At 50.9% G+C, this 138,709-nt stretch overlaps 11 protein-coding genes across 18 annotated transcripts; 4 read left to right on the forward strand and 7 right to left on the reverse strand.

Annotated features, from left to right (window-relative positions):
* Positions 1-16,104: 16,104 nt before the first annotated feature.
* On the reverse strand, positions 16,105-35,674 carry DCTN1 (dynactin subunit 1; the record flags this gene model as incomplete). 4 transcript variants are annotated; one of them, XM_080711897.1, is made up of 32 exons in its annotated part: positions 16,105-16,242; positions 16,963-17,052; positions 17,531-17,610; positions 17,832-18,024; positions 18,137-18,282; positions 18,472-18,486; positions 19,802-19,968; positions 20,213-20,355; positions 20,560-20,685; positions 20,886-21,017; positions 21,097-21,258; positions 21,418-21,567; positions 21,675-21,737; positions 22,388-22,456; positions 22,736-22,904; positions 23,008-23,168; positions 24,136-24,288; positions 24,519-24,635; positions 24,711-24,902; positions 25,073-25,177; positions 25,287-25,446; positions 25,537-25,615; positions 25,689-25,893; positions 26,026-26,223; positions 26,667-26,858; positions 28,076-28,096; positions 29,447-29,464; positions 32,360-32,380; positions 33,039-33,073; positions 33,275-33,353; positions 33,584-33,829; positions 35,642-35,674. In XM_080711897.1, the coding sequence occupies 32 exons, from the start codon at positions 35,672-35,674 to the stop codon at positions 16,105-16,107; spliced, it is 3,858 nt and encodes a 1,285-aa protein (XP_080568023.1). The 4 variants fall into 4 exon arrangements, with proteins under 4 accessions (XP_080568023.1, XP_080568024.1, XP_080568021.1 ...); XM_080711898.1 differs by lacking the exon at positions 32,360-32,380; XM_080711895.1 differs by lacking the exon at positions 18,472-18,486 and having other exon boundaries at positions 19,793-19,968.
* A 15,509-nt stretch (positions 35,675-51,183) lies between these two features.
* Positions 51,184-58,965, reverse strand: LOC308274013 (uncharacterized protein C2orf81; the record flags this gene model as incomplete). The annotated part of the gene is made up of 4 exons (XM_080711412.1): positions 51,184-52,530; positions 52,628-52,849; positions 52,937-53,176; positions 58,948-58,965. The coding sequence occupies 4 exons, from the start codon at positions 58,963-58,965 to the stop codon at positions 51,184-51,186; spliced, it is 1,827 nt and encodes a 608-aa protein (XP_080567538.1).
* Positions 58,966-59,153: 188 nt separating this feature from the next.
* On the forward strand, positions 59,154-64,000 carry WDR54 (WD repeat domain 54; the record flags this gene model as incomplete). The annotated part of the gene is made up of 10 exons (XM_080711413.1): positions 59,154-59,197; positions 59,576-59,798; positions 59,911-59,973; positions 60,876-60,942; positions 61,034-61,087; positions 61,743-61,870; positions 63,155-63,255; positions 63,355-63,517; positions 63,710-63,784; positions 63,869-64,000. The coding sequence occupies 10 exons, from the start codon at positions 59,154-59,156 to the stop codon at positions 63,998-64,000; spliced, it is 1,050 nt and encodes a 349-aa protein (XP_080567539.1).
* A 534-nt stretch (positions 64,001-64,534) lies between these two features.
* RTKN (rhotekin) lies at positions 64,535-83,049 on the reverse strand (the record flags this gene model as incomplete). Of its 4 annotated transcripts, none has more annotated exons than XM_080711273.1 (12): positions 64,535-64,869; positions 65,453-65,557; positions 65,659-65,821; positions 66,531-66,659; positions 66,882-66,988; positions 67,086-67,180; positions 67,802-68,011; positions 68,179-68,296; positions 68,408-68,461; positions 68,557-68,618; positions 72,895-73,094; positions 82,939-83,049. In XM_080711273.1, 12 exons carry the CDS (start codon positions 83,047-83,049, stop codon positions 64,535-64,537), a joined length of 1,689 nt encoding a protein of 562 aa, XP_080567399.1. The 4 variants fall into 4 exon arrangements, with proteins under 4 accessions (XP_080567399.1, XP_080567400.1, XP_080567401.1 ...); XM_080711274.1 differs by lacking the exon at positions 82,939-83,049 and adding an exon at positions 80,864-80,935; XM_080711275.1 differs by lacking the exon at positions 64,535-64,869 and adding an exon at positions 64,943-65,055.
* A 15,299-nt stretch (positions 83,050-98,348) lies between these two features.
* Positions 98,349-101,827, forward strand: INO80B (INO80 complex subunit B; the record flags this gene model as incomplete). Its single annotated transcript, XM_080712090.1, has 5 exons — positions 98,349-98,406; positions 98,632-98,824; positions 99,049-99,167; positions 99,340-99,509; positions 101,297-101,827. 5 exons carry the CDS (start codon positions 98,349-98,351, stop codon positions 101,825-101,827), a joined length of 1,071 nt encoding a protein of 356 aa, XP_080568216.1.
* A 718-nt stretch (positions 101,828-102,545) lies between these two features.
* On the forward strand, positions 102,546-104,582 carry WBP1 (WW domain binding protein 1; the record flags this gene model as incomplete). Of its 2 annotated transcripts, XM_080711079.1 has the most annotated exons (5): positions 102,546-102,614; positions 102,951-103,052; positions 103,555-103,657; positions 103,787-103,963; positions 104,131-104,582. In XM_080711079.1, the coding sequence occupies 5 exons, from the start codon at positions 102,546-102,548 to the stop codon at positions 104,580-104,582; spliced, it is 903 nt and encodes a 300-aa protein (XP_080567205.1). The 2 variants fall into 2 exon arrangements, with proteins under 2 accessions (XP_080567205.1, XP_080567206.1); XM_080711080.1 differs by lacking the exon at positions 102,951-103,052.
* A 578-nt stretch (positions 104,583-105,160) lies between these two features.
* On the reverse strand, positions 105,161-109,111 carry MOGS (mannosyl-oligosaccharide glucosidase; the record flags this gene model as incomplete). The annotated part of the gene is made up of 4 exons (XM_080711120.1): positions 105,161-106,904; positions 107,677-107,873; positions 108,364-108,590; positions 108,772-109,111. The coding sequence occupies 4 exons, from the start codon at positions 109,109-109,111 to the stop codon at positions 105,161-105,163; spliced, it is 2,508 nt and encodes an 835-aa protein (XP_080567246.1).
* Positions 109,112-116,142: 7,031 nt separating this feature from the next.
* MRPL53 (mitochondrial ribosomal protein L53) lies at positions 116,143-116,628 on the reverse strand (the record flags this gene model as incomplete). The annotated part of the gene is made up of 3 exons (XM_080711198.1): positions 116,143-116,276; positions 116,354-116,466; positions 116,537-116,628. 3 exons carry the CDS (start codon positions 116,626-116,628, stop codon positions 116,143-116,145), a joined length of 339 nt encoding a protein of 112 aa, XP_080567324.1.
* An 843-nt stretch (positions 116,629-117,471) lies between these two features.
* Positions 117,472-123,798, reverse strand: CCDC142 (coiled-coil domain containing 142; the record flags this gene model as incomplete). Its single annotated transcript, XM_080711277.1, has 9 exons — positions 122,710-123,798; positions 122,355-122,441; positions 122,127-122,276; positions 121,875-122,005; positions 121,688-121,801; positions 118,566-118,680; positions 118,225-118,402; positions 117,861-118,060; positions 117,472-117,728 (listed from the first exon to the last, which is right to left on the reverse strand). Exons 1-9 carry the CDS (start codon positions 123,743-123,745, stop codon positions 117,472-117,474), a joined length of 2,268 nt encoding a protein of 755 aa, XP_080567403.1. The 5' UTR covers positions 123,746-123,798.
* Positions 123,799-124,004: 206 nt separating this feature from the next.
* Positions 124,005-131,141, forward strand: TTC31 (tetratricopeptide repeat domain 31; the record flags this gene model as incomplete). The annotated part of the gene is made up of 13 exons (XM_080711840.1): positions 124,005-124,044; positions 124,209-124,297; positions 126,723-126,873; positions 126,987-127,216; positions 127,332-127,415; positions 127,771-127,827; positions 127,930-128,010; positions 129,461-129,676; positions 129,958-130,009; positions 130,092-130,182; positions 130,273-130,414; positions 130,626-130,727; positions 130,875-131,141. The coding sequence occupies 13 exons, from the start codon at positions 124,005-124,007 to the stop codon at positions 131,139-131,141; spliced, it is 1,602 nt and encodes a 533-aa protein (XP_080567966.1).
* A 4,961-nt stretch (positions 131,142-136,102) lies between these two features.
* LBX2 (ladybird homeobox 2) lies at positions 136,103-137,429 on the reverse strand (the record flags this gene model as incomplete). Its single annotated transcript, XM_080711732.1, has 2 exons — positions 136,103-136,503; positions 137,234-137,429. 2 exons carry the CDS (start codon positions 137,427-137,429, stop codon positions 136,103-136,105), a joined length of 597 nt encoding a protein of 198 aa, XP_080567858.1.
* Between the last annotated feature and the right edge of the window lie 1,280 nt (positions 137,430-138,709).

The following is a 138,709-nucleotide window of genomic DNA, read 5'->3' on the forward strand; positions in this document are numbered from 1 at the left end:
GGTGCGTGCTTGTAATCCCAACTTTGGGGAGGCCGAGACAGGAGGATCGCGGTTTGCAGCCAGCCTCAGCTACCTAGTGAGGCCCTCCACAATTTAGTAAGATCCTGTTTCAAAATAAAGAATAAAAAATAGGGCTGGAGGTGTAGCTCAGAGACAGAATGTCCCTGGGTTCCAACCCCAGTACCAAAAAAAAAAAAAAAAAAAAAAGAAAGAAAGAAAGAAAGAAAGAAAGAAAAAGAAAAGTGAAAAAAGAAAAAAGAACTCTGGCTGGTTGCAGTGTCCATGCCTATAATCCCAGTGTTTGGGAGGCCGAAACAGGAGGACCACAGGTTCAAGGCCAGAGCATGATAATTTAGCAAGACCCTCCCTGTTTCAAAATAAAAATAAAAGAGGGCTGGGGGTATAGGTCAAAGGTTGAATGCTCAGGGTTCTATCCCCAGTGTCTCTCCCTTCTTCCCTCTCCTACAATTCCTTCTGTGGCCTGAAGTGTCTCCAGTCTCCATATTTTTTGTGTGTGTGTGTGGTACTGGGGAGGGATGGAACCCAGGGTCATTCTACGTCTGAGCTACAACCCCAGTCCAATTTTTCCTTCTTTATTTTGAAACAGGATCTCACTAAGTTGCGGAGGGCCTCACTAGGTAGCTGAGGCTGGCCGCGAACCACGATCCTCTTGTCTCAGCCTCCCAAGTATCGGGATTACAAGCGTGCGCCACCACACCTGGCTCAGCCTCCATATTTCAAGTTTTTCCTTCTTGCTCAGAGGGGAAATTTACCTTCTTACTTACGACCTCGATTCCTGGATCATAAGGCGTTTTTGCTCAGTGGAAAGGCCTGACCTAGGATCACCTGCCACAGACATGTGGACGAATGTGTTTAGGAGGCCATGGCCGAGCCAACACCGCTACACCTTAGTTTCACTTAATTCTTGGAATCAAAGACAGGTGAGATTAGGGGTATCAATGCATCTCAGGTTGCCTGAGACTGGGAAGACTGCAGGGTCAAGGTCAGCCTCGGCAACTAGCGAGGCTCTCAGCAACCTAGGGAGACTCTGTTTCAAAATAAACAATAAAAAGGGCTGGAAGTGTATCTCGGAGGTAGAATGCTTCTGGGTTCATTCAATCTCCAGTCACACACACACACACACACACACACACACACACACACACACACACATACACACACCACATCACAAGCAAAAGAGTATGAGATCTCAAAAGAAGCATAGAGGGAGGGGTGCGGTAAAAGAAAACAACACATGTGTTGAGGATTAATTCATCCCACAAAGGTTCATTACTTACGTCTCCTGAGGGCCAGTGTTAAAGAAAAGCTTTGTAGAGGAAATGGCCTTGGGGATGCTCAGTGAATGAGTGGGAAAGGAGAGAATTTATAACAGCAGAGCTGCCAAGGGGTATTTATTTGAAACAGAGGTTATCATAAAAAATAAAGACCTGACCCAGTGCTTGGGAGGCCGAGACAAGAGGATCACAGGCTCACGGCCAGCCTCAGCAGCTTAGCGAGGCCCTCTACAACTTGGTGAGATGGTTTCCAAATAAAAAATAAAAAAGGGTGGTGGACTGGAAAGCAGCCTCCCTGGGCACAGGTAGGTTTAAGAGATAAAGATAGGCTGGGCCGTTCTATGGATGGGCAAACACATGTCTCTAAACTCTGAGGCGTGTAGAATTGGGCTTTGTTTTTAAAAGAGCAGAAAGACTGTCTCCAGAGTAGACTGTAGAGTGGATGGGAAGCCCAGTTAGGACAGTACTGCCCAGCGTTCCAGCGAAAGCCTTTGACGTCCACTTACTAGGGTTTTAGTCCATCATTTGGACACTTATTTCCGATATTTTAGGTTTTGATGCTTTTTTTTTTTTCTTCCTCGTGATGCAGGGATTTGTGGTGAGGGGATAGGAAGGCAGGGGGGTGAAGGAGCTTTCCTCCAGGATGCGCACAGGGCCCGCTGTGCAGGCCGCGGATCCTTCCGGGTGGAGGGAGCAGGATGGGGCTGCCCTGGCAGCGCTGTTTCTCTTCCTGTGTCCAGCGTCCCCTGGAAGGTGGCCAGCGCGCTGCTGGTCTGCCTGCTCGACCTTAGTGCTACGTTAGCAGATAAGCAAGCATGTCCTTTGTCTACTCTGAGGCTTTCTGCCTTGCTATGCAAGGGCCGAGGAGTGGGAGCGGCCCCCATGTCTTGCTGATGCCTCGAGGCTCTGCGGTCTCTGAGCCTCGGGCTTCCTACGCTTCTTTTTTTTTTTTTTTTTTTTTTTTTTTTTTTTTTTGCAGGTCTGGGGATGAAACCCAGGGGCATTCTAAGTGATAACCCAGCCCTATTTTTTATTTTGAAACAGGGTCTCACCGAGCTGCAAAGGCCTCACTAAGTAGCTGAGGCTGAACGTGAACTGCGATCCTCCTGCCTCAGCCTCCCAGATGCTGGGATTACAAGTGTGCGCCACCACGCCCGCTCCTCTCCCCCCTTCTCAGACGCCTTCCTCTTTCCTCTGTGAGGAGGCGGTTTTTTCAGCAAATGTGATGTGAGTGTATCTAAATGGTGGTACCCAATCACACCCAGAATTCTAGGTACAAGGGGTTCTGGGAGATAAGAGCTTTCTAATCTCTAATGAGAGGACACAAAGGAAGTTAAAACAAATCCTAGAATAGACCACAAGTTTCTCCTCACCAATTTAACAAAGCTGTATTTCACTTTCCAACTGACTATTGTGTTAGCTCTATGAAAGCAGGAGGAGGTAGTGAGAGGCAGCCCCAGCCCTAACCACTGGGCCCAAACCCGGGTCATGTGACCATCAGGGGCGCCAGCTCCTTGAAGAACATGACCGTCCAGTATGGGACCCCATGACTGCAGTGGGGACAGAGGGGCTTCTGCAGAAGGGAAAGAAACCTACTACAAACCTTTCTGTTTCCCAGCATGGCTTTCGATTTATTTTTCTTTTTTTTTCAATCTCTCTCTCTCTCTCTCTCTCTCTCTCTCTCTCTCTCTCTCTCTCTCTCTCTCTCTCTCTCTCTCTCTCTCTCTCTCTCTCTCTCTCTCTCTCTCTCTCTCTCTCACACACACACACACACACACACACACACACACACACACACACTTCCAGTTGGATTTAGGGAGGAAAGAGAAATAAATATAAAAATTCAGCTCATCACCTTTTCAATTTTTTATTCCTGTTACTGCTGAGATGTTTTAATTTGGTACTGGAGTCCAGTATTTTTTAATTGCCTGTTCACATCCATGGGTATATTAGTGTTTCACCTTTTCTGTTTATTTACAGAAGTTCTTTAATATATAGTCACTCCTTGCTATCCATGGGGGACTGGATCCAACCCTTCTCCCCATACCAAAATTCTTGGATGCTCAAGTCCCTTATTTAAAATGGTACAGTACTGGCATAGAACCTACACACATCTTTTACTTTAAGTCATCTCTGTGTTATTCATACCCAATGCTATGTAAATAGTTGTATTGTTTAGGGAATGAGGACATGGGGGGAGGTCTATACATGTTCAGTACAGAGCAACTTCCCCCAAATCTCTTCTGTGTGTTAAATCAGTGGATGAAACACCCAGATACACCGATGACTGACTGTATGCAGATATATTTCTGTTTATCATGTCATTCAATTTAATTATTTTGTATTTAGGGGTTCTTTTTAATGCTGGGTATTGAACCCAGGGTATTCTACCTCCAAGCTACACCCATAGTCCTTTTTTCTTTTTCTTTTTTTTTTTAAACACAGAAACACTGTACAAACTAAGAAATGACTTAGCTGCAAAAATAGCAAAATATAAAAACCCACAGTTGATATATTTTTGTTCTTAGAAAAGTAAACAGGTGTGTCTTCTTGCAACAGGGCTCTTCCTAAACACAAGAAAAAGGACTATGGTTAACCTGGACAACCATAGTCCTTTTTCTTTCTTTGAAACGGGGTCTAAGTTTCTAAGGCTGGCCTTAAACTTGCCATCCGCCTGTCTCAGCCTCCCAAGTACTAGGATTACTGGCAAGTAACACCACTGCTGGCCTCAGTGTAGTCTTACAAAAGGTGTGTGTGTGTGTGTGTGTGTGTGTGTGTGTGTGTGTGTGTGTGTGTGTATGAATGAAGTAAGATTTTTCCATATTGTTCATGAAGGTTTCTAGTTTATTTGGTCAATTTTAGGAAAGTTTTGTCCATCACCTCCAAGTTAATATACATCTATTTTTCTTTTGTCTTTTTGTTTTTGTTTGTTTTTGTTTGTTTGTTGGTTGGTTGGTGGTACTGGGATTCCTGGAAACCCTTCTACCTCTGGGCTACACTCCCAGATCCATTTTTATATTTTTATTTGGAAACAGGGTCTCTTAAGCCAGCAAGGCTGGCTTCGAATCTGCGCGCTCCTCCTGTCTCCGCCTCCCAAGCGCGGGGATTACAAGCATGCGCCATCACTCCTGGCTTTTTTTTTTTTTTAATGTTTAGTCAAGCCATCTGTTATATATAGCCATCTATTTGGTATATGGCATCAACGAGGATTGGACTTAACTTTATTGCTTTTCCTGTGTGTTATGTCACCATTTGTTAAATTATGTATCCTGTGCCCACTGGTGTGAAATGCTACCTTGATCATACTGTTTCTGTGTGCTTGTCTGTTCTCAGCCACCAACCTGACAGCAGGCCCTGGGCTCGGTTTCCCTACAGGGTCACAAATGGAACCATGGGTGGGGGGACTCATCAGACTCCCAATTGCCAAAGGCACCGGGCATTTTCCAGGTATTTTCTCTAGAGACTTCTCTATCACATCTCGCGTTGTTGACCGTGCTCTTCTTTTGTTAGGGTTTTACTTCCTGTTTGTCTTGCTTTGGTATACTTGGGGCATCCTGGACCATTGGGCATGCATCTTCACCTTTGCTAAATACTGCCGCAGTGTTTGGCAGGGTGGCTGGGGGCAGTGTGCGCCCCGCCGGCAATGCGCGAGTCTACCTGGATTACTCAAGGACAGAAGCTAGTAGGTCTGAGAGGCTTCCATTCTCTGCCCCAGACACTTGCTCTGTGTCTTCCCACAAATCTCCCCCTTTCCTGTGAGCTTACGTCCTGCTGCTGGGCTTGTTGTGCCTTGCTTTAAGTGTTTTGTTTTAAATTAGGTATTAAGGCTTAGTTTAAGTTTTGCTAATACAAAATTTGTTATAATCATTAGTAAGATCAATAATTTAGTGTGTTTTTGGAAATTATATCGTAATAGAGTTTGATTCTGTAAGTTTTATTTTAGTCTTAAATTTAAGTTTTTTAGCTTAACTTCCTCTTGAGATTTAATTGCAGGCACAGGGCAGGAAATAACTTATAGGAAAATTCCCAAGGCAGTTAAAGAACAAGCCCCAGCCGGAGCCAGCTCCACTGCCCTTGTGTCTGAACAAACATCCCATAGATAAGAGACCCTCTTCCGTGAGCCCCTGCCACCCCTGAACATCTATGCTTCTCAGGCAATTTAAACATAGGAGTTATAAATTTAAAAAGTGTATACCTTCCCAAGCCTGCTCTCCCTCATCTCCTCTATCTAACTGGCAGGTAGAAAGACAAATGGGGCAAGGAACCCCGGCTGTCCTTGGGGGAAGGTAAAAAGCAGCAGCCGACTCACACATCCCGGTTATCTCAGTCCTCAACATCTGGGTAAACACACCATAAGAGGAGGGACCCTGTTCCAGGTCAGTGGTGTGCTTTATGGTTGCTTTTCAAGTTGTAAATATCAAGAATGTCCAGGCTGATAGAATGACTAATGACCTTGTAACAAGATGCTATAGAAGGAGAGGGTTAACAAAAGACGGGGCCCTTGTCATTATCTGCTGGGCAGAGGTGCTTGGGTCCAGGTTCGAACCTGTTAATAAAGTGTGGCTTTTCGGACAAACAATTGGCTATGGACAGTCATTCTCACTCGCTAGTGTACAACAGGCTGCCAATGCTGCCACCATCACCACACTTCCACCACACGGACCAATAGGAAGCTTTAGACTCACCTTCCTCCAGCCCCATATTTGTACTTTGATTCCTGTTTTAAAGGCATGCGTGGGCTCGAGTGTAGTCAGGCTCAGCTGGATGTCCTTGGAGCGACACTGGAGGCCTTCTCCTGCCTCCCCCTCCCCAGCCTGACCTTCCCACCTCAGCCCCTCCCCAGAGGGATCCAGCCTGCTGGTGACGGAGGAGCAGTAGTGCCGCTGTACAAAAACACGTTATTAAATGGTAACATTTAATAACGGTGAAAATATACTACCAAATGGCCGATGTCACTCTTTAGAGAAGCTTTTGTACACGTGGATCAGGGCACATGAGCAAAGATGTTTACATAACCTGGATTGTAGGCAGTCACGCTTGAAAGCAGCCCAAACGTCCATCAAGAATAGAACAGACAAGTTCCAGTCTCTTCACCCTTCTTCACTCTGCCGCCCATTTTACTTACGTGGGTGGACATGTTACTTTTCAAACAACCTATCTTCATTTAAAACAGGAGTCTACGTGGTGGCGCACGCTTGTAATCCCCGCACTTGGGAGGCAGAGACAGGAGGATCGCGCAGATTCGAAGTCAGCCGCGCTGGCTTAAGAGACCCTTTTTCCAAATAAAAAAATATAAAATAGTCCTGGGAGTGTAGCCCGAAGATAGAAGGGTTTCCAGGAACCCCAGTACCACCAAAATAAAATAAAATAAAACAAAAAATAAAACAAAAACAAAAAAACAGGAGTCTACTTCTTTTCTTTTTTCTTTTTTGTGGTACTGGGGATTGAACCCAGGGTTATTCTATATCCAAGCCACACACCCCCACACCCAATTCTCTTTTCATTTTGAAACAGCGTCTCACTAGGCTGATGAGTCTCACTACTTGCTGTCCTTGAACCTGTGATCCTCCTGTCTCAGCCTCCCAAGTACTGGGATTACAAGTATGGGCCACCACTACCTTCCTCCCTCCTTCCTTTCTTCCTTTCTTCCTTTCTTCCTTCCTTCCTCCCTCCCTCCCTCCCTCCCTCCCTCTCTCTCTCTCTCTCTCTCTCTCTCTCTCTCTCTCTCTCTTTTGGCAGTACTAGGGATGGAACCCAGGGGCATTCTACCTCTGAGCTACACTCCCAGCCCTACTTTTCATTCTTTATTTTGAAACAGGTCTCACTGAGTTGCAAAGGGCCTAAGTAGCTAAGGCTGTCCGCAAACCGCGATCCTCTAGTCTCAGCCTCCCAAACGCTGGGAATACAAACGCGTGCCACCACGCCCGGCTTGCTTTTCATCTTTTAATGAGGAATATCAAGATGGATTATAAGTGATTTACCTTAGGTTTGTTCACTGAGATTTTGGAAAGCAAAGTTTGACTTCACATCATGATAAGTTGTTTACTTTTTGAGTTCACAGAAGTTTAGTCCACCTACTGGTCCATGTTCAGTTGCCTGAGAAGGCCCTGATTACCTGTGGATGGTCAGTCCCAGGCTGACCCTTTCTACCAAGATCGGAAGGGTCCCTTCTGGAAAGAAAAAACAAGACTGCTTGTATTCTCTCTGGAACCTTGATGAGCCGGGCTGTAAAGGATCCTACCAAGGATCTTACAAAACCAAGGTTCCTTTGGCTTCCAAGTATGTAGGTGACCTAAAACTCCAGTTGCTGAGGGAAGAGGGTCTACCATATCTGAACTACCTTGGCTTCTAGGAAGTGTCAAGGCCTAGTGGCCTCTGCACTGGGGAGAGTGAACACTTGTCCCCTCACTTCATGAGGGAAAAGAGAACCCTGGACCATGAGTAATGCCATAGTTCATTGTTGTTATTGTTGAGTTTTGTTTTGTGGTACTCAGGATTGAACCCAGGGGCGTTCTACACCCCCAGACCTTTTTATTTTTTATTGTGAAATATGGGTCTAGGTTATCATGCACAGGCCTCAAACTTGTGATCCTCCTGTCTCAGCCTCCCAAGTACTGGGATTACAGATACATAATCTACTCTTGGCTCTTATATAGTTTTCAAAGTGTATTAAAAAGTACATTAATCAAATAAGTATTTAACCACAGTTTACCATTCCATTTGCTCTGACATTATACAAAACAAATTTTCATTATAGATATAGAATAAAAACCTAGACATGATAAGCATGTCGCCTTTTCAAGAGATCAACTGAGACCATATTCAACTTTTTCATCCCTCCCCATCCCAAATGTTTCAACCTTTACCCATAATGGGTTACTTCACCATGATGGTGACCTTTAGGGCCAGCCCCTCTGGCACAGACAGGGATAAGGATGAGTATTTCCTGCAGCTCCCAGGGGATGCTGATGCTGATGCTGATGGTCAGGGCAGTGTATTTTGAGAATTGGTGCTCTAAACCCATCTAACAATTTAACAATTAGGAAATGCAGAAGACAGAGAAAACTGCTAATACCATGAGGATGGGATGCAGTTTGTTTTTTTATAATCCAGTCTTTGAGAAATAGTTCCTTCAACAAATAAATCATAAGGAAAAAACAAGTAAGCAAGCAAACAAGAACCTAGAAACTAGCCAGGCATGATGGCACATGCCTGTAATCCCAGTACTTGGGAGGCTGAGACAGGAGAATTGCAGGTTCAAGGCCAGCCTCAACAACTTAGTGAGACCATGCTTCAAAATTAAAAATAAGCCGGGTGTGGTGGTGCACGCTTGTAATCCCAGCGTTCGGGAGGCTGAGACTGGAGGATTGCGGTTCTCGTACAGCCTCAGCTACTACTTAGTGAGGCCCTCTGCAACTTAGCGAGACCCAGTTTCAAAATAAAGAATAAAAAATTGGGCAGGGGGTGTAGCTCAGAGGTCAAATGCCCCTGGGTTCCATCCCCACCCCCCCCACACAAAAAAAAAATTAAAAATTAAATAGGGCTAGGGATGTAGCTCAGTAGTAGAGTGCCCTGGGTTCAATCCCCAGTAAAACACACACACACACACACACACACACACACACACACACACACACACACACACCCCTACAGATTAAAAGAGACTAAGTAGGCAGAGAGCAGAGCCAAGATGGTGCCCCAGTCAGAAAACAAAACTGTCCTGTGCATGAGCTGGATGTCAACATCTAAAGATGGGATCTGAGCCAGATGCTTAGGGTGGTCCCCTCCAAATGACTTATTATGAATAAAGTAGTGAAACAAACTATAAAAGCATTTGAGGAGTCCACCTATGGATTCTGATGCTTTTTGTGTTTTCTGAAGCATCATTATCTTCTTGGATAACCAGAGGGTAACTGAGTATCTTCTACAATAAGGTCCTGATACCTAGCCATGTAAACGAAAAATGAACACAAAGTTTTTGTGTCTTCTTAAACAGTTCCCTCTGAATCCGCGTTTCGGTGTCTGCATGCCATTGTAAGTTCCTCGGCTATTTAATATGCGAACTCCAAATGGCTTCAGGGAAATTTGAATAATGGATATTTGATTAATAATTTTTGTGTGATAATGGTATTGTCATTTTCTCTATCTTTTAGGAATATTAAAAATCCTTTAGGATGAAATAATTCAATGATAAAATGCCTGGGATTTTCTTCAAGATAATCTTCAGGGAGAGGGGATACAGATGAAATAAGATCAGCTGTGGGATGATAAATATGGTACATGGAGATTCATTACACTCTACTATCTTCATTTGTATGTTTAATTTTTTTTCATAATACAAAGTAATAAGCCGGGCATGGTGGTGCACGCCTGTAATCCCAGCATGTGGGAGGCTGAGACAAGAAGATCGTGGTTTGAGGATGCTTCAGCTACTTAGGCCCTTTGCAACTCAGTGAGACCCTGTTTCAAAATAAAGAACAATGCCGGGCATGGTGGCGCACGCTTGTAATCCCCGCGCTTGGGAGGCGGAGACAGGAGGATCGCGCCGGTTCAAAGCCAGCCGCGCTGGCTTACGAGACCCTGTTTCAAAATATAAAAAAAAATAGGTCTGGGAGTGTAGCCCGGAGGTAGATGGGCTTCCAGGAACCCCAGTACCACCAAAAAAACAAAAACAAAAACAAAAAAAACAAAATAAAGAACAACAACAAAAAAATAGGGCTGGGGGTGTAGCTCGAAGGTAGACTGCCCTTGGGGTTCATTCCCAGTACTGAAAAAAAAAAAAGAAGAAAAAGAAAACAAAACTAATAAAACACAGGTGAGAAACAAATATTTACTCTGGTAATGGTTACTTAAGCAAGAAGAGTCTTGTTCCCACACCCCAACTCCCCAGCCTTCTAGAGAGGAATGAAGCCAGACATCCTTGGCTGCTGCTCTGCGGACCTTCTCAGAGCTCCCAGAGCCATCTGTCCCTGGAGCATCAGGCTGACACAGGTATGAAACACGTCTCCATACACACAGAGGAGCCAGCTCTGTGGAACGTAACATGCAGAAGCAGGAGGGGCCACTCATCCTCACACCCTATGTTCTCCAGGTGTCTTGGGCCCACTGGTCAGGGGTCAAGTTTATCAGTGCCATGCATGATAAACATGCTTTCCCAGTTTGGCACCTGGGCTTTCAGGCACATCTGTTGCTTATTCAATATTCAGCCCCAAGTCTGGAGAGAGACCTTAGCTCAGGGTCCTTGCACATTTCCTAGAATTAGCCAGCAACAGATTTAGGTCTTTGTATTGCCCCTAATCCTACTACATCGGGGAAGCACACACAGAAAATGTGAACCAAGCAAGCAGATTCAAATTGTGGGAGGTACGGGGATTGCCTCTAGGTGTAGTGTCTCTCTTAGCCCTGGCCTGCTAAGAGTAAACAATGTCTGCATGGTAGAAAACAATTAGTAACCACTCCGAAACAATCTGAAAGTTGGGGCATCAAGGACTACCTAGCCTTGGGGGTTCAAGATGTAGACCTGTATCATACGTGCATCTTGGGATGCGGCTGCTTGTATTTCACTTCTATTTACTTGTTGCTATTGCCCAGATCTCCATTTTTACTGAGCACCTCTATCAAGCATACTACTGCATTCAATCTTCCCCCTAAAGCTTGCATGAGGAAGCACTAATACCTAAGGAAGCTGCTGCTGACCTCATAGTGCAATAAAGAAATAGGTGCTAGATTAAGCTACTTTACCAAGTGAGGAGTTAGGTATCAGTCCCATTTTTACTTGACAAAGCTGCCTCCATGTTGGGGCAGGTAAAGTTAGTCCTAGGAATTGGGCCAAGAGCCCCCAAAAGAGAGGGGCTCCTATGGCAGAGCTGAGAACATACACATCCTGCCCTGCCAACTCCTAGCCAGCTGGCGTGGTGCTGTGACACTGGCAGTTTGAGATTTGGATATATCAAAACCAGCTATTACCAAAATATGCTCCATCCTTGGTATAAAGAGCTCCTTGCCAGGCCTCTCCTTCACCAGCACATCCTAATTTCCAGAAATCACTCCCATCATGGCCATTTACCAGGCCATCCCCTGGCCACTGGACCTCCACAGCTCCAATGACAGTCCGTGATGAGCAGATGCCACCTGGGAGACAGCAGTACTGGTGAGCCCCTCCTCCAACCCAATTTCTGCGCCCTCTATCCCGAGGAGATGGCTCTTCCAGTTCATCAGGCATCTGTGAATCACCCTGGCCATGTGCCCTCTGGGTTTCTCAAACTCTCTCCTCTCTTGGCCCCATGACACTCCCCGGGGGTCCTCTGTGCCAGTGGACGCTCCTTCAGGCTCTGTGACTCTCAAGGCCACCACGGGAGCCCGTCTGCCCCCTGATGACCTGAGCTTCAGGTTCTCTCCGCCGCATCTGACTCTCCAGGTCTCTTTGCTCTGTCCTTACTGACTCCTGCAGGCCAGCGCCCGCATTCTGTTCCCCACAGTCCTTCAGGACTATGAGGAAATGCCACGGGGCACACAGCCCCCTCGGGTTCCAGGGAGCTAACACGCAAGCAGTAGACAGACAGGAAGGAGAGCAGGTGAGCTTCCTTGCCATCAAGCCCACACGTGGCATTTCTGTGTAGTCTACCCAGGGACACCTCACATAGGCAAGTGACTAGCTGTGTCTGTGACGCAGAAGAAACTCACTAAACACACTTTTGACTTTTCTCCTTTTCTCACTGCTCTAGAATTGCACCAATAAAACACTGGCACTGAAGCTTTGCCTCAGGCTGTTCTCTAAGTAACCTGAATGAAGACACTGAACCCACCCAAAAGGCTCCTTCAGCTGCCACTGACATGCTCCCGACTCACTCCCCAAACTTGACCTCCAGTTTGGACTTCTCTGCTGAGCTCCAGACGCAGTTGGATCCAACTCTCAGGTGGCTATCTCCATTCAGACATTCCCGCAGGCATCTCGAACTCACGTCCAGAACGAAACTCACAATTCTCCTCCTCAAACAGGGGCCCTTCTGTGTTTTGGGGACACAGCGATGGAAGACACCCTAAAGGAACTCTCAATCTGTCTAAAGGGGAAGATAGAGGAACTAACAATTACAGTGGAAACAGATGCCAACAGCTGTAACGTAGTGCGGCAGGAGCAGGTAGGAAAGAGCGAGCCTTCTGTGGCTTGATGCGTGCCTGCGTTGGCTTGTTGAGCCTTTAGAAAACTGCTGCGGGACATCACTACTCCTACTTTATAAATAAGAGAACAGATCACCTTACCTGGTCATAAAGCAACTAAATTCGAGCACACCTGGAATAAAGGTTTACAATTTCCATCCCCCCACACACACTTCAAAGAAGAGCACCTAACAAGCTATAGGATTGAAAGTTTTCTGAGGTGGCAACACTAGAGCTATCTCAAAAAACGAACAGGAGTATAGGGGTGGGAAAGAGGGACGGAGAGGCGGAGAGGAGGAAGTATAGGGCATCCCCCTCTTGTTTCATGAGAAGAGGCCGGAGAGCACATGGGTGCCATGGAAACTCCAGGGGTCACTAAAGCTGGACCACCAGGCACGAAGGCCCGTGAGGAGACGTAGCCCTGTGAGGCAGGAGAGGTGGGCAGGACCGAATCATGGATGGCCTTGTGTGCCATTCTAATGAACTTAAATTTTAAATTCTAGATAGTTGGGCCATTTCAAGATTTTGTTTTAAAATCTAGTTGGGGCCGGGCGTGGTGGCACACGCTTGTAATCCCCGTGCTTGGGAGGCGGAGACAGGAGGATGGCGCTGGTTCAGAGCCAGCCTCGCTGGCTTAAGAGACCCTGTTTCCAAATTAAAAAAATATAAAATAGGTCTGGGAGTGTAGCCCGAAGGGAGAAGGGCTTCCAGGAACCCCAGTACCATAAAAAAAAAAAAAATCTAGTTGGGGCAGGGCATGGTGGCACACGCTTATAATCCCAGTGCTTGAGTGGCTGAGACAGAAAGATCGCACAGGTTCAAAGCCAGCCTCAGCTACTGAGTGAAGCTCTCATAACTTAGTGAGACCCTTTTTCCAAATAAAGTATAAAATAGGTCTGGGAGTATAGCCCAGAGGTAGAAAAGCCCCTGGGTTCCAAACCCAGTACCACCAAACAACAACAACAACAACAACAACAACAACAACAACAACAACCGCCCATCTAGTTGGAAGGACATTTCAAGATTTAAAGCAGGAAATGACATGGACTGGTTTTCATTTTGGAAAGATCCTGCTGGCATCAGTGTGGAAAACGTGGAAGAGAGGCAACAGAGCTTAGGTAACCAGCTGAAAGACTGTTGCCGTACCTACAGTAAGAGGTTAAACCCGAAGTTAGAAACACTGGGGGAAAATGGACGTATCTGAGAAATAGTAACAAAGGAAAAATGTGAACAGTGCTGGGGAATGAAATTAGCTAAGGAAGCCGGGCGTGGTGGCGCACGCTTGTAATCTCCGCACTTGGGAGGCAGAGACAGGAGGATCGCGCAGGTTCGAAGCCAGCCGCGCTGGTGTAAGAGACCCTGTTTCAAAAATATAAAAATAGGTCTGGGAGTGTAGCCCGGAGGTAGAAGGGCTTCCAGGAACCCCAGTACCACCAAAAAAAAAAAAAAAAAAAAAAAAAAGAAATTAGCTAAGGAGAGTGAAGAGGTTTGTGGCTTGCCGCACCCAGGACAGAAGGAATGATCTCAGCTTTGGACACACTGACTTTGAGACAGATGCTTGTAGGGCACTGAGAGGGAGTAACTGAATGAGTCCGGCATTCAGAAGAGGAGCAGTTCAAGCAGGGAGAAACCAAGAAGGGAAAACGGTGGAACAAGAAAGTCCTATTGTCTTCTCAAAGTGCCATCGGAAGTTGCCCGGTCTTGGCCCGCCGTATCTTACCCACTGATCAGAAGGCAGGTCAGCAGCTAGGGTAGAAAGGTCAGTAAATGCAATGCAAATGCAGGGAAAGGACGGCGCGGTGTGCGATTTACTTGGCTCTAGAGAAACCAAATTTGGAGATAATGAGGTGAGGAATATCTGGTGTCAAGACGCGTGTTGCCCAGAATGGTGGTGCATGCCTGTAATCCCAGTACTTGGGAGGCTGGGACAGGAGGAATGCAGTTCAAGGACAGCCTCCGCAACTAGTAAGATTCTCATCAACCTAGCAAGACCCTGTTTCAAAATAAAAATAAAATAGGCTGGGGTGCAGCTCAGGGGTAGAATTCCCCTGGGTTCAATCTCCAGTACCACAATAAATAAATAAATTAATGAATTCATTAATAAATGCTGGGCGTGGTGGCACACGCTTGTAATCCCCGCGCTTGGGAGGCTGAGACAGGAGGATCGCACAGGTTTGAAGCCAGCCTCAGCTACTTAGTGAGGCTCTCAGCAACTTAGTGAGACCCTGTTTCCAAAAAAAAAAAAAAAGGTCTGGGAGTATAGCCCAGAGGTAGAAAGCCCCTGGGTTCCACCCCCAGTACCACCAAAAAAATAAAAATAAAAATAAATAAATAACTTTGTCAGCCAGTTCTGTGGGAATTAAAGTCTAACAGCCTAAGGTGTCTTTTGTATGTAATAAATCTTATGCATCTAGAATAATACTAGCTAAATGTACCATATTTGAGAATACTGAGGAAAGCACCAAAATCATTTTCTTTTGGGGCCCCAGTTAAGAAAGGCTACAGGTATAGAGTAGGCAAACTGACCTTCCCAGAGGGCGCTCTGAGAACATGTCCATGGACGCCCTCCTGTCTGTCCCTTCCCAAGAGAAGCACCACGTGAGTGCAGGGCTTTGCCAGCTGAACTGCTCCAAAGGACAAGGAAGGGTCTCTTGGGGAGTGTGGGCTGGACTTCTTTCCCAAAGTGAGCAATAAAAGAGAACATCAAGGATCCGGCTAACTAGATGGGGACTACGTTCTAAAACGCTGGAGTGCTGCTCATAGGCTCAACTGGTCCTAGCCCTCAAGGTGTTTTGGCTGGTCTGGGCTGAGACCCAGAAATCTGTGAATTTTACAAAGTAGCTCCGCAACTGATACCGGTCTGCAGTGGTGTCTGGGAGTAGCTTCGTAACTCCATCCTTTCTTACTGGTCCACCGTTTCCCTGTTTAATAACCATTCCCGGTGAGAGTCCCAGGTCTAAAGGGGAGATTGGTCAGTGCTTCAGAAAGTTGGCTGAGGTGATCACATCATTATTCCGACTCTGGAAACTGGACGAAGAGCAGCGGGAGCTCCAGGAAGCAGCACAGAGCTGGCAGAGCTATATACCCCTGGCCTTCCTGAGTTCCAAAATGAATGTAGGTGCCCAACCCTAAGTCTAGCCTTTCCCCCTCGCTGGGTAACTCACTGTGCAGGCATCTAAGGGGAATCCTGCCAGTCACCAGACAGGGGCCCTCCCACCTGACGCAGCTGAAGCCTCTTCGGCACACTTCCTCCCCATTCCTGCTTTGAAGCAAGTGGCCTGTGTCCCACTCTCAACACCACACAGAAAGCACTGAAGCAGAAGTTGCTTTAATCAAGGGGTGAAGTCCTCAATCAGGGGGACCTCACTCTACCTTTGGTGGTGGGGTCTCAGCCTACCCCCCACATGCCCTGAGGCCCCTCAGGAAGAGGGAGCAGCTGAATCACAATTATGGAAGAGGCCGGGGCTAGAATGGAGTAAGCAGGTTAAGGGGCAGGGGCAGGGGCAGGGCACTGACAGGCCCCGAGCAAAGCTGAACGGGTAGGAGGAGCTTAGCCCACGTGGTTCTACCTGGGGGCCGGCTGAGGTGCTGTGCATTGTGCAGAGGGCACCAGGCGGGCTGAGGATCGACGCAGACAGTGGGGGAGGAGTGCTTAAGAGATGAGGCGGCTGTGAAGCTGGTACAGCTGCTCCTGGGTCAGCACCAGCCGGTGTCGCTGTCCGAGGCCAGCCGCACAGGAGAAGGTCACTTTGCCCATGTAGACTGTGTCATCTTGCTGTTCTTCCTTGGCCTTGGGGTTGGCAGGGGAACAGGACCCCAGGTCAGGGGCTCACTTGAATTGTGGGCCACTGAAGGGGTCTGGGTGCTGAGACCAGGGCAGCCTCTGGGAGACTAAGGCATTGAACTCTCAGGCCACAGGTTAACATAGGAGGTTTTGTGTTTTGTTTTTTCACTATAGCTTTCATTTTTATCCCTTTCAGAATTGGTACGTTTTTACATGCTGTCAATTTTTATTTCCTTTTTTATATATTTTTTCTTGTGGTACTGGGGATGGAACCCAGGGGTATATTACTGCTGAGATACACGCCCAGCCCTATTGTTTATTCTTTATTTTGAAGCAGGGTCTCACTGAGTTGCAGAGGGCCTCACTAAGTAGCTGAGGCTGTCCACAAACTGTGATCCTCCTGTCTTAGCCTCCCAAATGCTGGGATCACAAGTGTGCCCCACCACACTCGGCTCTTTTTATACTTTTATTGACGCATTATAGTCTCAATTTTGAGTCCTTCCAGTTATCAAAAATCATGGAAGGTGTTGTTTACATCCTAAAACACTGGAGTTTCTGGAAGCACTGCAAGCACTTTTGAGTTACTTGCAAGTGAGACTTGAACTTGCCAGATAAAGCAGGGTTTTCAGTGTTTTGGCCTGGGACTCCAGAGTCTCTTCAGAAACTACTGGGGAAGAAAGAGGACCCACCCGAGCCCACCATTCTCTACCCCATGCTCCCCCTTACCCTGAGGAAGGCTGATGAAGGGAAGGTGGCAAAGTCGGTAGGGACTGTGGCTCCAGGGCGCTGAGAGACTGTCTCCTTGAGGACTTCATCCTGAAGACGGGAGACAAGGGTTCGCTTAGGGGCCCCCCAGAGGCTAACACAGAACATCCCCAGCTCCACAGAGACACTAATATGAGTGAGACAAAGGCTCGGAACTCCCTGTCACCGTGCTTTTGCTCTCACCTCCAACCCCGTCCCCACTCCAACATCCTCACTGTTTAAAGCCCAATTCATATGCCTCTGGGAGGCCATGGCCAACCATTCCACCGCACAGTGATCTCGGCTGACAGAAGCTGGAGCCTGAGCCACACACCCTACATGGTTTCAGCTTATGCATTAGCTGAAAAGAATTTATCTTCTGTTTGCACCAACAGTTTCCAAAATAAAAGTTCTGCTTTCCCTTCTACCCTCTTCCCAAGGTAAGATCTAGCTCAAGGCTGGGCCCAGAGGAACTCCAGAAGAGCCTAGCCCCCAAGAAATGCTCTGAAGCGAACTCTGCAGGGTAGGGAAGGGCAGGGACTGAGCTGACCTTGAGCTTCTCAATGGTGTCGCTCAGTGACTTGAGCTGAGCCACTTGCTCCATTAGCTGGGCCGACGGACTCTTGGCAGCTGTAGGGAGAGAGAGCTGGTGAGGCCCAGCAAGGCCCAGGCAGGCGGCTGGCCTGGATGAAGGGTCAGGAGTACAGGCACCAGATCCTCTCATGGAGCAGGCACTTAGGCGGGCGGGTGAATCTAGCCAAAGGACACCGCTGGCAAGAGCCTCTGCAGTGCAGGGACTGTCTGGGCAAGGAGAGGCATGTTACTCATCTCAGGGACTAGTGGGTACATACCAGGACTGGCGCGAGTGATATCTACCACATGGGTACGTGTGCTCAGCTGATTTAACGCCTCGAGCAGCTGGCTGGTCTTACGGTATAGCGCTCCAGTGGCTAGCTCACCACCAGGGCCCTCTTGGGGTGGAAGGGAAAGCTTTGCAACATGTAGAGGAGGCAGGGCTGCCAAGGATGCCTTCATCTGGGCTCCCTGTGGGAGGAAAAAGGGGAGTAGTGGTACGAGGTGCTAGAAGGCCTCGCTACCCATCCTAACGGGCAGGTGTGCTCCGTGTCCACCACGGTCCTCCCTGTGAGCTTCTTACCTTGAGGACGCTGTTCTCATGCTGGAGCTGAGAGACATGGAGCCTCATGGCAGAGATCTGCTGAAGCAGCAGCGGTGAATCCTTCACCAGCCCTGGGCCTGGGCCTGGGCCTGGCAAGGACCCTGGAGCCTGCCCAGGAGCGCCCGCTGTGGACAGCACAACAGTGTCCTCAGCCCCAGGTGCAGAGGGCTGAGACCTGGGCTCCACCCTGCTCCTACCCTTTCCTCATTCCTTCCCACCTCCAGGCCTGGCTGCCCACCAAGGTGAAGCCTCGGCCTGCTCCCCACCCCCAATTGCCATCAGCCTCGGTAAGCCCAGCCAGGGTGGGTCTCTACCTCGCTGCTGTTCTTCTGTGCTCAGGATAGCCCAAGGGGAGCAGGAAAAGAGGAGAGAGAAGTTAGATAACTTGTGGACAGGGGGACATTTCATAGGAATCCTGGGCATGCCCTGCGGGAAAACCCTTTTTCTGATCACCACACCTTCTTTATAAGTCCCTGTCTTACCTCTGCCCCGTCCTTAGTGTCAGAGTGATAAGTGTGAAAGAAAGAGAGCAAAGGGGGGTCCAGCCATGAGTCATGGTGCGGGGTGCAAGGAGAGAAAAGGGGTGTGCTGGAGGAAGCACTTGTGACATGAGGCTGCTCCTGCCTCATGCTCCTACTCCAAGAAGGGCCTGAGAAACGCTCGAGAGCCCAATATGCCCGGACCCCAGTGCTCGCCGGCAGCAAAGCTTAGCCCAGGCTTGTACCCTGCTGCTCAGATTTCCCCACAGAGAACTCCTTTTTTTGGGGGGGGGGGGGTAAAGTTTAATTCAGAACCACTACTTGTTTAAAGAGCCTGTGCTAAAACAACAGAAGGTGGTCATTTTGAAGACTCCCACCAAAGAACACGGAGCTGTCTCTACCACAGGAGCCTAATGTCACCAAGGTACCTGGTCACACCCCAAACCACAGTGATTTTGATGAGAACAAGACCATAGGTGAGGTCAGCTGACAAGACAGGAGCATCAGAGAAAATCCAGAGGCCGTAATGGCCTAATTCCAGGGCAAAGAAATTGCTCTCTGGAGGGGAAAAGGGAGAAAGGAAACTGAAGGAGGAACAAAAACAAACCATAGGTCATATGAGACCCAAGATGGCAGCAGCCACTTCCTTACCCAGGAAAGAGGAGACTGGGCCTGGGAGCCAGAAAGCTCCGGGTGATGAGCTGTGACTGTGCTGAGAGCAAAGTCAGAGCGCAAGCTATACGCAAAATCGGGAGATCACGCCACGGAAGAGGCGACCGCAACGTGGGACGAAGCCCCGTGAGCTCAGCGGGCAACGTGGTGTCCTCGCAGAGGAAAATCAAAAGCAGGCATCAGGCAAGGCTGGATGCCCTGGAGGAGTCGGCGCAGCCTGCCGCAGGCTGACGACCCTCTGGGATAGAGTGAGACAGAAAGGCCAGACAGGAGACCCAGAAGGGACAGCTACTGGGGTCTAACTGCCGTCATGACTGTGAACTTCACTGACAAACTGGACAGCACCACACTGAAAGTAAAAACTTGGTGAAAGTGAGCAGAGTAAAACTAGGCACACGTATTCCCAGCTGAACATCAGGAAAAGGGGTTCAGAAGTCAGACCAAGGACAAGGACAGGAGAGGACAGCCAGGCTGCCTGTCCCACTGCACTCACCACCAGCGATGCCAGAGACCAGGGTAGCAATGCCTGAGGGAGGGGGCCCCCGGAGCCCCTCGATCGTACGCTTGGACTGGCTGTTCAGTCGCTGCTTCAGCTCCGCCTTCTCTGCCTCCAGCTGGTCAATGTCAGCCTGGAGTGCATCCATTGTCTCCTCAAACTCTCTGTGAAAGAGAATCTGGGCTTGGGTGGTGTCCCTGCCCCACAGCCCCACCTGCTTTTCAGTCCTGACAGGTCCCTGGGTAGCCCTGCTAGAGCCAGGGGCAGGGCAGAACTGGCTCAGGTTGGGGTGACACAATGGGGTTGGAGTGGGAAAGGAACATGGGAAGAGTCTCAGTACAAGGGGAAGAGGTAAGGGCTGAGCAGGAGGGAGAGCGGAGGAGGCAAGGCCGTGGGAAGGTGCCTGACTTCTCCTTCTTCCGCAGTAGCGCCTGGGTCTCCTCCAGGCGGGTCTGGACTTTCTCAATGCGCTCATCTGCATCCTTGGCAGCACTGTCCAGCTTCTTCTCCAGGAGGCTCAGCCGCACATTGGCTTCACTCAGCTCTTCTCCCTGCACAAGGCAAAGAACTCTAGTTCCTTGACATTCTCCCCACAGCCCGGAGACCTAGGTTAGACCACGAGGTAGAAGATTCCCAGACGACTCCCTCATCGCAATCCCCACAATGCCTCTAAGCCCCGATCCCTAACATTTGCTGCTACCCTGAGTCCTGCCATATTTCCTGGCCCCTAGATTCTGAGCTCACCCTCCCCTTACCTTAATCTTGAGTGATTTCTTCAATTCTTTGATAACTGTCTCTCGATCTTCAAGCTTCAAACCTAAGCCTTCAGCATCTGTGATCTCAGCGCGAAGGGCTGCGGCCCGCAGCTCAACCGGAGGAGGCTAAGGGATAGGGCGCGTCAGAGGATGGGAACAGGGAGAGGAGATCGCCAATGTCCTCCTTCCAGAAAGATCCAGTCACTGAGAAAAACTTTGTGCCTTCAAGAACAATGCTCTTCATATGCCTTCCTCCTGCCTCCCGCCCTCCACAACTAGCTACAGCTCTGCAAGTCCTGCCCCTCTGGGCCACAGAAATGACCCACCTTGCTGGGGGGCCGTTCTGCGTCGTACTCGCCCTCCTGCATGGCTGTAGCCAGCTTGTTCATGGTGCTGATGAGGATGTTGCACGACTGGCGCAGACACTCATAGGGGCTGCTGGAGGGGCTCCCGTAGATCTGCGGGGCAAGGGCTGGAATGAACGCCCCGCGCTGGCCACGAGCTCCCCATCCCTTCTGCCCAGCCATCCAGGCCAACCTGCTCGTTTGCTTTGAAAGCCAGCTCCTCCAGTGCAGCCACAGGCAGCCCCTCATTCTCCGCCAGCGGGGCAATGAGCTGGGCGGCGGCAGCTGCCACCTCCTGCAGCACGGCCACCACCCACGTCAAGTGTTTCCTGCAGTCTAGGAGTGTGTCAGATACCTGCGTGACGAGCTAGAGTCAAGAGCCCACCCTAGGTCCAGCACCACAATTCCTAGCTACCCCAAATCAGTCTTGTCCCCTGACCAGATCAATCTTAACATGCTACCACACTCCTGGTTCTACCTGTCTTCCTTCCCTTCCCCACTTGCAGCCTTAAACCTGTGGTCCAAAGGCAAGTGCAGCTGGGATCCCAGGAGCATCTGTCCCTGGCATTCGTCTTCGGATTTTCTTGCAGAACTGGCGGATGTCACTGCATGACGTTTCCAGGTCCCGGAGCAGAAGGGCAATATCTGTAGCCTCCTGTCCCCCCTACATAGTAAACAGGAATGGAGAACCAAGCCAGCATTAGGGATGGAAGGGAGGAGGTAGGGACTAAGAAAGAAGAGGAGCTCACACAGATGTAGATGTGCCCTCACCTGCAAAAAGGCGCGCAGCCGCCCCACCTCCACACTCATGCAGTCCAGGGCACTCTGGGTGAACTGTGGGACAGAGCACGTGGTCATCAGCTTCCAACAGGAGCCTTCTGCCCACCCCAGCATCATCTCCAAGGAGTCCCTGTTGACCCCCATATACATGGCTTTGGCGACCATGCCTCTGTCTTGTCTTTTTTTCTTTTTTTTTTTTTTTTGCAGTACTGGGGAAGGAACATTCTATCTCCCAGCTGCACTCTCAGCCCTACTTTTTATTCTTTATTTTGAAACAGGGTCTCACTGAGTTGCAAAGGGCCTAAGTAACTGAGGCTGTCCTAAAATGCTGGGATTACAAGCATGCACTACCACACCCAGCTTTTTCTTTCATTTTTTAAGGCAACTTTTTTTTGTTATTATTGTTTTGTTTTTGTGGTACTAGGGATTAAACCCAGGGGTCTTCTACCTCCTAGCCCTATGTTTTATTCTTTATTTTTGGAACAGGGTCTCACCAAGTTGCAGATGGCCTCATTAAGTAGCTGAGGCTGGCCGCAAACCTGCTATCCTCGTGCCTCAGCCTCCCAGGTACTGAGAATACAAGCTTGCGCCACCATGCCTGGCTTATGCCCCAGTCTTACGTGACACCCCTTAGGGCCTGATCTCTTGATTTGATGTGCTCTACTTCTCTGTAGGAGGTTCAACCACCTATCCACACACTTCACCTTAATGTGGTCAGCCAGCTGCATGGTACTGTCTTCAGGCTGTTCAGCAAGGTGGATGCTGTAGAGATGCTGAGGAGGAATGACAAAGAAACAGACAGCCTTTAGCTTGTGGAAGGGTAGCGGAGAGTTCTTCCCAAACTGTAGTTTGAGCCCTGGTAATGATGGGTCTCCAGAGGTACAAAAGAATCCAAAACGCTTAGGCAGCTGCATCATAAGGCAAGTTCATCTAAGAGCAAATTGAGCTTCAAGCAGCCATCCTGGTCCCTGCAACCCTGAATACACTGGCAATACCTCCCACCAGGAGAGAGCTTCCCTCCCCCTGCCCCGAGCCTGCATTCTCGCCCACACCTGGTAGTACTTGATGGCCTTGGTGAGAGGCTCCACATTGACAGTCTCATCCAGCTGGTCCTTGTGCAGCAGCTCAATGAGGAAATCTAGGGAGCGCTCATGGGCACTCATCTCCGGATAGAGGCTTCCCACCTTCTTGTACACGTCCACATTGCACTGAGAAAGGGCACTAGAGCCCAGAGAAGAAATCTGTGAGGCTAAGGTCTTCTAGGCAATCTCGGCTCAGCCAATTCCAGCCCCTCAACCTTGGCGCACGGTCAGGAGTCACTTACTGCTCATAGCGGTGCAGTGTAGCCTGCAGCAGGCTCAGTGAGTACACCAGCCCCGCGGCAAAGCTGAGCTGCTCCCCTGCAGCTCCTCGAAGCCCAGGCCGCTCTGAACAGTTCTCGCTTAGTTCAAACTTCTCCTGGGCCTGCTTCCGGATCAGCTCTGCCTGTGGGAAGAAGACCAGGAACCTGGAACTCAGAGGCTAAAGGACACAGACTCCAGAATACAGGACACAGCTCAACAACTGTGCGGGGAGCATAGATACACATGGGAGAAAAAGCAGAGATAGCTCTTGGACGGCAGGAAGTCTCGCCTGGAGAAAGAGCAATGGTGTGAACACTGGAGCTTGTGAGGATTCAGCGTGAGAATGAAAGCGCAGTGGGTCCACGAGGACCAAGTCCCCCTGAGTCACTGCTGCGGCTCCTACCCTCTCCACTCAGAACGCTCCCCTGCCAATCATCTCCCTAGCTGACTCCTTGCCACCTCTGGCTCTCAGCTCAAATGACAGTTGTCATACCCCACCCGCATCTCAACCAAATCCGCACTGTGCTCTCAGGGCCTACTTCTCCTTCTTAACACAATCTGTAATCCAGCCATCCCTCACATCTATAGGGGAGTGGTTCCAGAACCCCCACAAGTAATGGTGGATGTTCAAGTCCCTTATATAAAGGACATGTGACATGTCTCTCACATTGGGGGGGCCCGCTTTCTCCCTTGAATGTGTATTCCCTACTTTTCTAAAATAAATGTCTCTAAAAGAAATTATAATATGTGTAATTAACGTGCATCCTGTAAACTTTAAATCATCCCTAGATTACTTAAGACACCTAATACAATACACATGCTATGCAGACACACTGTATTGTTTAAGGAATATTGAGAAGAAAAAAATCTGTACATGTTCCATACAGATACAATCTTTTTCCAGATATTTTTGATCTGCAGTTGGTTGGCTCCACACATGCGGAACCCACAAATATGGAGGCCAACCGTATATATTCATCTCAGACTTCTTTGCTTACGTGCTCCTCCACTGCCTCCCAAGTTATTTGCTATCTTCACTGGGCATCCTCAATGCCTGGCTCACAGCACGTTCAACAGATTCCTACCGCACACGTGCCCAACCCCCATACCTTGCAAATGAGACGGGGCATGAGCAGCAGCACCAACACGCAGTCGTGGTCCCCCCCTGGCCGCAGGAAGCTGTCAGGCATGAAGGCCGTCAGCAGGGACATGTGCCGGTTGGCCTGAGCCACCTCCATCTGTCTCAACTCCATCTCGATTGCCTGTGAGGTGAACGGGGAGATGGGCTCGCAGCCAGGGTGGGGTCTCCAGGAACCTGCCTTGTTCTATCAGGTCCCCTGCTTCTAGGACATGCACAGGCCAAGAGTCTTCCAAACTACCACACAAAGCTCCCTCTCCTCTGGAATCTGAAGTCTGGAACCCACACCAGGTCAGCCCAGTCACACGCAGGCTGGGCTCCGTAACACGCCCCCCACTCGCCCACTTTGCTGACCTTGGCATGGGCCTTAGTCTCAGCAAACTTGATTTTGAAATCAAAAGTCTCTGGAGGCGGCTGCTGCTGTCTCTCTACAGATGCTTCCTGCTGGTTTGTCAGTTCCCGATTCACATCCTAGGAGAAGAGAGTGTGAGGCACAGCGGGGCCAAGGGAGCCTGGGGGGGCGGGAGAACGGGAGGGAGCGGGCACCTGGAGGTGGGCAGTCAGCTGGCGGTACTTCTTGATGGTTTGCTGGTAGTCCGCAACGGTCTCCTGGGCTGCCTCCACACGCTTCTGGGCCTCACGCACCCGGGCACCCGCCATGTCCAGCTGCTCCCGTAGCTCCAGTTCCGTCTCACGCGCATTCTCTTGCAGCTCATCATTCATTTCATTCATCGCTTCCTGGGGAGCCACAGGTAGTTAGGGGAAGCAACGGCAGGGTCAGGGGAGCAGGGCCAGGATGTGGTGCCTTCTCCACATGGAAGGTCAGGGGTCATGTGTCAATCTCCCTTTCAGCAGGTCGCTCCCAAACACCCTCCATCAGGGTCAAGGTCAGCCTGCTTTTCTCTTACCAGGTCTCCCACGGTTTCTCTCAACTCCCTCACTTTCTCCTCTAGATTCAGGTTCCTGTCGGTCAGCATCTCCACCATCTCCTCAGCACCCAGGGCAGCATCCACCTGTGTGATGGGGGCAGGACAGGGAGGAACACTGCTGGAAGGTGCCTTCAAAAGGGAGGCGGCCGCAGGACAGTCAGGGGGACCCTGGGCAGGGCTGGGCCCCGCAGACCTGCTCCTTCAGCTCGTCAATGGTGCTCTCTGCCTGGCTCAGCTCCTCCTGCAGGCGCTCGCGCTGTTGCCTCACCACTTCCAGCTCTTGGTTCTTCTTTTCCATGAGCTTCTGAAGCTTCACATGCTCCTGCTTTTCTGAAGAAGAAAGATCCCGCATCCTGTGGGGAAGTGGAGGGAGGAGGGGAGAGCGTGCGTCAGTCACCTGGGGCCGCTGCTTTAACGCGCGAGTCAAGAGCGAGGAGAGCTACCTCACGAGGGCATCCTTCAGGCGGGCATTCTGCTCCTCAAGCTGCTTGAGCTGGTAACTGGACGCAGCGCCATCCGAGCCTGGGGAAGACCGTGGGCATGTTCAGGCCTGGTCTCACCCACCTCTGCTCCCCCGTGGTCCCTGGTCCCTTACCCTTCTCTTCAATCTCGGCCTTGAGGATCTCCAAGTCTGTGGTGAGCTCGTCCACACGCTCCTTCAGGGCTTCCACCTCCTGCTGCAGAGACTCGGCCCGCTCTTCAGCCATCTCCTTGTCCAGAGTGGCCATCTCAATGGCATCGGCCGTGTCAGCCATCTCCTCCATGTAGCGCTCCTTCGCCTCCAGCGCCTCCTTGGCTTCCTGAGGAGCAGTGGCGTGGTGGGGCAGGAGTCAAGGGGGGCCCGTGCTGCTTCCATTCCACGGCGTCCCCGGCTCAGCTCCCCTCCTTGGGGCCCCAGCCTCCCTAGCCACCCCTTCCACGCTGAGTCGCACCTTCCGCGCCTCCTTGAGGCGCCGCTGCAGGTCCGCCTGCTGCTCCTGCATCTTGCTCTTCCATTCCTGCACCTGCTCCAGCTGGATCTTATGCTTCTCCAGCTCTTTCAGCTTTGCCTTGTCTTCCGCCCGCTTCAGCCGCAGGGTCTCCAGTTTCTCCTCCAGGTCCCGTACCTGGGCCCTCAGTCCCTCTTCCTCCTGTCAAGGAACAGCTTTGCTTTTTGTGCACTGCCCACCCCTCTTCTCCGTCCAGACAGAGATGAAGCAGAGAAGACAAGAATGTGTGTAAACATCACCCTAAACCCAATGTCAAAGTGGCATACAAACACTGGAGAGAAAATCATGGCAGTATATTTAGGAAAGTGTGAAAGAAGTGCAGGAGGGCTGAGGATGTGGTGCCCACAGTGTAACACTTGCCTAGTGTATGCAAGACCCGGGGTTCAATCCCCAATACTACAAAAAAAAAAAAAAAAAGAGGCAGAAAAGAAAGGGTAGCCTGGCCAGTAGCAAGATACCCATACGCTATGTCCCCGATCCTTCTAACCCAAGTTCTAGGTCTTCCCCCAACTCCAGAAATGTCCAAGACCCAGCTGGGGATCACATGCCCCTGGTATATTTTCCTTTACCCCAGCAGTTCTTACCTTAGACGGGGAAGGAAGTGGGGGTGCTGCTCCAGGAGAGGTGAGGGCCGGCGTGGGGATGATGGGTGCTGCCAGTGGAGTCTGAGCCGGGGTGCTGGGCTCACTGCTGCTCAGTTCACCTGCTGATGCGGAGCCAGAGGGGCCCAAGGAGCTACTGGCCCCAGCCACACCAGTACTGGCCGGGCGAGTAGGCTATTCAGAGAGGGACAGGGGCAGACCAGAAAGAGAACAGAGGATGGAGGTGGTGAAAGGGGGACAGACAGAGCATGAGAGAGAGGCAAGGGAAGGGACACCGAAGGGGAAAGGCGGAAAGAGTGTGAATGCACAAGAAGAACAGACACAGAGTAACCGGGAGAGGGAAAGCGACACAGTCAGAAAGCAACAGTGACAAAGGAGCGGGAGGAGAAAGGGAGGAAAGAACGGGGGAAACATAAGATTACAAGGTTCCTCCTTTGGCACCGACCCCACATTCCTCCCAGCTCTGCACTACCTTTACAACAGAAGCCCTCACTCCCAGGACTCCCTCTGCGACCCACTTGTAATCATTCTAGCAATTTCTTAATATTCTTGGTCCCATCCTTGCTCTGGGTCCATGCCCAACTCTCCCAAGGGACAAAGGAATCTCAATGTCATTCCCAGAAAAAAAGAACAGATTAGAGTTTGTCCTCAATTTTCATGTTACCAGAGAAGGCTGGACTAAAAGTCAGGATTCCAGGCTCTCCCTTGCTAGGCTCTCCCTACTCTTTGGAAGTCAATCTACATTGCCTTCCCTTGGTCTGTGCCAGGGAATCCTACAGGTAAAAGGGCCAAGGTGAAAGTTACAGCCCTAGATCCCCCCTTGGAACAAGGCAAATACAGCCAACCCTTCTGTACTTATTACCCAGGCCCCTGTGGGGTGGGGGGCCGAAGAGCTGCCCCAAAGGCCCAAACCTGGAACAAACAAGCCTGTCCAGTGCTCTCTCTTGCTGTGCTGGACTCAAGTTCTCTTGGTGGGCTGACACTCAAAAAGCACAGGCTACCACCAACACCCCCACCAGAAGGCTTTCACAGACACACTCCCCGCCTCACTCTGAAATTTTATACTGCCACATTCTCCACTTCTTTTCTAATCTCTCTCCTCAAAACTGGTCAAAATTATCTTGTTCAAGAAAGTCTGTCTTGATTAACCACAACCACTCTCACTTCTCTTTTATACTCAACCTAGTGGTTTAGATGACCCCCTAAGAGCTGGAAGTCATTCTCCCAGAAGAGCCTGTTACCAATCCCAGGCCCCTCTTCCCCCTCCAAGAGAAATCATGATGCACTGTGACCAACTTTTACTTGCTAGTACACATGCCCACACACATACACATGCCTGAAACGTGTGCGTACGCTCAGCAGTAGCCTGCACAGAGGCCTGTTTTTCTCACCTTGGGCCGCCGAGTTGTAGTCTGGACAGGCAACAGGAGCCAGAGAAGTAGTCAGGAAAGAAAGGATAATGGCAGAAAGACAGACACCAAAGGGACAGCAATGAGAGCAGAGGAAGTAACAGAATTGGGTCTACAGTTATCACCCCCCTCACCACCCCGTCCCCGTCTCCCTCCAGCCACACTGTAGGAATCATCATATTCCTACTCCAGGAACACAGAACTCCTGCTCCCACTTCTGCCCAACCCTTACAGGCCTCACCCCTTTGGACACCCTGGAAATCCCAGAAGCCCCTGTCTCTAGGCTGAGCCACAGGAGACCAAAGGCAGCAGCTGGTAAGAAAGTCTCCAGAGGCCAGTCCTTCTATGAACCACCTTTCCCACTCCAGCCCTCAGCCAGAGGCCCCGCCCAGTCACCCTCCAAGGACTTTCCCAGGTCAGCCTCCTTCTTCAGTTCCAGATTCCACAGGACTCCTGAGGAACACCCACCCCCTATGACAAGAGCTCAAAAATAAGAAATCCCTGAGGCAGAAGAATGCTGCTGTCCTCCCTCCCTTCCCCCAGGACCAGATCCTGCAGCAGTCCCCATCCCTAAAGCAGAGGGCTCAGGTGTCAGGACTATGAATATTGCATTAGCAGAAGCCCAGAGCTCAGCAAAGTAACCCCACCCAGCTGGATGAAGGGGGAGGGGTACAGCACCACAGAGAAATCACTGTCCTAGACCAAATCCAAAACTCCTTTGGGTTACTGCAAAGTGGCAAAAGGGTCATTAACTTCAACTCCAAAGGGTGTTCTTGCTACCCAGTGTCTCATTGCTTTAGCAAAACCAAAATCTGGTTTGGACCCTATTTCCAGGAGTCGCACAGCCCAAGGAGACAAATCTCCACTCCTCCTACACCGGACTAGACTTCCACAGCTGTGGAGCCCCCATCCTCCCCTGGTAAAGCCCCCTGACACAAACCATGGGGAAAGGGGGATGCTGGGAGAATAACCAAGAGTCATTCTAGCAAAGGCTGTGTGAGGTAAGTAGGCCTGCTAGAGGCACTGAGACACCTGGGCCTGCTTCCTTAGCTTTTAGCACAGGAAACCTTCCCCAAGCCTGTTGGCAGTAAAGGCTGCAAACCCAAGCCTGTTAGGCTACTGAGTACTGGGCCTGGACGCCAGACTTAATCAGAGCCAACAGCAGGCAGGGCAAGGAGCAAATGTCCAGGGGAGGGGCACGTAGTGACACTCACCCCTCCCTGCCCCCAATCCTCCCACTCCTCCCCCAACCAGGTAGACAGATTAAGTCAATCAGCCCCCACCCCCACCCCAGCTGCCTGCTGCCACCATCGCCCTGGCAACCCGGTAGAGGACCAGAGCAAGCAAGAGTACCTTTCGGGCTGTCGGTGCCTGTCTCATCATTGCAGAAAACCAAAGAAAGCAAGGACAGGAAAGAAAAGGAGGGACAGAGGAGGATAGACAAACAGGAAGGACAGACGAGGGGAGGGAGGAAAAGAGACCGAACAGAGGGAAAGGCGGCGGAGACAGGAGATTAGTGCATCAAATCCCAACAACGCAGCCTTAGCCTCCCGGGCGGCCGCCGGCAGCTTCCCAGCTTCCCAGCTTGCGAACGGCTACGGCTGACACAGAGGCCCCCCCGCAGGTGCACAGTAGGGCAGCCAAGCTCCACCAGGCACCAGAGCGGTGCCCGGCCCAGTTCACCAGCTTAGGCTGATGGCAGCCTCAGTGGCCGCAGCATCAGCTCCACCTGACGTCATGCACCCACCCTCCTCTGCTCCATGGGGGTGGAGCCACATTCCCGGTCACCTAGCAACCTCCCAGGGCCCTGCTGGCTCCTCCTCCTCCTCGTGACTGGACAAAGTCCTGCGCAGAGCCCACCCCGCTTCTTCCTCCAAAGAGCAGGTTCTGGCTCCGCCCCCTCCTCCCTTGCCCCAAAACACTGGGCCAGAGGCCACCCCAGAATTAGCATTTTGGAGGACCAGAGCATCACTGGGCAGGGACACAGGGCCTCCCTGCTGCAGTAGTATATCTCATAATGCATTCTGCTCCACCGAAACCCCCATCAAGTCACTTTTATATACGCTGGCAATATCCTTATGTCTCTCATCAGAAATAGGGAACAGCCCTCCAGCACTGGGATTAGGCTCTGGGCTGCACAAACCTGGCTGCCCTGGGGAACATTCTATCCGGGCAGCAGCAGCTCTAATGACAGTGCTGGGCTTCTCCCCCAGTGGTCCCCTGGTTGTAGACAGGTCACGGCTGGTCTCTCAAGGGCTTCCCAGAAAGGACTAGGTACTTTTGTGGAGCTGTCTGTTTTCTTCTGCCCTATCCTTCAAAACACTTTTGGCTCCAGATCTATCTCCCTATTCTACATGGGGTGAAGGCAGGGGCCCTAGATAAGCAATCTGCTTTGAGAGAAACGTTGAGGCAGAGGACTTGGGGGGGGGGGCTGAAGGGGCACTTTCCACCATGAGTAAGAAGGTGCTACAGCCCAGCGCAGGCAGTCTAGGCCAGGCTTTGCCCCTTCCCCAGAATCTGACCCTGAATGAGCTCCGGTTAGGGGCATGTCAGGTTGCAGCCAGAAGTACTCCACAGATCTCAGACTGCAGGTTTTGGTTTTTCTTTTTTCAGTACCAGAGAAGGAATCCAGGGTCATTTTACCTCTGAGCTATACCCTCAGCCCTATTTTTTTCCCCTTTATTTTGAAACAGGGCCTCACTGAGTTGCAAAGAGCCTAAGTAGCTGAGGCTGTCCACAAACCGCGATCCTCCTGTCTCAGCCTCCCAAATGCTGGGATTACGAGCGTGCGCCACCACGCCCGGCTCTTGGACTGCAGTTTCATGTTCTTCTCTATTCAGGGACCTGAGGCAAGATGGGAGCCCCAACCAGGGACAATAATCAAGGGAGGAGGCCGAGTTTCTATGACCCTGGGATGATGCCAGCATCCTTTAGAGTACTATTTTTCTTACATATCCACTCTCACCCAAAGCCAGAACTCAGGGCCCAAAGCAAGTACTATCACATGGCCTCCACCTTGGCAAGCATCTGAAGTGAGGAATGATCACCCACCAGGAGTTGAAAAAGGAGATTTTTTTCTCCCCTCCCACTGCCCCAATCCAGGAGCTCCCCATGCAATATTAGAAAGACCTGAGGTAAGCTGGTGGTGAGGAGACACAGTATTGTACATACAGCACAGTACACACACAGCTCAGACAGGAACATGCAGGTCAAAGACAGTTTGGGCAGAGGCCCAAGACAGGGGCTGGTGTGAGGAAGTGGTCATGGCAGCAATTTGTGTTTAAACGTCTGTGGTAGCCGGGCGTGGTGACACACGCTCGTAATCCCAGCATTTGGGAGGCTGAGACAGGAGGATCGCGGTTTGTGGACGGCCTCAGCTACTTAGGCTCTTTGCAACTCAGTGAGACTCTTGTTTCAAAATAAAAAATAAAAAATAAAATAGGGCTGGGGGTGTAGCGCGAAGGTAGAATGCCCCTGGGTTCCATCCCCAGTACCACACACACAAAAAAAGTCTGTGGTACTTGGGAGGCTGAGACAGGTTACAGGTTTGAGGAGAGTCTCAGTCTCAGCACCCTAGCAAGACCCTGTTTCAAAACAAAAAACTTACAAAAGGGCTGGGGGTACAGCCTGGAGGTAAAATACCCTGGGTTCAACCCCCAGTACAAAAAGAAAGTCTGTAGAGGGGAAGGAGGTGGCACGGTTGAGCTCCTGCAAAGGGTAAAAGGTAGGTTTCAGGCACACACCAGAGGAAGGACCCAGGAAAGACTGACGGGGCAGAGTGGGTAGATACTCGTGGCAGCACCCACCCAAAGGCAGGCACACATTCTCAGGCCTACCAGCTGTCCTTCCTGTGCTCTGTTCCCTGGCCTCCATCTCCTTGTACAACCACTTCCCCTGGTCCCTGCCCATCTCATTCCTCCAACCCTTCCTCCCACCACCCCAAAGCTCAGCTAAGTGAGGCTCCACTGTAAACCAATAAATGCTGTATTCCGTGCTGTTGCTACTTATAGTCAAATGCTTGGAGTCCCTAGCTAGGAGTCTGGGGCAGGGAGAAAGCATCCCTAACGAGTGCCACCTGGGCCTGGACACGAGGCCTGATGTCCTTGCACCCCTCAAAGGAACTCTGGAAGCCAAGGCTGCCATTTCCTCTGACCATCCCAGCCCCAAGGTTACACACACATGCATGCAGCAGCCCAAGGACATGCGGGACAGCAGGGGAGGGGGCTCATGGCCCCACCCACACAGCACAAACAGTAAACACACCACCTTCTTAGGCTTCAGTCCCCGCTGCGTAAGGAGTAGGAAATGGCAGAGTTAGAGAACAGACATCACGTGCTGGTTGGCCAGACCTCCTGGGCGTAGGCGTTAATACCATTCAGGCAACCACAGGCAAGGGTAGGGGGACTCCAGTCAATGTCAAGCTCTAGGTGAGGAGCAGGGCCCCACCTCACAACTCTGCAGAGCTGGCAGAGGGGAGCTAGGATGGTCCCCCTGCACACATGCAAACAGGTGACAGAGGGCCTGCCCCTTGCCACCACTTGTGAGTGAGCAGGAGAGCTCTTTCTCTCTTGATCTTCTACCTTACCCTATCCTCAAACCCTAAATATAGATCCTGGCATCTTGGGTACCAAAAGGTAGGAAGTTGGTTACACTACTGGGGTCAGGTCTATCACCCGAGGTCGGCCCCACTGTTCTGGAACCTAAGCGTTTTTCCTGCTACCATCTTTTCTCTAGGCCAGTGCACCAACTTGTATACAGAAAGCTTCCTTCTCAGGGATGTTGAATAGACTAGAAAGCTAGCTCATCTACTGCCTCTACCTGCCTAGCAGTGTGTGTGTGTGTGTGTGGTGTGTGTGTGTGTGTGTGTGTGTGTGTGTGTGTGTGTCTGTCTATCTAGTACTCCCTGCTCCAAACTACTATAATACTCTACCTCCAAACTACTCACCAGTTTGCTAGTCTTTGCAGCACTATCAGCTCCCTCTGTAGAGAGAAAACAGAAAGAAAATGTGCACCTGTATAGAGGACTAAGGGAAGAGAACATCGTGCTGGGTGGTAGGGGGAGGGATATGACAGGGGAATAGGGTGATGAAAACAATTCAGTATCCACTGTGGTCGCTGCTGTGGGGAGAAGTGCTGGGGCTTCTGGACGAGAAGAGGCAACTCTGAGTGGGTGGCCGTTACCTCTTTTGAGGACCTTTGAGGCAGAAGAATCAGGTGTCTCTGGGGAAGTAGTATCTGCTCCATCTTCAAATACCTGGATCTAAAGCCACAGAATACACTCAATACAACTAGATCAAGAATGACTGTAACATGGGCCCCTCCCCAATTTCCAAGCAAGCCACAGTACAGAGCAATTTCCCTAAGGATGGATCTCCAATCTTCCCTCCCCTGCTTCCTCCCACTCTCCTAACCAGAGACTTATGCCCACACCCAGGAAAACAAAGTACCAACACACCAGTGGCATGTGCAGTAGAAGCAGGGGGTACGTACCTGAGACTGGCGCACAAAGATTCCATGCCCTTCGTCACAAGTGAAATACTTCCTTCCTTGGACAGTTCCATCATTTTTGCCCTTTGCTTCATCCAGGATAACGCCTACCCATTTGCCACTGGCAAAGAGTGTGGCTCCAACATAAGCCACAGTGCCCCGGTGGCCTTTTCCAATCACCTCCACACGGGAGCCTACCCGCAGAGGCCGGGCAGCTGCCTCTGCACTCATCCTGCTGCTGCTGGGTGTCTGAAAGAGACAAGCAAACACAAACAGAAGCATCAGGTCAGAGGTGGCATTCTAATGCATAAGAAATGTCCTAGCCAAGAGCCTGGACGAAAAAAGACCAGAGCCCAGTGTGGTGGCGCATGTTTATTCCCAATACTTCGGAGGCTGAGATAGGAAGATCACAGGTTCACAGCCTAAGTAAGGCCCTCTGTAACCAGGACCTTGTTTCAAAACAAAAAATAAAATGGGGCTCCAGCTCAGAATAAAATGGGGGTACAGCTCTGAAGGAGAATGCCCCTGGGTTCAATCGCAGTACCCCCCGCACACAAACACAGAAGACCAGAAGTCACTTCCTTAAACTCCATTCTCAGAAAAATGTCAGTGATGTGTCTTGCTAAGATTTCTCCAAATTCCTCTAGAATCTTCTAGAATTTATAAGAACTTATATTTAGGCTTTATAACAAATCAGATTTCATTGATATAACTGTGAATGTCACCACATGGCTGCTTTCTCAGGTCGCTGACCCCAAGGAAAGGAGTGAAGCTCAACAAATAACAGGTTAGATCAGGCGACCCAAATGAGTCCTGCTTCCCCTCCACTGTCATGGCCCCAGGGGTTCGATGGCTCTCAGACCTCTCCCTCTCACAGACACATAACTGCGCGCCTCTGCAGGCCCTCCCGGCCCCGCCACTCCTTCCTGATCTGACTCCTTTCACTCCTGTCCAACTACCCATCACGGCCCAGTCAAACATTCCAACTCCCTTCTGCCTGGCCCGCTTCTGGTTCTACTTTCTACCCCAAGCTCTGAAGATCCCCCATGCCGTGGTGCTATAAAAAGAAGAACACAAGCCAAGCCAGTCATGTACCTCCGCTGTGCCCCTCACCCTGTCCTCAGACTCTGCCTAGTGATTCAAGTGGATGTCTTAACGCTCCACAGATGGGCAACGCAAAGAAATAAGCCAAGACACTGTCCTTGGGAAGCTCTCCGCTCCTGACACGTCTGTGATGACAGAACACAACATGAAATTAGGTCTCAAATCAGCCCATGGTTTAGGAGAAAATCACACCTAAGCCATTCTTAGCAACAGCAGCTCCTTGAACCAGAGGCCTTGCTGCAAACAGACAAATGAAGCAAGAAGTGACACCATATCCCTAAAGATTCCTCGGGCTCCTTTCTGATGCCCACCACCTGCCTTCAGAAAGGGGCCTGACAAAGCCAGGGAAGAGTCAAGACACTTCCCAGCCTGTCACTCCCCAAAGAGCTCATCCGGGAAGGCAAGGACACAGCTCCCAAGGGCTCTGAGACCCCAAATCACACCTAGGACAGCAGGGGAGATCTCATGGACCTAACAATAAAGCAAACTGCCAGTGACATCAAGGCCAGACCTCAGCTCAGAGATTCCCCTGCCCCTCCCAACAAGCCTCTCAGAACCAGGAGGACACAACAGTGGGTACAGCTCCAACCCCAGAAAAAGGAGAAAGCAACTGACAGACAAAGCAGCTCTGCAGAGGGGCCTCACTGTAAAGCCCTGGCCCATCAACCCCATTCTAAGTCCCCGAGACAGTCTGGCCCCCGACAGGAGCCCCTATCCCAAGGACCAGTCGGAATCAGAGGTCAGGCCTTGCCATTGCCCAGTTAGGGCCCAACTCTGGGCAGGGAAGCCTGTCCAGCCTGCCACCATCAGGACTTTGAGGGCTCCTGGAAGCACAGACTGTGAGTGCCCCCAGCTGAGTTCCAGCCTGTCTCCCCAGCCCCCACAGCAAAGATGTCCACAGGCACCCAGGCCTTCTCCAGCAGCCCTCCCAGGCCATCCCAGATGAGGGCCACTTACCCGGTTGTACACGTGCCTCTTGCTTTGGGCCATGTTGCTCACCCAGCCGCTACCCCCTCCCCCAGCTGGCCAAAGACAGAGAGAATAGGCAGCAACCTAGGCAGGAGTGTCAGGGCACCGGGCCCTCATGGACCCACACGGGAGCCGCCAGGCACGGCCCTCCCCGGTCCATGGGCCTGGCTCCCTGGCCTACCGGGGCAGGAGTGGGGCAGTGATGGGGGCTCAGGGGCAAGTCCCCCTGCCGCCTGAGGATTCCTGAACCCAGAGACACCAAAGCCTGCTTGCCAGCTGACGAGTCTCACTCAGCTCTGCGCTAGTGCTGCTCTAGACTTGTCAGGAGCCGTGCAAGCCTCTGGGTCCTAGTGCTCCCCCGCTTCACCTGGACAAGAAGAGCAGAGTGGAGGGATGGCCACCCACAGATCTTCAGCACTCACCTCTGGACTCCGCTGTCCTAGGGCTGGGGAGAATGTTGACAACTCCTCCTAGGCTCTACCCCCACATCACTGTCCCTCTGTCCTGGGTTATGCTTCAGCAGGCCCACAAGCATCAAGTGACACTTCAAATGACCAGCTGCCTAGAGCTTCCACACAGACAAAATCAGGGTCTCTCACTCCCTCTCCCCCTGTTCTGGTGCTCTTCTCTTTCTAAACTCCGGACTTAGGTGCAAATCCATGTGATAAGGGTCTGGATTTCAATCTCACACTAGGCCAGAGGGGCTAGGTCCTGCCCAAGAAACAGAGGAGGGAGGGCAGCAATAAAGGCAACCTCACATTCTAGTAAAGCTGGTCAAGTACCCCAGCCCCCACCCCACTAAGCCTGCCACAGACACCCTGATTATAATGGGCCAGGCGCTGAGCCTCGTGAACAGAAGATTCAACTACTAAGGGCTGTGTTCAAAGACAGAGAGATCGCTTTTCCCCTTGTAGCCAAAGCCCCCATCCAACTCAGCAACCCACCCCCGGCACTCTTGGCCTTGCTCCTAATATCTCAGATTCAATGAAATAATTTATTTTTTGCATTTCTGTATTTCAAAAAAATTCCTGAATAATCATAGATTACCTTTATAATAGAAAGCTTTTTACTTTAATGAGATGATGCACTCATCTCGGTGAGAAGCTTTCAAGGGTCTATGTAACCAGATCCCTCACTTACCCATTGTTATGGGCTGGCCTGGGGCCGGACCTAGACCTATTTTTATACTTTTTTATTTGGAAACAGGGTCTCTTAAGCCAGCGCGGCTGGCTTCGAACCTGCGCAATCCTCCTGTCTCCACCTCCCTAGCGCGGGGATTACAAGTGTGCGCCACCATGCCTGGCCTTAGCTCCCTTTTTTATGGAACAGGGTCTCACTGAGTTACCAAGGCAGGCCTGAAACCCATGATTTTTCTGCCTCAGTCTTCCAAGCCCTGGGATTACAGGTGTGTGCTACCATGCCTGGCTACTAAAAGCCTTCTGAAGCAGAGCCCACAACTTCTCTTTATGATCCACAGTCCTTAGTTCATGGAGTCAAATATTTATTGAATAAATAAATACACTGAGACATACCAGAAGGTAAGTATGGATAGACAGGAAGTTTAGCATCAGGCAGAGACAGATGGACTTGGTCCAATAACAACAGGAAGCCAGTCTCATTCCTAAGTGGTAGAGTGGTATAGTGGAACTATTTTAGGAAAATAAAACCAGTGGCACGCGCAGGATACAGTGGAGGCAGGAGCAATTTGGCAAAGACAGGATCACAGCAAGGAAGCTACTACAATAAAGAACACGGGCGGAGAGGGTCATGAGAAAAAAGGGGCCAAATCAGAGACGGTACCCAAAGAACCCTGAGAAAGCCCTGTGATGATCAGATATGAGAAAAGACACAGCAGACCTGCGTGGGCTCCAAAGGCAAACCTATACAGCCTTGGTTCTCCTACCTGTGTGGTCCTGGGCAAGATACTTAACTTCTGAGCCTAGTACCCCATTTGCAAAAAGGAGAAAAGCTGGGCATGGTGATGTATGCATATAATTCCAGTACTTGGGAGGCCCAGACAGGAGGATTACAGGTTCATAGCCAGCCTCAGCTACTCAGTGAGGTCCTCTGCAACTCAGTGAGACCCTGCTTCAAAAGAATAAAATAGGGCTGGGGGTGTAGCTCTGAGGTATAATGCCCCTGGGTTCTATCCCCAGTACCACAAAAAAAAGGAGGAAATACTACTACCTCACAGGGCTGTAGTAACGAATATGTTATACTTAGTTACAGCATTTAGCACAATAATTGGCACAAAATACGTGCTCAATAAATTGTAGATGCCATGTTCATCATTATTGCCACTGTACATTAATGATGACTTGCACACATAGAAATTCAAACGTTGAAAGAAGAGATGAATAAATGCATAAATTGGTAAATGAATATATAAACTGGGGAAATTTCAAACATGAGTAATAATTGAAGAATGGTGAACAAAACTAACAAAATTAGGGAAGTGAGAAGGGAAACTGAGCATGTTAAGTGAGAGAAAATAAGTCTTGCTCTTAGGGCCTTCTCTGGGACAAATTTACCTGTGCACACTAACTCATGGACTTCACTGCCTCCTCCAAATATGAACCTGTGAGGCTGCCGGTAGTTAAAGACCAGGGACAGCGGAGGCGGGGTTAGGGAGTGACTGTAAAGGGCCACATGAGGGCCTGGTTGTGATAGTGTGGTATAACTCTGCAAGATGTCAGCCGTCAGGGGAAATAAGGATATATACCATCTCTCTGGATTATTTCTTATAACTACATGTAAATGTATTATCTCAAAATAAAGTATTTCATTTGAGCTTGGTCATTCATGCTTATAATCCCAGTACTTTGGGAGGCTGATATAGGAGGATTACAGGTTCGCAGCCAGCTTCAAAAACTTAGGCCCTCTGCAACTTAATGAGACCCTGCTTCAAAAATAAAAAATAAATAGAGCTGGAAGTATAACTCAGAGATAGAATGTCCCTGGGTTCAATCTCCAGTACCACACACACACAAGGTATTTGAAACAAAAGGAACCCATTATATATAGCCAAAACAGACTCCGTGACCTCTGTTCTATAGGTGGCAAAACTGAGTTTGTGAAGTCAAACAACTTGCCCAAGTCTCACAGTCAAAGCGCATTAGGGAGGCACATACGAGCAGCTGGATAGGTAGGTGTTCCTTCCATAGCATTACTGGGCTTCAACCCATGTCCCCTAGGACTCTCCCAAGATACATGTTCCCACAGCCAGGGAGAAGACAGATACTCCCATGATTTCTAATTCATTTTCCTCCTCAATGATAATAAATATTGCTAAAATATTTAAGAAAATGGAAAAAGAGGAGTGAAAAATCTCTACCTGAGCAGAGCGTGGTGGCACACGCTTGTAATCCCCGCACTTAGGAGGCTGAGACAGGAGGATCGCACAGGTTCGAAGCCAACCTCAGCTACTTAGTGAGGCTCTCAGCAACTTAGTGAGACCCTGTTTCCAAATAAAATATAAAATAGGTCTGGGAGTATAGCCTGGAGGTAGAAAGCCTCTGGGTTCCACCCCCAGTACCACAAAAAAAAAAAAAAAAAAAAAATCTCTACCTGAGCTGCTTGTGGTGATACACACTTGTAATCCCAGTACCTGAGAGGCTGAGACAGGAGGATGGCAGCCTCAGCTACTTAGTGAGGCCCTCTGCAACCTAGTGAGATCCTGTTTCAAAATAAAGAATAAAAAATAGGGCTGGAAGTGTAGCTTGGAAGTAGCAAGCCCCTACGTTCAATCCCCAGTACAAGAAAGAGAGAAAGAGATAAAGAGTAAAAGAGAGAAAGAAAGACAAGGAAAAGAAAAGAAAAAAACTATAAGTTACTAACAGTCTTGGAAAATTTTTCTGAAAATCACAGGGAAATAAGTCGATTTATTGTCAGAAGAGGAACAAGTATGAAGGAAAAGCCTCTTTTCCATTTCTACCTGGCTTGAACCGTGTGTGTGTGTGTGTGTGTGTGTGTGTGTGTGTGTGTGTGTGTTTTACCAGGGATTGAACCCAGAAGCATTCTACCTCAAAGCTATATCCCCAGCCCTATTTTTTATTCTTTATTTTGAGACAAGTCTCACTAAGTAGCTGAGGCTGACCATGAACTGTGATCCTCCTGTCTCAGCCTCCCAAGTGCTAGGGTTACAAGCTTGGGCCACCAGCCAGCTGGCCTGCACCCTTTCTGCCTTGCCTTTACTAGCACTCAGCATCCCTTGATATCGTTTCCTCACCTCATCTACCTTGATTCTGGGCTAACTCAACTGTCTGTTCCCTCATCCCACTCACTCCTAGAGGAGCTGGTCTGAAACCCAGGCAACCTGACAGCAGGGGAAAACTCGAAAACTTCTGAAAGCATACTGAGGAAGAGGTAAGTGTGGAGTAAGCCCTTCAGGAGTCAGGAAGGGAAAAGGTCTGCTTCCCAGAGGAGGATGAAGGGTGGGCGGCTGAAACTGGATTCCAGATACCACTGAGCCTTTTGCTCCTAGGCTGTCTCCTGTATCTGCCCTTACAGATCTCCTAAAGATAGGGGGTAGACTCTAAATGGACTTCCTTCACCTCTCCAGTTCCTCATGATCCCCAGAAATGTCCGTAGCCCACTCTCGATCTGCATGTAACTCTACCAACTCCCAAAGTATCCCTTTCCCCAAAAAATACACAGTGACTTCCAAGCTTACCTCCAAGGGTCAGGAAGAAAGCTACACATTATACCTCAGTAATTTATAAAGGAAGTTCCACAAGAATACAAGAGGCACTCAGCCCTGTAGTCAAAAACAGCAACCTTCCTAGTGGTAGCAGGAGTCCCACTTTGAAGTTTCTGCTGGTCTCCTCCCCCATAAATCAACCAGCAAGTTCCTGGCACTAGGACCCTGAAGACAGGGACTCTGAGCCTGCGCTCTAAAGGGAGAGATGCACCATTTCACAACTTCAGCAAAAGCCAAAGCAGCCAACAAAGCCACGGCAGCCTTGGCTGTGCAGGGCTCTGCTGTTTGGGCAGCACCGGCCACTCCCCAGAAGCAGATCATTCTGTCCTTTCCCTTTTTAAACACACGTCATCATTTGATCATAATGGGAATCAATCTCCTCAAATCGCCATGCAAAGGCGTATCCATGGCAACCTCAAAAGGAAGGACACAGAAATGATGCTTCAGTAGCTGTAGCAGGAAAAGGTAAGTCCGTTTCTCTTCCATTCATGCCATTCCACCATTCTCCCCTTTCACTTGTCAGGTGCATACCTATCTGCAAATTCCTGTCTATCACACCAACTACGAAAACACAGAAGGTGAGTTAGTAATCATTATGTTGTGATATGCGGTTAGAGGTCTGCCTAGTCCCATAAGTGAGTGGCAAAAAAATTCTCTTTCTCTGGGTGATGCAGATAGGGACAAGTTCTCTCTTTTTATTTGCTGTCTCAGGTGACACAGTCTCAGCCTGCAATACCTAACAAATCACTATCAGTTACTTGTATTTTTAGACAGAATGCTGGAAAATCACTCAAGAATTTTCGAGGTCTCCTGCATACTTGCAAAACCTGACAGCAGCAGTGACCCAACTGCCTGCCCATGCACGCACCACCACCCTCACACCACCACGCTCACGCCGGCATGCTAAGAGCCCTCTTTAGCAGCCTCAAGGGCCAGAAACTGGGTGTTGGGATTCAATTTCTGCCTTCTTTGATACCTCAAAAGGAGGAATCCCATTCCTGCACAGATAGATTTATTTGGCAAACATATTTTCTATATTACTGAGCCTAAATAATCTTTCATGCCTCAACTTCCCTTTGTAATGCAGGGATAGTAAAAATACCTTTTTAACAGTATTGCAAAAATCTTATGAGAATGCTTGAAAATCACTTGCCTGGTAATATGACAGCCATTATTATTTGAGGAAGACAGGGGAAGGTAGAATTTCAGTTCTGAGAACCCTCCACACTGCTGGAGCTTATCTGGACTCTGCTCTCTCCTCTGAACAGCTGTCTGAAGCTTCTATCACTTTAAAGTCCCTATTCCCAATGGAACTCACACCAGCACCCCCACCCCTCAACAAATAACCATGCTAAAAGAGAAAACTGAGCCTATTAGGTAGGAATTCCTTTGCAAATGTAGATTTATCTACATCCAACACTGTCTCTTCCTTCTTAAATTCCTTTCTTTCATCATTCTTCTTCAAGGAAATAATGTCCCCCGTCCTTTCAGGCCAACCCCTTTACCCTCCTCTGAGGGCCTAATTTAGCCATCATCTTTTCTTTAGTGCCTTTAATTGTACCATCTCTGCTGGTTCTTACACGTCATCAAAAAACCATGATCAGAACTCTTCTATTCTAGGAAAAGAAAACTGTCTCTAGTCCCTGCTACCTCCTCCACAAGCTGCCACCATCTCTGCTCTTCCCCCTCCCCGCCAGACTCTTCAGAGTGAGTACACACTCCCTCTCCTCAGTTCCCATCCACAGCTCAATCCGCTGCAATCGTTTGGACCACTTCACTAAAGCTGCTCACACTGAAAGCGAAGACTGGTGAACCCAACCTAACTATCCAACCCCAAGGAGCATTTCTCAAGCTCCTGCCACTAGGCCTCCCTGCGGCAACTGAAACTGCTGATCTCGTCCCTGGAACTGCCTCCTTTCCTAGCTTCCGGGCAATATTCTGTCTTACTTTGTGCACCAATCCCTTTCATCTCCTCCATCATCTCCAGCCTTCTGTATGCTTCGCTATGGGAGCGCATTCATTCCTGCAGCTATCGACCCTAGGCACATCTCTACCTATGAGCTGAGGGCCACAGACCCCTCAAGTTCAACATGATCCAAAACGCACTTGGTAATTTCTGCCCCCTCACACACAAAAAGGCTCTTCTCCTATCGTCTCTCTTTGCTACTGGCAACACCACTGACCCAAAATAGAAAACTGTGTCATCCTCAGCAACGCCCTCTCTTGTGCTCAACAACCAATGGGTTATTACTCAGGTCAGTCCTATCTCTGCAGTCTCCCTCAGATTTGACCCCTCTGCTTCCTTCCCCATTGGTCTAATCCTCAGTTCAGCCCTATAACATATTTCCAGATTCTTACTTTTTTTTTTTTTTTAGTGTGTGTGTGGGGGGGTGGTACCAGGTATCGAACCCAGGGGCATTCTACCTCCAAGCTACATCCCCACCCCTATTTTTTATTCTTTATTTTGAAACTAGGTCTAAGTTGCAGAGGGTCTTACTAAGTAGCTGAGGCTGGCAGCGAACCTATGATCCTCCTGTCTCAGCCTCCTAAGTACTGGGATTACAAGCGTGCGCCACCACACCTGGCTCCCTTTAGTCTATTTCTAGAGCTGGTTTCCCAAAATACAATCATGTCACTACCTAAAAACCTCCAGTGGTTTCCCTGGCACAAAACTGAATCTTCTTAGCATAGCACTACAGGACATTAAAAACTTAGATTCAGCTGAGTATAGCAGTGCATTCTGTATCCCAATACTGGGGACGTTGAGACAGGAAGATCACAAGTTCATGGCCAGCAACTTAGTGAGACCCTGTATCAAAAACTTTTTTAAAAACAGTGCTAGTGCCGGGCGTGGTGGCGCATGCTTGTAATCCCTGCGCTTGGGAGTCTGAGACAGGAGGATCGCACAGGTTCAAAGCCAGCCTCAGCTACTGAGTGAGGCTCTCAACAACTTAGTGAGACCCTGTCTCCAAATAAAAGTATAAAATAGGTCTGGGAGTATAGCCCAGAGGTAGAAAAACCCCTGGGTTCCACCCCCAGTACCACCAAAATTAAATTAATTAATTAATTAATTAATTAAAACAAAACAATACTAGGAGTGTATCTCAGAGACAGAATGCCCCTGGTTTCAATCTCCAGTACCACCAAAACAAAACAAAACTGGATTTACTATGAATCTAGATGTATCAATCACCTTTCCTTTGATCCCAAAGTTGTCTTATGTTCCAGCCACCTGGATCTACTGACCTTTTCCCTTAAGCCTCTGCAAATGTTGCAAGTATTACCAGGACCATCCTCCCTCCTCAACTTTCAAGATTCAGCTAAATAATCGGCTCTTTCCCTAAGATTCTCCTAACCTCTCCATGTTAATGAGTTAGGCATTCCCTCTTCTGTCCTTACAAAACATCATGGACATTAACTCAATTACAATACCACATTTTATTTTATTTTATTTTGCAGGTCTGGGGATAAAACCCAGGGGCATTCGACCTCCGAGCTACATCCCCTGCCCTGTTTTTTATTCTTTATTTTGAAACAGGGTCTCACTAAGTTGCAGAGGGCCTCACTAAGTAGCTGAGGCTGTCTGCGAACTGCAATCCTCCGGTCTCAGCCTCCCGAATGCTGGGATTACAAGCGTGCACCACCACGCCTGGCCCACATTTTATTTAAAATACTATCTCCTTTATCCTATCGTGAATTCCTCCAGGACAAAAACTCATACTTATATTGGTATCGAAGCACTGAACACAGTGCTTCTCACAAGCTTGTACCAGGTTCTAGGTATATAAACTGGCTGATGGCTTCCCCAGAGAGTAATTCCACCCTTAAAGACCACCAGAGGGGTGGGGTTGGGGGTAGATTGTAGTGTATGCCTGTAATTTCAGAATTTGGGAAGCTGAGATAGGAGGATCACAGAGTTAGAGGACAGCCTCAGCAACATACCAATACTTTCAGCAACCTTGCAAGACTACTTCCAAACAAAAAAATGAAAAGGGCTGGGGATGTAGCTCAGAGGCAGAATGTTCCTGGGTTCAATCCCTCGTTACACACACACACACACACACACACACACACACACACACACACACACACCAGTAGATGCAACTCTTTCCTTTTCAAATAGGAGTCCTAATAAGCCCGGCCTGGTATTTGAGAGGCTGAGACAGGAGGATTGCGGTTCATGGATACCCTCAGTTACTTAGTGAGGTCCTTTGCAACTCAATGAGACCCTGTTTCAAAATAAAGTTAAAAACAGGGCTGGGAGCCAGGCATAGTGGCACATGCTTGTAATTCCAGCATTCAGGAGGCTGAGACCTGAGGATTGTGGTTCGCGGACAGCCTCAGCTACTTAGTGAGACCCTGTTTCAAAATAAAGAATAAAAAATAGGGCAGGGGCTATAGCTTGGAGGTCGAATGCCCCTGGGTTCCATTCCCAGACCTGCCAAAAAAAAATAAAAATAAAAATAAAAATAGGGCTAGGGCTAGGGCCATGCATGGTGGTCCATGCTTATAATCCCAGCATTTGGGAGGCCAAGACGGGAGGAACACGGATCGTGGACTGCCTCAGCTACTTAGCGAGGCTCTTCACAACTCAGTGAGACCCTGTTTCAAAAATGAAAAGACTAAAATATAGGGCTAGGGGTGTAGTTTGGAGGTACAATGCCCCGGGGTTCCATCCATAGTACCGAAAAAAAAAAAAAAAAAAAAAGGAGTCTAATGAACTACAAGTGCAAGGACAGTTCCAGACTCTATGGAAGTTGGTCAAGACACTAAATCTCAATCTCATATGCTTCAAGGTTAAAAAGAACCAGAGAGAGGATTCTATGTGAAGTGCAAATCTTCTGGGATATAAGGCTTTGAAGGCAGCAAGGACCCATGCTCTGCTTCCGTGAAGCACCTGAGAGATAGAAAAGGTCAGACGGCATACCTCATCACCCAGCAGCCAAGCTGCACTGGTACCAGCCTTATCTTCAAAAGAAAAATATTACTAAGCCAAAGTCAATCTCCAAGATGGCAAGGACCCTAAGAAAGATTTAAATAAGACAGTCTCTCATCTCTTATCTCTTCACGGGACACTGAGGACCCAGTTTCCATTTCCTTTTAAATGGGTCAGATACCCTAAGTCTTCCCAGAACTACCTAATAACTACAGGCAGGCCAAGCAAATTGGGACTCATCTATTATAATCTCTTCCAATTTGTAACTACAGGAGGCCACTGGCAATGATAAGCTGGTAGAGCAAAACCTAGAGTGGCCGTGGCTGATAGTGTTATGATTCTCCCAACTATTTAGACCCTCCCCCAACAACTTTTTTGTACCCTCATATCCAGGCAGGCCTAACTTATCAATTCTTCTTTAATATTACCTTCTGCAACCTTCCTTTCTCCTCCATTACCACTGTAATCACTTTGGTCTGCTGCAAAAGTAGCTTTGAAAATTAAGACAAATCATTTACCCTTTTTGGTGCCTCACCTAAAGCTCTGTCAACTTCACATGATTAGTAAATCGAATGAGAACATGCCCAGGAAAATTTCTGTAATCTGTTGTGTTATACATAAAAACGAAGCATTGTTATCAACAACCTAAGTCCTCTACTGCTTCCTATGTGAAGCCTGCCGCTCTGCCTCGCTTCCAAGCACCTTATATACCACAGTAAAACATCCTCTAACATACTGCTTTCTCCATATATTCATCTGCACATCTTTCACTCACACTCCACTTCTTGCTTCAATCAAGTAATCCTGGGTGTGACATCTGCATTACCACCTCTCTCTGCACCAGGCAGCTGTGTTGCTTTCTCTAGTTTGTAAGCCACACCCATCCTTCAAAGTCCAATTAAAGCCCTATTACATGCAGAACAAGGACAAATCTAAGAAAGAATTATGATGGAAGAATTAAGGACAGTTCAGTTTGAAGGGAAAAAAGTAGGAATCACTATCATTTTTTTTTTGTGTGTGTGTGTGTGGTACTGGGGTTCCTGGAAGCCCTTCTACCTCCGGGCTATACTCCCAGACCTATTTTTATATTTTTTATTTGGAAACAGGGTCTCCTAAGCCAGCGCGCGCGGTTGGCTTCGAACCTGCACGATCCTCCTGTCTCTGCCTCCCAAGCGCGGGGATTACAAGCGTGCGCCACCACGCCCGGCAGGAATCTCTCTCATTTAATAGCTTTAAGGGTCAACTTTACAGAGAAATTGTTTTTCTGTTTGATTCGAAGAGATAACCTAGAACCAACAAGATGGAAGTTGCTGAGATGTATGCCGGCACTCTGAAGGGTTATCTTCATTGTGCTGGCCTAAAAATAAAATTGGATGCTTTATTTCTAATTAATTTCCCATTACTAGAAATGTTCAAGCCAAATTGCAAGATTTGCCAAACTGACAAAAATACTTTACATGAAATTCACTGTAACAGGGGTAACCAGACTAGGCTCACAGTATTTTGGATCTAAAGGAGGCCTTAGAGATCTCTTAGTTCAAACTCCGATTTTAAAGCTTACACAGTGTGTTCTGGAGGGCAGAGAGCAGAACATGGTCTCTTTCAATCCAGTGATCTACACACTTGCTACTTAAGACTGTGGTCCATGGGCAAGCAACATTAGTATCAGCTAGGAACCTCTTAAAACTGCAGAACCAATCAAATCTGTATTTCAACAAGACCCCATTAAAGTTCAAAAAGCATTAACTTTCACTGCTCCATCCGAACAGTGAGTTTCTACACCTGGACCTGAATTTCCCAAACTGTACCAGATGTTAAACAGAGGCACACCCAAGACACACAGTATTTACCAGTAAACTTTGGGAAACTCTATACACACCCCCACTTGGAGATTCATAATAAAAGTCATTAGCCTACTGAAGGCTCTGACATGAGCACAAAATGCCTTTAAAAAAATAAAATCAGCATTAAGCCTTTTAACATCACACAGCCCAAGCTGGCAGTGCACTAGGCAAAGAATGTCACGTAGCTCTTTGACTCTTGGTACTTTAAGTATACCAGAGGAGCAAATGGTCAATAAGAGCTTGCTGCTCTCCTCCCTGCAATAAACAGGGGGGGGGGGGGGTTTCTAAATCTCTGCCTCTTTAAAAACAGTCGTTTCTCGTCTGTGTGATTTAGCTGTGGTTCTGCCTGAAGTCAAGAGGGATGTGCAAGATGACTTCTCAAGAATCTTCCTGCCAGCCAAGGCGGACCCCCGAGAGGGAGTGAGTGTACACACACACACACACACACACACACAACCACACCACCACCACCACCCCCCATAAGCAGACCCCTAGGCATGAGTCGTCTGTTTGCTTGTTTTCTCGTTTGACACAAATTTCTTAACTATGGATCCACAGAAGACCTGTGGCTCGGTTCGAGTTCGGGGATGCCCCAGACGCTCGCGGGGAGGAAAGAGGGGACCCCTGCCGTGGTAGAGGAACTCTGGGAGCCGCCGCCCGGAGCCCGGCGAGCACCGGCGGGTCGGACACCCCGGCTCCGCGGGCGCCAGCCCCGCCGCGGCCCCCCCGCCGGCCCCGCCCCGCCCCGCCCCGCACGGCCAGCGCCGCGCCCCGCCGGGACCCTCCGGAGCACATGGGGCGGCGGGGTGACAGCTGGCCCGCAGGCTGCGCCCCCGTACCTGTCCTGCCCGGGGCTCGGCGCCCGGCTCGGCACCCACCGCGACCGACGCCCAGGACCTGCGGCCCCGCCCTCCAGGGCTGTCCGACGCGCCGCCAGGCCCCTCCGCACCCCTCCAGAACCCCTCGCCCCTGCAGCCCAGGGGCGCCCTGGGTCCAGGGAACACGCTAGGCGTCCCGCAGTCCCGCCCTGGCTGAGAAGTGCGCGCTGACTGCGGCCGACAAGACCTCGATTAGGCACGAAGCTGGACACCTTGCGCGGCCTGTGCGCGTGCGCACTGCGCCTGGGAACCAATTAGGACCTAGTGGACGGGCGCGGCGCGGCGCGGCGAGCGTCCTCTGCCGGCGGAACGGGGGACTGCGCAAAGGATCTGGAGGCCTCGGCAAGCTTGGGAGCACTAGGCTGTTGGTTTAAACAATGGCGGTGAGCTGTAGCTCGTTGGTTAGGTTGGGGGAAAGTTGTTTTGTTTTGTTTTGCTACTAATTAGTGTTATGAATCATGTGGGAATACAAGCATTCTCACTATGCCTTTATGATGGAAATGTAAAATAACAAAGTTTACATAATGGTATTTTTTTTTTTTTTGCAGTATTGGGGATGTAACCCAGGGACATTCTACCTCAGAGCTACACCTCCAGCCCTAATTTTTATTTTTTATTTTGAAACAGCGTCTCATTAAGTTGTGGAGGGCCTCACTGAGTAGCTGAGGTTGACCAGAACCTGTAATCCTCCTGTCTCAGTCTCCCAAGTACTGAGATTTCAAGCATGCATCACCATCCACAGATTAGATGTTAAAATTAACCTTCTTGACTGAATGCGCCCACTTCTAATAATGTAACCTAAATAAATAATTGAACAAATGTACAAAGATATTTGTACAAGGATTTTGGGAGAGCCAGGATTTGGATTTGATAGACGGATTCATTTCTAACTGCAATTCACTATGAGATCTTGAGCTGTTTAAATACCTCCCCATGCCTGTTTTCTCATTTGTAAATGAGGATAATAATGTTCCTCATTTGAGGATGTGATCATGGTTTCTCTCTCATCAGGTTGTTAGAATTAAGTGAATCCATGTAGAGTGTGATATATATTAGGGTGGATGTTTGTCCCAGATTGCAAACAATCTGAATCCATAATATAATTTATGGCAAGGTGGAAATAGAGATAAATGATAAAAATGATGAGTTGCACACCCCCTCTACTGGTCTCCTATTTTCTCCATTTTACCTTCTATTTATTTACTTATTTATTTTTGTAATACCAGGGATTGAATCCAGGGGCATTCTACCTCTGAGCTGTACCCCCTAGCCTTATTTTTTTTATTTTGAAACTGTGGCCTCACTAAGTTACTGAGGACCTAAGATACTGTGACTGACCTCAACCCTGAGATCTTCCTGTCTCAGCCTAATTTATTTCTAGTTATCTAGATTTCTAATTATTCTGAGATTTATTTCTAATGATTTTGAATGCAAAACAATTCCCCTGCACTCTATGATGTTTTCAGTCAATCTTCCCTCTTTCCCTTCCTCCTTCATTCAGACTTGTCAACTAGGTCTCCCAGCCTCTCCCAGCTTCTTCCCCATTTTTCCTTACAACTGTTTCCTTCCCCTAACTCTGCAGGAGAAAGTAGGCCTGAACTTCTGGGCAGGTCAGTTCTAATTACAGCTTGGTTATGGTGCTTTGGCAGCTATCATAATCAGTGAGGCCAGAGAAGTTTCCTTGAGAACTTGAGAACTGGTCCACTAGTTTTAGTCATGTGGGTTGGGATTCTTCCCCTTAAGAATCTTGGCCCAGGCCACCAGGGTTCCTATTACCTTCCACACTACAGAGCTGCCGCCCTACGAGAGAAACAAGGATTCCTACTGCCAAGCTCCATGCTGACAGCCATCAAAACCATCCCCAGCCTTCTGCAAGGCATAGAGCTAACAACCATTTCTTAGGGCCCTGAACTCTTTTGATGTAGGATAGAAGAAATAAGTAGGTAGAAAGGAGACAGGAAGGAAAAGTAAAAGATAACTTTACTATAAGAGCCTGGCGCTGAAGTGCTTCAGCCTCTAGTCCACAAACCAGCTCTCTTTCCCAGCCCTGATTCTCCCAAATTCCTGAGAAACGTGTAGATCCTAGAGCTAACTAAAGGAACAGTAATTCACCTGTGCATTGATAACCAAGTCAGTTATGATATTTTGAGAAACCTATAATTTAGGACACTTCAGCTTATCTGTCAATCAGCTGAAGACCCCAATCAGCCTGAGGACCCCAAGGTTGAACAGACTACCAGACCATCATCAGGAAGTGCCTCGGAGACTACTAGACCGAGACCCTCCTCACATACCTCCTCTAGCTTGCCTCTCATGAATGTCCCCTATAAGAAGAGGGAGCCCTGAACACCCCAAAATGGCTTCCTCATATTGAGGTGGCCCACATTCTCTCTTGAATGTGTATTTTCTCCATTTTTCCCAAATAAACCTCTATCCATGTCTCTGACTGGCACATACTGACATTCTTTTCCGTCACTTTAGCCAAGGACCCTGCAGAGCCTGAGCTCCTGAGCTGAGGTACCACGCTGACGCTTTGACAGCAGGAATTCAGGCTTTTCTGTTTCTAGTGTCTGATTCCTCTCTCTAAAATATTTTGAGGCAATGACTAACTTTTGGTCTGGCTAGAACTAAGAGACAGGGAAGGAAAGATGGGCTTTCTCATATCTCCTTGTATTTCAGGATGACTTGTTTTGCCAGCAGCCTCCAAATCCTGATTTCTAACAGCTGAGTTCCCCGACCATGTGACAAAAGTGTGTTGGGTCACCCCTCAGAGTGGCTGGGTTTCAAGAGGCAGAAGGTAGCCATGAGCTAGTAAGTAATCAGAATGCTGGGGTGGCCGAGGACCCTACACGGGGTAAGGATGAAGAGCCCTTGGCATCCCCTTTAAGGTTCTCCCTACCGAGCCAGACCCTACTTGCAGCTCTTCTGCTCCCGGCAGGGGAGAGAGTGTCCACAATGCCTCTGCCCTAAAGGAGGGTCTTCCAAGGTCTATCCAGGCCTTAAACAGGGCTATCCAAGCCTGCTTCCCCTGCTGGTCAGTGAACCAATGGACACCCTTGGAAGAAACAGACTTCAGACCAACTCCTGAGGCAATTCAGGTGTTTATTTCTGGCAGGCAGGCAGGCAGGCAGGCAGACAGGCAGAGGGTAGGTCCAGTTCCCAGTGCCAGAGGATCAGGTCTCTGAATGGGGCATGGGCTTGGAAGGAAGCAACCACACTTTGGGGGTTCCATTCCTCATAAGCTGCTCCATGGTCACGTGGGGCTTGGGCACATCTGTCTGGATGGGGTGCTGCTCAACTGGGTGAGAGGTCCCTCTTTCTCTGGCCTCCTCCTGGGGCACGGCGGATCTGAGGACCTCGGTACTTCGGTTCCACATGCTTACACCAGGAGCCAGCTTCATGGCTTCAGGCAGCAACACCGGCTTCCACAGCACCTGGGATGAGGCCTGGAGGACCTGGGGCGTTGTCTGGAGCCACCTAGAATCCTGGCCTTCCGTGTCAGCAGGCTCCTGGGCCTGCAGGGGCACACGGGCCCGGCGGGACCACAACTGCTCCAGCAGCTCTGCTTCCCCTTCCCAGCCACTGGGCCACTTGGCGCTGGGCCACACTTTGGGGCTGGGGCTGCGGGCAACCTCAGTAAACCCGGAGTGTGTGTTGACGAAGCGGATCCCAGGGCTGGGGAATGTTGGCTTTGACCCAAAGGATGATGACTGTGGATCTAAGTTTAAAGTGGGTGATTGGAGTCTGGGGTCGGGGCCCAAGGCACGCAAAGCAATGGTACGCTGGAGAGGGAAAACCGCTCCCTGGGATGCCGCGAGGCAGGGACCCCGGGCCTGGGTCTTCTCACCCCGTTGGCGCCCGCGGTAGCCCTCTAAGGGGCGAGGCTTCATGTCTGGGACCAAGACCTCGACCTGGGGGCGCACCCAGTGGCGAGGGAACCGCGCTGGATCCAAGCGCACCATGGCGTTGTGGACCACCCTGTGGTGAAGCTTGCGCAGCCGCTGGTCCACGCTCCCGGGCTGCAGCGACTGGAAGGACGACGAGGGGCTGAGCGTGCTGTCGCCGCCCACGGAGGAGGTCACTGACATGGCTGGGTCGGTGACCCGCATCGCCGGGGTCTTGAGTTTCCGCTGGTCCCCAGCAGCGGCTGGTTGGGATATGCAATAGTAGAGGTCCTCGAGCGAAAAGTGGGGGCCAAGGAGCTCTCCCCTGTCGGCGGAGGCCCAGGGCTTGGCTACCTGGGACCGCTCCGGGGAAGGGCCAGAACCCTCCGCAGACGCCACCTCCAACAACGGTTGTAAGTTCACATTCGAGGCCTCAGACAAGGAGAGGTGATGGCTCTCCTGGCTGCTGGGTTCCCCCAAAGCACCCCGGGGCTCAGCCTCCATACACAACTCCTGGGGGGGCAGGGGAACCTGAGGGGATCTCGGCTCCGGAGACTGCCTCCAGGAATCCGGCTGCTGCTGGAAGTCTCTACCCGACCACGATTTAAACTGCAGCCCGTCCGGGTTCCGCGGCTCCTGCGGAGTCAGAGAGAAGCGTGAAGACGGGAGGAGTCCTGGGCGCCCCCTGCGGAGGCCGAAGTGCGGCGGGAAGGAGGCCGAGGGTCGGGCTTACTTCGCCTTGGACGGTCTCCTCCGGGCCCTCCAGGGTGGGCGCGTGCAAAACGGGCACCGAGCCCTGGGCCCACGCGTCGGTCGTGCACGCCAAGGGCTCGTCATCCTCCCCCCACGTCGGGTCCTCGGCCACGCCACTTTCTCCGTCGTCCCGGGCCAGGAAGCGCCACTCGGTGATCTGCAGCATGGCCTCCCGGGCCTGGCTGATGGTAAAGGGTATGCACTGCGGAGGCGAGGCGGGGTCTCAGCCCGGCAGGGAGGAGCAGGAGCGGAGAGGGGGAAGGCGTGGAGGACCCCGGCCTAGCCCCACCTGCTGAGACAGGTAGACTTTGAAGGCAGCATCCATGACTCGAGCCAGCAGGTCGGCCAAGATGTCCCCCACCACGTCCTCGCCCTCCTCGAGAGCCGCCAGCGCGATCCACTCGGCCTCGTTGAGCCGCCCAGGCACGATGTCCACCTGCGGCACCGGCACGGTGGGCGGCCGCGCCTTCTCCGCCTTGGACCTGGTCACCCCGCGGTCCCGGGCCTGCCGCTCCTGTCTCTCCTGCCTCTGTGGGAGGGAACGCGTTTCTCAGGCAGGACGGAAGAGTGACATGAGGACAGCTGTGGGCGAGGAGGAAGCTTCCTCAAACTGTTTATTAAGACGGAAAAGGGACCGAAGCAACAATTTACTAGGAGTCTATTAGGGTTGGTTGGGCTTTGGGGATGGGAGCCAGGGGCATTCTATCTTTGAGCTACACCCCCAGCTCTATTTTATTTTTTATTTTAAAACAGGGTCTTGCTAAGTTGCTAAAGGTGGCCTCCAACCTGCATGGCCCCTATCTCAGCTTCCCAAGTACTGGGATTATAGGCGTATGCCACCTGGATCTCTTTAGCTATTTATGCCACCTGGATCTTTTTAGATAGTTGGCCTAATTCAATTTTCATAATCCACTACATCCACTTTACAGATGAAGAAACTGAAACTCTACAGAAGTCACCTCACTTGCTGTGAGCACAGTCAGTGAGCCCAGGTTACAGAGAGCCCTAAATGCACGACTCTTGCGAGCTGCACGGGCGCAAATTGTCCAGAGTTTTGAGAGTTTAAAAAACTTGACAATAAAGCAGGGCGTGGTGGCGCGCGTTTGTAATCCCCGCGCTTGGGAGGCTGAGACAGGAGGATCGCACGCATTCGAAGCCAGCCTCAGCTACTTAGTGAGGCTCTCAGCAACTTAGTGAGACCCTGTTTCCAAATAAAGTATAAAATAGGTCTGGTTAGTATAGCCCCGAGGTAGAAAAGCCCCTGGGTTCCACCCCCAGTACCACAAACAAACAAACAAACAAACAAAAACTTGACAATAATGAGAAAATAAATGTGTCAGAATTGTTGGTGCTACTTAGAGGCTCTTTTACCAATTACTTTTATCCCCATTTTATGTCATTTGCCCAAGATCACACAGCTAGGAAGCAGCATAGTTAGAATCAACTCATGGGTTTGTCTAACTCCAGAGCCTGATTTATCCTGCCTCCCAAATAAAAGTTTTTCCAACAAATATGAAAAAATAAATGCTCCTGCATATATTAAAAATGCAAACCAGGCCAGGCGTGATGGCGCACACTTATAATCCCAGCATTCAGGAGACTGAGACAGGAGGATCACGGTTCATGGACAGCCTCAGCTACTTAGTGAGGCCCTCTGCAACTCAGTGAGACCCTGTTTCCAAACAAAAGAATAGAACAAGTCTGGGGGTATAGCTCAGAGGTAGAATTCCCCAGGGTTCCATCACCAGTACCACACACACACACACACACACACACACACACACACACACACACGCATGCACACGCACACAAAATGCATATAAAAAGCCAGTCGTGGTGGCACAAGTCTGTAATCCTAGTACCTGGGAGGCTGAGACAGGAAGATCTCAGGTCTGAGACCAGCCTCAGCAACTTAGTGAGACCAGTAACAATTTAGCAAGACCCTGCTTTCAAATAAAAAATAAAATAGAGCTGGGATGTAGAATGTAGCAGAGGTAGGATGCCCCTGGGTTTGATCCCCAACACCACAGAAATAAATATATAAATAATAAAAAATGTTTAAATGCATATTAAAAAAATCATTTAATACCCCCCAAGATAAGCAAAGGACATAATATTTCACAAAAGAGAAATTAGATAAAAATATTCCAAAAGATATCCAAGCCTCAAAAACATCAAAATATACTGGCTGAATCTATTCATATTTAAATGTACTTATATTTAATTATGTTCTCAGTTTTAGGCCATCAAAATAGAAATAATATTCAAAATAAGAGTATTCAAGCTGGACATGGTGGCACCTGCTTGTAATCTCAGTACTTGGAAGGCTGAGACAGAAAGATTGCAGTTCACAGCTCCAGCCTCAGCAATTTGGTGAGGCCCTCTGCAACTTAGACCCTATTTTAAAATAAAAAATAAAATAGGGATGGAGGTGTAGCTTGGAGATAGAATGCCTCTGGGTTCAACTCCCAGCAGTAGCAGCAAAAAAAAAAAAAGTATTCAACACTAGCAAGTTTTTGTAAAGTACATAGTATAGCACATGTTGATGGAAATGTTGTTATATTGAACAATATTTTTGTTCAAGCCATGCAACAATATCAAGAGTACCAAAATATTTTTAAGTGTTGGGAGTGTACCAGTGGTAGAGTACTTGCTTAGCATGTGCAAGGCCTTGGGTTCAATCCCCAGCCCTGAAAATAAATAAATAACTAAATAAACAAACAAACAAATAAATAAAATGAAGATATGTATGGTGGCTTAGGAGGCTACTCAGGAGGCCGAGGCAGAAGGATCACTTGAGTTGAGGAATTCCAGGCCAGCCTAGGCAATAATTTAGCAAACCCTTGTCTCAAAAATAAATAAATAAATAAATAAATAAATAAATAAATAAATAAAAAGAACAAAAATGTTTTTACTTCTTCAACCCTGCAGTTTCAGTTAGGTAAATACACCCAACAGGTATATTCTGAAATAAAGATAAAAACATATTCTCCAATATATTCCCTGTCATGTTATTTAAAATAGCAAAATATTTGTAAAAAAAAAAACATGTCTATACGTCATTAAGATGTATGACTACAATGCACCAATAAAATTTAAAACATATATATTTAAGAGAAACAAATGATTCATTATGCTGTATCTGTTTAATGGAATGCTGTGCAATGATTAAAGATAGTCTTTAGGCCAGGCGTGGTGGTGCACACTTGTAATCCCAGCATTTGGGAGGCTGAGACAGGAGGATCGCCTTTCGTTGACAGACTCAGCTACTTAGTGAGGCCCTCTGCAACTCAGTGAGACCCTGTTTCAAAATAAAGAATAACAAATAGGGCAGGGGGTGTAGCTCTGAGGTCTAATACCCCTGGGTGGGAAAAAAAAAGTCTTTAAAGCCAGGTGTGGTGGCCCACACTTGTAATCCCAGTGTTTAGGAGGCTGAGACAGGAGGACCTGGATTCATGGCCAGCCTCAGCTACTTAGTGAGCCCCTTTGCAACTCAGTGAGACCCTGTTTCCAAATAAAGAATAAAAAATTGGGCTGGGGTGTAGCTCAGAGGTAGAATGCCCCTGGGTTCAATCCTCAGCACCAAAAAAAAAATAGTCTTTAGGGAAAAATTTGCAATGCATAGGAAAATGCACATAACATTATGTTAAGTAAGAGAAACAGAACATGAAATTGCATATCATTTATAATATCACATATACGGGCCGATATGTATGGAAGAAAACATAAACACCAAAACTTGAATGCAAGTCTTTCCTATGGGCTTCTATTTTACAAGTTCTCACCAATGGATTTGGATCCTTTTACAATCAAGAAAAGTCCACTAAAAAAAAAAAAAAAAAAGGCTGCCGGTGTGGTGGTGCATGCCTATAATCCCAGTACTTGGGAGACTGAGACAGAAGGATCAGAGGTTGAGTCAGGGGTGGTGGCACATGCTTATAATCCTAGTACTGGGAGGCTAAGACAGGAGGATGGCGGGTTGCAGACAGCCTCAGCTACTTAGTGAGGCCCTCTGCAACTTAGTGAGACCCTGTTTCAAAACAAAGAATAAAAAGTCGGGCTGACAGTGTAGCTCAGAGGTAGAATGCCCTGGGTTCAATCCCCAGAACCACCAAAAAAAAAAAAAAAAAAAAAAAAAAAAAAAAAAAAGGATCGCAGGTTTAGAATCCATCTCAGTAATTTAATAAGACCCTATTTCAAAACAAAAAATAAAAAGGTCTGGGAGTTGTAGCTTGGTACTGGGTTCAACCCCAGTACCAAAAAAGAAAAGTCCCAAAACTTACTCTAGGGACAGCATAACTTATTAACAGTCTTTTGGAGCCAGGCGTGGTGGCACACGCTTGTAATCCCAGCATTTGGGAGGCTGAGACAGGAGGATCGTGGTTCAAAGTCAGCCTCAGCTACTTAGTGAGGCCCTCTGCAACTCAGTGAGACCCGGTTTCAAAATATAGAATAAAAATAGGGCTGGGGGTGCAGCTTGGAGGTAGAATGCCCCTGGGTTCCATCCCCAGTATCTAAAAGAAATTAAAAAAAAAAAAGGCTCTTGGGAGCCTCCTCACTTCTCCACAACAGACTACCTGAATCTAGTTCCTTCCAAAATTTACCTCCAAATGTGATCTTTCCAAACCTCAGTCTACCCCCTAACCTCATTGACTCATACATGACCTTCCCTAAAATTAATTCTCCCCAAATACGGTGTTTCCTAACTTTGCTGAACCATAAAATCCTTGACACCGTGTTTCCCGTTTCCACCAGCACACACAGGAAGCACTGAGGTAAGAATTGGTTCCTAGAGAGACTCCAGATGATGAGGAGAAGCCTCAGGGAAGCCAGGGAGGAGATATAAGGTGGGGTGGAAGACTTAGGTTCATTAGTAGACATACCACCATAGACTATGTGTATATATGTGAATATTTACCAACGTCAATTGGGAGAACGTGAAATGGGGGGAGAGGCACCAAGAGAGTATGCATGTATGTCAGTGTCAACGTGATTTACATTATGTGAGACTATAATGCACCAATAAAAGCACAAAAAATAAATAAAACCATTTAATCATCATCAACAAAAAGAGCTGATTCCTTAGACCTGGCTTTGCAGCCTCTCATCTAACACCTGTGATGGTGACCATACCCAGATGTGACCTGACCAGAGGGGATACAGATATTTTTGCCCAAAGACTCTTCGAATTTGTTTTCTTTAAAAAAAATTCTTGGCTTTGAAATAGTTTGACTTTCAAGGGCAGCCTCAGAGTTTCTGGGGTTCTATTGGGGGCATTGGGTTTTGGGATGTGTTTGCATGTGTGTGTTTCTGGGGATTGAATCCAGGGGCATTCTACCTGAGTTACACCCTCAGTCTTATTTTTATTTTATTTATTTATTTGGTGGTACTGGGGTTCCTGGAAACCCTTCTACCGCCGGGCTACACTCCCAGACCTATTTTATAATTTTTTTTTAAATTTGGAAACAGGGTCTCTTAAGCCAGCGAGGCTGGCTTCGAACCTGCGTGATCCTCCTGTCTCCGCCTCCCAAGTGCGGGGATTACAAGCGTGCACCACCAAGCCCGGCCTTATTTTATTTTTGAAATAGGGTCTCACTATGTTATGCAGGACCTCACTAAGTAACTGAGCCTGGTGACAAACCTGTGTGATCCTCCTGTCTCAGCCTCCCAGGAACTGGGATTAGGTGTGTGTGCCACCATTCCAGGCTCAGAGTTGCTGTTTAAATGGTCTCCCCAAATGCCTGACCAATTTTGGTTTACTCAATGAAATGGGTACTTGGGGCCGGGCGTGGCGGTGCATGCCTATAATCCCAGTACTTGGCAGGCTGAAACAGAAGAATTGCAGGTTCAAGAACAGTTTCAGCAATCTAACAAGACTCTCAGTAACTTTTTGGGACCCTATTTCAAAACAAAAATAATTAAAAGGGCTAGGGGTGTCGTTCAGAGGCACAATGCCCCTGAGCTCTCAACCCTCAATTACACACACACACACACACACACACACACACACACACACACACTACTTCGATGTAAAAGACTTATTACATGCATTAGCTGTTTCCAAATTCATTTCCTGTCCTCCAGATCTACGCCAATCCATTGACTCTTTCTCTCAGGGCCCAAGTGTGATAAAGCTTGTGCGTGGACAAAGTGCAGATGTAGGCTTTCTGCCCACACACCGACGCGGCTTCCTCGGTCATCTTGAACACCCAGGCGGCGCCGGAACTGACCCACGGCTCCGGACACTGACCTTACTGGCCGACCCCCCAGGTGCTCACCCCCAGGTGCGCTGAAGCTCACCGAGCCTTCGTGCGCCATCGCCGCAGCGGTCCGTGCCACGCGTGTCACCTGCTTCTGGGCGCCGCCGCCGCCCAACGGTCGCCTCGGTAACCGTGAGGACGCGTAGGGCTGCTCGCCCCGCCCACGGTTGCCCTGGCAACCGCGCCGCGAGCGGAACGTTCCGCGCGTTCGCCCCGCCCAATGGCCTGCGTGTGTGCGTCGTCTCTATGGTGGCGGCGGATTCGGAGGGACCGAAGGATCGGGGAGACAGGCAAGGGGATTTGGGATTACGGGAGTGGTCACGGACCCAAGCGGGGCCTGTAGGGCGCCGAGCTCAGAGAAGAAGGGCCTGGGGCTTTTCCCGCCTTTTTTCTTGCGCATTTCGGGCTACCAGATTCTGTGCCCTCATCACCATTCCTCTGGGATTCCCCCATTGCCCCATGACTCAGCCCTGGAACTCCCCTCTCCTGCTCCACGGTACCTTCTTCCCTCCGTAGGACCCTCCCCATCACTGTCCTCGGGACACCCCATTGCATCACCTGGTCTCAGGCGTGTCCCACCATGCTTCACGATGTTCCTTCCCCCAGGAATCTCCACCGTGGTCTTCCTCCCCACCCCCGCGCGCCCTGTGGTGGGGTGTCTTTCCCAGGATGTTCCACCGGGAGCGCTCCATCCCGCTTCGAAGCTCGGCCGCCGCACTGTGCAACAACCTGAGCGTGCTGCAGCTACCTGCCCGCAATCTCATGCATTTTGGGGTGGTTCATGGCTCCAGCGCCCAGCTTCTCAGCGCTGCCCCGGAGGGAGTGCCCTTGGCCCAGCGCCAGCTCCACGCTAAAGAGGGCGCTGGAGTAAGCCCCCCACTTATCACTCAGGTGAGGCTTGGTGTGGGTGTGGTGTTGATGAACTCAGCCCTACCCCCTGTCCTTTCTCTCCAAACTTGTAACCCTCTGAGTCTCTCCTCTCCTGATGCCACACTCCCTCCAGGTCCACTGGTGTGTCCTCCCCTTCCGCGTGCTGCTGGTACTCACCTCACATCGAGGGATACAGGTAAGAAGAGGACTCTCCTGGCCTCTCGCCCGTCTTCTCAGCTCCCCTCGAAGGCTCCCTTCCACACTTACATCTTTTTTTTTTTTTTTTTTTGCAATACTGGGGATTGAACCCAGAGGCATTCTACCTCCAAACTACACCCCAACCCTATCTTTCTTTCTTTCTTTCTTTCTTTCTTTCTTTCTTTCTTTCTTTCTTTCTTTCTTTTTTGGTGGTACTGGGGGTGGAATCCAGAGGCTTTCTACCCCGGGCTATACTCCCAGACCTTTTTTATATTTTATTTGGAAACAGGGTCTCACTAAGTTGCTGAGAGCCTCACTAAGTAGCGGAGGCTGGCTTTGAACCCGTGCGATCCTCCTGTCTCAGCCTCCCAAGCACGGGGATTACAAGCGTGCGCCACCACACCCGGCTTATTCTTTATTTTGAAACGGGGTCTCACTAAGGTGCAGAGGGCCTCACTAAGCAGCTGAGGCTGGCTGCGAACCTATGATCCTGTCTCAGCCCCCCAAGTACTGGGATTACAAGCGTGCGCCACCACACCCGGCTTATTCTTTATTTTGAAACGGGGTCTCACTAAGGTGCAGAGGGCCTCACTAAGCAGCTGAGGCTGGCTGCGAACCTATGATCCTGTCTCAGCCCCCCAAGTACTGGGATTACAAGCGTGCGCCACCACGCCCGGCTCTATTTCTCATCTTTATTCCTTCCATCTTCTCCAGTGCCCAGTACCACCTCTAGCATCTGCCCCTTTACCAGCTGTGTGTCACCTTGAGCAGAGCTTCATTCTCCTTCTCTGGTTTTGAGGATTAAAAGTTAACTAGAGTTAGCATGGGATTGTGAAGTACTGGCACAGAGCTCAGCAAAACTCCGGTGGATCACGCCCCTGTCCTTGCCCTGTCTTTCAGATGTACGAGGCTGATGGTTCTGTCATGGTCTATTGGCATGCACTGGACTCTGGAGATTCCTCATCAGGTACCCACAGGACCAAAGAGGGTTGGGGGAGGGAGCGTTTGCTGCGCTGGGGGAGCTGCTGCTTCTGATACTTCTCCTCTCTCATACTCAGTACAGGCTGTGTTTGCCCGAGGAATTGCTGCCAGTGGCCACTTCATCTGTGTGGGTGAGGGGACCAAGGACAGGGCTTTAAGGGGCTTGGGGTAGGGGTTGGTGATTTAGCTTAGTGGCAGAGAGCAAAGCCCTGTTTAAAAAAAAAAAAAAAAAGCAGCCAGGCATGGTGGTGCACGCTTGTAGTCCCCGCGCTTGGGAGGCTGAGACAGGAGGATTGCACAAGTTCGAAGCCAGCCTCAGCTACTTAGTGAGGCTCTCAGCAACTTAGTGAGACCCTGTTTCCAAGTAAAGTATAAAAAATAGGTCTGCGAGTGTAGCCTGGAAGTAGAAAGCATCTGGGTTCCATCCCCAGTCTCACCAAAAAAATTAAAAAGTATTTTTCAAAAAGCAATAGAAAAAGTATAAAAAACAAAATACAAAACCGAAGAGGATTGTGGGTAGAGGGTTGTGGACCTCAGCCAGGTAGATGCTGAAGGCCTGAGGAAATTGCAAAGACTTAGAGGGAGGGTGGGAGTTAAGGGGATCTGAGATTCCAGAAAGACATGGAAGGGTTCAGGGATGCCCTGTGGAGTAAGGAAAGGAAGGGCGGGGTTGTTTGGACATGGGTTTGTTACTAAGCTCTCTGGGATGGAGCGAGTGCTGAGCATGGCGGCTAGAGACCCAGGAGGGTCTGGAAGCCATCAGTGAGGAACTGGTCCTGGCTGCAGGAACGTGGTCAGGCCGGGTGCTGGTATTTGACATCCCGGCCAAGGGCCCCAACATTGTCCTGAGCGAGGAGCTGGCTGGGCACTACACACCTATCACAGATATTGCCTCAGATCCTGCCCAGGGACAGGTGAGTAGACTTCCTTTATCCATCTTAGTAAGCCTGGGAGCCTTCACCACCCTGGGAGGCAGTGGGCCTAGGAGCGGCTGGATGACTTTGGGCACGTCTGGACTTCCATCAGGTCCAGTGATAAAGCCAGAGATGTTTTATGTGGCATTTTATAGTTCACTAAGACATATCTGGTATGGACTGAGGAGTTGGAACAAACGGTTTCTTTTTTTAATTTTATTTTCTTGGTGCCCTATAGTCTCACGTCATAACGTGGATCATGTTGACAATGGCATATATTCACACAGCACTTGGCGCCCCCCCCCCAAGGAACGAACGGTTTCTAAGATGCTTTCAGCTCTGATACATACAGCTTCCTTCTCTGAACTTGCACAAGTCCTACCTATTTAGGGCCCAACTCCAGTGCCACCCTCTCCAGAAAGCCTTCCCCTATTCCAGCTCCCACTAATCTCCCTTAGCTAAACCCTGAATTGGCCCTGACCTCAAAGACAACTCTGGTTTCCCCAAATGGCTAGCAAACCTCTTGAGAACAGGGTTTGTGTCTTCTGACTTATATTCTCCATGGCATGTGGCCCAGTGGGCCACCATGGCTGCCTGGGCTGAGGGCTAGGGAGGTCCAGAGTCCAGTCATGACTGTGGCCAGCTCACTGCAAGGCCTCCAAAGAGTCCTAACACCGTGGCCTAGTTCAGCTGGCCTCCATCCAGTGAGGACAGTTACTTATCTCCATTTAACACATGTGGGGGCTGGGGATGTGGTGGTTGGGAACCTTTTTAAGATGTAAGCCAGGCGTGGTGGCACACGCTTGTAATCCCAGCGCTTGGGAGGCTGAGACAGGAGGATCATACAAGTTTGAAGCCAGCCTCAGTTACTTAGTGAGGCTCTCAGCAACTTAGTGAGACCCTGTTTCCAAATAAAATATAAAATAGGTCTGGGAGTATAGCCCTGAAATAGAAAGCCCCTGGGTTTCATCCCCAGTATCAAAAAGAAAGAAAGAAAGAAAAAAAAAAAAAGATGTAAGAGAAGCAGTCTGTGCTTCTTTTTTGGGGGGAGGTGATTACAAGCATGCACCACCATGCCCGGCTAGTCTGTGCTTCTTGAGAGAACCCTAGGGAGGGTTTCTGGTGGTCCCAGCTGATGAGGGCTCCACATCTTGCCCTCTCCCCCACCCCCACCCCCACCAGAGGCAAAGAAGCAAAACTGGCCTCCCTTCCCCTGTGCCTGTACTCAGGACCACAGCAGGGGGATCGAAGGGAAGAGCTGATCCCGCCTGCCTTTTCTCTCAGGACGGAGTGGCTGATATGGTGACGGCAGATGACTCAGGCTTGCTGTGTGTGTGGCGGTCAGGGTCGGAATTTACATTACTGACCTGCATTCCAGGATTCGGGTAGGTGAGGCAGGAGGGGGCCGTGGCCTTCCCGAGGCAGCTTAGGGTGGGGAGTGGGCATGGGTCTTGAGAAACCAGAGTTGAACGTCACCCTTGCAGGGTGCCGTGCCCCTCTGTGCAGCTGTGGCAGGGGATCATAGCCGCAGGCTATGGGGACGGGCAGGTGCGTCTGTATGAAGCCACTACAGGAACTCTGCACGTCCAGATCAACGCCCACGCCCGGGCCATCTCCGCCCTGGACCTCGCCCCCGAGGTGGGCAAGGTCAGTCTCCTCCTCCCTTTCCCCCAGTGCTGGGATGTCGAGAGGACTGCACCAGGCTAGTCTCTGCACTCAATATAGCTCCTTCCCCTAGCGCCTGGACTGGGCATCCCAGGTCACACCCATCGCCAGGGTGTTCCGACCGTCGGTTCTGACTCTCACTCTTCCTTTGCATTTTGTTATATTTTTATGTAGCTGCTGTCCGCAGCTGAGGACACCTTTGTGCACATCTGGAAGCTGAGCAGAAGCCCAGAGAGTGGCTCCATCGAGGTGTGTGTTCTGGGAGGGGTGGACGGCGGGGGGCGGGGGGGGCAAGCTTGGGGCAGCAGGCCCTGAGCACCCTCTTCTCCCCAGGTGGAACACTGTCGTGGGGAATGCATCTCTGACACCCAGGTGTGCGGCGCTCGGTTCTGCGATCCCACGGGCGGCTCCTTTGCTGTGACTGGCTATGACCTCAGCGAGATCTTGAGATTCAGCAGTTTGTGAGAAGAGCGGCTCCCCCCTCCCTGTGGTATTTATAAAGCGTCCTTTTCCCCAGCCCTCGTCTGATCACTCAGTGTCACGGTCATACTGCACAGTGGTGTGCTAACCTCCGGACTGGGGCAGAGGGGAGGTCCAGACCATGCAGAGAGAGGCGACCTGTCCTCGAGGACTAGGCGAAGGTTGCTGTTAAATAACTTTAATGGTAGATGTAGAGGTCACAGGGAGGCTCTCCCTCCCAGGGCTCTTCAGTGCCATCCTCAGAGCTGGTTAGTGCAGGAGGTAGGGCAGGACTGTTCCAGTTTTCTCCCAGGAAAAGGTTTAGGGGGTCCCGGCCAGCTCCGGGAATGAACCCCTCAGTACCATGACAACCACAACCTCAGAGGGGCTTCTGTTCCCCCTCCCCAGCCTACTCGAAGTTCATCAGCGGAAGAGGAGGCCGGGCTGGCCAACTTGCTATGGACAGCGCTGCCCCTAGGGCCCACTGCACGTGGGTCATTTTCTTTTCTGGCCGGATCCGGTCGCCAGCGCCGTTTGCTCTCACACTGGTGACTGGAGCCAAGTGCGGAGCGAGCTTTTGCTGCAGAGGCCTCTGTTGCGTGGGGACCGCTGTGGGGGCAGGGGGGCCACCAAGCGAGAAGCCCCAGGGGAGTGGTCTGGGGGGACAGCATCCAGGGAAAAGGTTCGGGGTCTCCCCCAGGGCAGGGGCTGGGTCCAGGCTGGGACTGGGGCCACTGAGGCAGGCGAGCAGGGGCTATGCAGGGCAGGCTGATCGGTAAACATTGCTAGCCAGGGTGGGGGCGTCTCCAGCCTCGCGCCCTCCCGCTGGGCCAGGATGTCTGTCACCGCTGCGATGTCGTCCAGCGGCTCAATAGCTGTGGCACCAGGAAGGGGTTGAGGGGAGGGGCTCGTCAGAGCTCAGGCCCCAGGCCTGCGCAGCCCTGACCATCACCTGTCACTGTAATAGGAGGAAAGCAGAGCTCGGATCTCAGCGGAGATCGCATTGTCCTGCAGGAGCAGCCCCTCACCAGGGCCTCCAGGGGCCACAGGCTCTGATAACACTGCGGGGCGCAGGGTGCGGGCGCATGGGAGGGAGAGAGGAGCAGAAGTGGGTGAAGAAGTCAAGGGAGAGGAGAGAAATGGAAGCGGTACCAGGCAAGTGAGGGGTCAGAGGAAGAGACAGGAATCCGCATGCAGAAAGGGAAACAGAAAAGAAGAAATTAGGAAAGAAGTCCATGAAATGAATCTGGTTCTTTGGGGGTTGGTGTGAACTTTGGTGAAGGCAGTCCTAAGAAGAATCGGAGAGGAGAAGGGGATACAACAGGCAGGACTTGGGGCCCTGGACATCTGCCTTGGCCCAAAGTGTGCTTTTTCCCTCTGTTTCCACTTTCTGGGTTCCCTTGGAGTCCCCTATCCCCCTTCCCCCCGGGTTCCCCAGTGCACTTTCCTCTCACTCACCCATCTCATGGTACAGGGAGCCCTGCTTGGCCAGGGCTTGGGGCGGCCTCCGGGGAGCAGGAGTTTCGATTTTCATGATTTCGTCACAGCACTGCTTCCACTGGCCTGCAGGAAGAGCCGCGATGGGAGAGGGGTCCCCCTTCCGTGATAAAGATAAGGAACCTCAGTCCCTCCCAGAGGTTCCACCCAGGCCTCTCCTTGCTTACTCATGTCAAAGAATAGCTGCCACAGCGCCTCCATCCAGCTCTGCAGGGCTTCCCGGCTCTCGGTCTGAAGGGTGTGTGCCACCTCGTCATCCCCGTACTGGTTGCTGATGCTGAGGGTGAAGGGCCGCCCTGGGGCCTGGTCTCCCGCCCGGACTCGAGTCTCCTGCAGGAGAAAGAAGAGGGCTGCCTCCACCTCGGCCTAGGTCATGGCACACCCCAGTGACATCAGGCAGCCTTGCTGACCCCTGCCTTCGAAGGAGGTGCTTGTGGGGCTTTCCCTGAGCCCTCAATTGCCTCCTGACCAAAATGGGAAAGAGCGGCAAAAAAAGGATGCTGGGAAAAAGGGACTGAGCAGGGCAGGGAAGGCACAGAGGTGGGCAAGGGGGCTGAGGCCCCAGGCCCCTCAATGCTTCCAAAACATCGGCAGGGGATTGGGAACGTGGCTCAGTGGGAGCACCCTCGCCAGCACGCACAGGGCCCTGGATTTGGTCCCCAGCACTGCATACACAGGCGGGAAAGCCAACAGACAGGCTAGGAGCAAAGAAGGGCAACTGGACCAGAGAGGAGGGAAAAAAGCCAGTGGTAAGGTAGTTAGTAATTGGAATCTGAGGAGAGTAGGGGAAGGAAGATGGGAGGCCCTAAACTGGCAGTAGAACTCGGTAAGGCTTGTCAGGGGCCGAGGGCGGTGAATAAAGGGGACTTTGCCGGGGACACTGGTCCAGGGGAATATGGACCCTCAGTATCCCTGGCCCCAAAGCAGAGTATGGTACCATTAGGGGCAGGGGGCCAGCCAGCCTCCCCTGTCTCTAAGGTCTGGGCCCACCCTCCGGGGGCCAGGCCCCTGGTGGCCTCATCGCCAGGGGACCCATTACCTTGTTGATGGCAATTGTAAACAGCGGCTCTTCCCCCACATCTGCGTCTTCAGGTCGCCGGTAACAGAAGAGGTTTGTTCCTTTGAGGACCCCGTGCACCCTCGTACCGTTCTGTGGCTCTCCAGCTTGCTGCATACGTGACTCAGTGTTTCCTGGGGAAGTCACTCCCCAGCACCCTTCTTCCTAGGCCCCCACTGCCCACCTGCCCCTTCCACCCACCCTCCTGTCTGCTCCCCTCCTCACCCTGCTGTAGCCCCTTCCTCCACCCACATCTCCCTTTTCCAATAGCCTTTTGGTTCCTAAGCAACCCAGCTCTCTCCTGCCTCCGCCCCCTCCTCAGGGCCCCCTCACCTGCACCCTGAGGGTACCACTTGCAGTGGGCTGAGTCATGCAGAGAGGCTGAGCTGCCAGGCGGCAACACACGCTACCATAAAGGGGCAGCCAGGCAGGGTTCTCCTCTGGGGGAGGAGGAAGTGCAGGGTGAGGTGGGGAAGAAGAAGGGGTCTATCCCACGGCCCCTCTTACCATCACCAGCATCCCCATGCATACACATACCGTGATTGGCCAGGGTGAGGTCATGGGTGCGGAACCCATCTTGCACAGCCGCCAGAGAGAGTGTGGTGTGCGCCAAGAGGTGGTAACGAGGGCCCCTGGGGGAGGGGAGTATCGCCCAATAAGGAGGGGTGTGAGACCTCAGGAGTTGAAAGGGCTGAGCAGGGCGGCCCTGGCGTTAGGCTGCCCCATAGAACACTCGCTTGCCTTCCCACCCGGACTCAGGAATGAACACGCATTGGCCTGCTTAGTGCCAGGACCTGTGGTTTATATGTTATTGCACTGTATTCCCTTGACAGGGAGCTTGGCAGCATTCTGTAGTTAAGAGATGAAGCAGCTGGAGGTTTAGAGAGGTTAGGATGATTTCTGGCTCCTGAGAGGCCTCGTGATTCCATAAAGGGGCCTCCAGGTCTCTAGGCACCATCACAGGACCCAGGCTACCCTGCTCCAGCTACAGAGCTAATTATTCACATGTATTTGCAGCTGCTAAAAAGTTAAGACGCCAGAGCCTAACTCTCCCTACTCCCTGCAGTCCTGTGGCCTGCCTTGGGCGTAGCTCTAAGGTCACAGCCTCCCGGCTGCGTGGCCACTGCTCATTCATGCCCATCTGCACGCCCTGCGGCAGTGCAAAGCGACTTTTGCAAGCTCAGCATGGCTCAAAGGTCACAGCCGTGGCAGGACACAGTGGCTGAGGGCAGCGGGGGAGTGTTGAACCTTACCCCACAGCAGGAGTGGGGAGCAGGATGGGACTGCTCCCTGAGCCCCCTGCACTGTCCAGGGAAGCCCGGACACGCCTTCCGGAAGAACGACCCAGGGAGCTGCTGAGCTTGGTGGCAAGCCTCTTGGGGGCACCAGCCAGGGCCCCCTCTTCTTCCACACAGGCGCCATACAGCTCCAGCCGAAGTTCAAAGTCTGGCCCTGCCTCCGTGCTGCAGGAGGAAGAGGAGAGTGGTCCAGGGAGGCACAGGGGTGGGGCGATGTACAAACCGGACAGCTTCACGGGGAAGTCCAGGTAGGCATCTCCCTGGGCCTCCTCACCTCGCGGGAAATTAAAGTAGAATGGAGAAAGGAGGGCGCCGTGGGGGTAGAGACTCACAAGAGCACAGTGTTCTGAAAGGAGATGTCCGTGAGCGTCCTGTCCACCAGGATCATCTCTGTGTCCTCAATCTGTTCCCCGAGCTGCAGCAGTAGGAATACAGCCCAGCGGTGGAGGTCTGGGGCCAAAGGACAAAGCTGGTTTGTTGGTGGTGGTGTTTTTAAGTGACCTCCAAGGGTCGCCAGTCTCAGACACAGTCTCTTAAATTCATCCCAGGGGCAGAACTCACCTCCCTTGTTCTTGAAATATTCAGTATCCTTCCACATGAGTGGGATCCGGAGGTCTAAGGGGCAGAGGGGTAGAAATGGGTATTGAGACAGGCAGGGGATCACGTGGCCAGGCAGGGGTGCCAGCAGCTGGGGCAGCTGCGCTTCTTACCGGAGATGCAGACCCGGCCACGGCAGGGGGAGCGCTCAGCGGGCGACCTGCTATCCGAAGGCCTGTGGGTAGATTACAACATCTTGGCCTGGCTGCTACACACTCTTTTTTTTTTTTTTTTTTTTTTTTGGTGGTACTGGGGTGGAACCCAGAGACTTTCTACCTCCAAGCTATACTCCCAGACCTATTTTCTATTTTCTTTGGAAACAGGGTCTCACTAGGTTGCTGAAAGCCTCACTAAGTAGCTGAGGCTGGCTTCGAACCTGTGGGATCCTCCTGTCTCAGCCTCCCAAGCGCGGGGATTACAAGGGTGCACCACCACGCCCGGCTGCTACACACTCTTCCCCCTTGCTCTGACTTCCCAAAGGCTCTAGGAACTCCTTGGGCCCAGGGGTTCAGCCCTCGGGTGTCTAAGACAGGCTGACAGTGTGGAGCTGTGGTTACTATGAAGGGGCATTGTTGACAGGTTCCAGAGGTTTGCGGGGTTTAGGGACACTGGAGCCATGGTAGCTCACGTGTGGTGCACAAGATCATGATTTCTCCTCCTCCAAGAACCATCTACAGGCTCCTCCCAGGGACGAGGGGGCCTTGAGAGGACAGGTGCCCACAGAGAGGCGGCCTGTCAAGGGCTCTCAGGCGTGGAGAGGTTTGCCAGCTTTCCTTTAACAATTGGAAGGCTGCTCATTTGTCTTTTACATAAGAGGGCAGTGGGCCAGCCAAACAATAGTTTGGGGCGTTTGTTTGTTGTGGAGGGGTGTGCTGAGGATTGAACCCAGAGACATTCTACCTCCAAGCTACATCCCAGCCCTTTTTATTTATTTTTTATTTTTTTATTTTTATGTATTTATTTTTTAATTTTTAATTTTTATTTATTTTTTATTTATTTATTATTTATTTATTTATTTATTTATTTATTTATTTTGGTGGTGCTGGGGTTCCTGGAAACCCTTCTCTGGGCTATACTCCCAGACCTATTTTTTATATTTTTATTTGGAAACAGGGTCTCTTAAGCCAGCGAGACTGGCTTCGAACCTGCGCTATCTCCTGTCTCTGCCTCCCAAGCAAGGGGATTATAAGCGTGCGCCACCACGCCCGGCAAAGGGTAGATGGGCTTTTTTTTTCTTTTTTCTTTTTGGTGGTACTGGGAATGGAACCCTTCTACCTCCGGGCTATACTCCCAGACCTGTTTTTATATTTTATTTGGAAACAGGGTCTCTTGAGCCAGGGAGGCTGGCTTTGAACCTGCACAATCCTCCTGTCTCTGCCTCCCAAATGCTGGGATTACAAGCGTGCGCCACCACGCCCGGCTCCTTTTTATTTTTGTTTGAAAACAGGGTCTTGCTAGGTTGCTAAGAGTTTCTGAGGTTGGTTTCAAATCGGCTATTCTCCTGTTTCTGTCTCCCAAGTACTGGAATTATAAGTGTACACCAGTACAGCTGGCTTAGTTTGGTTTTTGTTGTTGTTGTTGTTGTTGTTGGTGGTGGTGGTGGTGTGTGTGTGTGTGTGTGTGTGTGTGTGTGTATTACTGGGAAGTGAACCCAGAAGCAAGCTACACTCCCAGACCCCCTTTTAAAATGTTTTCTTTTTTTGGAAGAGTCTGGCTAGGTTGCTGAGAGTCTCGTTAAGTTGCTGAGGCTGGTCTTGAACCTATAATCCTCCTGTCTCAGCCTCCCAAGTACTGGGATTACAAGCATGTGCCACCACACCCTGTTTGAGACAATAGATGGATCAATTGACCAATGTCTGATGAAAGGAAAAAAACCCAAGTAGGGAACATTTGTGTTCTATTGACTAAAGATTTCTCCACCACCCCTTTCCCCTGGGGATGGAACCCAGTGGCATTCTACCTCTGAGCTACACCCCCTGCCCTATTTTTTTTTATTCTTTATTTTGAAACAGGGTCTCACTGAGTTGCAAAGGGCCTCACTAAGTAGCTGAGGCTGTCCGCGAACCATGATCCTCCTGTCTCAGCCTCCCAAATGCTGGGATTACAAGCGTGCGTCACCATGCCCGGCTCCCTTTCCCTTTCTTTGTTCTCCTTCACCCTCCTGGCCACATTTGCTACACCTCCCCAGTGCCCCAAGTCCCTCAGACCCCCACAGCAGGGTCCCATACACACAGCATCCTCCTCTCTGCACCTCTCACTGAGATTCACTAAGCGTGTGTCCTTTTCCTAAGGTGACAGCAGTTTGTCCCATGCTTATTTACAATGGCTAATAAAATTCCTCACTAACCAGGTCTTCAGCCAAATGACTGGGTGCTAAGGGCGGCGTGTTCGCCGTGAGGGGCTTGGGCACACTGCAGGTCTCCCTGAGCGGGCTGTGTGGTGACAGGCAGGGCCGTCTGTGGGTGCCCCCCCAGGAGGCAGCCCTGGCAGAAGCCGTCCCCCAACTGCGGGGTGGGGGACAGCTGTAGAGTGAGTCGTTTTCTTCCATTGGCTTCGTGGGTGAGCTCCTGACAACCTCGCCTGGCATTGGCACTCGTGGCTGGGATGGGCACCATGCCAGTGAGGGGCTGGAACCCCCTCCCCTTGTAGCCTTGGTGAGGCAAGCAGGCCACACTCTCAGAAGCCAACTCTCCAACAGGCTAGCTTACCAAAATGGCCAGTTCTTACAATGATCAACTACCAAATATCTTCTCTGACTTAATTATTTATTTATTTATTTTTATTTATTGGTGGTACTGGTCATGGAACCCAGGGGCTTTCTACCTCCGGGCTACCCTCCCAGACCAACCTGTTGTATATATTTTATTTGAAAACAGGGTCTCACTAAGTTGCTGTAAGCCTCACTAAGCAGCTGAGTCTGGCTTTGAATCTGCGCGATCCTCCTGTCTCAGCCTCCCAAGCGCTGAGATTACAAGTGTGCGCCACCACGCCCGGCCTTCTCTGATTTTTCAGTTTAACCCCAGCATCACCTGAGCCATTTCTTGGTAGATTAGTCATGTCAGCAGAGTCCAGGGTCATCGTGGCTTGTGTTTCACATCCAGAAGCTTTAGAACGCACAATCTGATTTATATGAATGGGTAGGCTTTCTCTTATTTGTTTATTTGTTTGCTTATTTATTTACTTACTTATAAACCCAGGGGCATTCTACCTCCAAGCTACACTCCCAGCCTGGCCTTGAACCTGTGATTCTCCTGTCTTAGCCAAGTACTGGGATTACAAGCATGTGCCATCACCCTGGGTCCCTTAAGTGATTATTTATTTATTTATTTACTTACTTACTTATTGATGGTACTAGGGGTTGAACCCAGGGACATTCTGCCTCTGAGCTACACCCTCAGCCCCCTTTTTAAAAATATTTTTGTTTGCCGGCCGTGGTGGCGCACGCTTGTAATCCCCGCGCTTGGGAGGCGGAGACAGGAGGATCGCGCAGGTTCGAAGCCAGCCGCACGCTGGCTTAGGAGACCCTGTTTCCAAAATGAAAATGTAAAAATAGGTCTGGGAGTATAGCCCCGAGGTAGAAGGGCTTCCAGGAACCCCAGTACCACCAAAAAAAAAAAAAAAAAAAATTTTTTTTGTTTGGAAACGGTCTCACTGGGTTACTGAGAATCTCGATAAATTGCTGAGACTGGTCACGGACCTATGATCCTCCTATCTCAGCCTCCCAAGTAATGAAATTACAGGCCTGTGCCATCATGCTTATAATTGGTTTTCTATAGGAGGGGTGTGTGTGTGTGTGTGTGTGTGTGTGTGTGTGTGTGTGTGTGATACTGGGGATGGAACCTAGGGGCATTCTACCCCTAAGCTACACCTCCAAACCTATTTTATTTTTTATTTGGAAACAGGGTCTCACTATGTTGCAGAGGACCTCACTAAGTTGCTGAGGCTGGCTTTGAACCTGCGATCCTCCTGTCTCAGCCTCCCAAGAACTGGGATCACAAGCATGCATCACCATGCCCGGCTAAAGTGGTTTTTAATTATCCCAATGCCTGCCTTTGCTAGTGAAGCCCAGGTACAACAAACTATTGTCAATTGTGCCAAATTGGCCATTCAACAAATTGGCCATTTGTCGAACTGGCTTGGAGAAAATTACTTTTCCAGAAGCCAGCCACACTTATCAGATCACAGGCAGGGCTTAGCAAATTAGTGTTTTTGCATTACATGCTATCAGATTGCCAGCTTCCACTAGACACATCAGCTTTTCTGATTCCATCCCCAGCTCCCCTGGGTGACACGAGGCAGTGATAAATCAGCAGGGTCTCTTTCCAGGCCCCCGATGGGCTTTGTGAGGAGGTGATCTGCAGGGTGGTCCACACTCCACATCCGCACATGCCACGAGACCACCACCCGTAAAGCCGCCTGCTCCCGCTGAGGCATGGCCTCCCCTTGCTCACCGCCGGCCTGTCTTCCCCAGCACCTGGGCCTCCTTGCGCCGCTGCAGCTCGCCCATGTAGCTAAGGATGCGGCTATTGCACACCAGCAGGCTCTTGGTGGCCTCCAGAGCTTGCTCTCGCTGGGAACAGGCCGCCAGCAGCTTGCAGGCCCCTTCCCTCATCCGGATCTCATGGTCCAGCTTCCTCTGCAACTCTGTGTCCTAGCCAGGGTCAGGCGAAAGGTGAAAGGAAATGTCAGTCGGGGAGCAGGCTCCAGCACCCCCACCCCCAGCCCCCAGGGGAAACAGATAAACTGATGTTTTAGGCGATTCAAGAGCATGTGTTAGACAAGAGGACCGCAGATTCTTGGCCGGCCTCTGCTACTTAGAAAGACCCTGTTTCAAAAATAAAGTCTAAGAACTAGGCATAGTGGGCACACTAGTAATCCCAGCATTTGGGAGGCTGAGACAGGAGGATCATGGTTCACAGACAGCCTCGTACTTAGTGAGGCCCTTTGCAACTCAGTGAGACCCTGTTTCAAAATAAAGGATAAACAATAGGGCTGGGGGTGTAAGTCAGAGGTAGAATGCCCCTGGGTTTCCTCCTCAGTACCACTAAATAAATAAATAAACAATAAATTTAAAAATAGCCGGGTGTGGTGGAGCACGCTTTGTAATCCCTGCTCTTGGAAGGTGGAGACAGGAGGATCGCGCAGGTTCGAAGCCAGCCTTGCTGGCTTAAGACACCCTGTTTCCAAATAAAAATATTTTTTAAAAAATAGGTCTGGGCCGGGCATGGTGGCGCATGCTTATAATCCCCGTGCTTGGGAGGCGGAGACAAGAGGATAGCGCAGGTTTGAAGCCAGCCTTGCTGGCTTAAGACACCCTGTTTCCAAATAAAAAAATATTAAAAATAGGTCTGGAAGTGTAGCCCGGAGGAATAGAAGGGCTTCCAGGAACCCCAGTACCACCAAAAAAAAAAAAAAAAAAGGTCTGGGAGTGTAGCTGAGAGGTAGAATGGCCCTGGGTTTCATCACCAGTACTGCAAAAAACAAACAAACAAATAAACAAACAAATAAATAGGGTTGTGGGGCTGTGTAGTTCAGAGGATTGAATGCCCCTGGGTTCAATCCCCAGTACCTGAAAGAAAAAAGAAAAAAGCATTGGGTCCCAACCTCAGCTGCCCAAAAATAACCAGAAAAGCCTTGTTAAAAAAAAAAAAAAAGATGTCCTAACTAGGTGTGGTGATGCACAGATGTAATTGGGAGTATTTGGGAGGCTGAGAAAGGAAGATCGAAGGTTCAAGGCCAGCCTCAGCAACTTATCAAGGCCCTCAGCAACTTAGACCCTGTTTAAAAATAAAAAAATAAAATAGGGAAGAGGGTGTAGCTCACAGGTAAAGTGCCCCTGGGTTCAATTTCCTGTACCCCCTATACACACGCCCCAAATACAGATATCTTCATGCATTTAATGGTTGGGAGTATAAATTCCTCTGTATCGTTTAACACAATTTGGAAAAATCTATGAAACCTAAAAATTCATGCACCATTTGATATAACTAACCAACATCTAGCAGTTTATCCTACAGATACAGTATATATATATATATATATATATATATATATATATATATTATATATATATATGTTATATATGTATGTATATATATGTATATATACATATATACATAAATAACTAAGCAAAATTGTAAGTATAGAAATATTCAATAAGTGTTGTTTTAAACACAAAACTAAAAGCTCTTCAACAGGGCACTGGTTAAATAAGTTTAAAGCACATCTATGCCATGTAATTGCCATGCAATGCCAGACATCAAGTACTATGGTAAGCCAGGTGAGATGGTGTGTGCCTGTAATCCCAGTACTTGGGAGGCTGAGACAGGAGGATCGCAGGTTTGAGGGCAGCCTCAGCAAGAAATGAGACCCTCATCAAGCTAGGGAGACCCTGTTTCAAAATAAAAATAAAAAATAGGGCTGGGGTGTAGCTTGGGAGTAGAATGCCCCTGGGCTCCATCCCCAGTACCACACAAACACCCACAGAAAATGACTGTGGTAGACATCTGTGTACAGATAAGAAGCAACTTCCAGAAAACATGTGAGAAGAGAAAGTAGAACAATATTATACACGCTACCATTTGTGCATGATCCATCTATACATATGTGTAAATAAATGTGTATGTGTATGTATATATTTGCATATACCTGTATGCATATTTGGGGCCTGGAAAGCAGTTTTACGGAAGCAGTAGAGGGGAAGTATACTGCGTACAGAGTTCACCTGTGCTCCGCAAAACCCCATAGATAATTCAAAGTAGGGCACCCGCCACCCCTGGCCCTCTGAGCTCGGGAGGCAAGGTCGGTGGCAAGGGGTGGGAACGGGATGTCGGTGGTCCAGGAGGGAGCGACCCCGACAGACCGTGCATGCGCAGCAGAGGGGACGCACTGCGAGAGGAAGCGTGATTTCCGTTATCATTTGCTCAGAAAAGGGAATCCTGTGGCCACAGAGCAAAAGGAAACAGTCCATTGGACCTGGAAGACTGCATCGCACTGGGCGACTTGCTCAACCTCCCTGTTTCCCCATCTGTAACACAGAGATGAAGAGTCCCCCGCATCCTAGGGCTGCGAGGATTCGGTGAGACGGGCGTGTAAAAAGCCCTCAGCTCAGGGCCTGGCACACGCCCGCCTGGATGGTAGGGATGCCTATTTTAATGATGTTACTTAGGCAGCAGAACAGTTCACCCCACGAACACCGGAGCATCCCTGTGCCACGCAGGGATTTAAGACCCAGCTGGAAGACGAAAGATGAAGACGTTACTGGCTGCTCACAATGCCGTGTCATGGCATCGACACACACCACACAGACCACATCTGCTCCTGGCCGAGGAGGCCCTAGAAGTAGAAAACTCAGCCAGTCATCAGACACACTGGTTCAGCAGCCGAGGCAGGTGAAGCCACCCAGGGGAAGAGGGGACAGGTGTGACACCCCCAAGCCTGCCTCTCCACACCTGCGCTCCTGCATGTGTCCCTGGCGGCTCTAGCCCCCACATAGCCCAGACCCAGACACCCTAAGTTCCCTCTTAACAAAAGCCTAGCCTGGCCTGCCCACAAACTCCTCTTTCAGTATCTATTTTCTGAGCCACTGTGCTAGGCCAGGGTCCCGTCGCTCTTCAGCCACCGTCTACCTGTTACCTTTCCAAAGTAGGCCAACCCGGGCCCCAGGCCCCCTCCTCCAGGAAGCCCTCCCAGACTGCACAGCTCCTCCCAGCCTCGCCTTGTCCGTCTGCACCAGGGTCCTCTCTCTGCTAAAGCTTCGCCGCTGGCCAACCTCCGCACCCACCCAGCTTCTACCACGAATCCCACAAAGAGGGGGAAAGCCAAGGAGGAGGGAGGGGGCTCGGGCGGCATCGTCAAGCTCAGCTCCCCCCTGGCCAGCCTCACTGCCCCAGTCAGCCCCCGCACTCACGCAGCCTTCCCCAGCCCGGGCCATTGCGCGTGCGGGGCTGCGCGCGGGGTCCCCGCGGCGGCACCAGGACCGGGGTCGGTGGGGCCAGAGGGCCGCGAGGAGCCGGCGGGACCGGGCGGCGCGGCGTACCGCCTCCGCCCGCAGCGGCACTCGGGGCGCCGGTGACATCAGCTCCCAATTGCCGCGAGAACGGCCGAGGGGCCCGGGAGAGCCTGGGCCAGCTGGGCGCCAGCTCTGGGCGTCGCCACCTCGAAGACCCTGTGGTGGTGGGGGGGGGGGGCTCAGGGAGCGCCCTCTGCTCCCTTGAAGGTCTCGGGCCCTCGGGAGGCCCCTCCCGTGCCGTGGTTTCCTCCCAAGGTGACCCCTTGCAGGTGGCGGGGTGTGCACCGTGGGAAGACTGGGGTCCGAGAGGGGCAGCTGGGCCCTGCATGGATAGGCTGGACTGGGGGCCAAGACACCGCCCCCATCTGCCCGCCACCCCCCCGTGGCCACACCCACTGGCGCCCTAAAAAACCGACGCCCAGATTTTGGGGGTAGCGCATCTCAGAGCCCTCCCCAGGCTGCAGGCACTTGTCTTCACCCCCAAATCCCCACCCCAGGGGTGGTTGCCTGTTACTTCCTCCCCACCACGCACGCCCTGTTCCCAAGTGGCCGCATTTCCCCTGGCCTCTCCTGGGAAAGGGCCCGGAGTGAGCGTCAGCGGACCTGGGTCAGATCCCACGGGGCTGAAGGAGGATGAGTCACCGAGAGGAAGAAGCCCCGCACACTCCGCGGGCCCAGGGCTCCGCTGCTCCCCGCCTTCCTTTCCTCCAAAATCTCCACCAGGGCTGAATTCCAATTCGGGCTTGGGGACTCGACCAGCTGTGAGCCTTGAACCTCCAGAGCCTCGGTTTGTAGCTTGGGGAGTGTCCCACCTCCTTCACAACATTGTTTGAGGATTAAATGGGAAGGTTTAGCCTCTTCCTGGGCCTAGTGTGTACCTAAAAAACTTTCAAGCCAGGCGTGGTGGCGCACGCTTGTAATCCCAGCCTTCGGGAGGCTGAGACAGGAGGATCGCCAATGCGGACAGCCTCAGCTACTTAGTGAGCCCCTTTGCAACTCAGTGAGACCCTGTTTCAAATTAAAGAATAAAAATAGGGCTGAGAGTGGAGCTCTGAAGGAGAATGCCGCAGGGATCCATCCTTAGTACCCAAACCCAAAAACAAAAACAAAACCAAAAAATCCTCTCATCTCCCCTTTACGTGCGAGGAAAATTGCCCACTCCAGAAAGGCTTCTTGGTAGTGGGTTCTTCCAGGACTTCTTGTCATTTCCTGAGACATCTATCTTTTGAGAACCCACTGAACTTGGTGGAGAGAGGAAACGGCAGCCCCTGGGGTTATGACTCAAGGAGAATAACTAACATGAAAACTAAGCCCCTCCTATGTCCCAGGTTTTGAGCAAGTCTCCCATGGAGAAAAGTCACATTGTTGAGGGAGGATGCAGAATTTAAACCTTTCTACACCTAGACCAGCTCCGTCCAATAAAACCTCTATAACAGCTGGGCTCCGTGGCACACACTTGTATTCTCAGTATTTGGGAGGCTCAGACAGGAGGTTCATGGGTTGGAGGCCAGCCAGCCCCAGCAATTTAGTGAGTCCCTCAGCAATTCAGTGAGACCCTGTTTCAAAATTTACAAAAAATTAAAAGGGCTGGGGTGTAGCTTGGAGGTAGAACACTCCTGGGTTCAATCCCCCATACCAAAAAAAAAAAAAAAAAAAAAGCCACAAGGCAATGAGGTAACGTTAGAATCCCAACAGGTTCCTCGGGCACCTTTCTGCAAAACAGAAAAAAAGGGACTCTCCCTAGCCAAACAAATTCAATCATCTCCTCCTGGTGCAGCTGAAACCAGACCAAATTCCTGCATCTGGCTGGCATGTGTAAAGGACCTCGCCTGCGCAATCCACGCCAAAGTTGAGCTGAGAAAGATTCCTGGGCCACTTGTGGGCTCACTAGTAAAGAGTACAGTGGTTGGCTAGAAAGGCCCGCTGTGCTCCAAGGACTGGGGGCGGGGTGGGGCAAAGAGCACGCGTGCAATTGTGTGTGTGTGTGTGTGTGTGTGTGTGTGTGTGTGTGTGTTACTGGGGATTGAACCCAGGGGCATTCTACCTCCGAGCTACACCGCCAGCCCTATTTTTTGGGGGTAGGGGGAAACGGGATGGAACCCCAGACCTATTTTATATTTTATTTGGAAATAGGGTCTCACTAAATTGCTGAGAACCTCACTAAGCTGCTGAGACTTTGTCTCAAAATAAAAAATAAAGTCGCAGAGGCTGACCTCTAACTCTTCTTCCTCTTGCCTCAGTTTCCCTTGTAGCTGGGATTACAGGTGGCACCACCGCACCTAGCAACCACCATCATTTGAAATTCCCTTTCTTCCTCTTCCTCTACCATGAGCATTTTATGCGTCCAGGTTCTCTCTCCCTTATGACCATGACGTGACCACCATCATCCTGGGGGTCTTTTGCTTTTTCTTTTGCCAAACATCCCCCCCCCAAAAAAACCCTCCCCACACCACCACCTAGCTACAGCGGCTATCATTTTAAAATACTGGCTAAGGCTGGGCATGGTGGAACATGCTTTGGAATTCTAGCTACTCCCCAGGCAGAAGCAGAAGCTTGACAATTCCAGGTTCGCGGCCAGACTGGGCAGCTTAGCAAGACACCATCTCAAAATTTTAAAATGCTGTGAGCAGGCCATGGTGGTGCACATCGCAATCCCAGGACTCGAGAGGCTGAGACAGGAGGATCACCGGCTCGAGACCAGCCTCAGCGATGCAGCAAGATTCTCAGTAATTGAGTGAGACCCTGTCTCAAAAAAAAAAAAAAAAAAAAAAAAGATAGGGCTGGGAGTATATCTTAGGTTCAGTTCCCAGTAACACACACACACTCACACACACACACACGCTGGGGGTACAGCGGAACACTTGCCTGGCATGAGGCTCTGGCTACCATTCCTAGTACCAGGAGGAAAAACTATGCAATTGTTCCTCTGCTCAAAACCCTCGCACAGGCCAACAATATACTCAGAATGTAATCTAAGAGCCTTGTCTGTCCCTCAAGGCCCGGCATGCTCTAGCTCCTGCCCATCAGCTAATCTCCAGCTACTGTGTTCCCACCACACTGCCTTGCTTTCTCTTCCGTAAACCTGTCACCCTTATCTGAGGGCCTTTGCCCTTGCCGTGTCCTCTGAAAACACACCTCCAATCCACACTGTCAAGTCTCCCTCTGCAACCAATGCTACCTCCGCACAGCACTCTCTCTCTGAGCTACCTTCCCAGCCCCACTGTATTCTTTTATTTTGAAACAGGTTTCACTAAGTTGCAGAGGGCCGCCCTAAACGGCCGAGGCTGGCCATGAATCTGTGATTCTCCTGTCTCAGCCTCTCAAGTACTGGGATTAAAAGTGTGCATCACCATACCCGGCTTCTTTTTATATTTTTGGAAACAGGGTCTTGCTAGGTTGTTGAGAGTCTCACTTAAGTTGCTGAGGCTGGTCTTGAACCTGTGATCCTGCTGTGTCAGTCTCCCAAATACTGGGATTGCATGCCTGTAATCCCACCATGCCTGGCATGATATTATTTAAGTTTGCAAGTTTATTATCTGTTCCCCCACTAAAATAGACCTTTCCTAACTTGTTTTCTGAGGTATCCCATGATCTAGAAAGAAATTTGGCACACATACTATGTGTTCTTAGCTTATTTTTTTTAAGGGGGTCTTTTTTTTTTTTTTTTGTCTTTTTGAAGCCAGGAATGGAACTCAGAGCACCCTACCTGCAAAGCAGGTGCTTTGCCACTTAGCTACCTCCCAGCCCCGGCACATAGTATGTGTGTAAATATATTTATGAATTAAAATTGAATAAATAGCTCTCTAGTATCTTTAGGGCCAGAAGAATTTTTTTTTTATGTGGCGCTTAGGATTGAACCCAGGGTATTCTACCTCTGAACTGCACCTCCAACCCTACTGTAGTTTTTATTTGAAAACAGGGTCTTGTTGAGTTGCTGAGAACCTTGCTAAGTTGCTGAGGCTGGTTTTGAACCTGTGATCTTCCTGTCTGAGCCTCCCAAGTACTAGGATTCCAGGTGTGCACCACCATGCCTGGCTTCCAGCAGAATCCTTATTCCCGTCCCAGCATCTTCTTTCTCTTTTCCAGTGGGACTGCATCTTTCATGCCAAACCTCTCTTACACTGAACCCTTTTCTTTATTCCCATACATAAAAGGAGTCCCCAGAACATACATCAAAACCCACCCACAGTGCTTCCAAAAATACGTGTGAAGACCCTGCTGTCAAGCTGATGATCTATCAGCAGAAAGAGACTGGGGTCCACAAGCCCCACGCAGTGCATGGCAAAAAGCGCCACCTGTCCCTCTCCCCACTTTGGGCAGGCCTCCCCCAGCCCCAGCAAGGATGGGCAAGCCTGAGATGGGCTGAGCTGCAAGCAGAGGAAGTCCGTACTCCAGGGGTAGGGCATTACCTCCAGGCTGAGAGCCATCTGCCGGATGTAGAGCATATTCAGATCCTCCAGGATGCGCAATCTGTCCTGCATCTCTGTGCCCCCCTGAGCCCTTTCCCTTGAAAGCCCCTCCAGAGGGGGGCAGGCGGGCACCACGCTGTCCCACAGTTCCTCTGCCCACCGCTCCCTGGTCTTGAGAAAGGCAACTAGCTCTCAGGCACGGAGGGCAGAGGCTGCTCCCATCCCTCTGCACTCCTCTTAGACCTTTCTGGCCGCGGAGACAAATTTTCCTTGCCTATGGCTGGCTGTTCCAAGGCTGTGGCGGGAGCCAGGCAGGAGAGGGAAGGAAAGCAAGGTGAGGATTAGTGGGACGACCAGCTGCAGAAGGGACTCTGGGCACACAGTGTCCAGCCTTGCCTGGGTGGCAGCTGTTCTCCCAGCTGTGGAAGAAAAAGGCCCTTTCATTCCCTCTCGGGCCCCTCCCCCGCCCCCGCCCACATCCCTGGCCTGGGGGACTGAGAATCTGTGTGCAGCGAGGGCGGTGAGGGGCAGGCACAGCTGGCAGGGGGCAGGGACGCCTCCTGCAGGCTCTGCGGAGTCCTGGGGTTGGTTTGGGGAGGTGGGCGCTCTCTCGGAAAGGGGTTCACGGCTTAGTTTGACAAAGTTAGGAGAATCAGTCATAGAAGTGGGGACTTGAGGGGACGTGAACCCAGGCAGTGGGACAAAGAGATGAGTCGGTACTGCAGCCCAGATCCCAGGGTCACCCCTTCCAACTCGGGCCCCCATCCAGCCCGCCCCACCCTGGGCTCACAATTACCTCGCTTTTCCAGCAGAAGGGAGGAGAGGCAAGGGGAAAAGTAGGGGTGTGCCTGTCTGCTGCTGCCCCCACTCCCCTCTGCGGGCCCCTTCCCTTCCAGACAGGAAACCAGCCCCGAGTCCCAGCCAGCTGCAGCGTCGTCCCCCCCCCCCCCCATCCAGCCCACGGAGTCACTCTCTCCTCGGCCGCCAGCCTGCCCCGCGGCTCCGCCCCACTCCTCCGCACCGGCCCGAAGGCCTGGCTGATCCAGGGGCGGCCCCAACTCACAGGCCCCTCCTCCTGATCCTTGGCCTCGCCCCTAACTCCCCCATACCTCCCCACGCGTGCTCCTCAGACCCACTGGCTGCAGCGGGGCGGGGGGAGGCAAAAAGGCCCTCTCCCCAAGTCACCAGCTTCTGACTCAGGGCAGGCCGGGGACACCGGGGCGCGCGCGGGTGTGAAAGGGCCTTTGTTATGGGCAGTCTGGAGAGAGAGGGCAGAAGCCAGGCCTGGAATCCCAGGCGGGAGGGAGGGGGGGCCCGGAGGGTGGCCCACCGCCGGTTAACCCTTTGCAGGCCCGAGAGGGTAGGGGAGCTTGGAACTGGGCTCTCCTTGAAGCCAGCGAGAGGCTGACCTTGGGAACCTAAGCGTCTTTGAGGTGGCTGGGAGCCCTCTGGGTCCGGGCTCAGCCGCACCCCTCCAGCCTCTCTGGGAGTTGCAGGTAGGGCTCAGAGGCCCACAAATCACAGAAGGGTGGACGGACCCGAGAAGAAACTTAGCCTGGAGACAGGATTCCTTTTAGGCCCCAGGAACGGAGGCGGAAAGTTTGGGTAGGGGAAATAGCCCCCAAAGAGTTAAAAGAGATAACCCCCCGCCCCACCCACACACAGAGAACTTTAGGGAGGGCTTCAGACGAAGCTGGCCCAGCAGTTCAGAACGGGTGTGGGATGAGGCTGGCCGCGGGGACCCAGCGGGCGCCCACGCCAAGAGTCGGGTGCGCGCTCCGGGCCCGCCTGGCTGCCCAGCGCCCTGGGCCGGGGGATGCCCAGATGAGGCTGTGTCCGATCACCTCGAGCCTGGATCCCCTCAAACGGAGCCCAACGTGGAGTTTTTCCAGGCAAGGCACATCATCCCGACCAGGGCAGGGAACGTGTGCGGGCAGCACCGATGCGGTCGGTTAATGCGCAGACGGCCCGCACCTTACTTTTGGGCCAGTGTGGACGGCCCGCGCCGTCCCGCCCTCGCCGAGCCGGGCTGCCCGGGGGCCTGGGAAGGGCGAGGCGGCGACGCGATCTCTCACCTCGGGCGGGTCGCTGAAGAGGCTAAGGCGAAAGCGGCCGCGTTTGAATTCCATCTCCAGGGCGGAGCCCCTGGCCACGGTGACCCGGCTCCGGTGGTTTCGGGAGAACATGCTGGTGCCCCGGACCTCGCCGCCCCGCGCGCCAGTCTAACCGGGAATCTCCAGCTGCCTGGCTCCCAAACCCCGCCCCCGGGGCGACACCTAGGCCGGGCAGGGCGCGGCACCCTGCTCCCCCACCCCCGCAGAGGCCGGCCGGCTCGCCGGGCCAGGACCCGGCGCCGAGCAAGCCTGGCCCGGCAGCCCCAGAGCCAGGAACACAGTACACCTTACAAGCGCGGCGTGGGCGCATCCTCCTCTCCCGCCCAGGTCGCGGGCCCTCACCTGGGCGTGGGCGGGCCCAGGTGAAGCCCCGCCCCGCCGGCCGCCCCCACCTGTCAAGCCAGAGCCTCTGAGAGTGGAAAATCCCTTGTTCACAGGGACCATCACGCCTCGCACACTCAGGCTGTAGCTCAGTCGCCCCCAGGCCGCCTCTGGAGACTTCGACCATGTCCTCTTCCTACAGTTCCAAATGTCCCTTCTTGGACTCTCTCTTCTTTAAGCTTTCATCCGTAGGACCCATGATTCGCAAAGGGGTGTGTTTCTAGCCGGGCTTGTTGGCCAGGCTTGTAATCCCAACATTCGGGAGGCTGAGACTGGAGGACAGCCTCAGCTACTTAGTGAGGCCCTCTGCAACTCAGTGAGACCCGGTTTCAAAAGAAAGAAGAAAAAAACAGGGCAGTGGGTGTAGCTCGGAGGTCGAATGCCTCTGGGTTTCATCCCCAGACCCGCAAAAAAAAAAAAAAAAAAAGAATAAAAAATAGAGCAGGGGGTGTAGCTCTGAGGTCAAATGCCCCAGGGTTCCATCCCCAGACCCGCAAAAAAGGGTGTTTCTGTGTGTCAGGCATCCCGTTTCTTCACTGACTAGCCAGGGATCCTTGGCCCAGTCATTGAACTTGAACAAAACCCAGTTTTGTTTTGTTTTGTTTTGTTTTGTTTTGTTTTGTTTTGTTTTTTGGTGTTACTGGGAGTGGGACCCAGGGGCTTTCTACCTCAGGGCTATACTCCCAGACCCATTTTATATTTTATTTGGAAACAGGGTCTCACTAAGTTGCTGAGAGCCTCACTCAGTAGCTGAGGCTGGCTTCGAACCTTTGTGATCCTCCCGTCTCAGCCTCCCGAGCGCAGGGATTACAAGCTTGCAGCACCACGCCCGGTTGTCATCAAACTTTCTGAACTTCAGTTTTCTCATCTATTCGATGGGGAGACTATATTTATTGCTACTCCTCAAGTTGCTGTGAGGATCACGGTAAGAGTGAGTCTAAGATACCCTGCTTGGTGCCTGGCACAAGGCAAGTGCCCTGTAAGTAGAACTGCAGAGACAAATGGACAGGTGCAGTACCCTTGTCCCTGGATGGGCCACCAGTAGCCTCAGCCTCCTGGTCCAGGACCAAAAGTGCCTTGGGAGGGTGAGGGCTTTTACGACCTCATGACACCCTTGCTGGGTGGTTGAGACAGGGTTAACACTCTTTGCTTGTACAAAAAAAATTTCCTCTTCTACCCCAGAGAGCCCAGTGGGACAGAAAGGAATGGAAGAGTATTCCTTTCCTAGAGAGTTCTGCAGGAGGCTTCAGAGCTTACTGCAGAGAACCTGAGAGAAGGTGGGGTTCGTATATGGCGGGTGGGCTGAAGCCAGAGCCAACCTTTAGCTCTTAGGGAGTCCAAGTTGGACCTCCTGTGCCATGGCAAATTACTCAATATTCTTTTGGAAAAGTAGCGTGGTGACGCACACTTGTAATCTCAGCACTTGGGAGGCTGAGATAGGGGATCCCGGTTCCCAGACAGCCTCAGCTACTTAGTGAGGTCCTTTGCAACTCAGTGGGACCCTTTTTCAAAATAAAGAATAAAAAATAGGGCTGGGATTGTCGCTTGGAGGTGGAATGCCCCTGGGTTCCATCCCCAGTACTGCAAAAACAAAATACTTGAAAAGTAGATTTAAAGTTATTTAACAAAAAAAGAACTGAAATGTCCAGGGATCAAGCTCTAGGGAGGGCTTGTTCCAAGCACTGAGTGTCAGAAGGATCCTCTTTCCAGCACCTGATTCTATTTTCCTCTACATTGGCCTCCTTCTTCATGAAATAGCAAAATTACTGCCAAAATTTCTCAGTCTACATCTCTTGGGGCTTAAATTCAGCTCAAAAGAGAACATCTGTTTTTTGAGGTCCTTGCACATGTCTGGGATTCTCTGTGAGCCATCTGAAACAAGTCATACGCCCCAAGCCAATCACCGAAGCCAGAGCCTTGGCCAGACATGAACCAGCCACTGAGCCAGTCGCCCGGATGAGTCACCTGTGTGCTCCTGGAGACCAGCTGAAGCCCAGCAAGCTGGGAAGGAGAGAGGAGGGGAGGAAGAGATTATTTCCCAAAGAATATTCCAGGTACTACTACTACTAATAGAAGGTGAGGGAATGGGTGATGCAAACAGCCTCTACACCCACAATATACATGAAGAAGGAAGTTCTCTAGTCAGTAGGACAGGCAGATCAAAAGATTTTATAAACTGGGCGTGGTGGCACACGCCTGTGATCCCAACACTTGGGAGGCTGAGATACAGGTTTGAGGGCAGCCTCAGCACTTAGCGAGACTCTGTTTCAAGATTTAAAAAACAAACCAACCCAAAGGGGAGGGGTCTGAGGGTATCAACGCCCTTGGGTTCAATTCTGAGTACTAAAAAAAAAAAAATGTTTATAAAGTCTATAACATCTAAGACAAACCTCAAAGGATCGATGAGGGGAAGGAAGGGGAAACCGTGGTTTCTTAATTTCTTCAAATATCACTTGTCACTCCTCTAAACTGTAAGCTCTGCAGGGAAGGCCAGTCTGTCCTTCCATGGTTCTTTCCCTGGTACCTGGTGCACAGCAAGGGCTCCACAAACACCAGGGATGTAAAGGAACAAAAGAAACAAGGGTTTGTTTTGTTTTGTTGTTTCTGTTTTTTGGTGGTACTGGGGGTGGAACCCAGGGGCTTTCTACCTCTGGGCTACACTCCCAGACCTATTTTATATTTTATTTGGAAACAGGGTCTCACTAAGTTGCTGAGAGCCTCACTCAGTAGCTGAGGCTGGCTTCGAACCTGTGCGATCCTCCTGTCTCAGCCTCCCAAGAGCGGGGATTACAAGCGTGCGCTACCACGCCGGCTGAGAAACAAATTTTGAGAATGTATGACTAAGAGGAACTACCCAATTGGACCCAAACAGTTCATTTCAAATGCTTGTTTTTAAGCAACAGCCCCCTCCCCTTTCCCAAATGAAATAGTACTCACTGGGCATGATGGCACACACCTATAATCCTAGTATTTGGGAGGCTGAGATAGGAGGATCACAGGTTCAAGGACAACCTCAGCAAGTAGTGAGACTCATCAACCTAGCGAGACTATGTTTCAAAATTAAAATAGGGCTGGCAGTGTAGCTCCAAGGTAGAATGCCCCTGGGTTCAATCCCCATTACCACAGAAAAAAAAAGGAAGCCAATGTGTTGGCACACTCTTGTAATCCCAGCATTTGGGAGGCTGAGGCCAGAGGATCGCGGTTCTCGGACAGCCTCAGCTACTTAGTGAGGCCCTCCACAACTTAGTGAGATCTTGTTTCAAAATAAAGAATAAAAGCCGGGCGTGGTGGTGCAGGCTTGTAATCCCCACGTTTGGGAGGCAGAGACAGGAGAATCGCGTGGGTTTGAAGCCAGCCGCGCTGGCTTAAGAGTCCCTGTTGCCAAATAAAAATATAAAATAGGTCTGGGAGTGTAGCCCGGAGGTAGAAGGGTTTCCAGGAACCCCAGTACCACCAAAAAAGAAAGAAAGAAAGAAAGAAAGAAAGAAAGAAAGAAAGAAAGAAAGAAAGAAAGAAAGAAAGAAAGGGCTGGGGGAATAGCTTGGAGGTAGAATGCCCCGGGTTCCATCCCCAGTACTTGCGGGGGGGGGGAGGAAAGGAAAAAGAGAAAATAAATCATACCTGGAAACACACACACACACACACACACACACACACACACACACACACACACACAGAGCCAGTCTCAGCAATTCAGTGAAGCTTGCATCAACTTAGGGAGACTGTTTTCAAATTAAAAAATAAAATAATAGGGCTGGGGGTGTAGCTCAGAAGTAGAAGCCCCCTGGGTTCAATTCCCAGCACCACAAGAAGAAGGAGAAGGAGAAGGAAGTTTATGAGACATACTAGCTAAAGTTTTTCAAAACTGTGCCTGTTAGCTGTTAAACACTGCTTTAATTACAAAGTAAATGACGAAAACTTACAACTAAATAAATTACATTAAAGCAAAGATCAAGCTGGGTATAGTGGTGCACACCTATAAATTCCAATATTTAGGAGGCCGAGACTAGAGGATCTCAAGTTTGAAGCCAGGTTCAGCAGTTTAGCCTCTGGGCAATGTAGTGAGACCTTGTTTCAAAATAAGAAATAAAGCTGGGCATGGTGACACATGCTTATAGTCCCAGTACTTGGGAGGTCTGAGACAGGAGGATTGCAGGTATATAGCCAGCCTCAGCAACTTAGAGAGACCCTCCACAACATAGTGAGATGCTGTTTCAAAATAAAAGATAAACCGCCAGGTGTGGTGGCACACGTTTGTAATCCCCGTGCTTGGAAGGCTGAGACAGGAGGATGGTGCTGGTTCGAAGCCAGCCTCACTGGTTTAAGAGATCCTGTTTTAAAAATATATATATATATATATTTATAATATATATATATATATAAAATAGGTCTGGGAGTGTAGCCCAAAGGTAGAAAGGTTTCCAGGAACCCCAGTACCACCACCATTAATAATGATAATAATGATGATGATGATGATAATAATAATAATAATAATAATAATAACAACAATAATAATAAATAAAATAAAAGATAAGCCAGGTGTGGTGGTACACACTTGTCCTCCCAGTACTTGGGAGGCTGAGATAAGAGGATCCGGGTTTGTGGCCACCCTCAGCTACTTAGTGAGGCCCTCCACAACTTAGTGAGACCCTGTTTCAAAATAAAGAAAAAAATATCGAGCTGGGCGTGGCAGCACGTGTTTGTAATCCCAGTACTTGGGAGGCTGAGGCAGGAGGATTGAAGGTTCTTGGCCAGCCTCAGCTACTTAGTGAGGCCCTCTGCAACTTATTGAGAGACACCGTGTTTCAAAATAAAGAATAAGGCTGGGCATAGTGGCACACACTTGTAATCCCAGCATTTAGGAGGCAGAATGTTAGATGAATTCAGTTCTTATTTCAGATCCCCCCCCCCATAAGCTAAGTGTCCTGAAAGGCCCTGGTCTGACCAATTAAGCTACCATCCTCCTCTGACCGAACCTGGTCACTTACCTGGGAGACCTGCCCCCTCCTGGTGCCCTTGGCCAATCAGTGAAAGGGACATTCCCCGCTGACCCCAAGCCAATTACCTGGCCGCACGACCCCCTCCCATGGGACTCTAGCCAATTAGTTCAAAGAGCATTTCTCCTACCCAATTGGCCCCCAATCTGTAACCCCAAGCCCTATATAACCCTGATCCCAGCACATTTTCTCTCTCTTCCCGGATTCTTCTTTCTCTCTCCCCCTCTGTCTGTCTGTCTGTCTGTCTGTCTGTCTGTCTCTCTCTCTCTCTCACTCTCTCTCTCTTTTTCTCTCTCTCTCTTCCTTTCATACCGGCCCCTCCAATAAATCTCTTGGCTACAAGGTGGTCTCTGGTGTGATCAAACTTTGTCCTTTCACAGAGACTAGAGGATCTTGGTTCAAGGAAAGCCTCAGCTACTTAGTGAGGCCCTCTGCAACTTAGTGAGACCCTGTTTTGAAATAAAGAATAAAAAATAGGGCTGGGGGTGTAGCTCAGAGGTTGAATGCCCCTGGGTTCCATCCCCAGATCTGCAAAAAAATAAAAAATAAAAAGAAAGTGGAACTAGGATTGTAGCTCAGAGGTAGACCACCATTGTGTTCATTCATTAAAAAATATTCATTAAATGGGTCGCAGGACTCTGGGCCCCAGGTGGGATCACGCGGAGCACACCAGACCCCTAGAGAAACTGGGGCCCGGTCGCAAGGCCCTGGGCCCCGGGCGGGGTCAGGCGGGGCACGCCAGACCCCTGGAAGAGCCAGGGCCCAGGATGCAGGATTCCCCATGAAGGAGGACTGCTTCTTCTCTACATTCTTAAGAATCTTGACATCACCTGTAAGGAGAGAGTTTAGTGGAGACCTAGGAAGAAGGCGATGTTGGAAGCGGTCTCCGTGATGGAGGTGGAGACTTGTATTCAGGAGAGGCAGAAATCTGATCCTACCAACCTTATTTTTTTGAGAAATTACACCAAACGTCAAATGCTACCATCGTGCATGCTTAGGAACACTGGAAAACATTCAGAGTGGAAAAAGAGCTTGGGAAAGATTTTTTTTTTTTTTGGTGGTACTGGGGTTCCTGGAAGCCCTTCTACCTCGGGGCTACACTCCCAGACCTATTTTTACATTTTCATTTTGGAAACAGGGTCTCCTAAGCCAGCGCACGGCTGGCTTCGAACCTGCGCGATCCTCCTGTCTCCGCCTCCCAAGCACGGGGATTACAAGCGTGCGCCACCACGCCCGGCGAGCTTGGGAAAGATTTGAAATGGTGGAGGCAGTGGCAATGGCAGTGGCCAGTACTCATGGGAGGCAGAGATCTGATGCATGACACCTGGAACTTTTGAAGTAATAACCCCAGAGGCAGAATGCTACCACCACGCACACTCGAGAACGTGGGACAAATGGCTGGGCGAAGAGGGTGCTCAGATTGGAGCCTGCCGAGGGGTGAGGCTGGTGACGGAGACAGCACAGCTAGGATTGGAGCCTGCCATGAGGCAAGGCCGGTTCTGGAGCCTCCGAGGCCGGGATTGGAGCTTGCTGAGGGGTTAGGCCAGTGCTGGGGCCAACAAGGCCAGGATCGGAACCTGCCGTGAGGCAAGGCTGGTGCTGGGGCCTACGAGGCCGGGATCAGAGCCTGCCGTGAGGCAAGGCTGGTGCTGGGGCCTCAGAGGCTGGGATCAGAGCCTGCCGAGGGATTAGGCTGGTGCCGGGGCCAGCGGTTGGCAGCGGAACCTTCCGTGAGGCAAGGCCGCTTCTGAGGCCTCCGAGGCTAGGATCGGAGCCTGCTGAGGAGTTAGGCCGGTGCTGGGGCCAGCAAGGCTGGGATCAGAGCCTGCTGTGAGGCAAGGCCGGTGCTGGGGCCTCCGAGGCTGGGATCAGAGCTTGCCAAGGGGTTAGGCCATTGCCGGGACCAGCGAGGCCGGGATCGGAGCCTGCCATGAGGCAAGGCCGGTGCTGGGGCCTCTGAGGCCAGGATCTGAGCCTGCCGAGGGGTTAGGCCAGTGTGGGGGCTAGCGAGGCCAGAATCGGGGCCTCCCATGAGGCAAGGCCGCTGCGAGGTCTGGATCAGTCCACCGGGTAGCCAGGCCACTACTGGGGCTGTCAAGAGTGGGATCGGTACTTGCAACACAGCATGCACAGAGAAATATCGCAGAAAATAAAAACTAGATGCTTCCCCTAATCAGCAATTACTAGGAGTAAAGGGGCAACAGGAAGAGGTCGAGTTATAGAAAGGGCCCTATAGCGAAGCAATTAAGGTGACCAATCAGAGGGTATGGAATAGGGGAGGATGGAGCCTCTTTAAAACACAGGAGGTAGCCGGGAGTGGTGGCACACACTTGTAATCCCCGTGCTTGGGAGGCAGAGACAGGAGGATCGCGCAGGTCGAAGCCAGCCGCACGCGCTGGCTTAGGAGACCCTGTTTCCAAATAAAAATGTAAAAATAGGTCTGGGAGTATAGCCTGGAGGTAGAAGGGCTTCCAGGAACCCCAGTACCACCAAAAATAAATAAATAAATAAATAAATAAATAAATAAATAAATAAAACACAGGAGGTACGTATCAAAGTTAATCACCAAACAAGCATGGGATCGAGGGAGGGGGAGGGAATGGGATGAGGAGTGGATGAGGGCTAATTGGATGATATGTGCTTGTATATCCTCTCAAGTCCTGTATTCCAATGTGATATATGATTACAATTCACCAATAAAAAATAAATAAAAAAGAATTAGCCTTTTTAAGTAGGCTTTTAAGAAAAAAAATTCGTTAAAAATAAAAAGCAGAGGTAATAAATGTTGAAACATCACTTCTGTCATTTTACTGCATTTTACCATTCTCTCCTGAGGCCGGCTGCATCTGTGGAATCTGTAGGGTAGACGTGCTATATGTTGGCATCTACTGCTTAACTCTTCCCGCCGCTGTGTTCAGCGATACTGCATTTGAAATTGGACGTGGTGGGATGGTGGGGGAATCGGCACAACAGAAGTGAGTGGATATTACAAATCAGGGCTGCTTTTTTTTTCCCTGGAGAGCGTTTGTTAAATATTTACCAGCATGCCACTGATCTGATATACAATCGCACAACTTTCCCTGCTTATGTCGTTATCTACATAACCCTGACTATGAAGGAGATATTTGGATGAGGTGTTGGAAGTCACAAAGGATTCAGATCATCTTCCCTTTCCCAGACTCCCACAGGACACTATTGGCAGGTTGAGCTCTACCCTCTTTGTAGCAGGGGAGGACATTTATCTTCCCGCCTGCTTCTTCACAGCCCAGGGGAAGGCACTTGTCCAAAGCCAAATAACTGGAACTCTCCCAACCGGACTTTGAAACTTGCAGTGCAGACAAGACCCAGACAGAGTCCATGATATAATCGCTACACCTGCAGATGAGAGAGATGGTATTAGCAGGAACTCCGCACCAGCAAGCTGCTGTGACATGACTCAGGGGGCCTGGCATAGCCTCAGCTTACGTTCCTCCAGCCTAGCTGTCTTCATTCTTACTTTTTATTGGGGAGAGTACAAAATAAGTCCAAACTTTTTCCCCCCCCCAGTGGTGATACTGGGGATTGAACCCAGGGACATTTGAACTTCCAGCTATCCCCCTAGCCCTATATTTTATTCTTGATTTTGAAACAGGGTCTCATTAAGTTGCAGAGGGCCTCACTAAGTAGCTGAGGTTGGCTGCAAACCTGCAATCCTCCCGTCTCAGCCTCCCAAGTAATGGTATTACAAGCATGAGCCACCATGTCTGGCGAGTCCAAAATTTTATAGTGTTAGAAAATAAAAAAGTGCTCAAAAAGTTAGAGCAACATGGCCAAAGGCCACAGAATCATTTGTTTTAAAAAATGCCCACTTACCGGGCGTGGTGGCACACGCTTGTAATCCCAGCATTCGGGAGGCTGAGACCAGAAGATTGCAATTCGCGGACACCTTCAGCTACTTAGGCCCTCCGCAACTCAGTGAGACCTGGTTTCAAAATAAAGAATAAAAAATACGGCAGGGGCTGTAGCTCAGAGGTAGAATGCGGCTAGGGATTCAATCTCTAGTAACACACACACACACACACACACACACACACACACACACACACACACAGGCTGAAAGTGTAACTGAGAGGTAGAATGCCCCTGGATTCAATTCTCAGTAAAAAAAAAAAATTATAAATAAATAATGGTGCTGCGAGAGCTGGAAGAAGTGGAAGGAGCCGACAGACACCATCTTAACCAGATGATCAAGTTAGCGCCGACGGTGGCAGGATGGGCTGATGTCATGTCTCCTGATAGGATACAGAGAAGAACACAGCATAATTTTGTGAGTAAGGTATGCCAGCTAAGAATTTATAAGTCTAGACCTGAGGAAGCACCAGACAGACCCAGTTCATTTTATTTATATATTTATTTGGTGCTGGGGATTGAACCCAGGGACATTCTACCTCTAAGCTACATCCCCAGCCCTATTTTTTTTTTATTTGAAACAGGGTCTTGCTAAGTAACACACACATGCGCACGCGCACGCACGCACACACTAGATTAGAGGGACTCAATAAATAAATGGTAATGCATAGTTCTGAAATTTATTGATGTGTGTGTGTGTGTGTGTGTGTGTGTGTGTGTGTGTGTGTGTGTGTTGCTGGGGATTGAACCCAGAGGCACCTCTGAGCTACACCTCCAGCCCTATTTTTTTTTTTATTTTGAAACAAGATCTCGTTAGGCTAATGAGAATCTCACTGCTTGCTGAGGCTGTCCTCGAACCTGTGATCCTCCATTCTCGGCCTCCCAAGCACTAGGACTATAGCCACAATGCCCAGCATGATTCTGAATTGAATCTACACTGGAAAGGGGACATCGCACACTTGATACAGTGCGAATGTGTCTATGGGTTGAATGGTAGTGTTATATCGAAGTTAATGTGCTGATTAATAGGGTTACATAAAACTTATAGAATACTGTACTAATTTGGAGAATTAGTACTGAAATATTTAAGGGTAAAAAGGCACCATGTCTATAATTTTCTCTCAAATTTATCAGAAAAAGAATAATGATAATGGATCTGAATAGAGATAAATGTTAACAATTGCAGAATCTGGCTTAAGGGGATAAAATAAACTGAATTTTTTTTCCCCAAAAGAAGGCTAAAGCTGGGCGTGGTGGTGCACGCTTGTAATCCCAGCATTTGGGAGGCTGAGACAGGAGGATCGCAGTTCGTGGACAGCCTCAGCTACTTAGTGAGGCCCGTTGCGACTCAGTGAGACCCTGTTTCAAAATAAAGAATAAAAAATAGGGCTGGGGGTGTAGCTCGGAGGTAGAATGCCCCTGGGTTCCATGCCCAGTAATGGGGGGGGGGGGCTAAAAGGCCGGTCCCAGCGATGCGCACCTGTAATCCCAGATACTCAGGAATCGGAGGCAGGAAGACAGCAAATTGGAGAGCAGCCTGGGCTAATCCACAAGACCATGTTTCAAAATAAAAAACAGAATGAGGTTGAGAGCGTGGCTCAGTGGTAGAGTGACTCTGGGTTTAATCTCCTCTAAGGGGGGCAGCTGAGAACTCTTTCAGAAGGAAGGATTCCTCTTCCTCTCAGCCTCTAAACATGCTCAAATCTCTCCTAGTAAAACAAAGCAAAACTAAAAACAAAATAATAAAGTCAGTCACCACTTCGTGTCAGCGCTTCCTCCCTGCTGGGCACCAGGATGCGGAGGAAACCCACCGGGCTGGGGTCAGGAAGCCTCTGCCACTCCCTGACTGCGCTTTTGGCCAAAACATTTTATCTCTTCCAGCCTCAGTTTCCTCATTTATAAGACGAGAACAATAGACTCTCCCTTGCGAACCTGCCATGAGGGTCAAGGGAGAAAAAGACATGAAAGCAGGTTATAAACAAGTCCTCAAGTGGCCCTTCCCTTGATCTCTGGTGACACAGAAATACCGTCTTCAAAAGCACTTTTTTTTTTTTTTTTTTTTTGGTCCTGGGGATTGAACCCAGGCGTGTTCTACCACTGAGCCACATTACCGGCACTATTTAATTTTTTTTATTTTGAAACAGGGTCTCCCTAAGTTACTAAGGCTGGTTTCAAACCTGTGATCCTTCTGTCTCAGCCTCCCAAGTACTGAAATTACAGGCATGTGCTACCACACCAGGCTGCCTTTGAATCTTTCTAAATTACATGTGGTAGCACATGCCTGTAATCCCAGTACTTGGGAGCCAGAGACAGGAGGATTGAAGGTTTGAAGCCAGCCTTGGCAATTTAGGGAGACCCTTAGCAACCTAGTGAAACCCTATTTCAAAATAAAAAATAAGCCAGGCATGGTGGCGCACGCTTGTAATCCCCGCGCTTGGGAGGCAGAGACGGGAGGATCATGCAGGTTCAAAGCCAGCTGTGCTGGCTTAAGAGACCCTGTTTCCAAATTAAAAAAATATAAAATAGGCCTGGGAGTGTAGCCCGGAGGTAGAAGGGTTTCCAGGAACCCCTGTACTACCAAAATAAAATAAAATATAAATATAAAATATTAAAATATAAATAAAATAAAATATTTAAAATTTTTTAAAAAATAAACACAAAATAAAAAATAAGATAAGGCTACAATGCCCCTGGGTTCAATTCATATTACCCCACAAAATCAAATAAAATAAGCCAAGAGTGGTGGCACACACTTGTAATCCCAGCCTCCATTAAGGAGGCTGAGACAGTAGGATCGTGGTTCGCAGACACCTATAGCTACTTAGTGAGGAACTTTGCAACTCAGTGAGGCCCTGTTTCAAAATAAAGAGTTAAAAATAGGGCTGGGGAACCCGGCGTGGTAGCGCACGGTTGTGATCCCAGCATTCGGGAGGCTGAGACAGGAGGATCGCAGTTCACGGACAGCCTCAGCTACTTAGTGAGGCCCTCTATAACTCAGTGAGACCCTGTCTCAAACTAAAGAATAACAAATAGGGCTGGGAGGGTGTAACCTGGAGGTAGAAGCCCCTGGGTTCCACCCCCAGTACCACCAATAAATAAATAAATAAATTATATATATATATAATTTATTTTTTAGTTTATATGTACTTTATTTTTAGACAACCTACATGACATATCTTTTCTTAAAAAATAATGCCTCCACTCCAAATAAACCACAGTCAAATAAACAAAGCGCTCAAGATGACATCAGTCCCGCTTGCCTTAAGGCCTGGTGTTGTGTGGGTGACAAGCAGCAGCCAGTTTTGATACAGATGACAGATCCAAACTAACTGCCAGATTCGTTAACATTTTTCCATTTCTAAACCATCCTTAAAGAAAATCATAAATGGAGTCACACCATCCTCAGGGTAGTCCAGGAGAGCAACCATGCCATCTGGATTCATGTTTTCACCAATAAAAAACGGGTACGTTTTGAAATTAGTACGGATGTGCTTGATTTGCTCTGCAGCTCCTGTCACAAAAGGTTTTACACTTTCTGGTCTCTGTTCTTCAAGTTTGTCTTTGATTAACTTTGTGTAATCTTTGGTGTACTTCTTATAGGCTTCCAGGCAGGGTGGCGCACTCTTGTAATCCCAGCATTCAGGAGGCTGAGGCAGGAAGATCATGGTTCACAGGCAGCCGCAGCTACTTAGTGAGGCCCTTTGCAACTCAGTGAGACCCTGTTTCAAAACAAAGAATAAAAAACAGGGCTGGAGGTGTAGCTTGGAGGTCGAATGCCCCTGGGTGGTTCAATCCCCAGTACTTAAAAAAAAAAAAGGCTGGTTGAGTTCTTACATGTGCAAGGCCTTGGGTTCAATGCCTAGTACTAAAGAGGGAGGGAGGGAGGGAGGGAGGGAGGGAGAGAGAGAGAGAGAGAGAGAGAGAGAGAGAGAGAGAGAGAGAGAGAGAGAGAGAGAGAGAGAGAGGGAGGCACGCAGGCTAGGTGTGGTGGCACAAACCTGTAATCCCAGTACCTGTGAGCCTGAGACAGGAGGATGACAGGTTCCAGGCTAGTCTCAGGTAGACCCTCAGCAATTTAACCAGGCCCTGTTAAAAGAAAAAAGTGCTGGAGGAAGCCAGTGCTTGGGAGGCTGAGACAGGAGGATCGCACAGGTTCGAAGCCAGCCTCAGCTACTTAGGCTCTCGGCAACTTAGTGAGACCCTGATTCCAAATAAAAGTATAAAAATAGGTCTGGGAGTATAGCCCGGGGTTAGAAAAGCATCTGGGTTCCACCCCGAGTACCACTCCCCCCCCCAAAAAAAAAGTACTGAAATTATAGCTCAGAGGTAGAATGCCCCTGGGTTCAGTTTAAAGAAAAAATCTTTGGCCGGAAACCTAGAAGTCGTTTATTATTATTACTATTATTATTTGCTAGAAACATCTTTTATGCACCCAATACTACCTTATTTGTTTGCTTAATTCTTTCAGAGACCTTTGAAGTAGATCTACTTTAATTCCATCTTTTTTGTTTTTATTTTTGTGGAATTGGGTACTGAGTGCTGGGCAGGGAAGAGAGAGTTCTACCTCTGAGCTACACTCCCACGCTGTTAAATTTTTTTCTTTAATTTTGAAACAGGGTTTCGCTAAGTTACCACTCTGGCATTAAACCTGTGATCCTCCTGTCTCAGCCTCCCAAATCCTGGGATCACAGGCATGCATCACTGCACCTAGCAATTTATTCCATTTTATAAAACTGAAATCTGAGATTCAGAAAGCTTAAATAACTTTGAGCCCAAGGTTGCATAGCTAATAAATGGTAGATAATAGGGGTTTGATAATAGGTTTGTATGACTTCAAAGTCCATTCTCCTCATCTTGATTACTGTAGCACATTGACTTCTTATTGAATTTCCATACATCAATTCTTTTTATTTTTTTCTTTTGTTACTGGAAATTGAACCCAGGGGCATCCTATCTTCAGGCTACATTTCCAGGCCTTTTTATTTTTAATATTGAAACAGGATTTGGCTAGGTTGCTGACAATCTTGCTAAATTGCTGAGGATGGTCTCAAACACACCACCACTATGCCCAGCTGTACACTGATTTTTTTTTGTGTGTGTGTGGCACTGGGGTTGGTTAAAACCCAGGGGCATTCTACATCCAAGCTACACCCCCAGCCCAGTCTTACTGAGTTGCAAAGGGCCTCAATAAGTGGCTGGGAATACCAAATTCACTTTGGTGTCCCATTAGAGAGAGACACTTGGATTGTTTCCATTAGGGCTGCTCACTAGAATCTAAACTCTGTGTCAGTCTTCTTATTTATCACTCAAATTCCTTTAGCAACATGGTGTTCAAATGTATAGACACAGCCGGGCATGGTGGCACATGCTTGTAATCCCAGCCTTCGGGAGGCTGAGACAGGAGGATCACGGTTCGCGGACAGCCTCAGCTACTTAGTGAGGCCCTCTGCAACTCAGTGACACCCGGTTTTAAAAAAAAGAATAAAAAATTGGGCAGGAGGTGTAATTTGGAGGTCAAATGCCTCTGGATTCCATCCCCAGACCTGCAAAAAAAATAAAGTAAAATAATAAATAAAAAATAAAGTACTCAGAATTAAAAAAAAAAAAAACAAATGTATAGACACATATTCCCATATCCGTTTCCCTGCCATTGAGAATTTAGGCTTAAATGTCATTGACTCTGCTCTTAGGGTCCATGTGTGAAACGTTTCTGTCATTTTGTAGGCAATATATGTCCTCCTCTATGGAAATGTGTGCATTCTCTTAATCTAGCTCTGTTTGGTCAGAAAATGTATTCACCAGGCTTGAATATAATAACCAACTCAGTTGCCTTGAGTTCTAGAATCTAAGGTTGGGGGAGGCGGAGCGAGGAGAAAGCCTTGCCCCTTTGGGCGGTTCCGGTCTCGGAGATCCCGGAACTTTTCTTAGGAAATCGTTGTTTCCTAGGGAGAATATATTTGGTTGCAAAACGTGCCCCGCACAAGCATGGTTGCCGCACACCGGAAGTAGTGGGTTATTTGGCCGAAATCCGTTCTTCCGCGGGGCGGAAAGGGCGTGTCCGCATGTGCTCCGACCATTTCCAGTCCCCTTTCCTTGCTGGACCCCATGAGTAAGCTGTGGAGACGCGGGAGCACCTCCGGGGCTATGGAGGCCCCTGAGCCGGGTAAGGGCGGGCCGATCAAACTTAGGCTTTCTCGGAAAAGGAGTCTCTAGCGCTCCTCCGAGCTTCCAGAGTACTTCGCCACAGGTGGGACGGAGAAAGGCTGTGCCGTTGTTATGGTAACAGCTAGGAGCGCGGAAAAGTGGGGCCCCGCAAGCGAATCGGGTTATTCAGGGCTCCCCCTTCCAGGATTTGGCCGAACATCGTTGACGGGCTCTTCTTGCTCAGGGGAAGCGCTGGAGTTGAGCCTGGCGGGCACCCATGGCCACGGGGTACACAAGAAGAAACACAAGAAGCACAAGAAAAAACACAAGAAGAAACATCACCAGGAAGAGGAGGCCGGGCCGACACAGCCCTCTCCTGCCAAGCCCCAGCTCAAACTCAAAATCAAGCTGGGCGGGCAGGTTCTGGGCACGAAGAGGTGAGGCCAAGAGTATCAGTGTTTTTTTTTTTTGTTTTGTTTTGTTTTACTTGAGGAGCTTTGGGGGTAGGTGGAGATTGAAGCTAGAAGCCGGCTGGGACTTTTAGAAGACAAAACACCCATGACTTAGGGCTCAGGTTAAGGCAGCAAGAACACAAGAGTCTGGGAAGAGCTGAGCAGGAGGAAACTCTTGCTTACTTCACAGCAGTGTCGCTTTTCTGCAGCGTCCCTACGTTTACTGTGATCCCTGAGGGGCCTCGTTCCCCTTCTCCCCTGATGGTTGTGGATAATGAAGAGGAGCCTATGGAAGGCGTGCCCCTGGAGCAGTATAGAGCCTGGCTGGGTGAGAAGGATCTGGAGGTGGGAGAACTGGGTTTCTCTCATTATACCTGGGTAAGGGGAGGGGGTTGGTTCTGAAGTGGGTGAGCAGTTTGAATATCCCAGACTTAACTTGGCTAAGTGGGGGCCCTCATCTGAACAGTTCTACTTTTATGTCTCCCAACTTTTCTTCCCAGATGAAGACAGTAATCTATCCCCCTCCCCACTTCGGGACCTGTCAGGTGGGCTAGGGGGTCAGGAAGAAGAGGAAGAACAGAGGTGGCTGGATGCCCTGGAGAAGGGGGAGCTGGATGATAATGGAGACCTAAAGAAGGAGATCAATGAGCGGTTGCTCACTGCGAGACAAGTAAGTCAGTTTATTCCTTGTCATTTATTCGTACAACCAGGTACATGTTGGGAATATGCCATTTCACCAAGCACTGTGCGAGGCAGGGGAACATCAATGAGGGGTAAAGACATGGTAGAGCTGTGTGTGTGTGTTGGAGGCAGGGGCAAATAAGCAAATAGCTTTAAAAAGCTGTACGGGTTTATGACAAGAAGAAACTAGGGTGGTAAAATAGAAAGTGGCTGAAGTGCCAGGCCTGGTGGTGCACGCTTGTAATCCCAGCATTTAGGAGGCTGAGACAGGAGGATCGCAGTTCGCGGCCAACCTCAGCTACTACTTAGTGAGTCCCTGTGCAACTTAGTGAGACCCTGTTTCAAAATAAAGAATAAAATAAATAAATAAATAAATAGGGCTGAACCGGGCGTGGTGGCGCACGCTTGTAATCCCCGCGCTTGGAAGGCTGAGACAGGAGGATCACGCAGGTTCGAAGCCAGCCTCAGCTGGCTTAAGAGACCCTGTTTCCAAATAAAATATTAAAAAAAAAAAAAGGTCTGGGAATGTAGCCCAGAGGTAGAAGGCCCCAGGGTTCCATTCCCAGTACCACCAAAAAGAAAAGAAAAAAGAAGAAAAGAAACATTAGGCAGGGTTGTCAGGGAAGGCCTCTTTGAAGAGAAAACATTTTCAATACTGGAGATTTCCAGGCAGAAGGGCCAGCAGGCACAAAGGCACTGAGACTGGAACATTCCAAGCTGGGTAGGGAAGGAAAACTGTGGCTAAATCCCAGATGCATGGCAAATGTCTGTAATTCCAGTGACTGGGAAAGCCGAGACAGGAGGATTGCAAGCTTGAGATCAGCCTCAGCAACCTAATGAGACCTTAACTCTAAAAAATAAGCTGGGCGTGGTGGGGCATGCTTGTATTCCCAGTACTTGGGAGGCTGAGATAAGAGGATCACAAGTTCTTCCTCGGCAGCCTCAGCAACTTAGTGGGGCCATCTGCCGCTTAATGAGACCCTGTTTCAAATAAAAAAGAATCAAATAGGGCTGGAGGTGTAGCTCAGAGATAGAATGCCCCTGGGTTCCATTCCCAGCACCACAATAAATAAATAAATAAATAAAGAAAGAAAGAAAGAAAGAAAGAAAGAAAGAAAGCTGGGGAAGTAACAGTGATAGAATACCCCTGGGTTCTATCCCCAGTACTGTCCCCACAAAAAAGGCTAAGCCGCTGATGGGATGTATGCAGAGAGAAATGACATGTTTGATGCACAGCTCAATAGATGACTTTGGCTTTTCTAAGGAGAATGAATCTTAGTGGGGTTAAGGATAGAAGCCAGGAGACCAGCTAGGAAAAGGTTGAAGTATTCAGCTAAGAAATGGTGGTACCTTCAACCAAGATGCAAATGGAAATGAAGAAAATCAGATGGTTGCCAGCTATATTTTGGAAGTAGATATATTTTGGAAGGGCGCTGGAGAAAAAAGGTATCAGTGGGTAGCCCTGAGTTTTTGGCTTGAGCAGTTATCCAATTGATGCTATCTATGGAGATAAAAATATTTTTAAAATAACAAAAACTTTAACAGAGAGGTTTGGCACACAGGCAGTCCAGTAGCATTACTGATGCTTTTCCCCTCTAAAGTGGAGGACCTACAGCTGACTATGGGGGAGCTCTGGGAGGAGGCAATATTAAGGGCCCCAGAAGAGGGTGTTCATTAATCCTCCTCCTCCCAAGGCCTGCACTCAAGACCCTACCTTTCAAGTTCCCGAGACCAAGCCACTCCATTTTCATATGCGCCCCGTCTCCCTCTCCCTAGCGAGCCCTGCTGCAGAAGGCGCGGAGCCAGCCTTCCCCGATGCTGCCGCTGCCCGTGGCTGGGGGCTGCCCGGCCCCCGCCCTCACCGAGGAGATGCTGCTGAAGCGCGAGGAGCGGGCCCGCAAGCGGCGGCTGCAGGCGGCGCGGCGGGCGGAGGAGCACAAGAACCAGACCATCGAGCGCCTCACCAAGACCGCGGCGCCCAGCGGGCGGGGAGGCCGGGGCGCCGCGCGGGGCGAGCGGCGGGGAGGGCGGGCCGCGGCCCCGGCCCCCATGGTGCGCTACAGCAGCGGAGCTCAGGGTTCCACCCTTTCCTTCCCACCCGGCGTGCCCGCCCCCGCGGCCGTGTCTCAGCGGCCCGCGCCCTCGGGCCCCCCTCCGCGCTGCTCTGTCCCCGGCTGCCCTCACCCGCGCCGCTACGCCTGTTCCCGCACCGGCCAGGCGCTCTGCAGCCTTCAGTGTTACCGCATCAACCTGCAGCTGCGGCTGGGGGGGCCCGAGGGCCCCGGGTCCCCGCTCTTGGCTACTTAAGGCCCTCACCAAACCCGGACTCTGCGCCCTCTCCCGTGCCTGGTTTTTAGTGTCTTCCCCGCCCTATTAAATTATATCCGGTGCCTCAGTTTGTACAGAATTGGAGGTGTGGGACCTGGGCAGACCGACCTCCGGTACATATATTTTGCCCAGCCTGGGGTTTGGGGACAACTGTAAGAAGACCTAGGCGCCTGGACTTTGACTTTGGGAACCTCGCCTCCTGTAGCTGGATTACCTGCTGTGGTCTGGCGCTGGGCGTCATCCCGAAAATGGTTAAGGCCAATCAGCGAGGATTTTGCTCTCGTGGATGGCCATTCATTGGTTGATAAAGTAAAACCTGTTCTGTTGACCACATTGGCTATTGTCGCTGTCAGTCAGGGCCCTGGGTCGACTCTTACCCCACTCTTTGTCTGTGGAAGCTCTTGTTGTCTGAGAGAGCGGCCGAGGCGTTGCTGCGTATTGGCCACAGGGAGAGATCGCTGATCTCCTCCTATTGGCCCGTCTGTTGAGTGGCAATGCCCATTGGTTAGACAGAGGAGCCTGGGTCCTAGTTGGCGGAGCTCTCCCCGGATGGGAGCCCCGGCTGCTGCCGCGGAGTGATGGTGGCAGCAGCAAAGATGGGCCGGGCAGGGACCATGGCGGTGGCGGCAGAGGTGGCAGGGGCAGGGCAGCTGGCGGTGGAGGAGGCTGTGGTCTTCAGGGGGCTGTAGGTGGAGGCATGGCTCGGGCCAGCAGCGGGAACGGCAGCGAGGAGGCCTGGGGGGCACTTCGGACGCCGCCACAGCAGGTATCCTACCTAAACAGCTCCAAAAGCCTAGCACGACAGCCATTTATTTCTCTTTTCCCTTTCTTGTCCCTTCCTGTTGGTGGGGGCGGGGGGGGGAGGAACTCACGGAGCCAAAGGCACTGTGAAGTTCCTAAACGCGTCCCACTCTTTGTCTAAACTTTGTAACATAGACGCAGTTGCCTTAACCTGCAGCCTCCTTAGACCCCATGCAGAGGCTGCAGCTGAAGCCTTCAGTGGCTCTCCAGTGACCAGAGGCATAGTGAGGCCCCAGGGAGGCTCCCTCGGTCTTGCAACAGTTATGTGTGATGTTTTCCTATGTGCCTATTGTCACAACAGAGTCCGGCAGCGTCTTCTCTTGAGGGAGCAATTTGGAGAAGAGCTGGAACCCAGACTCGCGCCCTGGATGCCACCCTTTATCATCCACAGCAATCCCATCTGGTTGGGAGCCCTGCTCTGGGTCTCATACTGCCCTTCCTCCACCCTAGGGAGCCTGAGACCCAGGGGTGGAAAGATCCAGCCTGGGATGGGGGTGGCGGACCCTGGGAGATGATGACAGTATTTTAACTTTGGAAGTGGCTTTAAACCCCTACCCACTGCCTGAGATTTTGAGATAGGCCATCTTCTGGCTTCTGCCAAAAAACTAGCACCCTGAGGGGCCAGGCATGAGTGTGAGAGAAGTCTCTCATAAGCAGAGCTCAAGCTTTCCTTTTTTTATGTCCATGTTTTGTTTTCTAGACTGGTTTTCTGCTCTCCCATATCCTCTTCCACTTGGACAGATCTTCAGATATTTGAGCACTCCTGTCAGCATCCCCATTCCCCTACCTTTCCAAGCTGAATTTAGCTCACAGGGTGGGATGGATTGTGTATGTGCATGTAGGTGGGGTGGGCAGTGCCTTGGGCCGGAATTTTCATTAGTCCTAAGGACCTCTTTGCCCCCCAGCTTCGAGAGCTGTGCCCAGGAGTGAACAACCAGCCCTACCTCTGTGAGAGTGGCCACTGCTGTGGGGAGACTGGCTGCTGCACCTACTACTATGAGCTCTGGTGTGAGTCTCTAAGAGGGCTCTTCTCAGGACCCTTTGCCCACCCTCTCCTGGACCTCCTCGGAATTCCAGCCTCCCGGACCCTTCTCTGCAAAGGAGGTATTTAAGACACTCCCTCCTTGCCTCCTGCAGGGTTCTGGCTGCTCTGGACTGTCCTCATCCTCTTTAGCTGCTGTTGCGCCTTCCGCCACCGACGAGCTAAGCTCCGACTGCAGCAGCAGCAACGGCAGCGTGAGATCAACTTGTTGGCCTACCATGGGGCTTGCCACGGGGCTGGCCCTGTCCCTGCCGGTTCACTGCTTGACCTTCGTGAGTGACTTGAGGCTCTGGGCCCACTACTAGTGGCCCTTCCCAACCAAGATCCTGAATCATCCCACATTCCTCGTTACAGACATTTCAGAACACCCTTATCCCTAGCATGAGCTCACTCCCCATACCCACCACCTTCAGCCAGCTGTGCTCTTCTTTCCCCGCAGGCCTCCTCAGCGCCTTCAAGCCCCCAGCCTATGAGGATGTGGTTCACCGCCCAGGCACCCCGCCACCTCCCTACACAACGGCCCCAGGCCACCCCTCAACTGCTTCCAGCGAATGCACCTGCTGTTCCTCTGCGTCCAACTGCCCTGCCCACTGCGAGGGCACAAACGTGGAAGGCATTTCCTCCCACCAAAGTGTCCCCCCTCAGGAGGGAGAGCCTGGGGTAGGGGTGAGCCCGGCCCATACCCCCCCTTCCTGCCGCTATCGTCGCCTGACTGGTGACTCAGGGATTGAGCTCTGCCCTTGTCCCGACTCAAGCGAGGCTGAGCCAGTCAAGGAGGTGAGGGCCACCCTACCAGATCTGGAGGACCACTCCCCGTGTGCACTGCCCCCAGGTCCCATGCTGCAGGTCTCTCCCATGGGGCTCGCTTCCAGTGAAGGGGACATCCCCTAAGTAGTCAGGAGGGTGGTTGGGCCACTAGCCCATGACACACAACCTGGTCCCAATTCTTCAAGTCCTCCTGGGCCCCTCTCTGCCCTCTTAGAATCTGCTTGAAAGGGCTGGAGCCCTGGGGAGAGGGGCAGTACTGGGGGACTGTGCTAGCTTTACCCACTCTCAAAACATACACAGGAGCCTTTGATCTCATTAAAGAGATGTGAACCAGCCACTTGTGGATTTGGGTGGACTAGAACTCACTGCACTGCACTGCACGTGACTGGGCTTGAAGGGGACAGGTTACCACCATTGATCTTACTTCTCTTGAGAGCCGCAGGGAGCCGAGGCCTGCACTAAGACCTCTTGGTAAGGTGAAGCTGGCAAAAGCAATAGAGTTTGGTATGTTTTTTCCAGTTTATTTAGAAAAATAGACTCTTGAGTTCACATTCAGCCCAGGGCTGTGTGGGATGACAGTCGGGACACCTGAGATGAGCTGAGGGAGCTCGAGTTACTGGAATCTGAGGAGCTGGGGCAGAAGCTGGAGACCTTGTCCCTCCAGATTCACAGTGGCAGGCTTCCCTCCCACCCCACCCCCTTCAGTAGTCTTCAGCCATGATCAGCAAGACAAGGGTGGTCCAGCCATGGAACGGGCGACAGCCCATGCCGTGCCCGTCCTGGTCACTGTACTGTTCCCACAGGAACCCCGTGGTCTGGTACTGCTGCCACACGTTACGCACCACGTTGGCACGGAGCTCTCTGTGGAGCTTGGCAGCCTGAGCCTGGTGGGGCCCCTCCAGATGGCCATAATGGTGGAGTGCTCCCAAAGCCAGGTAGTTGACATTGAGCCACACTGCACCCCGCCAGTAGGGAGGATCATGCTCGGAGTTGTGCTGGCGATAAAAGGAGCTAGAGGCTGCAAGGGAGCGCAGACCAAAGGGGCTCCAGAGATGGCGGCTGTCAGCTAGGACATCCAGCAGGGGCCCGAGGTGGGGCGAGCTGGGCTCCAACAGCCGCAGCAACAAGGGAAAGAGAGTGACGTAGCCCAGGGCATCCACGTGTTGCAAGCGAGGCTGGGGCCGACCCACTACCCTAACCAGCCCCTGGGGGGGTCTAGGCTTTAGCTGTACGGCTTTTGTGTGGTTCCCAAAGTCTGCAAAGACTCCCAGCTCGGGAGCCCAGTGCAGCTCCACCAGGCTTTCCTCAGCCGCCAGTGAGGCCGCCAGGGGGCCCAGCTCGGCAGCCGCCTCAGCCTCCCCCAGGAGCTCCGCAAGCCGGGACAGCACTTGGGCGCCCAGGGCCACCCAGCATCGCAGGTCCAGGTGCCGCTCAGCTGCTGAAGGATGTGAAGCCCGGGGGTAGTCATCCAGCCCTGAGGGGAGTGTCTTGGGGTTCAGCAAGGTAGGCAAGGCTGGGTCCCGGCCCCGCCAGCGGTAAGAGAGTGGCACTGGTCCTGCCTGGCTCTGATGGAGCCAGGAGAACCAGGCATACAGGCGGGGAAAGGCCCTGCGGAGGAAGGCCAAGTCGGCAGCGTCACCACCTTCTAGCATGTGAGCCACGGGCAAGAGCAGAGTTGGAGGGTTGGCATGGGCTGCCCGTTGCACCAGGAATTCTGGGGGCACCCGGGCTCGGGCCTCGTCTCCCAGTACCTGCTCCCGCCCAATCCAGCCATCAGCATTGAGCAGCCCGAGCCAGTGGCCAAGGACTTCACGGGTCAGGCGGGGATCCCATCGATGGACGACAAGCTGGTGAAAGCCCTCGTCCCAAAGGAAGCCTCGTGGGAAGAATGACCTGGAGGGCACCCCTGAGAATAGAGCGGCAGGGGGAAAGAGGGCTGGGTCCACCTTCTGCTCAAAGCCTTCCACTCCCATGTCTGGCAGTACCAGACCCTGTCCATAGAAGTAGCCAATCCCACCAAGGAGGCTGCTAAGGGCGACCTGACCCAAAGCCTGCTCCCCAGGGCTCAGGCCCTTCTCCTTCAGCTGGAAGGTCTTCTCAAAGCGTTCTCGGAAAGCTTCAGCATGGCTGTCCAGAGCCTGGGTCAGTAGGCTGCCTGCCAGTAGCCCCAGCACTTGGTTTCCACTTGCCTGGGCACTGCCGGATTCAAACACCAACTCCACGGAAAAGGGGATTTTCAGTGTTACCTGTTGTATCAAGAACTGCCCTTGTCCCTGCCCTTGCCCACTTGGGCCTCTGTCCTCCCACTTCAGAGATCCTGGCAAGCCAAGGTAGCGTTCAGGAGAGGCCCCTGGGGGCCGATGATGAAACCAGCTATTTAGGCGACTCTTCACCATCTCTGTCAGCAGGGGCAGTCCTGGGTTGGAGGACCATAAGACATTGTAGCTTGAAGGCAAAAAGGAAAGAGAGAGCATTAAGATATCAAATATCAAGGAGAGGGGTAGGGCCCGGTGTGGTGGCGCAGGCTTGTAATCCCAGCATTAGAGAGGCTGAGACTGGAGGATCGCAGTTTGCAGACAGCCTCAGGTACTTAGTGAAGCTCTCCTCAATATAGTGAGACCCGGTTTCAAAATAAAGAATAAAAAATAGGAAGCTGGGCGTGGTGGCGCATGCTTGTAATCCAGCACTTGGGAGGCTGAGACAAGAGGATCACACACGTTCAAAGCCAGCCTCAGCTACTTAGTGAGACCCTGTTTCCAAATAAACTATAAAATAGGTCTGGAAGTATAGCCTGGAGGTAGAAAAGCCCCTGGGTTCTACTCCCAGTACCACACACACACACACACACACACACACACACACACAAAAGGGCAGGGGGTGTAGTGCAGCTTGGAGGTTGAATGCCCCTGGGTTCCATCCCCAGACACACACACATACACACACACACACACACACACACACACACACACACACACACACACGATGGGAAAGGATTATAAAGAGAAATATGAGATGAAGCACTGGGTTTGCAGGGTATGGCCATTTATCTCACTTTCCCTCAAGATAGCAGGTAGCCCCGATGTCTTAGCAATACAAAGAACAAAGAAACTGATGAGACTGAAAGTAAGTGGTGGGAGGAAGATAGGGTGGGAGAAACAAATCAGGCTCCAGCAGCATCAGCACTACCCCTACCGCCCCACACGCTTGCTCCGATTACCTGGCATACTTGGGGGCAGCATCCCCCGGAATAGTTGGTGGCAAAAGGGTAAAACGGAAGTCACCAAGTTCACTGGTGTGACCACTGATGAACTTTAGCTGCCCCTTGGCGCCAATCTCTGGTAGTAGAACTTCCTGGCCATCCGTCACCACATAGAAGAACAGGGAGACCAAAGGAAGGCTAGAGGTACCTGAGGCCTGGGTAAGCAAGAAGAATAAGAAAAAACAAAACAAAACCCAGCATTACATTGGCATTCTCTCTTGAGAATCGGCCTTAGTGGAGAAAGAGATTCCAGCAGGAGTAACATGGTAAACAGTAAACATCTGGTAGTGCTGACAGTCACTCAGGGTAAGCCAGTAACCCAGTGGCATGAGCTAAGGGCCGTGCACAGAGTTCTCTGTGAAATAATACTCCTGTGCTGTGTCCTACACTCAGTACGCTACATAGATTATTCGATTTAACTCTTATGATCTTGTGAGGTGCTACGAGTATCTTTGCTTTACAAACAAGGAAATAAGGCTAGAGGTAAGAAACAGAATTGGTCACACTGCCAAGTGGTTAAGGCAGAATTCAAACCGGGCAGCCAGGACCCCTGCTGTGAAGCCCCACTTCGGACTACAAGTGCTGACGGCCAGGGAAGGAGGTAGGGAGTCTGGGCTGAGGAAAAGGGTATCCTGAGGCCCTGACCTGAGGCTCTACAGTCACTCTCCAGCTCCAGTCCCCTCCGTGCTGACCCCCGGGCCTCTTGACGAACTCAGTGGTGAGCTTTAAGGCCCCATCCTGGATGTGTTGCCGCCCGAACGAGAGGCCGTCGTGGAGCTCCCAGCCATAGGGACCCACGCCGTCTCCCTGCTCACACGTATGCCTGAGCTTAGGGGTCCCTGGGGTGGCGCCCTGCTGCGCCCACATCAGTCCTGGGGGTAGAAGGGCCACGAGTCAATGACAGCGGAGGAGACCCGCCCCCTGGATCTCCGACAACTTTAGGGGCATCCCACTTTATAACTATCCTGATCCACTCCTGCCCACCCTTGCTCAAGCGGGAAGGAAGCTGGGCGCCCAGACTGAGCGTCGGCCTGCCCGCCAGGGCCCGGTTACCGGTGAGGAGGGGCTTCGGGCTGCGAGTCTTCATGCCGAAGTAGACGTGGGGGCGGTAGGTGCCCCAGAAGAGCTCCGGGGCCACCGCCGGGCTGGAGGAGTCGGGCGGCAGCGCCGGGGGCGCCGAGTGCAGCGTGACGGCCCGCCGCGCGCGGTGCCACGCCAGCAGCCAGCGCCCCGACAGGCCCAGGGCCAGGGCCAGGACCACGGCGGCCAGGGCCGCGCCCCCCGCCGCGCCGCGGGCCCCGCCGCTCCGCCGCCCCGCGCCGCCGCGAGCCCTCTCCGCCGGCCGCGCTCCCTCTGCCGGCGCTGCGCGGCGCCGTCGCTCCCCCCGAGCCATCGCGGCTCCGCGGCCGTCGCGGTAGCGCAGACAGGCGGCTGCCGCACCCTGGTCCCGCCTCGTCCCAGGGCCGCAGCGACCACGCTCCCGCCCGCAACACCTGCGCGCCGCCGCCGCCGGAAGTTCCGCCCCGTCCCGCCCATCAATCGGGCCAGATTCAGGAAGTCCCGCCCCGCCCGCCCGTCAGTCAGGCTGGAGCCCGGAAACGCGCGGCGGCGGGCAGCGGGAGCCAACCTCGCCTTGAGTTTCTCTCTCTCTTTTTAAAATAACGATTATGTGTTAAACTGAGACGCTATGCCAAGTGTTTTACATACAACCGCCCCGCCCCAGCCTGGTGGCAGGAAACCATAGCCGAGCAAGTGCAAGTAACTTGGCCCCGGCCACGGAGCTGGAAGTGGCCAGCTTCCAACCCAGGTGGACTGAGTCGAGCTTTCGCCCAACGTCCAGTACCTCCTTTCACCGTGGAGAAAGTGGACCTAGGAGGAAGCCTGGGGTCTGCTTCAGAGGTAGGATAGGAAAAAGTAAAAATTACTAAAAGTACAAAAGGAAAAGGAGATTACAAATTTAATCTGAAAGCCCTGTGCCGGTTTCTCTCCCAAACCGTTTCCCTTTACTCCCAAGGCAGTTTTCCCCCTGCCCTGTCACTCCCAAATTCCTGGTAAATCTACAAATTTTCACTCACAATCTTTAATGGAAATTGTCAGGGGTGGTGATGCACACTTGTATTCCCAGTAACTTAAGAGGCTGAGACAGGAGGATCGCGGGTTCGCAGTCAGCCTCAGCTGCTTAAGCCTTCTGCAATTTAGTGAGAACTTGTTTCAAAATAAAGATTTAAAAAAAGTAGCCAGGCGTGGTGACGCACACTTGTAATCCCAGCATTCAGGAGGCTGAAACCGTTCACAGACAGCCTCAGCTACTTACGCCCTTTGCAACTCAATGAGACCCTGTTTCAAAATAAAGAATAGGGCTGGGGGTGTGGCACAAAGGTAGAATACCCCTGGGTTCCATCCCCAGTACTGCAATAAATAAATAAATAAATAAATAAATAAATACATACATACATACATACATACATACATAAATAATTGGGCAGGGGTTATGGTTCAGAGGTAGAATGCCCTTGGATTCCATCCCCAGTACCAATATATATATTCTGAAAGTTTATCCCCTTATAAAAATTTCCCTGTGCAATTTTTGTTCTAAAAATACACCCATTACTGCATGTATTTTTAGAACAGATTGAAGAAAAGGGAATATGAAACCTATAAAATGGGGTAGTTTCCCAACATTATCTATTGATCAGTTAGTAGAGAAGACATCAGTCTAAGAATCCTGAGAACTGCCAGACCACCATGAACTGTCTTGTGATAACCAGACTGAGGTCATCCCTATACACCTAACCCATGTCCATCCAGCTTTTCACTTTTATTTTTGGCGTACATCTTTATTGTAATATTTTTGTTTTGTTTTGAAATAGGATCTCACTGCACTGCTGAGAGTCTTGCTAAGTTGCTGAGGCTGGCCTTGAACCTGCAATTCCCCGTCTCAGCCTCCCAAGTACTGAAATTACAGGCACGCGCCACCACACCTAGCTTTTGTGTGTGTGATACTGGGGATTGAACCCAGGGACATTCCACCTCTGAGCTATATCACCAGCCCTATTTTATTATTTTTTTTATTTGGAAACAGGGTCTCTTACTGAAGTTGCTGAAATCTTTGCAAAGTTGTTGAGGCTGACCACAAACTTGTGATGTTCCTGTCTCAGCCTCCCAACTACTGGGATTACAAGCATGTACCACCACGCCCAGACCTACTGTAGTGCTTGTATGCCAAAACTAATCAGTTGTATGTGCAAAGTAGGTGCTAAATATTTGTAAGCTCATCAGGTGTTAAGTATTAAGTAGCACACTGTGTCTGGGGCACAGAGAAAGTAGCACCAAGTTTGAGTTCACTATCTAGAAGAACAGTATCTGGAACTCAATCCCTGTGGAACCGGCCTTGAGGATAAGGATAGAGTGGTTAAGACTGGCCCAAGCCAGAAGTGGTGGCGCACCCTTGTAATCTAAGTACTTGGGAGGCTGAGATAGGAAGATCACAGGCTCAAAGCCAGTTTATGCAGTTTAATGAGGCTTTCGGCAACTTAGTGACACCCTGTTTCCAAATAAAATATAAAAATAGGTCTGGAGGTATAACTCAGAGATAGAAGGCCCCTGGGTTCCATCTTTGGTACCACACACACAAAAAAAAGACTGGCCCAAGATAACAGCCAATTAGTCATGGGGCTAGGAAAACAAATCCAGTTTGTCAGTGTTCTTTCTGCTTTAGAATGAAGCTTCTTAGGCTGGTCATAGTGGCTCACCTTTGTAATCCCAGAACTTGGAAATCTGAGACAGGAGGATCACAGGTTCGCAGGATCACAGGATCGCAGCCAGCCTCAGCTACTTAGTGAGGAGGCCCTTTGCAATTTAGTGCAACCTTGTTTCAAAATAAATAAAAAGTAGGTCTGGGGGTGTAGCTCGGAGGTAGTTAGCCCCTGGATTCAGTCTCCTGTACTAGGGGGAAAAATACAGCTTCTTAAATATTATTTACACTCTGTGCAATGGTGTAAGCATTTTACAGAAAATCACTCAATTAACAGTCTGTCCTATGAAAAGTCATCCGTTGGTGTCTGTGGATTGGTTATCTTACCTCTGAAAGTCTCTCATAAAGAATCCTTATTTTGTTGGACATGGTGGCGCACGCTTGTAATCCAAGCATTTGGGAGGCTGAGACAGGAGGATCCCGGTTAGCGAACAGCCTTAGTTACTACTTAGGCCCTCCGCAATTCAGTGAGACCCTGTTTCAAAATAAATAAAAAAAATATAGGGCCAGGGGTGTAGCTTGGAGGTAGAATGCCCCTGGGTTCCATCTCCAGTACTGCAAAAAAAAAAACTTTGTTCAAATCTCTTACGCATGGTGGCGCACGCTTGTAATACCCGCACTTGGGAGGCAGAGACAGGAGGAGCGCGCAGGTTCGAAGCCAGCCTGGCTGGCTTAAGAGACCCTGTTTCCAAATAAAAATATAAAATGGGTCTGGGAGTATAGCCCAGAGGTAGAAGGGCTTCCAGGAACCCCAGCACCACCAAAAACAAAACAAAAAACAAACAACAACAACAAAATCTCTTATGTAAAATTTTAAGGTATCTGAAGCCTGGCACAGTGGCACACTCCTGTAATCCCAGTACTTGGGAAACTGAGGCAGGAGGATTGCAGGTTCAAAGTCAGCCTCAGCAACTTAGTGAGACAATTTCAAAAATAAAAGCTGGTTTATGGCGCATGCTTGTAATCCCAGCATTCAGGAAGCTGAGACTGGAGGATCACGGTTTGTGGACAGCCTCAGCTACTTAGGCCCTTCGCAACTTAGTGAGACCCTGCTTCAAAAGAATAGAAAATAGGGCAGGGGGGTGTAGCTCAGAGGTCAAATACCCTTGGGTTCCAACCCCAGACCCACAATAAATAAATAAATAAGCTCGGGATGGTGGCGCATGCTTGTAATCCCAATACTTGGGAGGCTGAGATAGGAGCTGTGGATAGCCTCAGCCAATTAGTGAGGCCCTCTGCAATTTAGTGAGACCTTGTTTCAAAATAAAGTATAAAAAATAGGGAGATGGGCTGGTGGTGCACGCTTGTAATCTCAGTGTTCAGAAGACTGAAACCAAGGATTGCAGTTCATGGACAGCCTCAGCTACTTTACAAGACCCTTTGCAACTAAAAATAAAAAAGACTAGAAATCAGGGCTGGGATAAAGCTCGGAGGTGTAATGTCCCTAAATTCCATCCCCAGTACCCCACCAAAAAAAAATATAGGGCTGGGGGTATAGCTCCAAGGTAAAATGCCCCTGGGTCCCATCCCAAGTACTGCAAAAAATAAAATTATAAAAATAAAATAAAATAGGGCTGGGGGTAGAATGATCCTGGGTTCAATCCCCAGTACTACAAAAAAAGTCAAGGCATTTGCATATAGCCTACATTCATGCTCCTCTGTAGGTTAAATCATCTCTAGATCACTCATACCTAATACAATATGTGTTAAATAGCTGTGGTACAGATTGGGAAATAACAAGGAAAAAAAAAGTCTGAGACTGGGTGTGGTGGTGCATGCCTGTAATCCCAATACTTGGGAGGCTGAGACAGGAGGATCTCAGGTTCAAGACTAGCCTCAGAAACTTAGCAATACCTTCGGCAACCTAGTGAGACTCTGCTTCAAAATAAAAGGGCCGGGGATGTAGCTTGGAATTATAATACCTGGGGTTCAATCCCATACACATACAAAAGTCTGTAGACATTAAGTACAGATACAATTTTTTTTCTCCAGTATTTTCTTTTCTTTTTTTGGTGGTACTGGGGTTTCTGGAAGTTCTTCTACCTCCGGGCTACACTCCCAGACCTATTTTTACATTTTTATATTTGGAAACAGGGTCTCCTAAGCCAACCCGCGCGGCTGGCTTCGAACCTGCGCGATCCTCCTGTCTCTGCCTCCCAAGCGCGGGGATTACAAGCGTGCGCCACCACGCCCGGCTCCCAGACCTATTCATATATATATATATATATATATATATATATATATATATATTTTTTTTTTTTTTTTTTTTTTGAAACAGGGTCTCTTAAGCCAGCACAGCTGGCTTCAAACCTGTGCGATCCTCCTGTCTCCGCCTCCCAACCGTGAGGATTACAAGCGTGCACCACCAGGCCACCACGCCCGACGCTTTCTCCAGTATTTTTTTTTTTTGGTGGTACTGGGATTCCTGGAAGCCCTTCTACCTCTGGGCTACACTCCCAGACCTATTTTCTGTATTTTTGAAACAGGGTCTCTTAAGCCAGCGCGGCTGGCCTCGATCCTCCTGCCTCTGCCTCCCAAGCGCAGGGATTACAAGTGTGCGCCACCACGCCCGGCTTCTCCAGTATTTTCAATCTGAGGTTGATTTAATCATCCAAGGATACAAAACCCATAGATGCAGAGGGTCATTGTACTGTTACCCTTATTTGACAAATGAAGGCACAAGCATTGATTAATCTATCCAAAGTCATACATCTACTTAGAGCAAAACTGGGATTTTTTTTGGGGGGGTACTAGGGATGGAACCCAGGGGCATTGTACCTCTGAGCTACACCCCTAGCCCTAGTTTTAGTCTTTTTTTTTTATTATTTTATTTTATTGGTGGTACTGGGGATGGAACCCTTCTACATCCGGGCTACACTCCCAGACCTATTTTTTATATTTTATTTGGAAACAGGGTCTCTTAAGCCAGGGAGGCTGGCTTCGAACCTGCATGATCCTCCTGTCTCTACCTCCCAAGCGTGTGGATAACAAGCATGTGCCACCACGCCCGGCTGTCTTTTTTATTTTTGAAACAGGGTCTTGCTGAATTAGGAAGGACCTCACTAAGTAGCTGAGGCTTGCGATCTTGCGGTCTCCACCTCTTGAATGCTGGGATTACAAGCGTGTGCCACCATACCCGGCTCAAAGCTAGGATTTCAATTCCAGACAGTCTGGCTCTTTACTATTACACTCCCTTGAAGTAATTTTCCTTTTTAAAGGGGTTGGGGTGTAGGAGACAGTCTTCTGACCACTCTCTTAGGCAGGAAAATATACAGTAATATCCTAGGTAGGTCACGGGAAATGTATTTGGCAAAGTATATTTCAGCTAATTTCTTTCTCTTTTTTTCCTTTTTTTTTTTTTTTTTTGGGTGGTAATGGGGATGGAACTCAGGGCATTCTACCTCCGAGCTACACCCCCAGCCCTATTTTTATTCTTTATTTTGAAACAGGGTATCACTGAGTTGCAAAGGGCCTCAACTAAGTAGCTGAGGCCGTCCTTGATCCGTGGTCCTCCTATTTCAGCCTTCTAAATGCTGGGATTACAAACGTGTGCCATCACATCCAGCTCAATTTCTTGATTTGAGTATTCAAAGATTTGCATTGAGTATTCTGAAGATTCTTCATTAGGGCAGGGTCTTTCTGCTATTTTTCATTACAGCCGACTATACGAAATGACCTGTACCACAACCCAGTACATCCAAACAAACACATTACAGAATATATACATGCTTATGTGCTTAAAACTAAAAATTAAAGTTTTCTAAAAGAATACTTCTCATTCCTTGTGACACTGGACTGATAGCTTTTTATTCTATTTTATTTTTTTAAAGGCTGGTTTAACCTTCTAAATTGATTTCACCATCCAGTATTCGGTGTTAACCCAATATAAAAACTGCTTCAGGCACTGTTTTCTGAAACAGGTAGTGGAGGGAGACAAACTGTCATGTACTTGGGAGAATAAAATTACACAACAAAAGGATTAGGGGAAAAGGAGACCAGGCAGGAGAATGCAACAGTGATAGAATATGGAAGAATGGAGAGATCATTTCAGAAGTGTTAGGAGACAGGAAAACTGACTGCAGGAAAAGGGGCAGAGTAGGAGAGGTGTGTTTTCCAGCCCAGGTGACTGAGCAGATGAAGGATCTTTAAAAGAGATGATGGAAGTCAGGGAAGAGAGGCAAGTGTATGTACATGTAAGACTATCAATTCTATTGTGGACCAAGAATGTGAGTGGCATTTAGAGGAAGTTGATAGTAGGTAAGCAGCCTATAGCACAGAAATTGGAACAGTTCAAGCTATGACAAGGGTTAGGATGCTCCAGGAAGAATAAAGACAGAAGAAAACCAAGAATTAGGGTAGTATGCCTTTTCGGTTAATATAAGAAAAGGACCCATGAGGGAGAGAGGACCACAAGATGATTGAAAAGTGGAAGAAGCTACTGAGAGATAACTACAAGAACTGAGAAAACAGCACTAGTTTGGTAAATAATATTTAAAGGTACCTCGAGTGAGACACCAAATTAAAACTATTTCGTTCGGACCCACCCCTCCCCACATGTACTGGTAGGGCTTCCCCAGCCACAACTGGCTCCGTGGACGTCCAGATAACGAAGTCAAGCTCAAGCGACCTAGTCCCGGTCCACAATCTCCTTGCTGGTCTCTTCAGCGCCGTCAGCGTCCGGTGCCAGGGCCGGGCTTGTCCCCGCTCCCCGCCTGGGTCCTGGCCTGGATGTGGGAGGCGAAGGCGGAGAACATCTCCTGGGCCGTGAGGTGGGAGCCGCGCATGATCAGGCGCTGCCCGTCTCCTGGGGGAGATCCCAGTCAGGCTCGCGGGCCGCCCGCGCCCCCCGCCGCCCGCCGCCCGGCCCCTCCGCGAGCCCACCGAACAGCACGTCCACGCAGGGCTCCGAGCCGTCGTGCCTCACGTCGACAACCACCGAGCAGTTGAGGTTGGTGGAGCGGACTTTCTCGCTGCTCACGGCCTGGAGGAAGGTCCTAGGGCGGGGACGCGGCGTGAGCGGCGGGCTGGCCGGCGCCCCCTCCCCGCCGCACCCCCGGCCCTCACCTCGTCGACTCCACGTTGTTCTCGAAGGGGCAGAACTGAACCCGAACCTGCTTGACCGCACGGAGGCCGAGCCGCGCCAAGGCCGCCGCCATGGTGACCTCCGCCCCGGAAGCGCTAGCGCGGGCGGAAGTGACACCAGAAGGGGCGGGGTCTCGCCGCTTGCAGCTCCCCCCGCCCCCGGAGGAGAGGGAGGCGGGAAGCTGGAGGCCGGAGGCAGGGGGTCGGCACAGGTCGAGGAGGGGCCCAAAGTAAGCGGTGGGAAGGTGCCCATCACTAATATTGCTCTTGTACCACGGTTAAGACAATAAAGAGTGCCAGGCCCGTCTGCACGAAAACGCGTCTCTCGCCTCCTTTCCCTCTTCCGTATCCCGCGGTGCCAAATCTTGGTTAACACCATCTTAAGTCCTGGCTCCTTCCAAGGAGAAGCCACTACCACCTACCAGAAGGTAAACCCCATTCACCAAAGCTTAATCGCGAAAATCTACAGCCCAGTATTCTTAACTGACTGAAGATAATGGGCAGGGGAGTACGGGTAAGACAGCCCTTGAGACTGACCCATGCTTAGAAAACCTTATGCCACCTCTGTGTTCTCCATGAATTAACTGTATTTAGTCCGGCTTTCAGGATATAAGAGGAAGCGATATCTGGCCTGTTTTCGATGGCTTTTTCCCTTCCCTGACCTCTGAGCTCCAACCTCGAGCCTTCTCCCACTTCCCGTCCCGAGCTAGGGACCTTCAGGTTCCGGCCTGTGGTTCTGCCCTTCACACTGGACTGCAAGCGCTGGAATGATCTTGGAGTCTTAGCTTCTCATTCTAGGCTCAGTGCAGTTTATATGTGCTTTCTTCCAAGTTTCCATTTCTAGGCTTCTTTAATAGACAGTTTCAAAGGTCTAGGCTTTTTAAGCCAGAAACGGGAAGCTCCTGGTCCTAAGCTCTTTAGGAATCAGGACTGGTTCCCAGGCAGGAAAGAAAAGGCAGGTGCCAACGGGGGTGCTGGTGCTGCCTCAGGGCTAGCCAGGCCTGCTGGTTTCCCACCAGGTAAGCCTTAGGGCTTGGTCCCCCTCCCCCCAGACTGCTTAGCAGCTGAGTTGTCTGGGCTGGGGGTGCTCCAGGCCGCAGAGGTGGCTCCAAGCTCTCCAGGCTGTTGAGGCTGCTGCTGGGCAATTCCGTGGTCCGGACGGCACTGCAAACACCTGGTAAGACAGGAGTGAACAGCAAGTGGCTGAGAGGAAGACACTAGAGCCAGAGCAATGGTGAGTCTGGAAGTGGGTCACAGCAGTTAGTGAGGAGCTTGGAGAACCTGGGGTTGGGGGGGAGTGACTCACAGCAGCAGGGGGGCCTCCTGTGGATTCGAGTCTTGGGCAGAGGCTGCTGCAGTAGGCACAGCAGGGCCCCGTCCAACTGCTGGAAGATGCTGAGCATGAGCAGAGTCTGGCGAAGCTCAGGGGTCAGGCCCCACTGCTCCTCTTCCAGCAATTCCCTGACCACTCCAAAGTCTTGTCTGAGTTGCAGCGCCCCCTGCAGGCTGAATGTCCAGGTTCAAAGTGGCCACCTGACCTGCAAACTGCTCAGCCCCACCTGAGGTCACCTGACCTCCTCCAAGCTGCTCTGCCCCAACTATCCCCTCCCTTTTCCCAGTTCCATTCATCCCCCCACCCCCACCCCGCCACTTTGCCCTTTTCTCCCCACCTGAACCGGATCCCATGGGTGAGGATGTGGTCAAGCCAGGCACCCAGGATGGCTGTCAGCGCCCGCCCGAGAGCAGGGGCCTGGGCCTGGGGTGACAATCCCTGCAATCCTTGCAATACAGGCTCCAATACAGTGCGGACCACCAACCCAGCATACTCGCTAGGAACGCTGGGAAGTTCTGAAGAGAAGAGAAAGGACAGGATAAAACAGGTAGGATTTTAGGAATGGAGGGCACAGAAAGTGGGGACAAGGTGGACACGGTGTTATGGAGCCAGGACTTGGAGAAGTTGGGTCACTATGACCCCCTGGGAGCCCAGGAGGCAAAACATGAGAGGAGTTACCAGGGCAGAGATGAAGCCTCCAGTATCGACCCCTTGGCATGTAGATCTTAAAGCCTTGTGTGGCTTGTTTATGGCATTCTTGGAAAAAGACATTTAGTGACTCTTCAGGCAGGACCTGTGGGCACAATCAGAAGAAAGGCTTATCTGTTAGGGACTTGTCAAATTAGGATGTTCCTGGCCAGGAGTGGTGGTGCACACCTGTAATCCCAGTACTTTGGAGGCTGAGATGAGGGGAAAACAGATTCACAGCCAGTCAGTAACTTAGTAAAGCTCTCAGCAACTTAGCAAGATCTCCTTTCCAAATAAAAAATTTAAAAATAGGGCTAGTAATGTGGCCCAGAGATAGAATGCCCCCTGGGTTTCATCTCCAGTAAAACACACACACACACACACACATAAACACACACACACACACACTTAGGATGTTTTTTTTTTTTTTTTTTGGTGGTACTGGGGGTGGAACCCAGAGGCTTTCTACCTCCGTGCTATACTCCCAGACCTTGTTTATATTTTATTTGGAAACAGGGTCTCACTAAGTTGCTGAGAGCCTCACTAAGTAGCTGAGGCTGGGTTCGAACCCGTGCGATCCTCCTGTCTCAGCCTCCCAAGGGCGGGGATTACAAGCGTGAGCCACCACGCCCAGCTCACTTAGGATGTTTCTCTAAATCTGAGGCACATCATCAGATTCAACCTGGTGTCCGTAAAACCCCAGAATTGTATGCCTAACTACGTGAGCATGGGCATTTTCTGAAGAGAGACCCTATAGCTTTCACTGACTTTTTCAAGGTGTCTAGACCCCAATTCTGAACAGTTGCCCTAGAATGACCCTGTCTTCAGCTTGATTGACTTGATAGGAAATCCTCAAGGTTAATTTTATTTTGTAGGAACTTCAGGAAGGAGAGAGAGACCCCAGCTCTATCTGCCACCAGTGTCCAAAAGTACACACCAGAGAGAGGGACCGACCGACCTGCAGGCTCTGCCGATGGGCAGAGGCTAAGGGAACCCAGGGGAATTACCACACTCTTCTGGCTATCATCTATGAATGAAAGGCAAGAACTGTATGTAAACCATGAGCAGTGACTATTTTAACATTGTGGAAATCAGGAACTTTGAAATATCCAAACACTAAATATTCTTGACAGTCTATTACCATTTCTCCAGAGCAACATAACCCATAACACAAGAAATATGCTGGTTTTGTTTGACTTGGAGGCACGTTTGGATTGTGTTTTTGGAGGGAGAGTAAACAATGAAGGTCTCTGCTCTGTAGCCCATCTTGGTGGAGAGGAACCCCAAGAATAAAGGTACACAGCAGCAGCTCTGAAATGGTGGCACAGGCTCATAATCTCAGTACTGGGGAGGCTGAGACAGGAGGATCACAGGTTTATGGCCAGCCTCAGCTACTTAGTGAGGCCCTCCACAAAGTAGTGAGATCCTGTTTCAAAATAAAAACCTGGAGCCGGGCATGGTGGGCACGCTTGTAATCCCAACATTTGGGAGGCTCAGACCAGAGGATCGCAGTTCGCGGACAGCCTCAGCTACTTAGTGAGGCCCTCTGCAACTCAGTGAGACCTGGTTTCAAAATAAAGAATAAAAAATAGGGCAGAGGGTGTAGCTCGGAGGTCGAATGCTCCTGGGTTTCACCCCCAGACCCACAAAAAACAACAAACAAAATAAATAAATAAAAAGCTGGGCAGGGTGGTGCATGCTTGTAATCTCAGTGCTTGGGAGGCTGAGATGGGAGGATCGCAGGTTCACAGCTAGCCTCAGCTACTTAGTGAGGCCCTCCGCAATTTAGTGAGACCCTGTTTCAAAATAAAGAATAAGTGCCAGACATGGTGGCGCACGCTTGTAATCCCCACTCTTGGGAGGCTGAGAGAGGAGGATTGCGCAGGTTCGAAGCCCCTCGCTGGCTTAAGAGACCCTGTTTCCAAATAAAAATATAAAATAGGTCTGGGAGTGTAGCCCAGAGGTAGAAGGGCTTCCATCCCCAGTACCACCAAAATACTACTACTACTAATAATAAATAATAATAATAATAATAATAATAATAATAGAAAGAATAAAACATAGGGCTGGGAGTGTAGCTTAGAGATAGACTGTCCCTGGGTTCAATCCCCAGTACTGCAAGGAAAAAAAAAACTGTTGATGAATTGATAATTTCTCAAGCCTTCCCTGGTGGTAGGAATATAGGGAGGGGTTCCAATAAACTCTTTTCCCTACACTTGTTTATGTTTGGAATTTTCCAGTAATAAGTTAAGGAAAGAACAAAAAATTAAAGCAAGGATCGTGGCGCACACTTGTAATCCCAATACTTGGGAGGCTGAGACAAGAGGATTACAGTACTTAGGCTCTCCACAACTTAGTGAGACCCTGTTTCAAAATAAAGACTAAAGCCGGGCGTGGTGGCGCACACTTGTAATCCCCGCTCTTGGGAGGTGGAGACAGGAGGATCGCACTGGTTCGGAGCCAGCCTTGCTGGCTTAAGAGACCCTGTTTCCAAATAAAATATAAAATAGATCTGGGAGTGTATCCTGGAGGTAGAAGGGCTTCCAGGAACCCCAGTACCACCAAAATTAAATAAATAAATAAAATAAAGACTAAAAAGTAGGGCTGGGCATGGTGGCACACACTTGTAATTCCAGCATTCGGGAGGCTGAGACAGGAGGATTGTGATTCATGGTCAGCCTCAGCTACTTAGGCCCTTTGCAACTCAGTGAGACTCTGTTTCAAAATAAAGAATAAAAATAGGGCTGAGGGTATAGCTCAGAGGTCAAATGCCCCTGGGTTCCATCCCCAGTACTGCAAAAAAAAAAAAAAAAAAATTGGGTTGGGGATGTAGCTTGGAGGTAGAATGGTCCCGAGTTCAATCCCCAGTACCATTAAAAAACAAACAACAACAACAAAAACAATAAAAAATCAAGCTGAGCTGGAGGTGTAATTCAAAGGTAGAATTTCCCTGGGTTCCATCCACAGTTTTGCAAAAAAAAAAAAGAAAAAAGTAAGAACAGATACTTTTAGTGGCCGTTCCAGTCACTGAGCTTTTTTGCTCTGCTCATCCTGCCCCCGCCCGTTGGCAGGGAACAGGGTCTTCAGCTGCCGGATCAGGGCCCTGTTCTCACCTGCATATGTGTAGTCAGCTTCTGGATCTCCAGGCCGAGCTGCTTCTCCACCTCCAGAGCTAACCTCTCCTCTGAGGCCAGGCTGGACAGAGCTTCCGCCTCGTGCAGTAGAGGCTTTGGGTAGAAACAGGCAATGAGGACACAGCCCAGCCCAGGCTGCTCCTGTCCCCACTCCCCAGCCACTCACAGGTAAGTCCTTCTGGGTCAGGAACAGGAAGGAACCTGGGGCCCACGCTGCCAGGTGCCGCTGAGCTCTCTCCAAGAACCAGAGCAAGGTGGTCTGCAGGGTACAGAGCCCCAGGGCAACAGGCGCAGGACCTGGGAGGGGAGCAGCAGAGAGTCTTAGAGGTCATGGAGCACCGTAGGGATGAGGGGGACTTCAGAACAGAGTGAAGAAATAAAGGTGATCTCCTCGGCTATTCTATCCTCCTCTTCTCACCTGGAGGCTGGCAGCGGATCAATCCTGATCTCTGTTCTCGGAGTGCATCCGATAGAGGAGGGAAAAGCTGCTTCCACAGTTGAGCAGTAGGAGAGGTTGAGGCCGGGCTGCTCTGGTCGGCAAGGGCTGATCCCAAGGCCTGGCAGAAACCTGCGGGTCAGAGGGTGGAGTCGGATGGGGCACAGGCAACCTGGAAACTGAGTCGCTGCGATATCCCTTCCTTCTTACCTTGGTCCCAGCTCCAGATAAGAGACTGATGAAGCAGACTGTGACACAAAGAAGCCAGCTCCTCCTCACACTCCTGAGGCAGGGATGCTAGTGGGAGAAAGGACTCTGGAGCCTGAAAATAAGGCCTCCTTTCCCACTATCCCTGCCCACTAATAGGTGTGTCCTCTAAGACTCAAGACAGAGAGAAAGCAAGACTTTGTTCTGGAAGCCCAGAAGCTATTATTGGAACCATGGCGGGGGAGGGGGGTCATTCTAAACTGCCTGATTCTGTCATCAGGCTGGGAGTTGGGTGAGCTGAGTAGGGAGAAGGAAGAGACCCTGGCCCTCCCCATGCCCACCCCGGCCCATCACTCACCCTGACCCAGTGCCTGACTCAGCTGTTGTGCCACTACCCTGAGGTCCCTCCAGGGCCCCAGATTTAGGTCCAGACTCTGAGCACAGGATGCCTGTAGCAGGGTCCAATACTGGTTCCACAGTCCACTACTGGCTGTACCGGCCACACCCCCTATTAGGCCCAGCAACTCCGGCAGCAGCTCCTGCTCCTCGTGGCACCACCTGCCGAGGTGGTCCCACGAGCCCGACCCACTGAGTGCCTCATCCAGCCGACTCGCCACCTGGCAACCCCGTTCCCAGGTCAGGAGGCGGAGCACTCGGGCTGGGGGGAAAGGACGCGCTGCCCTGGGGAGGTGGCCCATGGCTTTTTCTTGCAGCCTGTGATAGACGGGAAGCTCCAGTAGCAGTTCAGCGAGCTGGGACCTCAGGCCCAGGCTGGCGGGTTCCCGGCCCAGGGCGCGAAGCTGCATCTCCATGGCAGCATCCAGGCGCTGGGCTGCTAGTCCGACGGGACGCGCTAGGAGTAGCGGCTCGAGAGCATCCCTAAGGCCGATTCGCAAGCCCGCCCTTCGGGGAGGGTGCAGCTGCAGGTCGCGGCACAGCTGGGACAGGGGACCAGGGCTGCGGGCGGGTGTGCCGGGGCTCGGGGTCCTTAGGAGGTCCACTACCACCTGTAGGTGGCGGGCGCAGTCCCGGGCCTGGAGGAGCTGCTCCCGCTCGCGGAGCAGCCGCAGCAACACCACCCGGAGACGCTGCAGCGCGGGAGGCACCGGGCGCCCGGCCGTGGGCTCCCGCTCCCAGTCCGCAGCGCCGGGCTCGTGGTCCTCACCTGCGTCTGCAGACCTCTGCTGCCCCCCGGGGCCTCCGCCGGGCGGGGGGTCCCGGCAGGAGATGCTCCCCGCCCCCGCCAGCCCCCGCCAGCCCCGCACCTCCCGGAGGAGGGCGCCCGGCCGCCCGCCCTCCCGCCGCTCCTCCCCAGAGCCCCCGGGCTGCGCCCAGCGCCGGGGCGCCGCAGCCAGCGGAGGCAGAAGGCCGTCGGAGCGAGAAGCCTGGGCCATGGGGCGGCGGGTGGGAACAGAACCAACGACCCCCGCGTCCCGGCGCCGCCCAACGCCCGCGGCAGCCGGGACTCCGCCCGGTCCCGAGAGCCCGATCGCCTGCGCGGAGCCGCGGGGACCGCCGTGGACTCTCGCGCGCTCCGTAGCCGGCGGCTTCTGCCCGTAGTAAAGATGGCCGCCCCCTCGCTCCCCTACCCCGCCCTTTGGCCGATAGCAAGTTCTACACTATCTTTCACTTTCGTGTCACTGTAGACCGGAGATGGCGCCGGTTCCGAAGACTGTAGGGCGGATCAAGCCAGGTGCGTGCTGTGACAGGACGGTAGGGGACTAGTGGAGGCAGCCCTGCTTGTGTCGTCTGTGGTCCGGACGGTTTTAGTAGGGTCTTATGCTTCAGGGAGAGGGTGGAGGGTTCTGGCTCACCCATCCCAGCCCCCTGAGCCGGCATCACCTTCCTTTCCTGCAGACAGCCCTCTGCGGCCTGGCTGCCCGCTGGGGGTCGCTGCTGTCCCCAAACTCTGCACGGAATTTGGTCCCGAGGACCACCGAGAAGAGGTAAGAGACCGCCAGCCCCCTCTCGCCTCCGTCCGGGTTGATTCGTTCACGCCTCCTTTCGATCAGCTGAACTGAGACGCGCGGGCGCCGCCCGCCGGGGACCTGGGACCTTGAGGGTGGAGTAGCTTCGGGATCTTAGGCGGAAATCAGGAGGACTCCCCGCTGTAATAAGTGCTTGAAGTGGGCAAGATTGAGCAGATCAGGGTTTCTGAATTGAGGAGTACAAGTGTCTTAGGGAAAGATATTGTAGACAGAGAGGACAGCGTGAGCAAATACACTAAAGCAAAGAAAAGCTGAGAGGATATTACTAAAGTTACACCACAGCTGGAGGTTGAATGGGAGACTGAGACTAACCGAAGAGAAGGCGGAGAGTGGCCAGAACGGACTCGGTTGACAGTGGGGTTTGGATGCCCTTAAGTAGACCATAGGGTTACTAAGGGAGGAGAAGGATCAGATTTGAGAACATTAAGGAGTTAAACTTCCAACTTCTAGAATCTCAAACTCAACAAGCCCAAAAGTTAATTCATCATCTTTGCAAACTGGTTGCTTTTCTTCTAATCCCAATTTTAGTTCATAACACAAACTTCTGTCTAGTTCCTTATTCCCGAAACCGGAATGTCACACTTTAATCCTTTTTCTTTTCCTTTAGTCAGGGTTAGTCATCAAATTTACTTCTGAGATGTCCCTTGATACAAACCCCTCATTTACATTCCTGTTCCCACTGCCACAGCCTGGCCTGAGCAACTGGCTTGCTAACTAAATATCCCACCATTAGATTCATGTCCTTCCCCAGCACTGTGAGCAGCTCACAGCCCAGATCAAACCCACTCCCACCACTAATAAGATAAAGCCCCTATTCAGTGGGTCATACAAGGCTCTTCAGACAGTCTCTATCTTTGTTTCTACCAGAATAGCCTCCTCACCAACCTTCGCTACATAGTGAGACCTCTCCAACTTAGTGCGTCCTTGTTTCAAAATAATAAAAAATTAGGGCTGAGGGTGTAGCTCGGAGGTAGAATGCCCCTGGCTTCCATCCTCAGTACTGCTGCCAAAAAAGAAAAAGAAAAAGAAAAAGAATAGCCTCCTCACATACACTTACTGAGCACTAGTTATGAACCACACATTGTTGTAGGTGATGGGAAGAGAGCAGGAAACCAAACAGACAAAATATTTTTGTTCAATAGATTAGAAGTATCTAAACAAACAACTTGGTAGGTCACATATATGAGCAGTAGGAAAAGAAACAAGAAAGCTATGGAACACTGAGTGGAACTGAGAGGTTTCCCTTTTTATATTTATTTGTTTGTTTGTTTTGTGGGTCTGGGGATGGGACCCAGGGGCATTGACTCCGAGCTCTACCCCCTGCCCTACTTTTTATTCTTTAGTTTGAAACCGACTAAGTGCAGAGGGCCTCACTAAGTAGCTGAGGCTGTCCACGAACCATGATCCTCTGGTCTCAGCCTCCTGAATGCTGGGATTACAAGCGTGTGCCACCACGCCCAGCTAGGTTTCTCTTTTTAAAGAAAGTGGTACTGGAGATTGAACCCAGGGTATTCTGCCTCTGAGCTGAGTACTAAACAAACAAACAAACAAAACCACCTGGATCCAGCCTTAAGAGTCTTGCCTCATTTTGTCCATGAGGAAGGAACACGGTAAGTTTAAATGAGTTCTCTATAATGAAATGTCCAAGCCAGGCGTGGTGGCGCATGCTTGTAATCCCAGTACTTGGGAGTCTGAGACAGGAGGATCGCAGCCAGCCTCAGCTGCTTAGTGAGACCCTCTGCAACTTAGCGAATCCCTGTTTTAAAGAATAAAAAATAGGGCTGGGGGTGTAGCTCAGAGGTAGAATCCCCCTGGGTTCAATCCTCAGTACAATAAATAAATAAATAAATATATCCAGCAGTGACAGTCAAAACTGGGATGCCAGTGGCTCCCCTCTCACATAGCACTCTTTCCAATTCCATGCTGCCTTACCAGTTAAGAGCAATAAAAAGCTATGAATAGCTGGGTGTGGTGGCCCAAGCTTATAGTCCAAGTCCTAGGGAGCCTGAACAGGAGGATCATAGGTTCACAGCTAGCCTGAGCAACTTAGTGGAGGCTCTCTGCAACTTAGTGAGACCCTTAGTGGGTGTAGCTTAGAGGTAGAATACTCCTGGGTTCAGTCCCCTGGAAGAGCAGGTGACAGGGCTCCATTCCGGGGGCCTCGGTGCAGCTGACCTAGTGGCAGGTCAATGGGAGAAGACTGTGGATGGGGAGGAGGCTGGGCTGATGCAGCGCTCAGCCTTGGGAATGCCAGAGAGCAGCGGAGGGAGGTGATGGGACAGGAAGGCCAGAGCAGCAGGTTTTAGGGATGGAGGGGGAGAGGCCAGGATTCTCTGGCTGGGTGATGCTTTGTGGTCAGGATGGAGTGATCAAGCTCTCCCAGAGCTTCCCCCGACACCAGCCTCCGTCCCCTCTGCTCCCCTCCCAGGCCGCAGTGGATTTTCTTCGCCAGCTTGTGGAGAGTGATCCCCAGGGCCTGCACTGGACCCGGATCCAGGGGCATGAGCGCAGCGGGCCACAGCAGTGGTGCCATGGTGGGGAGTGCAGGGACCCGACGGGGTCAGGTCAGTGGAGCGGGGTGGGCTGGCCCGACGCTCCTCTCGCTCACGTTCCTCTTCCTGTCCTGTCTCCTTCTCCCTCCTGACAGGTTACCTCCTGGACTGTTCATGTGATGAAGCAAACGCAGTCGGACAGAGCGACCGGAGCAAGGGGGCTGAGGGCCTGGGCACCTACTGTGGTCTCCGCAAGTCCTTTCTGTGCCCTCCCCAAGGGACTGAGCCCTGCCCTCAAAGCCCCCCTGCCACTGCACCCCTCCCCAGTGCCTCGCACAGCCTGTTCCAGGTGGTCATGCCCCAGAAGCGTCAAGTGACCGAAGAGGTGAGACTCAGGCAGGAGCTGTCCCCATGTGCTCAGTGCCTTTCCAGATCCTTCCCTTCAGCTGGCTGCCGTTTTGTTTCTCTTCCTCGCCCATCACTCATCCTTCCTCCTCCAGGAAGCCAGCCGCCTGGCTGAGGAGCTGGTGGCTGAGGAAGAGCGCCTGAAGCAGAGAGCAGAGAAGAAACGGCGCAAGAAGAAGGTGTCTGGAGGCGGGAGGAGGGGAGCCCAGCGAGGGTGGGAGCGGCCAGCTGTGGCAACCTCAGGGAGGTCATTGCAATGGGCGCCCTGAGGCGGCCGAGTGGTCCAGGGACTGGCAGGCTCCCAGGGCCCACCTGTATGGGTGGCTCTGGAAGCCCACTCTGCTGCCCGGGTTGGATCCTGCCTCCTCCTGACTGTGAGGCCTCTGGCTGGTAAAGCAGGCTGGTCTGCTTTTTCATCTATGACATGAGCCCCTTCCTCATGGAGTCGCAAAGATTAGATGAGAACGTATGCAAAGTTTAGGTCAATACAAGACATAGAGTAAGCGCGCAAAATTCATCACCGTCATATTGCAGCGTCAAAAGGAAAGAAAGCAACAGGAGCGCCTGCGGCAGGGTGCCGGAGAGCCCGCGGTGAGTCCTGAGGCCGGTACACAGAACAGCAAGGGCCAGGAAGGCGGGCTGGAGGCAGGAGGCTCAGGATGACCGGCTCTGTACCTGCTCCCTTCCATCTAGGACGAGGCTACCCCACACGGGGATGAAGGCCCGCCAGGCAGCGCTGGGGACCCCGCTCAGGAACAGTGTGGCGAGGAAGAGGTGAGGGCCCTCTTTCCCTTCTCAGTTCCTACCCACTCTCTCCTCCTTCTACTTGAGGATGTAATTTATCCCTACGTCTTCCTTAGCTTTACTTTTGAAGTTTTAAAAATTTATTTTTAAATATTTTCATTTTCTTTCTTTCTTTTTTTTTTTTTGATGGTGCTGGGAATGGAACCTAGGGGCTTTCTACCTCCGAGCTACAACCCCAGCCCTATTTTTTATTCTTTATTTTTAAACAGGTCTCACTGAGTTGCAAAGGGCCTCACTAAGGAGTGGCTGAGGCTGTCTGCGAATTAGGATCCTCCTGTCTCAGCCTTCCAAATGCTGGGATTACAAGCATGTGCCACCACACCCGGCAAATGTTTTTATTTTTAATTGACACATATTAGTCATACATAATTATAGGGCACAATGTGACATTTCTTTTTTTTTTTTATTTGCGGTTTGGGGCTGGAACCTAGGGGCATTGTACCTCCAAGCTATACTCCCAGCCCTATATTTTAGTCTTTTTATTTTTGAAACAGGGTCTCACTGAGTTGCAAAGGGCCTCGCTAAGAAGTAACTGAAGCTGCCCGCGAACTGCAATCCTCGGTCTCAACCACCTGAATGCTGGGATTACAGGCGTATGCCACCACACCCAACTTGTAGTGTGACATTTCAATACATGTATTTAATGTGTAATGATTAGGTCCGGGTGATCAGCATATCCATCACCTGAGACATTTATCATTTCTTTGTGTTGGGCACAGTCAAAATCCTTTCTAGAAAAGCTGGGCGTGGTGGCGCAGGCTTGTAATCCCCGCGCTTGGGAGGCTGAGACAGGAGGATAGCACAGGTTCGAAGCCAGCCTTAGCTACTTAGTGAGGCTTTCAGCAACTTAGTGAGACCCTGTTTCCAAATAAAATATAAAAAAGGTCTTGAAGTATAGCCTGGAGGTAGAAAGCCTCTGGGTTCCACCCCAGTACCACACACACACACAAAAAATCCTTTCTAGAAAATCCTGGTGTGGTGGTGCATGCTTGTAATCCCAGCATTTGGGAGGCTGAGACAGGAGGATCACGGTTCATGGACAGCCTCCGCTACTTAGGCCGTTTGCAGCTTAGTGAGGCTCTGTTTCAAAATAAAGAATAAAAAATAGGGCTGGGAATGTAGCTCAGAGGTAGAATGCCCCTGGGTTCCATCCCTAGTATCACACATTAAAAAATCCTTTCTGGTAGCTATTTTGAATAGTCAATTAATTATTGTCAACCATAGTTATTCTACCATGATACCATAAATTAGAAGTTATCCCCTGTATCCATTAATCTCCTTTCTACCCCTCTCCCCCACACCCTTCCCAAGCTCTAGTAACAATTCAATTCTCTGCTTCTAGGAAATCAACCTTTTAGCTCCCACTCATAAGTGAGAACACATAGTACTGTTTTCTATGTTCCTCTCATTTTACCCACAGGACTCGCTGGATCTATCTAGCACTTTTGTGTCTCTGGCCTTGCGCAAGGTTGGAGACTGGCCCCCCAGTGCACACAAAGAGACGAGAATAAGCCAGGACACTGGCGTCAGGGTCCAGGGCCCCCAGGAAAAGACGGGCCAAGAAGAAGGGAACACTCCAAGAAAGGGAACACTCCAAGAAAGAAAGGAGAAGCCCAGGCAGAGCCATAAGACCCAGGTGAGGAGCCAGAAGGCGCTGGGAAGGCACATGATCTAAGGACTGAGGGGCTGCCCACTAGGATCTCTCTGGCCTTCGGGTCAGGAGACTTGGGGTCAACCTTTATCAACATCACCCTGACCCTGGTAATCTTCTCTTTAGGAGGGTAGGGCTGATAGCCCCTTGCAGGGTTGTCATGAGAATTACAAGTTGGGTGATGCTGATTACAATGTAACTAAAAGAAAAAAAAATGAATTTGGGGAGATTGTGGCCTAGAAACTGACTTTGCTTCCCTTCCCCAGGCATCTCCGGGACTGCTGGCAGCTGCCTTACAGCAGAGCCAGGAGCTGGCAAGTAAGACCCTTTCTCTCTCCTCTGTATCCCCCCTTCCCTGGGCCATCCCCGCCAGAAACTTCCCACCCTCTCTCCTTCCCAGAGTTGGGTACCAGCTTTGCTCTGAATGGTTTCTACCATGAAGCCATTGTCCTCTTCACCCAGGCCTTGAAGCTCAACCCCCGGGACCACCGGTAGGTGGGAATCTGGCTGCTGTGTTGAGAGGTCAAGACTGGGCAGGGCGTTGGGCACCCAGCCCTTTGGCCACTTTTTGTGTTTACCAGGCTATTTGGAAACCGTTCCTTCTGCCACGAGCGGCTGGGTCAGCCAGTATGGGCCCTGGCTGATGCCCAGGTGGCTCTTACCCTACGGCCCGGCTGGCCCCGGGGTCTCTTCCGCCTGGGCAAGGCCTTGATGGGGCTGCAGGTAATAGAACTGAGGCTGTAAACAGGGGGATCTGGGTGGGATGGGGTAGGGAGTGGGTCTACACTGACTTCCAGATAAGCTCCCAGTACCACAATACCACAGTGGTGGTAGTACGAGGAGATGAGGCCAGTTTGAGGAAGGGGTCAGTTTTAAGTTCTTTGGACCCGCTGATACCTAAACTTTCTCCTTTACAATCACTCTGGGACCATAGCGCTTTAGAGAGGCAGCTGCCGTGTTCCAGGAGACCCTGAGAGGTGGGTCCCAGGGGGACGCAGCCCGAGAGCTCCAGGCTTGCCTTCTCCAGCTCGCTCTGGTAAGGGGGCTGCGCCCATCTCAGCTGAGGGCCATTGGGGACTGGCAATGGCTGGGACCGAGACACCAAGCAGTGCTATCTCTGTCTCAGATGAGGAGGGGTTACAGGATGGGGGAGGATCATGAGTTCCCCTCTCTGCTTCCTCAGCAGGATCAGCGAGGAAGAATCTGTGTGCCACCTGGATTGACTGCGGTCCCCCAGCCATTTTCCCACACAGAGCCAGGAACCTCAGGCCTCCCGTCCCTCAGTCACCCTCCAAACACTGCTCCAGGCGCCCCTGGCCTGGCTCCACCCTGGCATTGCCCTCCATGTGACCTGAGCCACCCCAACTGGCCCTTCCCCCAGACGCAGAGTAGAAGACCCTATCCTCCCCGTCTCCAGGACCCCTCAGAAGGCTGGGACATCCTGGGATAGGGATCCCAGCATCTCCCTCAGACCAGATGAAGGAGGACCTGTCCTCCATATGGCAAGGCCATGCGTGCATCTCACGGGGGTGGGGACGCTGCGGTGACAGTACACTATGTGTTTTGAGACCTTGTACTCTGAGGTTAAGGTCACCCAGGCAGTCATTTCTCTCGCCACAGAGGACCTTCTGCTGAGAGAAAGGAGTCCCACACCCACTGAAACACCTTTCCTTTGGTTCTCAAGCAGATGGCTTCTTCTAGGGGCAGTAAGGAAAAAGGAACTGCACCCAGCCTCAAAATGGGAAGTGTGCAGAAGTTCAGGTCCTTAGTCTAGCGCCAGCAAGGAGGCACCTGGGGCTTGCTCTGTTCTTGGCCCTGGGGGACTCATCCACCCCTGGAGCTCTGTGCTCAGGAAGAGGGGTGGGGGGGGAGGTATAGTGATGAAAGAGGTTTGAGTCCCACACCCAGTCCACAGGCACTCACCTTCCTCACCCCAGCTCTATAGCCAGAGCCTTCAGTTTGCTCCCAGCCCCTCATGTCATTTCCTGCCCGCTCTGCCGTGCACACTCTAACCACTCCTTTGTCCGATAGCCCACCATTCTCCCACTGCTGGAAGATTCTCCAAGGGTTTGCACTGGGAAGGTCCTTACCAGCTGCTGCTGGAGCCGGCAGGGCTGCAGATCTCCAAGCTCCCCATGGCTAGCTCTGGGGCTGCACCACACTCAGGCTGCTACTAGCGTGGGTGCTCTTTGACCACCGGGCACTGCAGTTAGCTTTTGCCCATGTGAGATTTCCCAGCTTGGGTCTGCCCTGAAGATGGCTGCAATTCTCTCCTTTCTGTGTCAGGATCATGATCTCCTTTTGGCTTCTCGTGGCAGGTCCTGGCAGCTACCCTCGGCTGGGTCCTTCCTGGCCCTGCCTGGGATGCACTGCTCATTTAAATGTGGACGTTCAGGGAGGGGACTTTTAGCGCCCTGCCCTAATGCCTTCCTCAGAGGAACCATCCATGAAGATAAATGATCCTTGCTGCTCTGTGGGTCCTTTCCAAATACAGTTTGCACTTGGAGATAGGAGGTGCTGAAACATCTCTTTTCCCTTAATTTTTGTTATTGTTTATGATTTAGGCCCATTAAACACTGTGTGGCAGAATTAAATCTGTCATTACTTTCCAGGTCACCTTGGGCAGTTCTCTCAACCTTTAAGCCTTATTTCCCTCATTTGTAAAATGGGGGCAAATTTCTACCTCATAGGGCTGTTGTGAGGACTGAAAGAAAATACCTACTAAGTGCTTAGCACATAGTAGGTGAGGAATAAACCAATTTTCGCTTATAACCATCTTATATATGTGTGATTCCTAGAGTGGCTATGAGTGAATTGCTGCTTAAATTTATAAAATCCAAACCTTGTGTGGTGACACACACCTGTTATCACAGTACTTGGCAAGCTGACACAGGAGGATCGTGGGTTTAAGGCCAGCTTCAGCAACTTAGCAAAACCCTTGGTAACTTAGACCCTGTTATAAAATAAATAAAATAGTGCTAGAGGTGTAGCTCAGAGATAAAATGCTCTTAAATTCAATCCCAATACCACCAAAAATAAATAAATCAAAAGGCCTATATCTGGACTTGATGGTGAATGCCTGCAATCCCAGTACTTGGGAGGCCGAGACAGAAGGACTGCAAATTCAAGGCTGACCTTGACAATTTAGAGGGACTCACAGCAACCTAGCAAGACCATTTCAAAACAAAAAAGCCAGCCATAGTATGCCTGTAATCCGGGTACTTGGGATGCTAAAACAGAAAGATCACAGGTTGGCAGCCAGCCTCAGCAACTTAATATCCTCCGCAATTTAGTGAGACCCTGTTTCAAAACTTAAAATAAGCTGGGCATGGTGGTACACACTTGTAATCTCACTAATTGGGAGTGTGAGACAGGAGGCTCCGGGTTCACAGCCAGCCTCAGCTACTTAGGCCCTCTGCGACTTAATGAGACCCTGTTTCAAAATAAAGAATAAAAAAATAGGGCTGAGGGTGTAGCTCAGAGGTAGGTAGAATGTGCCTGGGTTCAATCCCAAGTACAGCAAAAAATGAAACAAAAAAAAAAAAACTTCGAATGCCCCTGAATTAAATCACCAATAACGCCAGGCGTAGTGGCGCACGCTTGTAATCCCCGCGCTTGGGAGGTGGAGACACGAGGATCGCGCAGGTTTGAAGCCAGCCGCACTGGCTTAAGAGACCCCGTTTCCAAATAAAATGTATAAAATAAGTCTGGGAGTGTAGCCTGGAGGCAGAAGGGTTTCCAGGAATATCAGTGCCACCAAAAAAAAAAAAAAATCACCAATAACACACACACACACACACACACACACACACACACACACACACACACACACACACGGAGGGCCGGCGTTGTAGCTTGGAGGTAGAATGCCCCTAGGTTTTATCCCCAGTACAAAAAAAGTTTTTTTAATACAATCCAGGGTTCCTGGGACTGTGAGTCTCTTAGTGTCTGGATCGGTAGCATCAGCATCACTCGGGAACTCAAGACAAAAGCAAGTCCTAGGCCCCGCCAGGCCTCCTCAGTCACAGATGACGTCTGGTAGCATGCCGAGATTCCTACCGTTAGCCCTTTCTCCTCTCTCCTCCTTCCTCTAAATCCTGTTCTTTAAGTTAGACAGTTACCTTTACAGGGACAGTACCTGAAGTGGCCCAAAGCATGTACATCTGAGCTAGACACGCACAAAGCTCAGCCCACCTTACCACTTACACACAGCACAAGCCGGCCAAGCTTCCTGAGGCTTCTGTGGTTCAGTCTCCATATCCATAAAATGGGAACCAAGAGCCGGGCACACCTGGAATCCCAGTACTTGGGAGGCTGAGGCCAAAGAATTGCAGGTTCAAAGCCAGCCTCAACCACTTGTGAGGCCCTCTACAACTTATACCCAGCCTCAAAATAAAGAATAAAATAGGGCGGGGGGTATACCTCAGGGGTAAGATGCCCTTGGGTTCAATCTTTAGTACTGAGGGAGAGAGAAAGAGGGAGAGAGAGAGAGGACAAGAGGAGAGGGGGAGAGAACAAGCCAGGTATGGTGGTACATGCTTGTAATCCCAGTATTTGGGAGGTTGAGGTTGAGATAAGAGGATTGCAGGTTCAAGGACAGCCACAGCAAGTAATGAGACTCTCATCAATCTAGTGAGACCCTGTTTCAAAATAAAAATTAAAAAAGGGCTGGGGGTATAGCTCAGATGTAGAATGTCCCTGGGTTCAATCCCCATACCACAAATAAGGAAGGAAGGAAGGAAGGAAGGAAGGGAGGGAGGGAGGGAGAGAGAGAGAGAGAGGGAGAGAGAGAGAGAGGTGTAGAGAGAGGTGTCTGTGTTTTGTTGGGGTAATCTAGATTAATCCGTGCAAAGCACCTAAAACAGCTCAATAAGGGGAAGCTACTGTCTGAAATTGCCAGGCTCCCTCCTGCCTTCCAGCCTTACTCATTCTCCTTGGAAAAACCACTACTTAGCCCTCCACCTACAACTGAGGGCCTGGCTAACCCCCTTGGGCCCTCACGGCATCTTTGAAAGTGATACTGTCCCATCTGGGCAGAGGCAAAGTAAGGTCTAACGGGGCCAGGAGGACTGAAGGGAGAGAAAGGAAGCAGGACAGAGCCTAAGTGTGGCCTCCTGAAGATTGCTGGGTGGGCAGGGGTGGAGGCCTGTAATTATGGAGTGTTTCCCCCTCCCTCTCCCAGGACCCTGCAGAAGCAAGGAGTGTCAGAGATGTCAGCAGGGGAGCTGGGCTGGGATCACCACCAGCAAGCCTAACTACTCCAGGCTCTGCCTCAGCCCACCAGGTCTTCCTACCCCCACAGTTCTGCTGAGAACCTTTTCAACACAGGAGGTAAACAGAGGGCCCAGAGGAGCCAGACAGAGGGCCAGGGATGGGGGTGTGCCCTCTCTACAAACACTTTGCCCTAACATGTTTTTTTAGAGCCCAGGGACATGCTACTTTGAGCTACACCCTCAAGCCCTATTTTTTATTCTTTATTTTGGGACAGGGTCTCACTGAGTTGCAAAGGGCCTCACTAAGTAGCTGAGGCTGTCCCCAAACCGTGATCCTCCTGTCTCAGCCTCCCAAATGCTGGGATTACAAGCATGTGCCACCATGCCCAGCCTAACATAGGTTTCTTAATGCCCAAAGGAAGAAGGGAGGGATCTTTTTCCTAATAACCTAATTTTGGGGAAAGAGCAGATAGTCAAGCATGGTGTCTTCAATCTGGGGCCAGTGTAGAGGTTAGTATATAAGCATCCCAGGCTTCTGCAGCTCGGAGTCTTTTTTTTTCTTTTTTTCTTTTTTTTTTGTGGAACTGGGGTTCCTGGGGTGAGGTCTACACTCCCAGACCTATTTTTAATTTTTTTTTAATTTGGAAACAGGGTCTCTTAAGCCAGCAAGGCTAGCTTCGAACTTGCGCTGATACTCCTGTCTCCGCCTCCCAAGCTCGGGGATTACAAGTGTAAGCCATCACACCCAGCTGCAGCTCGGAGTCTTAATGGAGTTCAAAGGCCACCAGTAGGGGTGTGGTGGAGGGCAGCTGCCCACAGAGTCCAGCCCTTTCAGCCTCTCCACCCAGGTCTGCCAGGCAGGATGCCAAGCGCCAACTGGCTCTGAAGGCTGGCTGAATAGCTAGCTGGTCTGACTCCTGACCTCCGAGTTCTTCCTTTGTAAAATGGTCATAATTGTACACCTACCTTAGAGGGTCGCTAAGAGGGTTACAGGGTCAGCACCGAATTGCCCGCGTTCAGCACATTTGCTGTTGTTGGCTCCGTGCATTCAGATAGCAGTATCTTGCAGCAGAGCCTTGACTTTATTCTCAAAAACTGGGAAAGTAGGCCTGGAAGGACCTCCTCCCTCCACCCCAGAACCCCAATGAAGGCAAGGAGTCCAGGGTCCCGGAGCCCAGGGCCAGCAGCAGCTTTGCCTTCAGTCGTCCACCCGTATCTCTTGAATCTCTTCCTCTGACAGATGGGGCCCGGAGTCCGGAGCCGTAGGACAGGGGCTGGAGCCGGGGCTTTGAGCGTTCCGAGGCAGCCCTAGGTTGCACAAGACTCCCGGAGACAAGGCTCCAAGCGAGGCTACATCTGCGCGCATCTCCTCCACGTCGCGCTTCAGCTTGGCCCGGCGGTTCTGGAACCAAGTGATGACCTGCGAATTGGCCAGGCCGAGTTTCGCAGCCAGTCCGTCGCGCTCCGACGGCGCCAGGTACTTCTGGAAGACGAACTGCCGCTCCAGCTCCAGCACCTGCTGCGCGGTGAAGGCCGTGCGAGACTTGCGCCGTCTGCGGCCGGTAGGGCCCGGGCCCAGCGCTGCTGGAATCGCCCTGCCTGCAGGGATTGAGCAGGAATCAGGCTGTAGCCGGGAAGGAAACACTGTGGTAGGGTCAGGTCAGTGGGGCAAGAAAGAGATGGGGACCAGAATCGCAATACCTTACAGAACAGAGCGGTCAGACAGGGCCTGGTGAAGGTAACCGGGCCTCCCTAGGCTGGGCCGTGCAGGGCCCAGCTTACACTTCCTTAGGCCACCGGGGATCTCTCCGCAAGCCCAAAATAGATATGCAGGAAGGTGGGAATGCTGGGGCCCGCGCCCAACCCACACCAAAGGCTCCTCGCGCCCCCCAGGAAGAGCGACTCGGAGCGCAGCTTGGAGAGCAGAGCCTCCCTGCCCATCTCTTTCAGCTTCGCCCTAGACATGGCTTGCTCGCTCGCTCGCTGCCTGTGGCTCAAATCTTTTGTCTCCTACTCTTCGGGACGTTCTCTTTCGAGTTTACCCGCCTACAACGACGGGACCAGCGGGTGGTTCGATTCTCGGTCCCGCGGTCCCTGCCCGCAGCGCGGCGCCTCCCGGAGCCGCAGCAGAGTCTGGGGGCTCAGGGAGAGGAGGGGAAGAGCAGGGATCCGAGCCCTGGCTCGTGGGCTGAGGTCAGGCACGGACTAAGGTGACCCGGCAGCGGGCAGCGGGCAGCGGGCAGCGGGCAGCGGGCAGCGGGCAGCGCGAGATGAAGGTTTGGGACCGCGAACCAGGCAGGGGGAGCCCGCGGCTTTGCGCGCGGCGTACCTTCCGAGGGCTGCGGAGCGCGCCCGTCCAGTCCGCGGAAAGTTTTACTAGTCAGCTCCTCCAGGGCGCACAGCGGCGACGTGGGGTCGCGGCCCGGCTCTGGAGGCTGTGGTCCCGAGGGTGCTCGAGGGACCAGGCGCGGCCCGAGAATGTCTGCGATGCTGAAGGGTGTCCGGGGCTGGCGTCCCGAGTTCATGGCCCGCTGGGAAGTGGCGCCACCCGCCGCGCTCGGCTCCGCCGCCGCCCGCCGCCGACTCCCAACCCCGGCCCCAGCCTCGGGCCCGCCCCCAGCGCTGGAGCCCCGTGCGCCCCTCCTTCTGCGCCCCATCTCCCCCTCCCCAGTGCCGCGGTGGGTCTGGAGTCGGTGGCGAGCCTTACTTCTACGGGGTGAAGGAGAAGTCTGCGATCAGCCCGCCACTCCAGGGCTGCGGTCCTACCCGCCCAGCCTCCTCTCTGGCTCAAAAATCGTGGGCCATAAAATTGCTTTCCTTGGCCCCAGTGGCTGGGGATTTGCCAGGTCCCACGGACGAGGGCACTCTCTGATTGTGCTACAGTCCCTGATCTCGGCTAGGCCCTCAGTGTCCCAACTTGGCCGCCTCCTCTTCACCCAATTTGTCACAGGCTCTTAAAGAGGTCCTGGCTGCCGCAAGTGATTAGTGTCAAAGGATTTCGGGGACCTGAGACTTGGGAAGATTTGGCGACGGTGTGCACACCACAAAGAAACAAGGGCAGGTGAGTGGGCCTGAGTCTGCCCTACCCTGGCTTAGAGGTCCCACCAGGTCAAAACACAGCAGAGAAGCAGCTGGGGACCTGGGCCTCAGCAGAGAAGATGTCTGGAAGCCCCAGCTGTTGCTGCCTGCAGCTGCTCCAGAGAGGTCTTTGCCACTAAAAACTGACCTCCTGCTCGCTCCGTGGGTCTATCAATCGATCTTTGCCCTTGTATTAAGCTCCTATAACTCAGGTGCACTTTTCCCAGGCTGCAGAGGCTCAGAAACAGCCAAGGTGGACAGCACCTTGTGACCAGGGTGGGTCATCCCAGTGGAAGACGACAGACTTCATGGACACACCACCAGCCCAGGCACAAAATCAGAGGCCTCGTCTGTTCATTCCTGCTTTATCTGGGTCTGTCTCTTACCCACATCTAACAGTAAGTCTTGCCTGTCCTTCCTAGGTCCCACTGCAGATAGCTGGCGGCCTGGAGCCCAGAGAGGAAGCCCCTCCACTCTCAACATGCAGCTTTGTTGCCAGAAACTGCTGTTGTAGTCTGGGGGGTTTTGTTTGTTCGTTTTTGGACAGTACTATGAAGAAACAGACAGATCCCTCTTGGACTGCCCATTATGCTCCCCTCCCTGTAGACCTCTGCGTCTCCCACCACCTCTGCAACGCCCCTCTATGTCTCTATTCCCTAGGGCAAGCAGGCCCTAGGCAATCCTCAGCACCTCGGCCACAGATTCCTTCAGGAAGACAGGAGGCTCC

Source organism: Muscardinus avellanarius, assembly GCF_963383645.1.
Source record: "Muscardinus avellanarius genome assembly, chromosome: 15".
In the NCBI taxonomy this organism is placed as follows: Eukaryota; Metazoa; Chordata; class Mammalia; order Rodentia; family Gliridae; genus Muscardinus; species Muscardinus avellanarius.